The 143,530-nt window shown below is 46.4% G+C and overlaps 4 protein-coding genes across 5 annotated transcripts; 1 reads left to right on the top strand and 3 right to left on the bottom strand.

The window, feature by feature from the left end:
- Positions 1–1,359: 1,359 nt before the first annotated feature.
- LOC148831029 (MAP kinase-activated protein kinase 2) lies at positions 1,360–53,241 on the bottom strand. Its single transcript, XM_088921822.1, has 10 exons — positions 52,565–53,241; positions 21,553–21,692; positions 10,775–10,839; positions 10,443–10,522; positions 10,043–10,169; positions 9,565–9,640; positions 8,337–8,461; positions 6,568–6,653; positions 5,743–5,823; positions 1,360–4,164 (listed from the first exon to the last, which is right to left on the bottom strand). Exons 1-10 carry the CDS (start codon positions 52,802–52,804, stop codon positions 4,027–4,029), a joined length of 1,158 nt encoding a protein of 385 aa, XP_088777948.1. The 5' UTR covers positions 52,805–53,241; the 3' UTR covers positions 1,360–4,026.
- Positions 53,242–74,226: 20,985 nt separating this feature from the next.
- dyrk3 (dual specificity tyrosine phosphorylation regulated kinase 3) lies at positions 74,227–88,394 on the bottom strand. Its single transcript, XM_088920676.1, has 3 exons — positions 86,472–88,394; positions 84,309–84,424; positions 74,227–79,262 (listed from the first exon to the last, which is right to left on the bottom strand). The coding sequence occupies exons 1-3, from the start codon at positions 86,512–86,514 to the stop codon at positions 77,676–77,678; spliced, it is 1,746 nt and encodes a 581-aa protein (XP_088776802.1). The 5' UTR covers positions 86,515–88,394; the 3' UTR covers positions 74,227–77,675.
- Positions 88,395–89,281: 887 nt separating this feature from the next.
- Positions 89,282–101,204, top strand: eif2d (eukaryotic translation initiation factor 2D). Its single transcript, XM_088920675.1, has 15 exons — positions 89,282–89,529; positions 90,191–90,381; positions 91,227–91,310; positions 93,962–94,052; positions 94,131–94,238; positions 94,434–94,717; positions 95,592–95,709; positions 96,360–96,405; positions 96,732–96,838; positions 97,120–97,281; positions 97,815–97,904; positions 99,055–99,150; positions 99,857–99,977; positions 100,509–100,683; positions 101,038–101,204. Exons 1-15 carry the CDS (start codon positions 89,474–89,476, stop codon positions 101,106–101,108), a joined length of 1,800 nt encoding a protein of 599 aa, XP_088776801.1. The 5' UTR covers positions 89,282–89,473; the 3' UTR covers positions 101,109–101,204.
- A 795-nt stretch (positions 101,205–101,999) lies between these two features.
- rassf5 (Ras association domain family member 5) lies at positions 102,000–141,886 on the bottom strand. Of its 2 annotated transcripts, XM_088920678.1 has the most exons (6): positions 141,817–141,886; positions 129,880–130,001; positions 107,140–107,250; positions 105,397–105,667; positions 104,804–104,919; positions 102,000–104,613 (listed from the first exon to the last, which is right to left on the bottom strand). In XM_088920678.1, exons 3-6 carry the CDS (start codon positions 107,146–107,148, stop codon positions 104,461–104,463), a joined length of 549 nt encoding a protein of 182 aa, XP_088776804.1. In that variant the 5' UTR covers positions 107,149–107,250; positions 129,880–130,001; positions 141,817–141,886; the 3' UTR covers positions 102,000–104,460. The 2 variants fall into 2 exon arrangements, with proteins under 2 accessions (XP_088776804.1, XP_088776803.1); XM_088920677.1 differs by lacking the exons at positions 129,880–130,001; positions 141,817–141,886 and adding an exon at positions 122,434–123,290.
- Positions 141,887–143,530: the final 1,644 nt, after the last annotated feature.

Genomic DNA, 143,530 nt, shown 5'->3' with positions numbered 1-143,530 from the left:
AAATGCAGATTGAAAGATTTTCAGAAGCTAAATGAACACACGTGACAGCGCACCTGGTGGGCTGAGCGCTCCTGCCCCGGTGCAAGGTGCAGGCCGAAAGTGGGACAGCGGTCCCGTTCCGCTGCACGGGGGCGGGTGGAGGAGGGACGGGGGTATTTAAGAAAAGCACGCAGTGGTTAAAATTGAGAGCAGGTTTGGCGTAGCAGTATCCTATCTCTTACCTGCATTTATCAGACGTGATGCAGCAAAGGTGCAAGTAGGGTGGGCATGTTACTTTCGCTATCAATACGCTTGCGATGAAAACACCCCTCCTCCCCTCCATTTTCAGATCTCGGGCCGACGGTTTCATTCAAAACAGACACGTAGTTAACCAAGTCGGAATTACCAGAGACCATGCGATGGGATGATGAAGCATACTTGGATCTCACAATGTCAGATCAAAACTGGTCTGCCACTAAGCTTTGACATCAATACATCCCTGGCATGAAAGCAAGGTCTGACTAAAATGTCTGCATGTCTGTGTATGCGCGTGTGCGTGTGCGTGTGCGTGTGTGTGTAAGGGGGGGTTACAAAGATATCAAAATGGAAAAAACGATGCAGAAAATTATTTCCACCCAGACAGGATTGTAAAGCTCCAGCACAGTCGTCAAGAAACGGGACTTTGCACGTTTCTAGATCGAAAATGAAGTTCGCAAGAAATTGCACCATGAGGTCAAAACCGCCTCTTTGAAAAGCTGCAAAACAACCAAAAAAAAAAGTCTCAGAACGGTCCAGTGGCAGTTGCTGAGCAGGAGTCAGAATGAAAAAAATCACCTCCACAGAATATTTAAACTGAAAATGAAAATGTCTTCTACTGCCATTCTTGCACACAGCAATCCAGACCCACAGGCCAGAGGATGTCTCCTGAGCTGTTGTGCTCAGGCCCAGCATGCAGCAGTGTGTTGTGTAACAGATACACACTTCTGCAGGGAGAGAAATGACTGTATACCAACATATGAGCAGGATCAGGCCACACTGGCCATAAATAAGCACAATAAGATTTTTAAACTAAAACCCTTGGGCGGTTAAATCGGTGACTCAGCATAAGTGATTAAAATGAACCTTCCTGGCACATGCTACTTGACTGATAACTTCACAACCTTATGCAGTTTCAGAAACCGTGTTTTCTCTCCAGTCCTTTAAAAACTGCAACAAACATTTTTTTCTGTGTTTTAATCCAAAATGAAAGCAGACCTGAACATTAGTACAGCAGTTTCTGACATGCACAAAAATATTTTTTGTGCTTATATCACGTTTAGAAATTGGGGAAAAAATTACAACAATCAACCAGTAATAGTACAGGCAAGACAAAACCAAACCTTTTTTGTTGTTTTTGTTTTTAATCTACACCAAAAATAAAAAGAATAAAAAACAAAAACAGACAGAATAATTCAGAACATTTCTTGTCATCTGGACGGGATGTGCACATGCACAGAAATCGAAAAAGTACAAAAAAGTTTGGAAAAAATAATTACTTCCATTAGTAAGATACTGATTTTTATTATGTCCCCACTAACAAACTGGACATGTAATTTGCTTTTGGGAAGGTTAATTAAACCCTTTATCACTTGAGCTAAAGAGAAATGTCCTGTTTTAACCAAAGTGCTGACTGGCACCTTTTGTTAATTTAGAAACACTGCTGTGTGAACTTTAAAACTCCTTTAATGCTTCAGGTATGTTCCAGTGGAGTGGCAGAGAGCAAGCTCAAAAAACAGAAACCCAGAATATTAACAAAGATAAATAACATTCTCCAAAAATAAAGACAAACCCAGCAATCTCATCCCAAGACTCTAGGCTCCCCCAGACTGCTCTGACCCTAGTTAAAGTCTACCGTTATACTATGTAAAAAAATAGAGTAAAGTGTTATATAACAGAGTGAAATTATTTCAAAATCATGGTAACGTACAAGGAGGTACGGTAAAGCATAGTACAAACCACAGGAAACTATGGTGACGCCTGATAGGGTGTGGCGAACTCCATAAAACTGCGAAAATGCAGTGCAAAGTTACCGTGGTATTTTACCGTGAGATGCTGGTCAACTTTAAGGAACATAAAGGATTGCAGAGCTTTTGGAGTTGTGGTAATAACGCAAGGGAAGTCTGAAAGACTTGTAGGGGAGGCCTGGATGCTGACGTAGGTATTGGTACACACTGGCTTATCTGTCGGCAGAGGCCACACTCACTTCTGATTACTGCAGCTAAATTTAGATCCCCTTAGTCTTGATGTCCCGTTTTTATTCTTTTGAAAAAAAATATTTTAAATTTTTTCACCTCATCTGGAAACGCAGTGAAAAAGATTAATATAATCCGTGCACATTTGCTAACTACAAAATATACATTGCAGTGTGAACTTCACTCCAAGGGGGAAGTTCAACGGTACATGAAAGAGGCAAGTGTCTATATACTGTACTCTTGAAAGCCAACAGTGTGGCTTAGCGACCACTCTCACTTGTTGCACGTTGTAACTCAAGGCAGAGAAATGTCACGAAACCAGATGTTCCAAACAAAACAAAAATAAGCCCTTACAAAAAAAAAAACAGGTTTTCAGTCTGTGGGTTTTTTTTTCTTCCCACAGCAATGCAGACACTGTAAGACACAGAACTCAAAGAGTGAACTAGAAGAAGCCCCTTCTCTCCTCTCTCTCCGAATGAACTACCAGCCCGGGTTTGCAGGCTGCCTGCTCACCACAGACCAGCAGTCCTGTGGAGGATGAGGTCAACAAGCCAGCACCCCCCAGCCCACCCCAATCTGGACACTCTTTTCACACAACTAATAGACAAAAGAGACAGGAACATCTGGGCTCTCCACTGTTACTGAACAAAACAAAATTACATAAAAGCTTGTTAAAACGTTTTGTCAACACAGACCGACATGAGGAAACTGCTGTCCCTGTGGCATGGGGGGAGGAGGACACAGATCTCGATTACCCCAGTAAACACTTTGGCCTACTGGGGCTCGACTGGGGTCAGGTTGAGCTCCATGATACAGGAGTCCCGGGTTCGACCCTGGGACACATCACTCACAGACTCTCCGTGACCCCTATGCCCTCCTGGGTGCTCACAGGCAAGTGGTACCGTCTGTGAGGGACGTGCCTCTTTTCCAGCAGGCTCTGACCCTCTGGTACGGTGCTGTGTGCTATGTGTGAGGTGTGAAGAGACCTTGAGGAAAAGGAGGAGGAGCCTGACTACCCTTCCTCACTCTACCCTGTGCGTGGCTGCGGGATTCGTAGCTGGAAACTAAACACAGAAAAACATACAACTGGCAATTCTAAAAAAAAATGACCATGCTCCCCTTCTACTATTTCAGGACCCAACTGGGCTGTTGGGTCATGCTCTTCACTGGACCATCGCAGCAATCTGCTAGTTCGGGGGTAGACTCTCCCAGAGACCCAAGGTTAAAGATGGCCAGAGCTTTGTCCCAAAATGGAGCTTTACATGAGAGGGAACACAATGGGCACAACTCACAGCAATACATGTTACCTCTGGAAAAGCAGACTTCTCTCAAGGGCGAGGACTGAGCTTTTCAAAGAATGGAAGTGGGGGAAAACATTGGCTTATCAACACTTCATGTGATTGCCTGTTTATGTTTTGAATTAGTAAGCCTGTTACAAAAATGAAATAAAGGGAAAGCTGATTTAATGTCATCCAATGATCAAAAAAACCACTAATGACGTAAGAAAACCGAAATGTTAACACTGAAATTCACACTTTTTATCAAAACCGTTTACTCCAGTTTCCTCTTGCAGTTTCTCCTTGATTCTTATGCATTTTTTAAAAAGTGTTTTTAAAACCTTCTTTTTTTAAAATGAGTGCTTAATTATTTAAAAATAAGTGAATAATAAAAACAAAGGAATTGCTTTAAAAAAAGAAAATCGAGAAGGAAAAAATACTTTTCCTATTTTTTTTTCACTTCTGAAAATCCGGGTGTGTTTCCGTGATTTTGGGATCATTATTGCTTTCTGGCAGCGACAATGCATCCAGAGGGCCACTCAGAGGGATGGCGGGTCCGAGCCGGTATTTTTCTTCCTCCTCTTCATGAGCAGAGGGTTAGAGGCGTCCTGAATTGTTTTGATTTTTATTTGCTCGTAATCAACTCTCATGGTTGCCAAGGCGCTGGTCATTTCCTCCTGAGGTAACAAATAGAGATTTAAAAAATATTAAACACTTTGTACCAAAACACCTGTGCAGGCTGTACAAAACTGAAGGTCAAAGGTGAGCCATGCTGCAGGAGTCTGCCAGTAAAATCTGAGAGCGTAGTTCAAAGCACCACCAGCAACTCCTGGTCTCTATTTGACATACTTATAAAAGAACAGTCACAAATGACAGGAGGCCGTTCAGCCCATTTTGCTCATTTGATTACTGGTACCTCATTGATCCCCAAATTCTAGCCAGCTATGTCTCACAGAATCTGCCACAGCTTGTCTGGGAAGTTCGCCCCAGAACCCCTCCATTCTGCATATAAATGTCTCCCCTTTTCAGCACCTCTGTTGAACTTCCACTACTGCCCCTCCTCCCTGTCCTTATTTCATCGCCCACCAGTACTCTTGCGGACCTGCTTGGACTCTGACACACCAGCAGTCCAGGGTGCAAGATCGAAATCCCTTTCTTAAATCCTCTGCACAAGACTCAACAGGTTTCTGCCCAACTGCAGTCCAAGGGCCTCTGTCCATCAGGTTTCACAGGTCTCTTTAAACATCTCCAGCTTTTTCACTATGTCCAGTTCAGCAAATAATGAGTTAAATTATATAACTGACCCTCCAGGAGGGGAGTTATGCTCCTGTTCTTTAATCTATTATGATGATGCTTCTTTGACAGCAGGACATAATTGTTCTGACGTAATTCTTTAGAGAACTTGTTTGGTACAGCAAACATTTTGGTTTTGTATTTGTAAATAGCGTTGTGTAGCAGTAATGCAGCACACAACTGCAGAAAGGTTTTAGTATAGATTGTTTTCAAGAGCCACACACTGCTCTGGATGATGGGAGGACTTCACAGATGTTCCCAAAAACTTCTTTCCATCGGCTAAGTTTACTTTTGACTTCCAATACAAAATCTACTCTGCAGTCACCCCACGCAGCTAAGATAAAAGCAAACCACATTTTCCGCTTTTAACATTCACACAAATGTTTACCACCAACATAAAAACAGAAGATTTGACCACTGTGAGCACATGATAACACACCTCACTTTGTAACTTGGTATTTCAAAAGGGCAATAAGATATAAAGGGACAGTATGTGGCTATTTTGTTTCGTTCCTGGACAGTTCTCATCACAGTCCTGATGATCCCTTCTGGTTTCACGTCAGCCGAGCTACCCACCCAATCACCTGACTTGCATTTTGCGAATTAGAGCTTTCATCTCTGAAACAAATGGAAAGGTGCTTAGCAAAGAAAGCCTCAGAGCCACAAATCTAATCTAATCTAATCTATTCAAATAAAACCCATTTTTATGTCTAATGAAGGGGTTAAAAATGTGGCAAGTGAGCGCCTCCACATGGCAGAAACCTGAAGACACCAGAGTCCGCAGGACTGGAAGAGGGAAAGCAGTTTCTCTTTCTCCAGGCCTAAAGAGGTATAATTACTCCCCTCAGTTAAACAGACAAGCTGGCCTGCTTCTTTCCTTCAGCCATTGTTCAGGACCCTGAGCCGGTACTGCCGCGATATGGCGATTGTTGTTGAGAGTGCACAAACACGCCTCCGATTACCTTGACATCCTCCCATACATCCTTCTCCTCCTTCAGGACCCGGCTGGTGTGGAGAGGGGTCTGCGGCACCTCCATCGATTGCTGGACACCGCCGATCACAGTACACACGTGCACAAAGAGAACAGAACAAAAATGAGCCGTCTCGTTTCCCGGTACTGCAGGACAGCCAGCTTACACAACTGCCCAGCTTCCTGCGCTCTTTGTCTAGGTCCAAGGGGTTTTGTATTCTGTCTTAGTGATAAAACCCAAGGAGCTGCTATCGCTCCCACACCGCTAAAAACAAAGATCAGCAGCAACTTGGCTTCCCCTCATTGTTCTCCGCAAAATAAGTGTCAAGCAAAAGGCCTGACCAACATTTGTCTTCTCTTTTAGTTATGAAACAAATCCTGTTAGTTGTGCAAATCTGGAAATCTGTTACATCACGTGTTAAAGCCCCCCCCCCGCAGTTTTTTTCTTTGCTCATGAAATGTCAAATTATCGGGCTGTACAGCTCCCGCACAGACGCCACTCATAAAATACAGGCTTTGCATTTCAGGATTTTCATTTGAAAATCGGGTGGCGCAATGTGACACATCTCAAAACCAACGCCCACCTCTCCACTGCCCTCTTCTCATGTGGGCTGTACAGCCCCAGAACCAGAGGTACAAATTCATTGATCTATCAATCTTATTGCATTAGCGCAGCCAGCCAAGGACACCCCCCTTCAATGTCAAGTTCCCCCCCAACTCTGGAGGTGCACCCCCGCCACTGTGAGCTAATGCTGCACACACGCCAGCCAGCGGGCTGAACTGACAAAGCTTGTGACCGAGGACGTGAAGATCTTACATTGATCCAGGGGTGGTTCATGAACTCCGTTATTGTCATCCTCTGAGTGGGTTCGGTCTTCAGGAGGTGTCTAATTAGTTGCTTTGCTGAAAGAGGAGGGAAAAAAGGCACCAAATGATTCATCTGGTATTTTTTGTCCCTCAAGAATAACCAAAGCATTAGCATAAAACTGATGGTCTGCGAACACTGCCCTGCAGTAGGCGAGTAAATTCCCATGAGGTTGGCTTATCTTTCTGTGAAAGCAAGTGCACTAAATCAGACATGTACAGGGGGAACAATCTTGCCGCGCTCCTCGGTCCCAGCTTGCTCATTCCTGTATGTTAACCTTCTCCTCTTCCGCATGTGAGTGCCGGCAATCTGGAACTGTCCCCCCACCCACACAGCCCCCCCCCCAGCTCTTCACAATAAGAAAACGAACTGATGCCCGACGGCTTGCCAAGCAGGGCAGAGCTACCCAGTGCAGGGCGCTCGTGACTGCCGTGCCTGCTGGGGCTTGGTCCATCTAAGCTCTTGACCACTTCACTGAACCACCAGTTCCACCAACAACTTGGTAATTGGAGCTTTCGGAATGAGATCTTTTATTTGACCGATTCAAATTCATAAGCACCTCAACAGCTTTTCCTATTTTGGAGTCAAAATCCATTATAAAAGCATAATTTTTCCAATTAATCCTTTATTCCTGGAGAAATCCCTTTCCTGAAGCTTTCCAGATTTCCAACTCCAGACAGTTCACACCTGGGAGACTGCAACAGAAATGATGAGGCTTCTGCTGTTGTCATTATTTTCCTTCTCTGTTAGTGTTCCCTTCTTCTCTCATCTGTTGTTTGACACTGGTCTTCTGTTTTGATGTATATTTTGACTACGGGGATGGAGGGATGAGGGCGGGAGTTGTACTAAGGTCAGATGTTCTCGTTCTCCTCCATTTGCAGGCACCATTAAATGGTCAAAGAGTCGTTCACAAATGAGTAACTCCATCAATTTGCACTCTGAGGTAAACAACAAAGATCACTGGGGTGACCAGCGTCCCCTGACTGGGGAGCCCTTTCTGAACCAGAAGTTACAGTGAAACGGCTGCAATGTCTTTTCTCTTGTTTAGTTTCTGTGGAAACAGCAGCGTGACACTGCTGCTGCATGTCTGCGAGTCTCAGATCCATCACAAGTGGCTGCTGAAAATCACAAGTGGCAGAGCTGAGAAAAAATATTACTGAAGTACAAAAACAGGAAGCCAAACCTGAGAATCCCTAGAATTCCACTCCAGAAATTAGAAAACTCACAGTTTTATGTAGCTGCTGGCACCCAGGTTGTGTTACTAGTGAAACTGAAGTCTTCCGGTACGAGATATTTTGTTTTCAAACTTCATAAAATTGCAAATTTAGGTGACCCTGATTAAAAGTAACTGAGCACTACTTTATTTAAAACAACACTAACTGCTTGCTGATCTTTCTAGTAACAGGGAAGCTCTTAAAAGGCACCACACTTCTGTGTTAAAATGTCTAAGTAATTGCTCATTACATACATACAAAAAATTCTCTTGAAATTCAGAAACATTTTGCTTCTCAGTACATGAACTACATTGACCCACGTTAGCTACTAATTTGTGCAATTAGGCAGTTACCAGCTCCTGAAGTCTCGAGAAACTACAGACACACCTTATCTCTTCCTGACCGCAGCAAACAGAAGACATTTTGTCCACTGCTCCTCTCTTCCCAAAGAGCCGCCCCAAAATCCCCAAGCTTGCCTTCAAGCCCAGAGCACACTGGCTGGCGTACCTTCTTCCGAGACCTCCGACCACTCCGGGTTGGGGAACTCATACTGCCCCATGCGGATCCGTTTCTTCATCCCCGGAGAGATGGCCAGGCCGTGATTGGAATAGAAAGGCGGATAGCCACAGAGCCTGCGGGGGAGAGAGGGTGGAAGATGAGGAATGTTTCACAACACAAGTACACCAAGGAAGCCTTAAAGCAAACAAGACAGATGGGCTTAAAACCCTGCCCTCATTTGCCAACTTCATGTCCTTATGCTTCTGCAAAGGCCATTACCAGAAGGACATCCTGGAGAGGGAATTCCTTTGTGGAATTATGGATGGGAGGACCTGCATGGTTACCACACATTTTAAGAAAAAGACCTGGAATCACCCATTACTTTGTGTTATTTCATTCCAATACACTTTGAAAATCAACAATTGATATCAGAGTCTGCACTCCGGCAGTGACTCCTGTACACCCACAGTGACACCAATGCCCTGACACTGGTCCTGCCAGTCTGCAATGATCACAGGGCCCTGTGGGAGAGTTCGTGCTGAGGGGAGGGGAATCACGTCTCTCACTGATGTCACTGCAAGTAACTGGAGTTACCGTTTCTCCAATAATTAACACAGCTCTGGCCGACTAATACCAACCCAACCCTGGTGATACTCTGACAGCTCCCTTGAGCAATCCAGGTCAAGGCTGGCTGGTGACATGCCCCAGGCTCAAACCCGTGACCTCTGGGTGACACAGCTCAACCTGTGCTCTGACATTGTATTTATCCTACCACTGTTCAATCGTCACGCTTTGCCCAAGTTTGTGCTTTATTTTGTAGCTTAATTTCACTACATTTTAAGACACTTTTACAGCAATCTGCCTTTATACAGACAGGCTCCTGGGATTACCCTTCAGGCTCCCAATTCATTCTTGCGAGGATAAACAGTCATAAGTTCCTGATGAAACTTAACTTTACAGCCACACATTTGTCAGTGCAGCAGCAAGGCCAGGGCAGGTGCTGTTCAGTTTTCTGTTCGGGCAAGTACCCTTGTTACTCTCCAGTAATTGCTGGAAAAGCAATTTGCCAGATGCTTTTTTATTATCTTAAATTATCTTAACGTAAAGCTTTTTCTTCCCCCCCTAAGAAACCAAAGGTAGATGTTATCTATGTAGACACAGAGGTGTAAACAGCCTTTTGACACACTGGCTACAGGAAGCCCCCTGCTCCTCTCCAAGCCAAAGTTCATTCACTTACAGGATGTACATGATGACGCCCAGAGACCACATGTCACATGACTTATCGTACTTCTCGGGACCAAGAACTTCAGGGGCTAAAAATGAAAAGAACAAAATGAGAACCAAGATTTGCCTCCCCTTTTATATTTTTAAAAATTCCAGACTCATTTACAACTTTCTCAAAGCTATTTTAGCCCTTCTTGAACGTTAACCTGTCCAGAAGAAACACTTTCATGTATTAGGGAACCATAAAACACAATACAGTTAAAGAAAATCTGAAACTAATTCTTCCCCTTTGCAGGAAAAGGAAAACTACAGCCCTGCCCCACTGAGACTTCATAAAACAGTACCTAAAAAATCAGATCCTTTGTATAACTCAAACTAAAGTCTACGTAAAGAGAAGCATGAAGAAACTTTCGCTCAACATTGGGACTGATTTAACCATCTCACACACAGGTTCCAGTACTTCAATGTGCAGCCTCTTGGAGGATTCTTACCCACGTAGTAGGGTGTGTAGCAGGGTGTGGCCAGGGAGTTATGTGTAGTGGTTTCTTTGGCAAACCCAAAGTCTGTCAGTTTCAGGACAGCATTGGGCCTCTTAGAGGTATACAGCAGGTTCTCTGGCTGTAAAACAGGAAAGGAGACCATCACACCACATTTCTACAAACTGCTTTTCCATACATGTGCAGCGTGCAGAGGACAGGCCAGGATATGCCAGCCCTTCTTTGAGCATTTGGAAACCTGAACTCTTGGGCTGGGCCTGCAAGCGAAAGGCCTGTGGTTGGTGTGCTTGTGTGTTTGCTTAGGGAAACTGTTAATCAATGACAATATATTGGAAAAACGGAACTTTGTCCTCCTCCCCGACCCTGTCACCACTCAGACAATGGGAAGCTTCACCTTGACGTCTCTGTGTGCAATGTTGATGCCGTGCAGGAACTGGATAGCCTCCCCTATGCTCTTCATGATATCGGAGGCCTCTAAAAGGACAGGGGAAGGAGGAAAGTGTATCACTAACTAGAAGCAATAGCAAATTATATCCATTCATTTCTGAAAAAACATACATGACAAGCGTGCTATGCGGTTTCTGCTTGAGACTACAGTAGTGGTGGGCTCTTGTCAGTTGGGAATTGTGGAACAGAATGGGTACAGCACTTAGTACACCACTGGACTGAGGAGATCTGTGCTCAGAGCTCCAGGTGTGGGTACAGCACAGGGAGGAGCCTCCATACCTCTCTCAGTGAAGGCCTGGTCCCCTCGGTCCTGAATTCGGCTAAACAGCTCTCCGCCATCCATGCTGCAAAACACGAAGGGAGCACTGCAGTACGCATCGCAGCACGCAGGAGAAGAGAAGTCTGAAGCGCCCGTGCAACGGTCACCACATTGCATGGAAACGGAGATGGTGACAAAAAACTTGTACTTCACACCTCTTCCTTGCCGACGTTCACAAGTGGAGGCAGGATATTAATGATTCTGACGCATTTTTACAGATGTAACGTGCCAGCGGCACAGAATGTTTTTTGACCACAGAACGTGATAAAGTCAATACTCAGTAGATGTTCTTTAAGAGTAATCTGAAATGTTACACAAGCACTTTTGATTTGGTTAATCCTTGAATCATCAAAAACTACATTTAAAAAAAGAAATCTGACAGCATGACAATTAAAACAGACTTCTATGTATTGTGTACATTTTCTGTGTTCTTTTCTGCAGAAAAGAGAAAGGTAATTAAAATACATAAAGGCCAATATTACATGCACAAATGATATATATATATATTTCTAGAAAGCAAATATTCCAATCCTTCAGTCACAAAAAAACATGGCAAAATAACTAAGGACAGTTGGTAAGAGATGGTGTCATTCACACTCACTAAAAATGTGACGTATTTCAAATGGTAAGAAAAAACCTCTGGTTCTTTAGCTTTATAAATAGACTATAAAATAGTCTTTCCAAAGAACCTCAGTTTCTTTTTACTTTAATTCTTCAATGTCCCAAACAGTTTACTAGCTCTTCTGGAAATTGCACAAATCTTTACTGCAAGATTGCAGGTGATGAATAAAGCCAGACAAAGCACGCTGTTAGACCATAGTCATAAAAATTCTGCTATAGCATAACACACCATCAAACCAAACGTTTGCTCTTTTTCTGCATCACAAAATTTTTTGTCTCAAGCCACAACTCATCGGGGTCTGCCAAGTTTTACAATTTGGTTTGCATGACTCATCTGAGGGATCCTGAATTTATCGCCCCGTCCACTCCATGTTGGACCTTCCTCACAATCAGCTCCTTAATGAGTTCATTAGGAGGACGAAGACAGCAATGACAGATCAGGTTACATCCCATGCCCAGAGAGCCTCAGGAGGAGAACCCCTGACCCCTGCCTATGTACACAGAGATACTGCCATCTGTCAGGCCAAACGCATCCTGTTGTGCAAGCAGACATCAATCCCATTGCCTTGTCAAACGAGCCACAGGATTCTCCCGGGTAACACCATAAAATCAACAAAAACCATAGAGCTAGCTTCTCCACCTCCTCAGAACCACGTCAAGAACTGTGCTTCAGGAGGGCAGACCACACTGCCACCATACCTAGACTACAGTGGCTGGAGAATGTATTGTGGACATATTATTTATTGTTTGCAAATAATGGACAATTACAATACAACAGGCAATGAAATGACCAATCATTTATAATTTTGCATATTAAACGCAATGTACGTCCGACACCTTTTAACTCTAGCCCACGTTTATGTAAATTTTCAAAATAACCAACATATTTTGGTTTGATTTTTCTAATTTTTCTTTTTTTCACCCCAAAACCCTTTTTTTTGTTATTCTAACAGCAGACGGCCCAAGTTCTATCACAAAGGGGAAGGAGCTGCTATTTCCTCTCTGTCAAAAAAACTGGCACATATCTATAACCACATGAGAAGCCGGGGCCAGGGTACAGCTTGTTACCTGGGGCGAGCGGGCCGATGAGGAGCAAGTCTCTAACGAGAAAAAAACCACAGCACGTTTCAGGACTTTCGGTATTAATCACCAACGCTGCAAATACGAAGAGCCAAAAAATGCATTTCTGCCTTCATTTCAGTTTATAACTTATTTTTTCTCTCTTAAAAAGAACAACAACAACACATACAAAAAAAATCCCCCTTGAGGCAGGAAGTCACATTTGGGGCACGCTACAAGGTGCAAAACTGACTGAACACGACAACCGACGCTCTGTCTAGGAGACGCACGCAATGCTTCCAAACCTGGGCTTCTTCAGACTACCACGCCGATTAGTAGGACCTTAAAATAAAACAGAGTTGAACCGTGCTTTAACCCGACCAGGGTGTGAAACCCAAGGTACTGCGGAGACCACCATTCAGAGAAGACCCAGCAGCATACAGAGCCTGCAGCAGTGCAGAACACCCACCCTGTGAAACCCCAGCAGCCCGCAAGAGAGACGGGCTCCAGCTAGCCTCCCCCAAGCCCTCGACTGGACGCTCCCCGCAGAGGTTCCACGCTACACTGCAAATGCTTCTTTTAAACCCTCAGTTCATCTTTGGCCCCATGACATTGTCGAATCATCTACCAGCATTCCGGCATTCCATAAGAGCCAGGCGGACTGGAATAATAAAAAAACCCTGCTTTGCCAGGTTTATTCTGAGCTCATGTCAAATCTATAGCGTAGGTATAACAAAACAAAGAGCATTTTAACTAGAACAATTAGAAGACATTTTACCGAAGAACTCTAAACCCAGGGCTACCCAATCTCCGCCCTGGGAGGCTTCAGTCCTGTGGGTCTGACAGGTCTGTTCAAGCTGTCACCAAAATTAGAACACGTTATTATACCAATGAAGCCGACAATTTTTGGGACTGTCCAGTTAAGATTAAAGGTGGAACAAAAAACCTACAGATGCCAGAACTACTCAGAACCCAGGCTGGTTACCTCTCTTCTCTAACCTGTAAAGTTTAGCAGCACGCTTTTGCTTTAAAGGGGAATGCAACACTTTTTACAGATTGGGGTTATAATGAGTCGGCAATGGTTAGTGCATTTCAACCACAATAAGACTACCAAGTACACGGTAACGTGTACAACCTCCTATTTACATCACAAAAGAGACAAAGTGTCAAATTATGCGCAGCACTATACTGCAGTCACTGTCTGCGAGTCAGAGAGAGGCACCGCATCTTCCAATGATGCGAAAGCAGCAGTATTTCATTGTAAACAGGCTTTAGACCAAGTACATTCTGATACAATAATAACAGTTAATATTTTCATGAAACCGACACATAAAAGTATCAAAAAACCTGTTCTCTTGTATGTATTACAAAAAAGAGCAACATGCCAGCGGACAAAAATACACTCATAATAATTAACGTTGACAGGAGACCGTGTTTCTCATTTGCTTACAGAGACTAGTGAGCAGGAAGGGTTGGCTTAAGTCACAATTTGTGCGAACTCTCGCTCTTACCTGTCGGGAGACCCACGGTTTCTCGACTGCCTGCGACCACATAGTACTTTCACAAAGGTCAGGATTTTACACAATTCAAAATCTGTACAATTTTGAGATACTGTCTAATTATTTTGTTACTGAGATAAAAGAGCCGGTCTGAGAAACTGGGATGGCAGTTTCCCTTTAAGAAAAAACCCTGACAAAAACACTTTTGACACCGTGAAAGTTGCACTACGTTTTGCTGCATCCAAGTCAGATCTCACATCACTAAGATCACTAAGTTGGGGCACATAGTGTTCCAGAGATCAAACTCTGGATCGATTGACTTATCAGCAGGAAATGGGTATAGGCTGCAGTTGATAGGAAGGCAGAGAAAGCCCAATTTACACATCTTATCTATCTGTCTCCTTCTAGGAACGGACTGAAGTTGCGTATTTTGCATTTTCTCACTTGAGGTGCTGACATCCTTGATAAAATTAAAATAAGAACTTAAAAACTGGAATGGTTTTATTTAAAACAAACTTATGAAGACTGACCTGTAAACATTAAGTAATGGCATCAGTAAGTCTTGTAATTCAACTAATTTAATTAACATCATAAATAGATAATATCATGAATACAGAATTTGAAAAGGATTCAATGAGGAAAATCTTCACCTGTGATCTTTAAAGAAAAAAATACTGATGATTTGGATATATACATTCCTTCTGCCAAGCTAATGTGAGTTCACGGAAAATATTTCAGCAAAGAAATGGTGATCAAGTTAATTTCCATTTCTTTAAAAAAAATGAAATTATGATTCACATTTTTACCATTTCCTGCCTTTACATTTCTTTTTTGATTTCAATCTGAATTCTGGTAACATCTTGAATTTTAATACTGTGGTTAATCGTACCAAAGCGAACGAAGAGATGAAAAACTAAAAGCTGAGAAGTGCAAACCACTAGGCTACCCTGCAGACAAGTTTCTAAAAACTAAACACAACCTATCTTCTTTTCCTCTACGACAGTACAACTGCTAAAAAAAGTTGACAGTTTGATGCTGATGCCTTATGTCACAACCTTGATCACAGCCTAGGAACTCAGAATAGTTTCTCCATTCAACAGTTCAAGGAACACAGTAATCAAAGACAAGGAAGACCGCTACAGAGATGTGGTTTGAGGAGGTGCAGAAACAACCGTAAAGATGTGAAATATGATGCAATTAAAAAACTGTGATATACAATGAACTCCGATAAAAACTTTTCTGCTTTGTCACAGTCTGCCAGCGGTCTTCTCAGCTATGTGGCTAAATGCTGTTGTTCAGAGAAGAAGGATGTCCTACTATATCAGGTAGCCACAAGCAACAAGACCTCAGTCTTAACAGCTTTTCCCATGGTCAGAAAACAAGGCAGACCCCTACTTCTGCTCAGGAAGACACAATAAATAATTGCAGACTGTCAAAAAGCAGACCCACGAAACTTATAAAGCCCAAAAACGCCCCTTACTTCATTGGCAAAATTCAAAGCCTGGACAGCTAAAGAAATCACACCTTTTAACATCAAGCCTGCATCTCACGTTGTACTGGAGAGGTATGTGTTAATTGGGGAAAAAAGATCAGTTTGGCAAATTATTCAACAACCAAGAGCACCACACAACATTTATAGTGCTTTCAATTCAAAACATATACTGTTCTCTTTTTCTCAGTGGAGGGCTAAAGAACCCAGTGGTGAAACCGCACGGGACAGCAGACACTTGACACAATTTCATTTAAGACCTCCCTTCTAGATTTGCCTTATTAGTCAGGCTGCTTGTAAATGAGATTTTTCTCGTCTGTCGTTTAATAATGAGACGTAAATCTGTGTCGCGTTTTGATTTCTCACTTCATTCGCCAGAAAAAAAAAACTATAAGGTGCCACCCACCGTTCCAAGACATCCGAGCTGGTCCCACGCGTGAGGTTTGTTTTTCTAGCTGTTGTCGGCGTCAGTGCGGTTTTGGTGAGTAAGGGACTAAGGTGTATGAAAAAGATACTCTTCTCACCTGAAAAGGGTCCATTACATCTCGGGGACATTTCTAAACCTCTTGGAAAACATCAGCAGAAGACATAATTGACAATAGAAAATGGAAACTACGGGGGAAAATGCACATATAGCTAAGCTATGAAAAGAATATGCAACTCAAAGTCATTAAGTGGTCCGTGTTTCTGCTAATACACTTACTCAGTTATACCATGCACATTTTTCTTCTTCACCAGTTGTTAAAAAAAACACTTTCTTCAGATGCTGTGAAAACAGCCACAGCAAAAAAAAAAAACAACCTAAAGATCTGAATGTGCCGTGAGTCTGCGGCATTGAAGACGTTCTGACTGAGCGTTTGCTGTAAAAAGGCTCGATAAGCAGCACCGCTTATTCCTGGTTTAAACACAGGTTTCGGAATTAAATGAGAGAGCGCGCCATGTGTCAACGCTAGAAGTGACAGGCAGGTCGCATGACTCAAAAGGGGTCTGGCAGCCCGATTGCTATTCGAACAACAAAAAAACACTGTACGAGAAGAAAAAAGCTCCTGCTGCCACTCAGCCACTCACTGGAAACCGGGTATTAAGATCTAAGGCCACAGATAGTTTGAAAAGAAACTGACAGAAGCCAGAAAACCACAAGGGGGAAGAAAAAAAACACGTCAGGGCTTCGCTCTCTGTGAGCTCTCATTTCAACTGATTCAGAATCCGACTGCGCGCCGTGCGGCTGATCATAACTTGCTATTGGGTTCTGTCACGGGGGGCTCTTACAATAACCTGAGCTGATTCATTTCCTCAAGCCTGTTCATTTGCAAAACATCAAACATCACACCTGGTCCAGCGTGGGCCCGTAAGAAGCCCCCTCGGCAGCGTCCCGCCCGTCCACCCCCCTGGGCTTGTCTGGGCTGGAGCTGCTGCGGGGCTGGATGGGCGTCACGCCGGCCTCGGCATCTCGAGCCCTGCAGCTCCCTGCCCAACCCGAGCCCCCGTGCCGCTGCTGGTCTTCCAGAGGGAAGACATCTCGCTTTGAATGATGGAGAAAACAACCGTTTCATAAACACAGAACCTGCCCTTCGTGCCTTTACCAGCTGCGTGTGGAAACGAGCACGGTGGAGCGCGGCGAGCCGTGGGAATTAAGATCGCGGTCAGACGCCGAGACGTGAAGAGACACAGCAGGTCCCCGAGGGGCTCCGCTGGAGAAAACCCAAATGTCATGTGCATTTTTGTTTTTCGCCGCCGATAGGAAAAAGAAAATCTGCGACGTAAAACTCCGCGCTGCTGTCTGGCTGCTTGACTGGCGGAGTGACAAACGTCTCTGTTGTCATCTGGTGACCTGGGGGGGGGGGGGACAGGCTGGTGTCGAGAGGAAAGTCTGGTGGTGAGTTTGGCCCCACGCCAGCCACCGCGAGCCCCGGCAGCCTTGCTCAAGTGACGAAAAAGGCAAAGAGGTCTGATTTAAACAGGAAATCTTGTCGGCAGAACAATGAGACACCTGAAAATGCGGGTGGCAATGCGGCACCTGTTCACACAGTCAGGAAAGGCCGGGGGTTCAAGCTGTGAACTCTGCAGGGCTTTCTGGGGCTCTGGTTTCACCCAACAACCGCTTCAGTGATAACAGCCCTCCAGTCACAAGTCTTAATGCTTAAAATCTTATTTAACCACTTACACAGCCACTCCGAAGAGGTGTTTCAATAATCATGTTATTTTATATAATTATATATCATTTTAAATCAAAGGATGTTAAAACTGTAGAGCTCAGGGTTCAGTCCAGAGAAGAGCAACCAGACACATTCCAGGGCTTAAAGGAACACCCTGCAGGTGTGGAAACTGCAAACCTGCCCCCTGAGGATTTCAATTCCAGGCACCTACGGCTCTGGACCCACTCAGCGCTAATCCACGGACAGTGAGGAGTCTTGGTCTGCCAAAAAGCTCCTGCTGCAGCAGAATCCACAGCTATACAGGATACGAGAGGAGTGGCTACACTATCTCTAACAGCTTCAGAGCCAAACAAGCTCTCTCCCGCAGTTATTCCAACCCAGCCGAACAGTAATTACATTTACTACCGATTTCCACACCTGCAGCTCCTGATGTTCAGGGCTGGAGGCCTACCGGCTCTGCCCATCTGCGAGTCCGTCTTCTGGTTTCGGTCTGAACCGAGCACCTCAGTCCACCTTTTTAATCTTGGTTAAATCTCCATCACAGTTTGTTCCAAAGCCGTTTCTGGCTGATCTTAAAGGTCGGCATCACGACCTTCAACCAGAGACTAGACACGTCAAAAAAAGTTGCAAGTCTGGGGAGAGGGTCGCTGGGGTCAATAATATTCTGTAGAACATGAAATTAAAACTCCCATTAGAGCTTCAACTGTTATTTCACAATGAAATGAAACAAGCTCGTACTTAAAGGTGACCAGCCGGTACCCAAGATATAATTGACAGCCCACTGCACTAGAGGTGATGAAAACCACATAAAAGGGAGTTACAGTAGGTACAACAGGCTGCCAACACGTTCTAGACTGCATGTGGTTTTTATGAGGAGGAACCCCAAAGTCACCTGAGAATCACACCGCCAGACGTCCCGTCTCGCACACGACCTTTGATAAGCCCCAAAAACACACCGCTGGCAAGAAAAACAGACCTGCGGCTGCAGGAAAGAAGGAAAAGGGGGCTTTTCCTTCTCCAAGATCACAGAACAGGAGAGGGGTTTCGGGGACTGGAGGGGCCTTTTAAGATTATTTTCAAAGCAACCAACTTCTAATTTTATTTAAAAACATAACTAAAAAAAATTCCAGAGGAAGCCCTGATAATCAGTTTCCTTTCGAACAATTGTGAAACGAAAAGTTAAAGAAACGATAAACGAAATTAAAGACAGCAGAATCGCAGAAATCGGAGAAGGCCGCCACTCTGCTTTCCCAGATGGTGGTTTACTTTTCTCGTGAAATGGTCATGATGGGAAAGGCTGCCGAGATCCAGCTCTCGATTTAACGCGAAAGGCACATGGCAGAGAGTGGCGACTACTGCGAGGTGGAGAATGACTGTACCAGGTCTGGGAAGTCAGAACTAGACTGCAGACCCACAGTGAGGCCCCAGCTCAAAGTGCATGAGAACTCCTCCATTATGTGAAATTTCTGGAAACCGGAAAGAACGCCCACCCAAGACTTCAAGATCTCAATTTCCTCAAAGTCAGTGGTTTTCCTCAATTCAAAGAAAATGAGCAAAGGAGGACTGCCTCCTCAACCTCATCACAAACTAAAAAAAAAATTAAACCGAAATGCATAGTTAATGCTTCTGGGGAATACAAAAAAAACAGGTAAGTGGTTTCTTATAGTCACACCTGTATGCTTCACTCAGCAGCCGCAATGCAAATTTTAAACTGTGGCGTCTCCAAGCACACAAGGAAAATATTACCCAGAAGACGAGACTCCTCAGACCACGGCTTATACTGCCTGAAGCCTTTCACTTGAGTGTTCTCAGGATGGTTTGGGTGAAATGTCTGCAGAACGGGCCCCTGGAATGCACTAGTGTGCAGCCTGCTGACTTGGATGAAGTGGTATTTTTACATCAGACGTCACTTCCAGGGGTCAGATGGACTCCAGGGAAAGTCCGCAGCGGAACCTGCCCCAGATAGAGAGCTGACCCGCTGACCCTTCGACAACCAGATCCCCTGCCAGGAAACCACTGTACTTCAACAGAGCTCCGCTGACCAGTGTGCTGCCAGGACCAGGCAAAAACCACTGTGGGACAGAACTATACTGTTAATTACTGCCAAGTGAACAAAGGCCAGCGCTGAAAAAACTCTCTAAATAACTTATACCTCTCTGGCCCGACTGACAAAGTCCCGGGTTTTCCCCCATTGTTCAGGTCTGTGCTGTACACAGTGTACAACCTGTCCCTCCTGAGGGGTCAGCACACGGACACAGCGTGCCAAATGCCATCCGTGTTTTTAATTTTGGCACCGTTATAGTTACCCTCTCCACCCCAGAAACACGAGACTGACGCTCTCTAGCTTTTCAGATTTGCAAAATGCTCAGACCTAACTTTGCATAGCACTATGAAGAAGCAAGGTGTTTCACTCCAAAATCACAGCTGGGCCAAGGAGCTTCTGAAGCTGTGTAGCGCCCAGTGAAATGTGCTTTGCGGTACTCTTCAGACTTTCAAAAAGCCGTTCTAAGTTCCCTGTGCTTTCCAGTGCCATCTTAGTAGAAACCCATTTAATAAAATACTGAAAGGTGCCTGACCCTGCCTCTGGGTGGTCCGAGCAGGCCAGGAACTCTGCCACAAACAGTAAGTGCTAACAGCACGTGAAGGTCACGAGCAGCTCACGTCGCGAGAAGGAGTGTGCTTTATCGGGCCTTGATGCCTACAGCGTTCTGGATACAAGGCAAGTCATTCAAATGGGAAGATGGGAGTCGGGCCCAATCCTATCAGCCTAACACAGTGACGTTCAAGTGGAGAACACGCAGAAGCCCACGGTGCACTCACTGCCTCGAACACCAGGCACCAGTGACCTCTCCCCTAGAAGCGAAGAGTGCACTTTCATAACCAGACTTATTTCTGCATTTCGCAAGAAACTTCACACTACCTTTAGTTCCTGTAATGTGTGTATATATAGGGTGTGAGTATGCGGATGGATGAGAAAACACCAAGAGTTGTTCCACCTTGCAAACCTTTCGTCTGATGGAACCGATACCACTGATACCATAAAGCTTATGCATAGCCTGCGAATCAGGAATCAGAGCCAGGAATTTCAGGAGGGTGGGCTTTGACTGAGCCATGCCCCTGTAGGGCAGGAGCTGTCAGTGATAAAGTGATCATTCCCAAGCCGGATTACCAGCTCTGTGCAACCTTTTCATCCACAGCGGCATCTCCTGTGCACAAAGTGCTTCTTTACAGGTCTCTCACTGAGCCAACAGGCCCACGAAGACAGCAACACCTGCCGGGCTGCCTGCTCACATGAGACCCTGTCTAATGGAGTCGCGACTCAGCAGTCTGCTCTGTCAAGACGACCTGCGTGTACTTCAGCGCCTGGCCCAGCAGAAAGCACGTCGCACTGCCTTGTCATATCGCTGACAAGTGTGTGGAGTCACAATAACGGATGTTTTCTTTCAGCTGCAGACAGAAGCAGAATGTTTCTGCTCACGTGGATGAGAGTGTTGACAATCTGCCACGGTTCTTATTCCAAGGCTGCACACGTTTAGCTGCTATGCTGTTAGAGCACACAGGCCAGTTCCTTCATGGCGGCCCGTGCAAGCTGGTGCTGCGTTTGCAGAGCACCGTGGAGCAGTTGTCTGGGCTCTGGACCCTTCAGAAAGGGGCTTTGCTCCTGCCGAACCCTGCTGTACCAACATGCACATTGAAAAAAAAACAGTGCCTCAACAGTAATTAGTCACATTACAGACTTCTTCCAGAAAGATGTTCTCATTATGGCACTATGCTACCATGAGCACACTGGGGGGGGGGGGGGACACAGGATTTTTTGCTGGACTTCCCCACGCAGGGTGTGGGCGTGCAGCCCGAGCCGAGTGACAGCTGCGGAGCCCGACGGGGAAGGGGCTGGCTTTTTGGGGGGCACCTACCACTCCATGACGATGAGCAGACACTTCTTGCTCTGGTACAGGTTCTCGTAGACGTCCACAATCCGCACGATGTGGCTGCAGGGGGACGCCCTCCAGTGCAGCTCCACCTCCCGGCGCGCCTTGGGGCAGTCCTGCAGCATCTGAGACAGGGGGGCGGGGGGGAGGGGGCAGGGAGGAAGGAGGAAGGGGAAAGCGAGAGGGATGGGGGAAAAGAGGAAAGAAAGAAAGGAAGCGCAGAGAAAAGGGAAGGAAAGAGGGGAGAGGGGAAAGAAATGATTTTTACTCCATCCTGGGTTTCTACACAAAGAGGTACTTGCTAATCGTGTCTCAGCAGGTGATAAACAGCCTACGAGCCGAACAGGTTAAGATGTAGCTACACCTGATGACGCATGGCAGCAACAGCACGAAGAAACGGGTGCTGACCGCCCCCCTGTGGCGAGAGCTGGGAACTGCCACTCCAGCTGCTGACCCCCATCTTTGCTCGTTTCCAATAGAATGCTGCCATCTGGAGGGGAAGAACAGGAATCACAAGCTCTGGCCCACCATCTGTGTCTATTGCTTGACCCTAAAATAAAGTCAGAATTATTGTGACCAGCTTGGCGAAATCCGATTTAAAGCCTGACAAAAGTTTTGTCGGAGAAGCTGCTGTTTATTTTCCCAGATTGTTTTTGGCTGCTGACCAAGCTTTGGGTCATTCATGTTTTCAGCTTCGGACTCTCCGATCGAGACCACAGGCTCGGGAGCAAGCTCACAGTCAGGGCTTGCTGCACCTATGACTGAAAAGCGAATTTTTTCTAGTGGGGACCCTCCATTCAGCTGCTCTGAACAGCTGAAACACCCCTCAGTGTTATCTGGGATACAGTCTGAGCCTCTAACCCTCTGCAGGAATCTCCTAACTCTAGTCTTCACAGCCTAAAATCTGATGAGTCAGGTGATCAAGAACCAGCTGCCATATCTGAAGGCCCTTTATACCATTCTGAGCACATACTACCGAGTGGCTGTGAGAATCAAACAATTCTGCCAGTGAATCCAGCATGAAAGAAGTGAAAACACCATTTGACCATGGAACCACTGACTTATTTTTCAAAACTAAAAACCATTTTTGTTGTGAGTTATTTTTACAGTCCCTTTACAAACACATTTGACAAGAAAAGTTACTTGAAGCCATAAACACAAAACGGGCTGCCTGTGACGTATCTCATGCTGCCGCATGTGTCTGAAGGGTCAGGGATTGAGCGTCTACACTGCTCCAGGGGGAACAGACCACATCCTGGTAATCATTAGCTGCTGTCAGAGCAGCTGGACGCCCCTAGTGGCTCACACACTGGGAGACAGCCAGGACGCTATTAATAGCCAGCAGTCCTGAGTGATGACAGGAGCTTAGCCACCCCGAGAGACAGCCTAGGGGCCAGCGCTCTGTGTGTTAATCCACCGACACGGGAGACGGCTACTCACTGAACTGGATAAAAGAAGGAAAGAAGTGCGATCCAGTGAAGGAATTACCAAACGTACTTCCGAGCACTTGGAAAAACCCGACCAAACCTTACGAAAACCTTGTGCAAGAGAACTCATAACAGGCACAGGCAAAGCCAGAAGGGGGACAACCTTCTGGGAGACAATTCCCAGATTTTCCAAGGAAAAGAAATGCTGGACTGAAACAGAGCCCTGTCGGTCTGACCACCGTGGGGCTGAGAGGAGGGAGGTAGAGCAGAGGCCGGCAGCAGCCTTCTCACTGTCCACTTCGATCAGCCCTGGACCAGAGGGTGACAGGTGTCCAAAACAGGCTCAGATGAAAAAGGAAAGGTCACATCCTCCGTGCTGTTGTGCGGAATTTCTCAACGAACTTCTACTTGGCACATTCCCATACTAATCCCAGCCTGCCCCCCACACATCCACACAGAGGAGTTCTGGGGGAGGTCGAGCACGAGTTCAAAAAAAGGCCAGTACACTGGGCAGCTGTCCCTCATTCGGAAGTGCAGAAATACCCGCTTGCCTGTTATCGTGCTGGTCTGAGCCGCAGATAAGAACCGAAGAATGCACCCACGACACCAGCAGGGCACCTCCACAGAACCCAAATAAGGACATCGGAGTCCACCGGTTATAAAAAACCTTCCTCACGCAGCGCAGACCGCAGAGAGACCCGGGGTCACCAGCACCCCACCACACCCCCTCCTCGGGCAACCTGCACCCGCCCGCTCAGGTCCTGTTACTAAGGGCAAAGGGGATCCACCCCATTCATAGAGCTGGGGCCTCCTCTAACCCGAGCCCAGTCGCGCCCCGAGAGTCTTCTGGTCAGCCTGCCGCACTCCTTCAGTGGCGGAGAAATCAACGGGCTGTTCGGACAACCCGACCACAACAACACACCTCAGGTGAGGTTTAACAAGATGTCCTGCAGGAGAGCCGCAGCACAGACACAACATTCCAGAGCTTCGAAATCTCACCAGCCGGGGGACAGGGTGTGTACGTGGGGTGTGGGGTTGTGTTTTTCAGGAAATAAAGTCTTCAGATGTCAAAAGTTTATCACAGAACCTTAGTGAAATCTCTGTATTACAAATCAAGCTACTTGTAAAAACTTGTAACAGTTTGCAAGGTCCCCTGTCGGTACCATCACAGTATTAACAGGGGACGCAGTCGTGGTTTCACTCTTTACTCAGTGTGGGTGTGACAGGTTTCCCTTGGCTTTTAGGGACACTCTGGACAGTCTCGGAGGGCTATTTGAGAAGCACAGTTTTGAGGTTCATCATCCAGGTTCTTCAACTACCAAACTCACACTGGGTCACATCCAATAAAATGCTGGCGCTGAGATCATGCCGACAACGAGATTACGCTTCTCACTTTCAAATTATAAAGCGCAAAAGATTTAGAGAAAACAGCTGAAGATTGATAAAAAATACAGGATAAGGGCCTTGCGCTGCTAAAACCAGCCTTGGCGTGCTTCTCAATGGAAGTGGAAAATTGTTCGGATAAGTTCTAAGAGCTTTACACAAACAACTGCCAGCGCGTTAAGAAAATAAGAAAGTTATGTTATGTTCGGTCAGCCCATCTATCCCACTGAGTAATCAGGAGCAAACCGATCCAAGGATCTCATCCAGTCTTGTCTTGTATTTCAAGCGGCTGCAGTTAGAAGAACCGCAAGAACAAGCCCACCACAATCAGAAAGGTGATCGAGAGACGCGGCCAAGGAGCGTGACCTGGGGAAGACCGGGCACGCTTCTCCAGTACTTGAAGAGCCAGTGCTTCTGTGCAGAGCTGGAGGACAGCAGGCAAAGCAAAGCGCTCACGCGACGTCATGACACCCCAGTGGAACTGTGCAGACTGCTCTACACAAGAACCGGCCAGACCTGGACGGGTTGAGCAACCCCTTTCACGTGCTTAAAGAACGTCTTCGCCGCATCAAACTCTGATCTGTACCAAATAAAGGAGGGGGAGAAGAGTAGGCGATTTCAAATCATGGCAAAAATGATTTTTCTCTCTCCTTTGCTTTTAAATGCGCCACAGAGAAACGGGGACTCTCTTTCTCCCCCAGTCGAAGGCATCAGCGGAGTCTTGTGGTGGGATGTGTTGTGCACACTCTGCTCCAACCTACACCGCTATGCATTACGAGCAACGGAAAGAATGTGGCTCCCCGGCCTTGTAAGTGATACTCTGGCCTGCGGGGCTGCTGAGGAATTCTCGCACTGTAACCACGACGACGGGCCGCATTCCAGATGGAATCCCGAACCCCCAGGAGTTCCAAAAGAGGGCCAGAGCAGAGGCAGAGCTGGCATGACACCTCTGTGATTATTTTCTCGTGCCAACGCTACACAGCAGCACGCGCACGCTGGGCCTTACCGCTCTGGCAGAAGAGCTCTTACTGTTTTTAACGTGGGGTGGTGGTGACCTTAACCCCTCTCCCCCAGATAATACCGCTACGCCGTGGAAGATGGGAAAAGTTAGGAGTACAGGAAATGGATAACTTGTCTGCTGTCCAGGAAAGTGGTCTTGAATTATTTTCCCCCAAGATAAAGATCCCTTTTTCTCAGGATGTCCTGTGCTTCAAAATAATTAAGGTTTTACTCCAAAATGACAGGTCTGAACAAGTCCTGAGAAACACTCAGAATGCTGTCTGCCTTATGGCAAAACTTTCTTCACTTATCGTAAAACCATTTAAATTTTCCAGATTTGCAGGGAAGGAAAAAAATCCATATATTAAGTTTTGTTGATGCACATCTGTGAAACCATTTAATATGAGCAACTCTCTTCTCTGTGTATGAGTGAATTGTACAATAAAAAATGCACCACAATACATTTCTCTGCTCATTTACCCCGAGCACATTTTCATGAGAAAATCGGTATTTAACTGGCACAGAGCACAGCATATTTACAGGGGATTACTCAGAACTGCAGGGAAGTGCTACACCTATCCAGGTAGGGTAAAGGTCCATCATGATAAGCCACTGGAATGTGAGAAACACAGGGCTCCCAAGCCAGCATTTAACACAAAGACCTCTAGCTTGGCTTGAGCTTTTTCAAACCTCCAGGTTAAACCCAGGAGGGAGAATAATCGGAGCTGTCTCTTTAAGATTTAACCTAGAAAAAACACTTCAAAATAGTCATGTTGGTTTTCAAGCGTCTTGGTATCGCCTGTGAACTTTCCCCACCCCTTAATGACACAGAGCACAACAGGGAGAGACAGAAGAATTTGAAATTCCTGCATCAAGCGGTGAACCCGCTCCCTTTTCACGAGAACCGAGACGTCTCCTGCACAATTACACACGGCACTTTCACTTTTTGGCTTTGACAGTACTTTTTATCCGAGATCCCCACTCCTCCCCCTCAGCTGGGAAAGCCTGAAATGGATCAAACCGCTACAAAATGAGAATCTTGTCATCCTGGAGTCTGCGGCTGTCGCGGTCAGCGGGCAGATGGACTGGTGCTGCCAGCCACGGGCATCTCTGCCAGTGTCATTACGCTGCTGAGGCCTGCCCCCCTGCTATTGTCCTCCCTGTAATTGACACAACTTCGAGCCGACTGCTCTCCGGCCTGACCGGCACCCCCTGCGGCCAAACCCCCATCACACCTCCCTCACGCACCCTGGTGGAGTGTGCGCCTCCTACAGCACAGAGAACAGGGGCAGTCAGGCATGCGTGGGTACTTGCCTATCTTTTTACACGGGTCCCATTCAATTGCTGTCCGTCCAGCCCACATTCACTCAAAACAAGGCAGCAGCCACTAAAAAGCACCAGCTTATGGGAGCCTGCAGCTGGGGAACACTCGAAATGGCTCAAACTGCTGTGCAAAAGGAGTCTTCTCTAGACCTCACCGAGGTCAGCGCTGTAGCCGAGCACGTGAACACAGACCGAAGCAGCTGTCAACCCTCGTGAGCTCCTGGCCTTGAGCTGGGAAGGACGCGCTGACAGGCACAAGCCTGACCCAGGTCCCCCGCCGCAGGACTGAGCGAGAGCCCCCCTAGCCAAACCCCTAAGAACAGTGGCACGCTCTCCCTCGGCATCTTCACGCCAGGACCCTGCAGCCCGTGAGCCCCGTGAGAAGCTGGCAGGCGTGCAGGTCTGCTGCAGCCAGAGGAAGACGCAAGGGAGAAAGAAAACAAGAATCTAGGGCAGCGCAGCTCGTCTCGGCGCGCAGCAGGAACTTGGTGTGCCCAGACAAGAGCCTGCGGGCGCAGGAGATGACAATTAAATAAGCGTCGGCTGCTAACAACACAGCAAGCGCCCAGCCAGGCCGAGCCACTCCAAGACCAGCAGGGATGATGAACATCTCCGGGAGCTGAGGAGTCCTAATGGGCTCGTGGAATAGCCTGCAACAAAGCTACAGATACGAAGAGATACGGCTCCATTTCCAAGTCCTGCAAGATCTCAGCATTAAGTCTGTGTTTTTCTTTTAACTCAAAATCAGGTCACTGCTTCCTTCCTTTCCACTATCTGCTGTTTTTCCCCCCGCAAAAATTCTAATTGAAGCAGAAATTTTAAACCCTGTAGTTCTGACATTAGGATTCCACATTTCCATGGGTATTACAATATACATAGATGATAATTCTCAACAGGCTAGACAGGCCAATTTGTCTCCTGTAACTGGTCTTAAGACCTAAAATAAAGAATCCTTTTGATAGCACTGTATTAGAAATACAGTACTAACATTTCAGAACTTACATCCTTCCGACTGGAATTTCTCTAAAACACATGTAAAATAATCATGGTTTTAAAACTGCACTTTTAAAGACTGTGCTTGTAAGAATACTTAAAGAGCTAAAGAACAACAACTACAGTATAAAAAAGATATAGTTCTTCCAATGTCACACTACATATGAAAATACTGCAGCAACAACATTCAGATCTTTCCCAGTCTCCATGATCACACCCCCAAATACACTCAAGTCAATTCTCCATGAGATTTAAAGCTGGAGAATCAACAGCACTGGTTTTGAAAGCTCCAGGGTGGCCAGGTAGTGGGGACCAACCTGAAACCTCAATTCCCTCTGAGCCCCAGAAGCATTAGACTCGGAGGGAGAACGCACAAGACCCTGACCCACTCAGCTTCAACAGACCAACAAATAACCAAGCCTGTGCCAAGTATCACTGCCTGTCCTCACATGATCCCATCAGGAGGAAGAGAGCTAATACATATTGTCAGTCTGCGTGCTTGTGCTATGAGCAATCCTTCAGTGACTAAGGAAGAGGGTTGCTATGCAATTTTAAGATTACTGCAAGTTTTGCCTAAATTGCAACAAAAGGCTGCCGACCTAATTCCCAAAAGGTTACTTATAACTGCACCATGATTTAAGAGCCCCGATACACCTTGTAATGAAATTAAATATCAGCTGCTCGGCCGATGTGACAATTCCGTCCCTGTTTCTGCGTCTCTCCTGCGAGATGGTGTGCTCGCTATGGGCCAGGAAATAAAGCACTTCAATGCAATCTGGCTGTAAGAGCTGCGGGATCATTCACACTTCCCGCACTGCAGTAACAGCTCATTCCGAGCTCAAATTAGCTCACCTTGGCCTACCTGTACCTTGAACACAAGCACTGAGCTGGGAATACACATCCCAAATTTCTGCAGACGCTCCTGCCTCTTCTAGCCAGCAGCTGATTACTTGCCATTTTCAGACTTATTTAGCTGAAGAAAGCTTATGTTCTTATTAAACGTAGCCTCTCAAATTCAGGTTTTGGATTCAAAGGATTAGAAACTGACACACACACACACCTAAGAATGCATTACAGAAGAACTAGGAGGAACCATGCGGGGAAAAAAAATCTGTAAATAAGTATGCCTACAGCTCTAAGGCCACTCAAATACCTTGAACAAACAACAGGTACACTCATTCCTCTCCAGTGAACACACTGTGGTTGAAAACAAACAAAGCAGAACACCACAGGACAGGCAAACAACTTCCTTCTTTGCAAAGAAATAAAAAAAGTCCAAATCAATTCTTTCTATTGTTCTTGTGAAATTCAAGAAAACCTCTAAACCAGAAAAAAAAGTCCAAATAAGAAGTGACTTCTCATGAAAGCTTCCCTTTGAAGGGTCCGGCTGGGCTGTCTGCAGACAGCTCACCAGCTCCTGGCAGCAGGTGCAGAAGCACAGGGGTTTCCTTCACTAGCTAACGAAAAAGACCCCATTTCAAAACTGCACTTTTTTCAACATATTTTTTCAAAAAATACCAAAAGGAAGCTCACACACCATATAACAGGAACCGGGCTAAATGAACAAGTTAACAATGAGAAGACGCTCAGAACTGCACTGTCATTCTACCTTTCATTTTTGATTATTGTTACGGCACGATTAATTACAATTAGCCAATTACACAAAAAATAACCCCTACTGTATATCAAATCCTTACTTCTACAAAGCTTGGGAGCAACATGCAAATTGTCCGGTTCGGTAAAGGTCTGTTTATCTTGCCATCATTTTTCACCAGCTGCAAGCTGACATGCTGGGCCATTAGGTGGGCAGGTGGAGTATCTGCATGCAGTCCAGCGGCTCAGGAGAGACCCTTTTTTATAAAAAGACATGACTGATAATACTGCCAGCTCTAAAAGGAATGACAATATACAGCAGTGGGCAGGACTCATCGCTGGAAGGCTATGGGTTCAAGTTCCAGCTGTGAAGAGGTACTGCACACTCACTCACCCCAGGATTCAGGAGGATACCAGCATTGTTGGGGGTAAACCTGTGACAGACTATCAATCATCCCATCCAGTGCAGAGACAGCCCTCTGCCCTCTTCCCACCACAAAAAGTGGGATGAGCTCCGATGAGCCTGCAGCGTGGACCTCATTACACTTCAGCACAGCAAACAGTAACCAGCCGAAAGGAGCTGAGGAGCTTCAGGCCTGAACACAGGGGATGATGAGGGCGCATTCTAAAACCCAACACAGAATACTTCGAGGGCACCAATGTAGCAGCGACAGGTGGAAACTGCAGGGAAGTGGCTTCTAGATTTAAAAACTGGAAACAACGGCCTGCAATCCTTCAAGAAGCACCAGGACAACACCCTTGGAATGGCAGGATAACAACTTTCGAACAAGTATGACAACCCAAAAGACCTTCTCTAAATTGCAACCTTTCTAATATTCTTTACAGAATTTGCTGTTTCCCCAGATGTGTAGTTTCTAAGTATAAGTTTCTAAGGCCGAGATACTGTCACCTAGGAAAATGCTGGCGAAACCCATCCAGTCACAGGATCTGTTGTGCTGCCCAACCGGCGCCCTGATCTTCCAGCGTCGGAGTGCCGTCACACTGAAGAACACATGAAAGACTTCACCCACGTCAACACTCGCCAGCAGAGTAGGAGGGTGACTGTTGCACCAGGTAATCTGATGACCTCAGTGCGTATTAATCATGACATTCATGAGCTCGGACTGCCTCAAACCCTGAGAAAGCACTGTTTATTAAAAGGCCGTGACGCCACTGCTTCCAGGCGACTCTGAGCGTGCTTCTCTTCCTTTTGTCTGGGACGTACAGACACTGTTTCCAGCACCATCTCTACGGGTGAGTCATGCGAAGGTAAATGTCAGTGAGAAGAAAGAAATGGAAAAAAACACTAGAAAGCAAACCTAAATTGTCCATCTGTGAAAAGCAGAAAATGTCAGCTCTAGGGCTTCTGTGCTTTTTGACGGTTGATTTTCAGAAATAGAAATGAAGAGGCACTTCAAACTCCTGGTAAACTCCAGGCTCCACCCTGATCACTCCTCTGAGATATTTTTAAAATCATGCGCTACAGCTACACTGCCCTACTCTAAAAACACTGGACTTGAGAAAGAGGCACCACAGATCTCTGCTGTTCCAGCCCCTGGGCATGGTGGCCAGGCAGGACCAGGCGGACACTAAACTAAATCAAATGAAGGTCTTATTTTCAAACTCCCTTCTAGTTGGAAGCGAACCGATTCACTCGAAAGTTTCTGCGTGCAGTGATGAGCAAGATACACTCAGGAGACTTAACACTCTCAGAGTAAATTCTATAACTTTAGTGCATTTCCTGAAAGTCGTAAAAATTGACAGAGAATAAGTTTCTTTTCCACATATTTGTACATGATGCCGACATGACTCCCGACCCGAGATCAAGCGTTCCAATTCAATAACCGCATGTCTCAGCTGCTCCAGCTCCCTTCCCTCTCAGATCCTGTTCTTGCGCTCCTGGTCTACAGAGATCCACACAGGTCATGGTGCAAAGCAGCAGTGCAGACATCAGACATACTTGTGAAAACACTTAGCAAAATTAATTTTGATTATACTTCCACTAGATAAGCAAACCTATTCCCCCGCTGAATGGCAGGCAATGTTAAAAATTTGCCGCAGCACATACTGCACTACCATGTGCTAGCGCATGCAACGAGTGTGTGTTGAGAGAGAGGAAGGGACAGGATGGCGATTCAGGGTTTAGACAAAAGAACACACATGCAACACGCATAAAGGCATTTTAAACACCTCCGCAGCACACCCGGAAAGAAAACGATCACAACAGAGAGCCACATGCCCCGTCGTAACAAAGCAGGTCCCAAGATAAAGGAACAAAACCCCTCAAACAGAGCCCTTCCCCAACAGGCCCATCTGCTGGCCGGCCTTTCAGCCCGGGTGCTGCTGCTCAGCGGGAGGGCAGCAGATGTGTGGCCCATTCACCTTCCGACAGCCGCTCACAAAGAGCCCCTCCGCACCGACACTCAGGCTGCAGGAGGCGGGGGAGGGCTGGGGCTGGGGCAGTTACTCTCCACCTGCCTGCGCTGGCAGGCTCCGCGCCCCGAGACGCAGGCCAGCTTAGCTTCTGATCTTGATCACAGGGCGTGACAACGTTCTCCCCCCTCCACCCCAAGACATCATGCTCATTGAACCCCCTCCCTGCCCAGCCTCACGGTGCTCTTTCACTCTTCTAGTCCATCTAAGCTGAAAATCACAGGAAACTGGGCTGAATCAGAGCTGCGGTGATTTGGATGGTGCCAGTCACTCGCCTCCTCTGTGACTCAGCCCAGAGATTTGCAGGCAGGTGATGTGTGTAGGACTGGCGCGCGCGCACACACACACACCTGTTGCTGCTCAGTCAGGGGAGCAACGGAGCGTGTCTGCTAGCACCACACTGAGCAGATTTAGAGGACACCTGACGGGCTGACATGGCAGGCGCCTGATCAGAGCTGCCAAGGACCATGTGGTTCACACGCTCCGAGACTGGCAGTCAGCCGCCTCCGCTGTGCACTCAACAAGCAGGCCAGGTCCGAGGAGTGACGCTGGCCAGGAGCGAAGATGAGACAGGTCACAACACTGGGGTTCATTTGAGGAGTCTGGAACAAGACCTGAAAAAGGATTCCAGGAAGAGTGAGCATCACTGAAAAGCCAGTTACTGAAAAGCCCTGTGACATGCCAAAAGAAGTCACCTGCAATCACTAGTAGGACTTTAAGGCTAATCTTAAAGTCCTGACACCCTGGTTGGAGGATCAGTACACCTGCCGATACCCACTTGTTTTAAAGCTGCAGACACACCGGCCCTCCAGGACCAGGAATGGACACCCCTGACCTAGACAGTGAACCGGTCTGGACGTTTGTGTGCTCATCAGCGGTACTTAAACAGAGGCACAGGCCTAAACTTCAATTAAAATGATCCTGCCATCACGCTCTGCAACTCCTGCTCCATCGGGGACTGCTACAGTCTCACTGTTCTTCATTAAACAATAAACATCTTTAGAAAGGTATTTATTGGCCACTGGCCCAATAAGCGACAACGCACTGCCATCATGTGGGGTTGTGATTCTGCTTGCAGGCTGAAGCTTTCGAGCTGTGTTCTCAACATCCATTTGCAGGTCGTGTTGCTCTAAGCTGTTAGCGGCTCAATCAAAGGTGTTTGATTCAGGAACAGTATGTTTGATCCCGGGACAGTGGCAGGCCAGCTGCAACTGGGACCTGCCTCATTTCTTTGGTCACAAACTGCTTTTGAACCGCTGGCTTGTTTCTTCCAGCTCTGTACACAGGTGAACAAAATACAAAATAGCACCAGAGTGTAATGTTAACATCTGGCCACCAGGTGTCGCCAAGCACAAAGTCTAAAATTCCAGTTCCAACGAAAGCGTGTCAGTCGCCCGCGGCCCCACCAGCCACGATTACCACTTGGGGCTTTCTTAGCTTCCGCGCTGATGCAACCCTTCCTGCTCACTTCCCGCTATCGCAGGTGCACCTCAGCAGAGGCCGACAGCCGTGTCCACAGGCATGTCACAGAGGGGAGGCGAGAGAGGCCATATGTGTCGCAGTTTTATTTTTACAAACAGCCCCTCAAATCAACTCCCATGACCTGTTTCCATCCACGAGTTGTCGCGTCTGCCCACCAGATCTGTGACCGCCAGGTCAAAGCCACGACGCACTCGACAGAAAGCTTTGACCCCGGAGAGCATCGACTGCACAGCGTCAAGCACACTGCAACTCCTGCGCCCTCAGGGATTTCTACAGTCTGACCTTTCTTCACAGAGACACACTTCTTTCATGGGAAACCAATCACTACCAGCACAAAGGACCCCAAATGCAGTGCTGGGAGGCTACATCCTGCACACTTCATAGGTCTCATTAACCCTTTATCAGCAAAATACCTGGGGAGACGGTAACTCCAATTAATCAATTAAGTGATCAATTAACCAATTAATGCTTCAATTAAGTAATTAATGGGAGAGGCAGCTATAAACCAGAGGCACCCTGGGCAATGGGCACACCTACTCCATTAGATGTTGTTAAAATGGAAAATAAGTGAACAAAAATGAATAAACATTTCAGCTCACACCTTACCTCTTGCAAACTAAAACTAAGCGTAAGAGGTTGTCACAGCCAAAAGAACGTCGAGTTCACCCAGGGAGCCCACCCCCTTTCAGACGATGGGACGTCTGGTCTGTTTTTCAAGACGACAAGGCCGTTCGCATCTTTAGAGCCGCCTCCCGAAACTCCCGGCTCCCGCTGCGGCAGGGCGGAACCCGAGCCCCCCCGGACATCACCTGATGCCACCAAGAGGAAGTGCTCGGGCCCGTCCTCGCAGAGCGGGGCAGGAACCAGGACTGCGGAGCTCCTCCTCTCCTGCGCGTGCAGTACAGCTGCTGAGCCACTGACTGAGGAGGGCGTTTCTTCTGAAACCTAGAGGCGTGGAAGTCGGCCCTGGAAGAGGGGCTTGCCTGTGACCCAGCGACCCTGGTGTACTCTCCGCTGTTCCAAACAATTCTGCAAATCAGTCACCAGCCCCTTTAAAGGAACCGAGAGCTCCAACACTTCCATGTTCTGCCAAACGGTGGTTTAGTCACCAGTTTAACCTTGAAACATTCTCATCCCATTATTTTCATATACCTCCAGGTATCTCTTAATTCTATAGGAGCAACGTGACAAAAAAGCATTTCTTCAAACACTGCATATTGGCTTCTAGCTACAGCAGCTTATCAACTCCAACCCAAATTACCACACAATGTAAAAGCACTTTCGGCACAGCCCCATCGCCAAACAAATGTGATAACATTCTGAGACTATCGGGACCGTCGGTGAAAGGGTAGCGAAACGGTTTCATAAAAACGCTTAGAAGTTAGGTGATATAGCTGTCAGTGCTAAACATGAAAAAGAAACAAGAGAATGGACACCACAGAGGAAAGTGGCAATTAAAACAACACTATTTTTAACCTTTCTCCATGGCTGAGTGAAAAAGACTCAGCAGCTCCGATTTTCTTCTAATGTTCTTCAAACAGCCAACAGTATGTCAATCCACAACAATCCACAGCCTGGACACAATGATCCCTGATCAGACACTAATCAGACACTAATAACATGCTTCATAAATGAGACACTGAGGTTATGCCTGCATGTGAGATGTAAGACGTGCATGCTCCAATTTTAAACTTCAAAGCAGGATCTGTTCCCGTGTGAGCCTTGAAGAAGGTATCGTGCCGAGCGTCACTCCATGCCCCCTGATGGCAGCACACCACAGGATCTCAAGGGTGAACTAACAGCACAGGCCTGGTTTCACAGACTCCCCCCCCGCACAGCAGGAAAACAAGCTCCTGGTCGCTTTGCACAACGCAGACACAAGCAACGGCTGGCTGATGACAAGGTGCCACCTCAAGACGGAGACATCTGAAACTTGCAGCAGGAAGAGCCGATTACCTGAAGGAAGCAATACGGGCCCTGAGGTACTTGTTGGATTGACCAGCCCTGTGCCCCGCGAGACCAATGAGAAGACCGAGACTGTTAAGAGAGCTGTGCAGACACAACGCAGTACACTGATACAGGCCTGGGCTCCTTCTGACTTTCTAAGCCACATCCAGGACACTAGGGGTTGAGCGTGGCCCCTTGGGAGGAAAAAACGAAAATTAAAATGAATAATACAAGATAATGATAAAGATCAAAGACAAAACTGCCATGGTCTGCTGCTCTCCGAAGAATCCAGTCTCAGGCGGTAAAGGTCCTCGCCCCTTATGTTGAGCTTTGAGATCCAGGAGTCCTGGGTTCGAGCCTGTGTCATGTCACCAGTCCATTGGGGCTGGGATGAGGTGGCCAGGGCTCTTGCGGCTCTAGGCGACCCTGAGGCCTCCCTGGTGCTTGCAGACTTGCGGGGCTGTAGGTGAGGGACGCACCTCCCCTCCAATCAGGGCTGAGTCTCCTGCATGAGGCGGTGCTTCCTGTCACATGTTCAAAGACCACAGGCTTGAAGGCAGGCAGGCAGCCTGTGGTTGCAGGGTTTGTAGCTGTGATCTCAAAATGAATTACAAACAGCTCGGAATTCCATGTTTCCCACAAGTAGTACTCATTACACACTTAAAGATACAAAGTACCAGCACACCTTCACCACAGTACAACTTCACATTCTGCTCATAACCAGTTAAATAAATGTACTGATGAGGAAGCATTCTACTGTAGCCAGCAAGTTAGATTTAAGTTTAACTAAGATAAGGGAAGGTCCTCCTGCACTGAAAATGAAGAACAGGGATATCCTGTTGACTCAGTATTAATGACAGAAACCAGCATTTACAAATGTGCCCACAGAAAACTGCAGCTCCCCTGCTCTGTGAGCCAGAAAGCATTGCGAAAGTGATGGGAAACTGAGGGCGGCCCAAATCTGAAAGAGACTCATCTTATTTCTCCCAGAGGAAGACCAGAAAAACATACTTTCCATGCCCCTGACCTCTGGAAGCCCTTTCTCATCTGTGGCTTGTCAGACGTCATAGCTCAGGCTGCCCCAGCCTGGAAGCCAGAATGGTTTCCAAGATTTGCATCCAACATGCCAGGAAACATGGATTTTTAAACTTCTCTGGAAAAGGGGAGGATGACACTTCATTAGAAAGATCTCAAGATTGCCTATGTGTTTTAATGTGAGCAGTGCGAGCACGTGTTGGTGTGGACCCAAGGTCTTTCACAGCCTGGGTCAGGGTTAGTCTGAGAGCTCACCAGGAAGGAAGAAAAACGGCTCTTTAAATGCGAGTGCAAATAATGCGGTCTTTAAATTACTGTCGAATTTTATGTCAGATTTCCTCCTTGATACCACCGCAAATTCAATTTCTCTGATGGTAATATTTGGCAGCACTATTGCTTGAGAGCTGGCATAAATGTTTATTTTAAGACAGAAAATGTGAAAGGTGTTAGGCAAGCATTAATATTCCATCAGCAGTGTATTAACAACTCAGACTTAAACAAGTTGAAAATGCAGCATCATCAGCTGGTGTTCACATCTGTGGGGGTTTTAATGTGTTTTATCAGACTAGGGGAGGCCTTGGTGCTGGTAGTATGAACCTTTTCCACACACTGTTTCCACTTTAAAAAAATGATCTTTAAAAACAAAGTGCTACCTCTTCATCAGGCTTCATCTTACGTGTACATGAACAAAAGGTGAAAAAGAAAGAAAAATAAATTAAAGGCTCACTGAAGAAAAAAAAACTGTTGGCTTTCACCTTGGAGATATCAGATCCCTCAGAGCTGCTCCTGGTTAAGTGCCATGTCTCACCGGAGAAGGCAGATGTTGCTCATCCACACACACCCCACAGTTAAGCCCCCCACCTCCCAGGGGCTCCGCTGCAGCACCAGAAATGAACCCATGATCCGGGAATTCAGGGACCGGCATCCAGAGAAAGACAAACCGGCAGGATCTCCACAAGGACAGCAGGCTGTAGCCAATGAGGTCTAGAGCCTATCTCCCGGGGCTCAGCCCCAGCCCCCCCTCTGAACACACACGCGCTGCTGGAGAACAACAGCAACAGGCGCTCCAGCCAGCGGGAGGGGAAATCTCTGGCCTTCATTCTGATAAGGCATGGAGCACGTCTGCTCCTTCTCAACAAAACCAAACTCCCCACTGAAAGCCCACTGCCGTGTCTGAAACCACCTCCGACGCCTGTTAATGACATTCCTGGTCTGACTGGAGACCTTACCCACTGGATGTGATCTTTCATCTCCATTTAACCAAATCAAAAAGACAAAGGGTGAATGTTTTACTAGGGTGCGCAAGACACCTTACAATACACTACATATACTGTATATTCAATACTGTATATTCCTGTCTGATTCACTAAATGCTGTATTCATATTGCATTTCCCAGTATTTTATTGCTGCTGTACTGAAATTGTACTACCATAGTACCTCCGCCTAGCTTGAGCCATGTAAGAAGCTTGGATTCGAAAATCTCCTAAGCTTTTAATAATAAAATAACACACATGACAGAACTTACCACAAAGTGTGTGAAAATGTATAACATACATGATATACATAGAGCAGTAAGAGCAGAAGAGCAACAAGGGAGAAGGTACTTTAGCCCACTTAGTTGAGCCGCTGAAGCGAATATATCCAAGGGGACAGGAAGAACATGCAGACTCCACACACACAGCTCTCCAGTCTAATATCAAACCTACAACCCAGGAGCTGCAAGGCAGACGCACTAAGTCCAGGTACCACCCTCCTACGTACACACCTTCCCTTCATGCAGAAGTCTCTGTTGCGAGTAGAATGGGCAGTAGGTGTAGGCACTACACCTACCGCGTTTATTTTTGATTGTCTAGAAAATGCTGTACTCTTTCTGCAGCCTGCATGAATTTACGTCACTGCCTTTCAACATGTGGGGTCCGGCACTGTAATCTTAACATTCAGCTTCTGCTAATATTTAAAAAAAGCTTTTATGGGGGAGGTGAGGAATTTGGCACTGTATTGAAGGCGCAGAGGTGGACCAACTGTCTGGTGTCAAGCAATTGATAAAAATCCAGGATCATTCCCAGCCATATGCAGAGAGAATTAATGGACTCATACTCATCCTTATATGGGGGACCTGCACCCACAGTACCAGACAGCCACAGTCCTGCTCATCTGATATGTAGCCTTAAATGGTCGCTGAACAGGGATCTGGAAAACGTCTTATCTCCTAATTAAACCAATTGACCCAATTAAAGTCAGCCAGAGCTCAGCTGGAGAGAAACCCACTTTGCAGTGCAGGACCAGGGCTAAAGCACCACAAGCCTCATTCAGATCAAGACAAGCCAGACAGAGCCATGAGAGGCTGGCCCTGTGCTCGCTTATGTCAGAAAGCACTTCCTTCCTCTATGTTGGATGTAAAAAGGAAACTTCTGTTGAGGGATTATTTTATCTTTGAGCATTGGGTATTTTTTCACAACTGCACCCATATCAGCAAAAGGAAGAAGAGAGAGAAACTACCAGTCATGCAGTGTGACAGGAGATAGAGAGAGTGAAAGCAGTCTCTCGTTGCCATTGATAAGAGCAAAGCAGATAGAAAAGCTTTGCGGAACCAATAGCTGACATTTCAGAGGGAAATACTTCTACTAAAAATTGCCCCATCACCATAAAGCAAAGATCTGCTTACTGACTGAGTGGGTGATTTGCATATGGTGTAAAACACGAGCCTCTGACACTCAACGCTAAAGGATGTGGTTGCAGCAAAGAAAGGTCACAAAAGACCTGAAAATTCTATAACTGCTATAAATAAATGTTAAAAAGCATTCTAAAAAAAATCAGACAGACAATAGGTGTGATTTGTCCTGTGGGGAATTCTACCATTTCATTCATTAGCTTCTGTGTAAGCCTGCAGAGGGTAATGTGGTAGTGTCATGTCTGCAGACAGGAGCAGTATGGCGACACAGAACTGCCTCGCAGCTCCAGCTCTCTGGACTGGACTCCAGCCCCAGTGTGGAGTCTCCCTGTGTTCCCTGTGGGATAACGAGGGGCTCTCGGCGTGTGGACCAGTCTCCCCCAGCCTCTGATCCTGAAGACACGCTGGCTTCCACTGCGGCCTCGGGATGAGCCAGCGCCCCCTACAGGGGCAGAGCACCCACGCGCTCTCAGCCCTGCCTGGTGCACTGCGATTCAGGCTCGCTCCAAGCCCCTCCAAGGGAAGCAGCTCACCAGTATGTGGACAGATGTTCATTTAAAGGACGGTGACTCGTTTCAAAAACGCCACAGCTACCAACTGAAAAAGAAAAAGACCTAAAAGGAGAGGGCGCAGGTTTTTCTCCAGGTCTTCCAAATGCACAAAGAAAAGTACATTGAGAGAACTACACTCAAGATCTCCGTTCTCAGCAACACCGTATTTGACCAAAATAACTACTTCCTCCTACTGCAGAGCCGCCCCACTGGAAACTGAGCATTGCAGCAACTAGAAAACCACAGAGGGGTGCCATCACTTGTCAAGCGCTTGCAGAACAGCTTTAATTCCCTTAAAGATGCATCTCCACACGCTTCTAAAAATAAGCCAAGACACCTCTGGGATCTCATTCCCAGTCTGCTGTGAAAGCAGGTAGATAGTAACTGAAATGTCTCCGCCAGGCCCCGTCACTGTGACTGTTGCCAGCCCCATAATTCAACGGTCATTAAGATGTCAAGCGTCCGCTACTCAATCTCACCTGAACTGCCCTATTCTTATCGCCATCCCTCCCTCAATCCTCCTCTAATGCAGTGGAGGGAGAGACAGAGGAGCTCTAGGGGCAAGAGGCAGAGTCATGTCACACCTGCTGCAGAGTGAACCACTCTCTACCGCCGCCTGGGCTGTGCTTATCCACCTTGCCATCATGTCTATCGGCCCATGCAAGAAAAATACCGCTCAAGGCAGCTGTGCAGTACCTGTAACTTGAACAAAAAATCTGAAAAATGAGGTCAGGCATTCCAGTTAATACCGGTTAAGGTCAAGGACGAATATACCAGAAGGCTCATGGTGCAAACTCTGCTGTGTTGTCATCACATTCCTGTTAACACCTCGGGAACCCTTCACTCTCCAAACCTGACTCTTTCACCCAGAGAAGCTTCCAGTCCCTAGAGAAGACAAACAGGACAGCGCAGAGTCTCCTCGTCAGGTAAGGGTTCTGAAAGCACTTTTCCCCTAGATCCTGAAAGGACACGTCTCCCGTCTTCCCGAGAGGAACTCGCTAGGTTTCAAAAGAAACAGAAAGGTCCACAAGACCTATTGCCCTTAACCGACAGCAGCAGTTCCAGCTCACCCAGAACCGAACAATCCCGAAATATCCGGCAGAAAGGCGTCCCGGCCACACGGCAAAGGCAAACCACCATTAAGGCGGAGGTCACGCGTCGCCAGCATGTCGTCTCGTCGTCAGCGGTGACAGCACCGCAGGGACACGCAGGCCATGGCCGGGAGAGCAGCCCACGGACCGCGGAGTTCGAGCAATCGGGGAGCCGGGACCCCAGCCATTGTGCAGTCCACAGCAGTGGCCAGGCCACTCTTCTCTTTGTGGTCACTAGTTCTCTTACCAAGAAGGGGGCGGTGATGTTCTGCAAACCGCCTCTTAAAGCGATTGCCCAGTTGACCCAGATACTGCAGCATCTGCAGTTACACAACTAAAACAAACCCACCACAGTGGAAAAAAAAAACACAGCTTGGAGCTCACAATGCCTTGTATCAGACTTCAGTGTTTGTCTTTCACATTCTTAGCCATTGCGACAGCGCTTCGCTTCCCTGTTCTTAAGGGGAAGGAAAAAGATAGGAGTGAGCAGATCTAGAGGGAGAAGCAAAGGTTTCAGTTTACATTCAAATCTAATTAGTGAACAGCCTAAACTGACACTTCAACTTCAGAGTCCAAGAGCTGTGCCAAATGTGTAGCTGGAACACACTCCTAAGTGGGACGCCGCAGGCCAGCTGTGATGCAACACCAAAATACAACAACCTGATGCTCGTGGTGTGCAATATGCTTGGGACGATTATATTTTAACTGGGCTTTAAACTGACAATGGCCTTCTAGAACATATCGCCCTTTCATAAAAAAGCCTGAGAAAGCATGAAAGTTTCCAGTTGCTCTCAAAACCACACAGCTAACATGGAAACGACTAGGTCACAAGTGATCAGTAAATATGTCCTGCTGGTTGAAACCAGGCCCGATAAGAGGGGAGAGTTTTCAACGCGAAGTGCAGGCACTTCTCAGTAAAACCTCAGAATAGCTCCACATGGTGAGCCACAGGGCCTCTACTCAAATTTTGATTACCCAACCCCCCTTCCCCAGGACATCTGGCCTCTCCAAGCCACATTTAGAAACAATTCTATTCCTTTCAGCTGCAGTAACAGCCAGTCCCACCTATGGCAGGGAAACAACCAGACCAGCAATAAATACCAGGCTTGGCTTGATCAGAGACATAATAAACTTATTGTGCTGGTGAGAGGGGAGGAAAAAAACAATCAAATCATAGTCTCCAGTTCAAATATGACTGCACATGTCTTAAGGGAACTGAAAAAGCAGAACAGCAAGCAAAAGAACACCTCTGCCTCCAACTCCAGCGCAGTTTTGAAAGGCCACGCTGTTATGGCCTGAGTGGTTTCATCGCAGAGAATGCATTTCGCTCTGTAATGACAGCTGTCCCTCGCCCCGTTTCCACCTTCACAGAGCTTACTCACAGAAGTGCCACCTCTCCCTTCCACACACACACACAAACCGCCAGCTGCTCCAACAGGCAGCGGCACACTGGTCTCGCTGCTGATTAAACCTCTCGCCCTCCCTTGTCTGATCGCAGGAGAGACAGCAGCTCACAGGCAAACAAGAAGCCAGCCTCCCTTCCTCCTCAGCAGGATCAGGGCTGAACCAGGTGAAGTCCAGCAGGGCTGGCTGAACCACACAAGACACCACAACGGGCAGAGCAAGCAGAGAGATAAAGTCCAACTAGGAGCTGAATGGCCTCTTCAAAACTACAGAAGAAAAATGAAATATCAGATTCCCTGCCAGACTTCCTCAACCCAGACTCCACCCAGACCAAGACAGGGCTTAGACCAGGCTCACTTCCGCACTGCCACCCCTGAGGGAGAAACAGCACTATCTGAAATTATTATTATATCTGTTTCCTCATTCCTTGGTTATGTTCAGCGCCCTGCCAACACTGCACTGGATGGAGATCCAATTACACAGTTGATATTAAATATAATGACTACTATGATTTTGCATTTTACAAGAAATGACTGTCCTGATCCCAGATTGTTATTTCATAAATGACTATTATGACCAGTTTATTACAGAGAACGACACCACGTAATATGCAACAACCACCTGCTATCACCTGAGTGCATCCTGGAACTCACGCAACACTCTTACAGATCTGCTGTAACTACCCGCCTTCGCAATATCCCTGCTACCTCTCCAACACGAGAATAGAAATGAGAGCGAAACAAGAGTTTACAGCAGGGGTCTCAAACTCAAATGAATATGGGGGCCGCATTAGTTAAATGTGCTGATCGGTGGGCCGCATTCATACACATACAAAACGCATCAAAGATTAAAAAAATTAATTGAAACACGTTGTTCAACTTTACTCAATGCACTCGACATCATGTGAGGTTATTTCTGAAGTTCTTCATTCTGGCTGCTTCGTTTTGCAGAGACCAGAACGTCAACATTAGGCCTGATATCATGTGACATAGCCAATCGCAATGTTGCTTGGAAATGTTCATCGGTGAGTCTTGACCGTAAAAGTGATTTGTTGATCTTCATTGACGAGAAAAACTGTTCACCTACGTACGCACTGCCAAACATTGCTCTGATTCTAGCAGATGCACAGACTAACCTCGGAAACCTTTCTTTCTGTCTGTCTACTTTCTTTATTGACAGTGCTCCATCGGCCAGCAATCAGGCACCAGAGACGTACACACCAACCCCTCGGGTTAACACACTCACAAGGGCTGTGAATAGGACACGTAGGCAAGTTTAGGGTGGTTACAAGACAAGGGACAAAACAGGAGTAAACAATTAACTACTATTTACATTAGGCTTTATAGTCACTATCTACACAGGCAGGGTGGCCTAGTGGTCACTCTGCAGACCCTCAGACCATCTCCCGTCTGCAGTTCCCAGCCTGCACAGCGGCGCATGCATTGGCGTCGTCACCCTTCGAGGGCACTACAATATTTCCATGGCGATTATTGAAACAGAAAATGAATCTATAGAACAAAAAATGTATCATATGACCAAAACAACCGAATTTTATTGGTAACTTTTTGTGAGTCCAAGTGAGTTGTTGTGGGCCGTAGATAATTGCATGTGGCCTGCGGGCCGCGTATTTGAGACCCCTGGTTTACAGCATGGGCACAGACTTTCACAATTACAGTAAATGAGTGCATTATGAAGCGTACAGACACGTCTTCTGTCTCCTGACTTCAGATGATTTAAAATCAGACTCCACCAGAATCTGCCACAGCCAGCACAGGTCACTGCCTACTGCTATACTCGGAAGTCCAAGTGAAAGGGTGTCAGGGTGCTCGACGACGACGGGCACAGTACAGCGCACTCCTGACCCCAAGGAGGACGAAAAGCCTGTGGCTTCACCTGCAGGGAATGTGGCAAGAGAGCCAGGGAATGTCGGGACTTTTCCAAACCTCCTCCTCCTCTGGGGTTTTTACAGCCACATTGTCAAAACATCCTTTGTTTTGACCCACGGTCTTCTCACTGGAAATCAGCAACAACAAAAAAAGCCACAAAACCACACAAAATCTGAACTGGAGAGTAGCCTGCCACTTAGATGGCCAGGGAAAGTAAAGAAAAGATTCCAATAATCCGGACTGGAATCCGGAGGTTATCCTATGTCAGGCTGGACTTCTGGCAGTCTGACAGGCAACTGGAGATCTGCTCACCATTTGCAAAAGTGTTTTTTCTTTGCTGAAGAAAAACGGGAACTCTTACCCTGCCTGGCAGAGACGCAGTCAAAAGCTGCAGTGCCTACAGCCTGGAACACTGCACTGAGAGTGCCCCGTACCCGAGCTCGTCTGGGGTTTGACAGGCTGCGTCAGCGTAGCTCTGAAGGCCTACAGTGGGTCAAGCCTTTGAGTGACATGCGTGACTGCTGACCTTGAAGATGAGCCAAGATATTACATAAATAAAAAGATGTTTTAATTGTTACACTATTAGTTTAAATCTTTTAGAATGACCTTCCTTGCAAAAATAGGAACATTTCATTCAAGACTAAAGCGGAAGAGCAGTAATAAGCACTTTTTGTTCCGCTTGCACTGCACACTTATTTCAACCAGCTTCAGCGGGGGACAGACGCAGCACTCACAACCCAGAACAGGCTGTTCCAGGTTCTGTTTGTTCTCACGCCAAGGATGCCATTATATTACAGGGATGCACCGGAGGGCTTGTGCGGTGTGCTTTCTGGCACACAGGATGCAGCCTGTGTTGCTCCAGGAGTTTTGACTCAGGGCTGGCCCAGGTGCACTATTACAGGTTATGAAAGATGACGTCCAAAGACAGCAGTGAAAAGTGATTAACAGACTCCGACAACTCAGCAATACCAAACCACAGGTTTTCAAACACTAGTCCTGTCAGGATCAAGCAGATTCTTCTATTGTTACTGTTCTCTTGCAATGGGGTTTTAAAGCTTTGTCTCCCACTCTCCAGCCCTGTGCTCCCACTCATCGTTTCTCCCTTCTCCAGACACACAGTCTCTGAGCAGCTGTGATGACAACAGACCGGAGCTCCAACAGTCCCCTTCCACACGGTTTCCTTCTAAACCATCTCCAGACTGCCATGGATGCTGGCTTGCTTTCTTTCTGAAGTACACTTCTTCACAACAGAGCCTGAAAAGAGTGGTGCGCTGACCTCAATCCACCGCCTCGAACAGGAAGCCTGCAGCTCCTCGTCCTGGACCGACACGAAGGACCCGGGTTTTACAGAGTAAATCCACTTTTTCCTCTGTCAGCAAACACAACCAGAGGTGATCTCAATTCAGCTGCTTTCTAGAAACATTTCTTTTTTCTGGAGTGGGGGAGGGAGGAGTTACAATATACTCCTGCCCAAGATCCTAAGCCCTGTTCTTAATCAAGCACTGCTCCGGATCAGACACTGTGTTTCTTCAAAGTCACCCCTAAAGCAGGACTAAACTGGTGACGGGCAATGGCAAACTTTCATTCCAGCCGGACCTCACCTGAAAGGTTCAATTACAGCCTCAGGACTGGATTAGGCACAGTGCTCCTCAGGTCTGAGCCAAGCAGACAAGGGAGTCAGGGACTGATTCAGTGCCACAGTCTAGGGTGCAGAGGAGTGTGTGCCTCTCTTATTATGCCTCATGAGACTTTGGGGCTCAACTCTATTAGCAAACAGCACTCATGGTCGTTTCTAGATTGCACCCCCTCCCACCGTCCCGTTCACCGAAATGAGACCTCAGCTCGGACCAACACCAGTCCGGTTCACCAGCTTGTGCTAGTCTTGGACGCTGCTGACCCGGCGCCTCGAAGGGCAGAGGTCAGCCACCGGTGGGCTGGACTGAGTGGAATCTGTTTTGATGGATGAGATTAGCAGGTTTCACTCTAGTGAGCACCGGAGGAGGTGGGGGCAGGGGAAAATCTAAAAAATTATTTCCAGTCTTTGCAAATACATTTGAATCAATTTGCCCACCTCACTCATTCAATGAAACCATCCCCGCCTTCTATTACAATGAAGCCATGAGTTTAACTGGTCATCTATTTGTGAAAGACTACAATGCGCTTGCACACAGAGACTGTGCCCTGCGTCTGCATGCCTCTGTAGCTCGGTGTCCCACAGCTGGCTGGCTGCCTGACGGGAGAGCTTCGCTGCGACCTCAGCACACCCTCACCTCACTCCCAGGGCTGTGGGTCAGGACCAGCAGGAGGACTCTGAGAGGAGGCAGAGCATACATGTCACTCTGTTTAAGGGCTCCTGGTTTCGATTTCTTTTAAACAAAGAACTGAGAAATGAGTGAGGACATCAGATCAATTTTCAATTATGTCAGTGAAGAGTGCAGAAGTGGCACTGGAGGGAGCAGTAAACAGACAGGGAAAATTAAAAGAATCTTTGATTTGAAGCTTTAAGGCATGCATAAAAAGCTGCACATATTTACTTAAGCCCTTCAGAATAGTCTTTCACCTTTTTTTCCCCACAGATCCTCTTCTTCAGTGGTTACATATGAACGGTCAGCTCATTAATCTGTGTAGTTGGAGCTGTGTATCCCTGATGGCGAGACTGAAAATGGAACTCATGCTACTGCAGTGCAGACAAACTGTGCAGTCTGACTGTACCCTTGACTGTGCATTTAGTCAAAAGAACAAATTGCTGCTTACTCTGATTTGTGCCTGCTCTGCAACCAGCTGTGAAAAAAGGAAATAAAGCAGCCAGAAGATGTGATGCCTTTCACTTCAGGAGTGGACAAACTGCAATGCATGAATGCAGGTTTCTCACCTGTTTTTGGCATAGAATAAGACAGATAGATTTGCCACTAAAAACAGCCCCAATGCAGAGATGCACACTGTCACAGCACACATCACGACACCAGATCATAGGGCCTGACAATCGGTGATCACTGAGAGATAGCAAGAGAGGCGATGTCATTTCTATTGCAGTTACAACAAGCATGACTTTCCTGGTGTCTCATCCAAAGCTCAGCTTACATATTTCACTTTGGAACTCACATTCCTTCGTGGATAACCTTTCTGAGAGGACCTGGATGCCATTCCTCTTAACAGAATGCTTTTGCAGGTTACTGGAAGCTAGCAGGCACTGCAACTTGGCACAGCACTGAGCAGAGTGCAAAACGGCCCGCAGATGCCTATAGAAAGAAAAGGGAACAGCTCTCTTGTCCACTTCAGGCTAGAACCATACCATCAGTACTACTGTGAAAAAGTGCAGACGGAGCCCGGCACCTCTGTAAAATGCGGAAGAAGATGAGAGACCGTGGGGGTTGCTTAGTCACAGCCTGGTCTGTGCCAACACTTCAAAAGCCATATAACAGCTCTGGGGTAGTGTCGAAGTCAGATGGCCACAAACAGGATTTCCTTTGGTTTTACTGTAAGCTGGACTGCTATAAAAACGACCTGATTGGACGCTCAAGGTCCGATTTCCATCACCGGTCTTCTTCAGCGGGACCATGGTTGTATCAAATGAGGCTTGGCTGCTTCGCTAGAGCTTCCCAGAGGGCAGCGAGGCATTCCCAAACAAGATTCCAGTGCCAAAACTAGGAAGCTCATATTCAAGGGCGCTGCTAGCATAAAGAAGCAATTAGACCACAGGAAATCAGGATAGTCTTCAAAGGCATTCTTCTAACATTTCAAGACTGGGAAATGCCGTAGAGTCCCATGCTATGTTAGCCTTTGCACACTGAAACTTTGCGTTTCCATTTTGTGCCTCCCTGCCACACACAGGCTAAGCCCGGACACAGAAGGACAGTGATTCATGAAAACCAACTCATCTGTGTACATGTAGTCTGTCCCCTTCATTAGTGTATGCACAGCTCTTCTTCTAAAAACAGTACTCATAAAATCACAAAAAAATGGAAAGTATAGGTTTTTAAGAGATGAACTCATTTCCACATAGGCAGTTTGAGTGGTGTCTTGAAAGAAACAGTAGAAACTCCAGAAAGGAGAACTGAGCATGCATTAAACCCCCCTGCCCTTGAAAAGTGTTGACTAAGTCGAGTTCCAGACTCAAGTGAAACTGCCGTCGCCCCCTTGATCTGGTGGTAGGAAACACGTGGCTACTTGGGGAACCAGGGGAGCAGATGAGGCATCACAAGCCACACCCACGACTTCGCAGACACGAGGAAACCCCAGAGCAGGACCAAAACCCAAACAAAGGTTCGAGGTGGGGCGCGGGCTTACTCTAAAAACTGAGGATAGAACACAGCAATCCTTTTCCAAAACGTTGCAGGGATCCGAGACATAGACACAACACGAGCCCGGTGAAGATCCGCAGGAAGGAGACCCTGTGGACATTTTGCTGATCTGTTGAGTTCTGGGAAACTTGCCACAGAGTTAAGAACAGCAACATTTCACAGGAAACTGAAACCAAACACCACAGCATTGAAGCACACCAGACCTCAGCAGATTTCTCCAGGATAGCAGCAGGGGTGATTCGGATACGTGAAACAGTGATATTTCTCTCGCTACATACATCTGATTACTTAGGCCGACTGCACACAGCTACATTCACCACAAGTCTTTAAAAAAAAAAAAGACTTGATCGCTGAGCATTACGCTTATGTCACAATTTGGAAAGACCAAATTCTACATTTGCATCACACCATCACTCGCAGTGGGTTCCCCGGTTATCAAACAGGCAACATCTGTAAGGGCACAGGTGGAGCGAAGAGCCTGCACGCCTCCCGTGACACCTGCATGGCCTGCAAGCCACCTCCACAGCAGAAACAAGACTGGAATGGAGGACTGGAGACGCTCTCTGTCAGAGAACTGACAACACGCAGGCACCTAGGAAATCGAAGGTGGAGCATCTGAGAGCAGCACAACAACCCTCTGCCGTCAGGTCTCAGGATCGAGGCTGGGTGAGAGTCCTCCAGGGAAATCCAGAAGGCTGCTGTAAGCTTTGCTGGTAAACCAGTAGGTGGCACTCTCCCCACTGGAGCAGAACTTCTAAATCAATGTCCCAGTACAGTGATTGGGGGCATGGTGGAATGCAGGAGGTGTTGTCCTTTAGTAGGCATTAAGTCCTGAGTACATGGTCATTAAGGATCCCATGACACTTGACACAGAGTAGGGGTGTTATAAGTTGGTACCCCAGCTAAAATCCATTCTGATCTTAATCTGGTCTCTCACAATTCCTCCTTAGTTTGAGAAGCAGTTTCCCACTCCTCCACCTGACCTGCTGTGCACTGGGGCTGTACTCTAGTGGTAGATGTTGTGGATCCCCTCCTGTACAGGAACCACTTTAGGACTCTTGGGGATGAAAAATCACTGAGCAATTTCAAACAATTATCAATTCACAAAGCAAATACCATCTCCTCTTTCTTCCACTGCGGAAGAAATTAAATATTGCAACAACTGGAGGAAGACTAAACCAAAAAAAAGTATTTTGTACCAATCGCAAAAAAAAAGACTATTGAAAGACAAGTGACATAGAAATGGAAGTACATGTATCTGACTCCCAGGCCTGAGCCAAGAACACCTGTTCAAGTGCAATCCGGTCGCACAAACACGATCATGTTCCCGCTGGTACGTCAGCTCTGCGAGGGGCCTCAACATGCTCTCAAATTATTTACATGTATAAAACCCTGCGGCTAAAACAAAGCTGTTGTTCCAGTAAAGAAAGCATTGCTCATCCTGGAATCCGGGACGTCTCAGCTCGCCGCGGGGGGATAGCAGTGGAGTGACAGAGGAGGAGCTCCCTGCTGGTCTTGGAAGTGCGTCTGCCCAACAGCCGGACGAGGAGGAGAGAAGAGGGCTGGGAGGGAGCGCAGTGGTCAAGCCTGCCCGCTAGTGTCCAGCTGCCCTGGCGGGGCACGCTGGGAACACTTCTCTCTCCGCTGGCACAGATGAGGGCAGCCAGGCGTTTGGCGCTTGGCCTTCAAACGAAGCCGCGCGTGCTGAAAAACGAGGGCAGCTCACAGGAGGCACGGCAGGAGTTCACTCCCCCGTTCTGTCACTGTACCGCGAGGGAGACGAGTCTCGACAGAACGGAGGAATTCCCGGCCCCGCCCCGAACAGGGAACAGAACCAGGAAAAGCACGCTGCGCGGTAACGGGACCCTGCCTCTCGCACCGGGCTGCTCACTCCTGCAGCGCCCGAGGTCACCGTGTGTCAGGACAGTCCCGTCAGCGCCCGGCTGCTCACAGCACTGGATGACACCGAGACCCTCCGCAGCTTCTGATCAAGCACTACTTCCCTCTACCAGAAAAAACAACGATGACCAATGGATTAAATTGAGGGCCCTAAAGAGTATGCCAAATGCCACTTATAACCACTGTATTAAACTCTAATGCCTGCAGCACAATGGCAGTTGGCAAAATTTACAACACACAGCGGCTGCCACACAATGCCTCTGATTTCTTTACTACTCTGACTATTGCACAACGCACCAGTATAACGGCCTTGCGGATACATGTTCTAGGGGGAGGGTATAGCGAAGTCTTCAAATGCCTAAATCTCTTACTTACGGGAAGCAGCGTCTACACCTTTTCAAGCCGTAACTGGGAAAAAAAAACGGACCAATTCAAACCCCACTAGGGTGAAGAGCCTTTGACAGTGATCCGCAAAGTTTTTCCCCTTTCGCCAGCTGTGAAGGCAAGAAAATGGCCCCTTTTGTGCTCTGAAAAAGGACATGCCACACTTTCTAATCTGCTTCCATTCTCAGCGTTGGGAAAGGTCTGCTGTACTGCAGAGCAGAAAGCATTCTCTTCCGAACACTGACATGGGTTTATATAATAAATGGTAAAGCAAGCTGTTATTAGGCAAGGTTTAACACGAAGCCTCTGTACAGCACCCAGTCTAACTTCAGGCAGGGAGACAGGCCTACCTACACTGGACAAAGGCAAGATCATCAAACACTGGCCCCAACAGCTGAACAGACCAGGGGCCCACACACTCAGCACAAGAGGACCCAGATTACCAGTTCAGTTGAGAGACACACCTAAGACAATGCTGCATACCTTTGCAAAAACACACCTGAATGGAGAAGAACTGGATTTTGGGGTGGAAGTGACTAATGCAAATATGGTTTGATCCAAGCAAAAACTCATTTTTGAGGGGGGTGGAGCACGCTGCTGTCACCTGTCTGGTCACTCGCACCCCTGGACATCGACCCGTGGAGCTTTCTGTGCCAGTAAACTCCTGTTCCGCCTGCAGACGAGGCAGGACTGTTGCTCAGAACGACTACAGCCCACATTAGACATTTCGCTAGAACTGAGAGGGAAATTACAAAAACAAACTTTCGAAACGTGTGCGGTCTCGAAACCGGACTGTCGAGCCAGACGGACGAAGACTAGGATTAGAGAGAGTCAGTGGAAGCGGGGGGTCATACAAGCAAATTATCTTCTCATAGTTTGTTTTTTCACTTCAGAGCGATGCGGGGGTAGGGGCAGACTTGTGGAGGAGGGGGACGGAGAGACTGTGCAGTGATCCGCTGGTTCGAATATCGCCTTTTCAATCAGAACTGTGTTTAGAAATCAGAGATCGCCGGGTTCCGGTTTGCGAGGGCGCTGTAAACACGTAAATAAGAACAGCTTCTTTAAAGATTAAATCACCCCCTTTTTAAACGTTAATTTGTTTCAGCTTCACATTTTCACAACCGGTTAGTAGAGGCTCTGACCGGTGTATGTGGTTTAAGTGCAACGCGTTTGAAATGTCTGACCGACAGCGCCAGTCTCGCCAGCGAAACGGAATTATCTCAGACTAGTTTCAAAGTGTCCTCTCTCTCTCTCTGTCATTCATGACATGTATACTTTTACTTTGAATCGGGTACATTCCGAACCACCGTTAGATCAGTACTGGTTTAAAGGCGAGAGCGATACAGCCGTGTGCTAAAGTTTCGCAACTAGGCCTCGGGACTTCCACTGTCACAGTGTCGCCAACCTCCGAGCTCAAAGAGGCCGATTAACAGACAAAAACACGTTCCCTCGATACGTCCTTGAATTAAACAAACGGTAGAAAACGGTTTGTTTTCAATACCCAAAATGCCCCCTGCCCCCCCACTGAAGTCATTACAATTCATCCCAAAAGTACAGGGCTTTTGTACAAGAAGTGGAGATTTACGAACAAGACCGGCACTCCGAAATATACTTTTTTCCACTGATTTGTTTTTAAAACTCTTAAACGAATTCTCCGCAAACAGTCGACAGATCACACACTCCGATCTCTGGTCACCTTTTCTTGTTCCACAAGAGGGAAAATAATCGCTTCGGGGCGCCCGGCGGGGCCTGTCAAAACGGAACCAATTAAAAAAAAATTCTTATCTAAACCAATCCGGGGGACAGTCTCTTCCGAGCATAAATTAAATCACTGTGCGAAACCAACCACGCCACATCCAAACTTTTCCATAAGAATCTCGATAAGGCCTACGTAACTTAAAGACCAATTAAATCACCTATCCTCGCTCCTCCAATTCCGTTTTGTTCTTTCGGCTACACAACACGCACAGCGTCTTAATCAAATCCCAGTTCGTATGTCCTGTGTTTAACACTCATCAGCTACAGTCCGAAACATCCAAGACGCCCGTTTCCCCCAGGCTGCCCTCTCTCCCCAAGGGGGCTGTCTGGATCAGCGGCTACTCGCACCCCTGACATCCCCCGGAGCCTCGCCCGAATGAGGCGGCTAGCCACCGAAGAGCAGCCCGGTTCATTCCGCCTCGGGGAAGACCCTTACCTTCAGCGCGTATTTCTCCCCGTTTTTCTTCTGAAAGATTTCCAAAACCTTGCCATTGATGCCCAGCCCCAGGACCTGACTTGTGACCTTGTAATCGTCAGTAATTGCGTTCTTTTTGATCACCGGGCTGGGCTTGACGTGAAACTGCAGGAACTGCGCCGGGTTCGGCTGCTGGAGAGCCTGCGGCGGCTGCTGGTTCGGGAACGTCGGCGTGTTCTGGTTCTGGGCGCCGGATAGCATGGTGAGCGAGGAGGAGGCTTTCCCCGCGTCTCCTGGCGCAGAAAAGCCAAGTTTTAATCGCCTTTCCGCGAACTCCAATCAACCAGCGGCGCGACTGCCCCTAGTTACTAGTTACCAGAGGTGTAGCCAGCATACAGACGACAGCTGGGGCCGCCGAGTTCCCTGTCAAAGAAAACTGAATTTTCTCCGTTGTTAGCTTTCGTTACTATCAATTTCCAGGGCTGAGCCTTTTCATCCCTGCCCCGATTAAAAAAAAAAACCTTAAAAACGCAAAAATAAAACGCCGGGCTCTGTGTGTTTCCAGTTCTGTGCTGTATCCAGTACGACGGCAAATTCGCGAACAAACAAAACAAGAAATTCAAACATGGACACACTGAAACAAGTCGGACGCGCATACACACACGCTCCGGCTCAGAGCTGGAGAACAGTCCTTTTCCATCGGTGCAGTGTGCACGTGACGTCACAGCCTCCGCCTGGGCTTTCTGTTAAAGGGGAGGACTTAAAGGCCAACTGCTTTCACAACGTGAAAGTAACACTGTGCACGGCAGAAAATGCCCTGACACCTCTCGCTCCACCATGTAGGGGAACAACTGCCCCTGTTGATTTGTGAAACTGTCCAAAATCCCCAGACAAACGTTTTTTTGCTCCTTAACATGGACCATATGATAATACAGATTCTGTCATTCCTAGACAATACCCACTCTGCACAAACCGTACATGATACAGTTCATAAGAGGCAACACATTAAATCTCAGAATCTTGAAGTCTGATAGAGCATATGATAAATAGATAATTACTGATGAGGTTAGTGCTATCTTCATGGTTCATTTGCAGATACATTACAACCAATCAAACTCACAAACTCACAACTGGCAATTCACTGAAGCTCAGCAGGTGTGAGCCTGGTCAGTACCTGGATAGGAGACCAACTTGGAAAAACTAAGGTTGCTGCTGGAAGAGGTGTTAGTGGGAGCAGTAGGGGCACTCCCCCTGCGGTCTGTGTGGGTCCTAATGCACCAGTATAGTGACGGGGACACTATACTGTAAACAGGTACAATCCTTAGGATAGGATGTAAAACTTAGGTCCTGACTCTCTGTGTCATTAAAAATCCCAGGGCGTTTCTCAAAAAGAGTAGGGGTGTTACCCTGGACTCCTGGCCAAATTTCCCATTGGCCTTTACCAGTCATGGCCTCCTAATAATCCCCATGTATGAACTGGCTTCATTACTCTGTTCTCCTCGCTGATGTGTGGTGAGCGTACTGGCGCACTTTGGCTGCCATCGCATCATCCAGGTAGTGCTACACATTGGTGGTGGTGGAGGTGAGTCCCCATTACGTGTAATTCCCATCAACAGATGGGAATTAAAACAAAAATAGTGAAACAACGGATCCGTTAGCCTATATGAAAAACTGCCTTGCTCCACCAACAAGCTGATTAAACTCATAAAAGCTAACTTTATTACAGCAAATTCATGTTATACAACATAATCTAGCTCATATTCCGTTTCATTTTCTTCTCCATTCCTATTCGTATCCCTTTTGATTTTCTTTCATTTTTTGTTTTTTCTTCTCGGAATAACATTTCCTGATTCAAAGCGCTCTTCCCACAAAAAATTCAAATCTGCCACCTTTAAATCAGACCGCGACGCCATTGGCCGCGGCGAAGTTGGGTAGCAACAAGTGGTAGGAACTGTACTTTTGCGTAGATGCAGTACTGGGGCGCCGCCACTAGATGGAGCTCAGAGAAAAAGCTTTGTCTACAGCACAGCAGCCCCAAATCATGCGCGCTGGTTGAACGGTTTCATCGCGGTGGGGGGCGAGAAATTTTGGGAGTCTGGTGTGTTGATTTTCAAAACCAACATAAGTTATTAATTTTGAAATTGTCGGCTTTATTTTCCATATGCAAGGAAAAATCGGCAAGAGGACCGCGAGGGGGCGCACTTGTACCGCTGTCTCAACTGAAGCACATTGCCGGACACACGGACCAGGGGTGTATGCAAACTTAGCTAGAGCACAAAAGGTCGCTTCCAAATCTGTATTACAGTGGCGTACTGTAAAACCAACCCCCGTGGCCTCGCTAGTCACGTTGTGTTGCAGAATAACAGACAGCATGCAGTAAACTCTTGTGAATAATGTGAGGAGGCAGGTTGGGGATCGTGTATTTGCTGACTAACTCCACGGGCCTTTCCCAGAGTCCAGGCCCGACGGTGCTGTTGGCTTTTCTGAACCCAGGCAGGGGATATCCCACTGCGTGACTGCTTGCCTTAAACACCATCAGCTTTGTAAAGGAAAGCGCCAGAACAGGCTGCGCCTTTCTCCTGACGTTGTCATAGTGACAGTCGCTATGCTTCCTGGATAGGCAAAGGCCACAGATGCGCTAACGAGTGTGGTTACCTGTCAGTTACTGACCATTTACTGCAGCATGGGGCCAGAAAAACACCCTGACAACAGAGACACCCTAATAAATGGTTTACACACTTACACACCGTGCCATGAGTTGCCTCGGAAAGCTTTCAGAGCCCAGCGCCTCTGCGGCTCACCTGGGAGAAGCACACTGAGACACACCAGGGCTGAGGCAGCTGGCATCGGTTTTGGCAGAGTCTCACAGCTTCAACCAGCACAGGTACAAAAACCAGACAAGCAAAAGGAGAAGAAAGTGGAGTGTTTCCTGCCCACTTAATACTGCAGGCGAAGTACAACAGCGGTTTAAGGCAGAAAGCCATGCTGTAGCTCAGTCTGCTCCATGCAAAAAGAGGGAATGAGGTGAAGACACGCACAGGCACCCCTTAATAAAAACTTATCTTGGTGCACTGTGGTAAAAGCAGAGTACGATACGGTAAGACACAGTAAAATCATGCTGCAGCATGATGAGGTGAATGAAGCCTGGATTATATTAGACGTATGAATTCATGGCCAAACTGCAGCTTAACTGCAGCAAAGGGCTCTGTTGTCCTTATTGTCCCAGTGGGCAGATGTGGACAAACGAAAGTGAATTGAATTGAACGAATTTCCCACAGGGCAAAGAGTCCCCCATGTGTGAAGCGAAGGTGTCACTTCAGATACACAACAGGCCATGTGCGCGGCGCAGTTCCAGGACACACAATGCTAACACTGAGGAGCGAGGCAGCAGGAAAGCTCCTGCCTGCTGGAGACTCTGACTGCGCGTGGGCACATGCGACGAAGGCGGCTGTCCCTGCATTTCAGAAAGTGTAACAGATGGACTAGAAACATGGGAAAATGAATCCTAGGAAAAGAGGTACCCCTGGAGCCCCTGCTGGCCAGTCTCTGTGCCAGTCTAGTCTCTTGGCACAGAACAAAACACACTGATTGCCATCGAAACCCAACACTGAGCACATTTCAGGAAGAGAAAAGCAGGAATTACTGATGCAACTGATATAATTCTCACACCCTGTGCTTAATTTGTTCTCTGTCTGATTTGCCTCCTTGAGTTCTTTTGCACCTTCTTGCCATTTTTCCATGTGGCGATAACTGTTGTTTGGAAACATAAATAAAAGGTCTGGAAAGATTAATTAAACTGTCGTTAAAAAGATTTAAGAGCTACATAAATCCCAAGCTGTAAACACGCCGTTGTGTGCACATGCCTTTCCTTTAAAAGGGTTAGGACAATGCTAATGTGCAGTGTGAAAAATTAAATTGAATTCAGCTTCCTATTATGCTTTGAGGTTAGCTATCTTACCCACTGTTTCATTATGAGAGAGCTGCTTCTTCCTGATAAGGACCACTTCTACCCTGGAAAAACAGGGTACAAGGTGAGAGCACAAGCCAGTCCATGGCAAACCATAAACACGCAAGGGCCATGTGGAGACACCAATTCACACAGCCAGCATGTCTGTGGAAGGTGGGAGGAAACCAGAGCACCCAGCAAAACCCTTGCAATCAACGGGAGCATGCAAACTCCACACAGAAAGTGCTGTAGTTCAAACCCAGTACCACACCTTCATGCCTCCCTCAGGTTATTCCCTTGGTCACAAAAGCCTTTACACATAGGCACATTGATGCAATTATTTATACATTATGCTTTCATATATTATTATAAGAATGGTGTCCCTACTAATGCTACTACTGCAAGTACAATTTAGCAATTTGGCAGCAGTTAGTATGCTACAGGAACATGTGATACGCTGGTGTAGTTCAACAATTCTGTAGATCAAAGGAACTAAACACTGTCAGTCTAGAACAGACCGAGACGACACCAAGGACTTGCTAGCTTGTGTTATGGCATTCGCTCCTGTCAGGTCTGTCTGGGACACAAACGATTCAAGCCTTAATGCTTTTGAAAGTCTTGTACAGCAATGGCAATGCAAAAACAAGAACCATATTTCACTAAGCGAAAATAATTACACCACTGGCAGACATTGTTTTTATGGGTTTAGGAAAAATAGAAAGAGACTCCATGACCTTGCAAATGCCATGAAAGGAGTAAAGAACAGTTGCTATTTTTGTTTTAATAAATAAATGACTATGGAGACTAAAATCTTGTAAAATATGTGTGATTTCTCTGCTGTGCTAATACACAGCTTTCACCTCTGTATTGTGGTTTAAAACACTAATTACACCTGAGCCTGTGATGTTGCTATGGAGATCTCAGACTACAAGATTGCAAAGTGTGCATTATGGATAACTGAGAATGTATTTTATTTATTCAGCATATCTACTTTTTAATGAAGGAGAATTCAGATGAAAAAAAGTCAAATTGCCCAGATCCTGCTTTACTTTAAGCACACCTTGGCAGAAGTCCTGACAGCCTGGTCATAGAGAAGTGTTGAAAGGCCCTGAGGTGTGAAACAGTAATAGCGGGCCCATCAAAATTCCTTCCCCACACATGCGCTTCCCTGAGCATATGACACAAAGAAGAGTGACTGTCAAGGAGTGCAGTACCCCAAGCCAGGCCTCGGCTCCGGCCCAGTCGTGTCACGAGACTCACGTCATGCACATGAAAACCCATCACTGAAGTTTCACCGAGGAAAATCCCAGAGACGGCGAGGGAGAGACTGGCCTGTGTGCTCTTCCTCTCTCTCATGGCCCAGGGCCAGGGTGGGAGGGAAGAGGGAATGAGAGCACTTGGTTTCCCAGCTCCTAAAAAAAACTTTTTCCTAAAACTAGACTGTTTTGGCTGAGAGAGGTTAGCGCTCTCTATAAACATGTCTCAAACATGCTGAGCTGAAGCTGAGAGCTGGATGTCCCTGTGGTACAAACCTCATGCTGGCTAGTTCAAGGAAGAACATGTGCTTTTCCTGAAAAAGCAGGACTGAAACTTCCTGGCAGGGGCTGCGTTTCAAAACCTGCTGAAGAATAACAACAACTGCTGAAACTGTTCTATGTTCTGAAAAGCCCAATATAAGTATAATTATTGTTTTATTCCTAAAAAGATTAAAACATTTTTTAAAAGTGGAGTCGGCATTCTGATTTATATTCCTCTTTTTAGTGATGGGCAGACGTCCAATCCAAAGTAAGGCCCTGGCTCACCTGGACACTCCCCAGGATGAAATGGCTCTGGATAACGGATTGGAATTCCTTAAGTAGTTTTGAGGTCATGTGAAAAACTCCATTCCATGTGAAAATTGTCAGACCTAAGAAATCTCACCAGATGCACAAGTACAAACTTGAAATCGGACTTGGGGGTCTGATCATTTTAGCATTAGAAGATACAACCAATTTGAAGAGGTAGATCTGGATGAGTGCAGTACAAGCAAGCACATTTCTGCGTGTTACAAATTCCAAAGAAGTAAACTATTTCTTGTCATGTTAGCCATCTACACTTCTCTATACAGTTGGGCGCAGGACTCCTGTGTGACGTGTCTTAATGTTTAGGAGACAGAACACTAATTGCACACCACAAAGGCTCAGAAGGCTGAACATGCTCCTACAGCAAATTCCAGGACTGAGAAATCTCTCATTCTCTGCCCCATAGTGAATTACTTAATTACAGATGGTGCATCAATGGGATCCAACAGGGGATGTTTACCATGGAGTTGTGACACTGAAATAACAGAGTAGCTGTGTAGTTAACTGGTTTGTTTTCAACATTATGCATTTAGTGTTTACAAAGTGCACCAGATGTTTTTGTTTTTTGCATGTGGTTAACAATTGGCACTTGAGATATATATAGAATTTCTAGATCTCTGTGTATTAGATGTTCTTTCACAGACGCACACATCGGGTACACATTTACACACACTGGCTCCTGCACACACACACACCCCCCCACACATTCCCAGATCTCTAATATTGTACAATACCCTTGAGCGTGTCTGAGACAGAAAGACTGACTCCTGTATGTTCTTCACTCCCCAGTAACGTACCCGCCAGCCTCTTTCCTCTTTTAGAACCTGAGCTGTGTTGCTAGGCGACAGGACTCTAGAGGAAGGTGTCTCTCTCTTTAGCCTCCAGAGACATATGGCCACCCTGGCCGACCAAAATAGCAGGCCTCTCTGCAGGAACACAGCGCTCCACGAATCAGTGAAACAAAAGGAAGCACAAACCATTGGTCAGCCAATTTTTATAGTCTTTTATTCGTGATTGGGTGAGTGTTGGGTGTAATTACAATTAATTGTGCCAGTCTGTAACACTAGAGTAGTGGGGTGCCAACATCAGGAGCTTTACTCTCAATACAAGGTGAAGAGCCATGCTTTAGAAATCAATGGTCTGCTTTGCACACACTAAAACTAGAGCGCTGGGCGTGAATTCTCATCATGGAGTATTACATTCCTCTGGATCTGCTCTGCACATAACCTCCTGTTAGCTGCTGCTCCTTTAAAGGATTAGGAAGCCCTTTGTAGTTTGTTACCAACGCTGACTTCGCTGGGAAAGTGAAGCACCGTGGGCCTGGCATGGGGAGCAGCAGGTCACAGTCAGGAGCTTTATAAAAAGCTGAAATATTTTTTGGTCGCACTGAAACACTTTTAGACTCAGTTTATTTTTAGACCAATCAAGGCAGGATATGTCATTTTGTCCTGAGTGACACCACGCCTGTTTGACCTCTGTGCTCTCCACATGGCTCCTTGCTTGCCGCCCGTGCCTGCAGAGAGAAAAAACTCCTTTTTCCCCTGCCTTGCTGCTCTCCAGCGATATCTCTGTCGCTCTCTGTCACTTCCACACCCTCGTCTGTCCTCGCTGACCTCCTGAAACACCTCAGCAGGATTTTTTGGGGTTTCCTTTTCTGGGCACTCGCAGACAGAGCAGGGCTGCCCTCTTTCTCCACCGCGCTCCTTCGCAAAAGCCACGCGGCTGGCTCTGCTATCGTTCAGCTCGGACATATCTGCCCTGTCTCGGTGCAAAAGGACAATGATACGTAACAGTGTGGTGAGAAGTTCAGACAGATTTCAAAGCCCAGAACTGGCAGAGCTGGTTTAGTAACACTTTTCAAGCCCACAGCGGTGCTTGGGATCATTGAGACTAGTCATTGTGCTCGGTGGCCACATCTGCACTCCTTTAACACCGATTCCTTTGCTTGGCAGCAGGTAGTACAGAGCCGTCCCACGCCTCTGCTGTACCCCAGTGAACTGTACTTCAGCACACATCACTAGTTTTATCCAAAGCGACTTACATTTGCACCCATTTTACAGCTAGGTATAACTGGGGTGAATTACTTCATTCAGGAGCACAAGAGCAGAGTCCCACCTGGGATTCAAACCAACAACCTTACCATTACGAGAGCAGAGCTATAGATACTGCTGCCCAGTGATCTCTCACTAGTCACGGGCAGTCTAGTTTCCAACTGTTTATCCACAAATGCCTAACAGTTCTTGTCCAAACATGTGTGATGTGGGCTGCGTGCAGTGTTTTCCTGACTCCGGCGGCCCTGTAACCTAACACGCTCCCCCAGGCACACCCACAAGCCTGGTGCAGACAGCTCCTGACAAAACCGACAACAAGGAGGAGATGGTGCCCTGCCCGCGGCTTCCCACAGGGGGCAACCTGACCACTGTTCTCCCCTCCATCACGGCCTGTGTAAACTACACGTGTCCTCTGTCCTCCCCAAACCACACAAACCAAAATAGGAGCGCAAGCTTTATGATTGGCATTGTCATGGAGCTAAAATCAAAAGTCCTCGAAAAAAGAAGGGCTGATGTCTAAACTGGGAATGTTGGGGGCACTCACTATTCCTGACCCAGGACCCAGGGCCAGGCTGGGTGCGCTGCTCTGCCACAGACAGGCAGACACCAGCCAGAGCTGCCACCCAGCCTGGGCAGCAGGCCGGCTCGGCTGTCCCCGCACACTTGTTAACACTAGCAGCTGGGCAGGGCTGCAGGGCTGCAGGCCGCTCTGGCAGCTGCTGCCAGAAGGTGGCACATGGTCCCCCGTGGGCCCCCACTCCAGCTGACACTGGGCGCCATCCGACTGGGCTTTTGACCTCTAGTGGAGTCTAAAGCTGGTCAGCAGGCCCTGGGCTGGACCCTTAGAACGTCAGAAAGGTTACAATCAAGAAGATTGTAGCAGCCCATTGAGCTTTGGTGTTTAAGGCACATGAGAAGAGGCAGGTGGTCTGCAGTGGCCCACACACTCTCCTGAGCGATGGTCCTGTGGGCTAGCCCAGCAGAAGAACTAAATCAGCAAGCTGAAATGGTCCCTTTAACATAACACACCCACAGACCTGCTAGCTTTGAGAAGTGACAGGTAATAGGGACGCAATATCTCATTAATCCAAAGTGCAGCGTTTATGGGTGGCAATGGGATTTGGCAGCAGCACTGACGTCACGGTGGGCCAGGTGACGCTGTGGCCTGCGTCCCATCTGCCATGGGACAGGTGCAGAGCCGTGCGAGCTCCTGTCCTCTCCTTCCTCACCCTTCAGGATAGCCTGTGCCTTCTGGCCACAGATGGGAAATCCACCTAATCCTGCTGAGCATGCATCCAGATTAAACAGGGGTTAAAAAAAATTTGCATGAACCCCTTTTGCTGTGACAACACCAATTACATATGAGGCACCCTAATGTCTTCACTGAGCACAGCACAAACCCCTCAAGCCAGCTCCCGAGCAACCCAGGAGCACCGAGGGGAGGGTGTGAACTCTATTGCCTCTCTTCAGCCTGAGAGCTGGACTTCAGTCCCAACCCCCTCACATGCAGGAGCCTCGAATAAAGAGGAGCTTAGTCAGTCATACCCTTGATTAAGTGGGTGATTAAGCATATTAAAGCACATTCCGGGGAAAGCTGCCACACGATTCCGCAGCCTTTCAGTTAAAAATCCAGGATTTGAAACCATACTGGGCCTAATAAAGAAACTTTTTAGCCAAGTCTGGACTTGTCTTTGACTGGCTTTTCTATTTTCCCAATAAGCAGAACAATGCAGTTGTGAAGCACAACTCTGAAATCGCGTCTGTCAGTGTGCCAGTTTACATTTCTGTCATCCAATTCCATTTATACATTTTTTTGGACCTTGTTATATTAAGAAAATGCTTTTTTATTGAAGAAGAAAATCCCCAATTCCCACTGACACAGCAGTTCCAGTGGAAACTGTGTGAGTAGCAGCGCTGGTATTCTAGTATTTTGCTTCTGGCTTTCTCTCTGTCCCATCTGCCAGCGGGGCAGAGGATGGTGGGGGTGTGTCAGAGTCTTTGCATTCTGGTGAGTGTGGGGAGTGTCAGTGCACCCTTGATTCAAGGCCATGAGGCTGCAATACCCCCCAGTCACCAGGGTTGACTTGCGCCAATAACTCAGACAGGCATGGTCCTGGCACACGCCCTGCTTTGATCTGTAGGGCAGTGGTTCAGTGGTCAGGATTCCGGACTCGTAACTAACACTGGGATCTGTGGGTTCAAATCCCAGGTGAGACCCTGCTGTTGCTAATGGGGTGGAGAGGGGGGGCGTGTCTCAGCTTTTGCATTCTGGTGAGGCAGGGTGGGGAAACATGCAGTGGTCCCTGTCTGGGCTGGGGAAGTTGCAGCTGAGCCATTCCTCTTCAAGACTCTCCGCTATCTGATGAGACAATGGGATCTGAGCAGGCAGCAGTGTAGGCTCTGGACTGGTAACTGGAAGGTAGTGGGTTTGTGCCCTGGAGAGAAGCACTTTGCCAGAACTGCTCCAGTAAAGTCCCCAGCAGTATAAATGGGTGCAAATGGAAGTGGCTTGGGGATAAAAGCATCAGCCGAATAAATGAGTAAGAAAAAGATCAGGCCAGGTTCACGAAGCTGCGATGTGAACAGTGTGCACTCCTCCTCGTTGGAGAGATCCCATGAGTCATCTGTGAACATTTGTCAGTCTTTAAACAGCGATGGCTGCCGGGTGTCTCTGTCCTGAGCAGCGAAGCTCCGGCGCTCGCAGGCAGAGAGAAGCACAGGCTGTGCAGACAGTGAGTGTTTATTACTTCATTTAAATGGACTTAGGAGGATAATAATGCTTCAGATCCCCAGAGGGCCGTTCTCCACACATCTGTGTTAGCTTTCCTCGCTTCACCCGCTCTGCTGAGAAAGGAGGCCCCCTGCTTAGTCCATGTGAGAGCCGTGCCCCTGGGGCATCAGCCCCTTCCTTCTCCCAGACCCTAGACCTTCGCAGATCATTTCCTCCTGTATTAATAACCCTCCTGCGACCGACACCCTGTGCAGCATCATGTTCTAATTACAGAGATTCGCCTCCTGTTTCCAGTGTAGATTTCACTGCCTAATAAGCTCAGCAGAATTAGCGAGCGCTCTGGGCCAATTAGCCTCACAAGCACAGTCCCGCACACATCCGTCTCCCCAGCGTCCTGCCCGGGAGAGTGCCGGGATCACAGCCCCTCTGTCAGGGATGAAAGCAAGTCTCTTCGAGAGATGAGGACACATCACGCAGAATGGAAAGAGAAGGTCTTCCAGAGAGCAGATAGTTGGTGTGTGAGCCTGTGTGTGCACATCTGTATGTCTATTGCTGGCAGTCTAGGAGAGAGTCACTCACCTTACTCCCAGTAAATTTGGGAGTTTGATGTGGAGACCTCTTTTCGTACTCATCCACAATCCCCCATCCACACGCCCCATGACAAACTGGAGCACTGAATTATTTAGGCCCAGGCCACACTGCTCCACTTGCCCCATGACTGCGTATTGCATCTCCCTGTCATGGAGCTTGACTGCAGGCTGTACAGTACTGCTTGAGCTTTTGTGAGCTTATTGCTCAGCATGCTGGATCTGGAAGTCAGAATTCCATTTGCATTGAAAATGCAAAGGGTTGTTTGCTGTGTGGGATAAAAAAAAACAGTATTCAAACAAACCAAGCATGCTATTTCTGTACCTCAACCTAGCTTTCTCGCTCATTTATTTTTTTTAAAAATGATGGTGTATTTTTACGGTTCATCTAAAAGATTCTTTTCTCTCATCACAGAGCAAGTGCACCAATATACAGGGCACTGGAAGTACACCATAACCTCCAGTCCCCCATCCTTTACTATCTGGAGGGACCTGAAATCCATAATGGGTGGACACAGTCTGTTCTCCTAAAATGATTGTGTTGACTCATTTGGCAGATCTGTTGCATGATGGGTATTTTTCGACGCTTGCTCTGCCCTTAGCTCCTAGGAGAGTTGGGCTGGTCCTGCACAGTCAGGTTCCACAGGCTCTAGTCTTGGACAGAGAAGACAATGAGGGGACCTGTAGTGTATTCAGAATCCTCAAAGACATTGACAGAGCCAACCCAGTGGGCTTCTTCAGTATCAACAGTGAGACCTCAACCAGAGGACACAAGTGGGGACTACAGCAACGTACATTTAAAACTGAAGACTTCTTTACACAAATTGTTGCGGGGGACTGGAACAGCAGCCCAGGTATGCTGTTGATGCTGAAAATCAGGCTTCTTTCAAGAAATCACTGGACGGGATTCTTAAATGAATTGGCTACTAGCAACCACATGAGCATTTACACTTCACCACACTTTCCTGTGTTTTTACCATAACAGGCCCTTTTATGAGAGTGTATTCTAGGAGTCCAAAAAACAGGCACCTCGCTATTGTACAGGTTTAACAACGCAAGGGCTTTCTGCCTGTTGTTGTCAAGTGGAGACAAATATAGAGCCCTCCAGTCTTCTCTTGACATGGAAAAACACTCAGAGGCTGAGTAGAGGGAGCAGAACAAAGCCAGGCAGCCTTGGAGAATTTGAACAGCTGCTGGGAGGCTCGTCAGAAAGAGCTGAGCTTTCGATTGCGCCTCACAGTCCACACATCCCTTCTCTGACTCTTGCAGTGGCTGGATGAGCGGGCACACAGGCTCGCCCTGCACACTCTCGAAGGATTCAAACCCCTGAGCGAGCCAGGGCGTAGGGTTGCCACTTATGACAAATAAAATACACCCGAACATTTGGCACATTCTTTCACCATTCAGCCGTCTTACAGGTACTCTGCTCTCACAAGATACTCTCATAGGATCATGAGAAAGGTTATAAACCAGAGAAGGCCATTGGGCCCATGAATCCTTTCTGGTAGCTAGTAGCTACTTGACCCACTTTCTTGAAACATGCCAGGCTTCAACAAACAGGCTGGGACTCCCTTTGGGCAGAGAATGGCTTCCTGTTCTCAGTTTCAAATCTACGTAGTTTCGGCATGTGGCCACTGGTTTGTGTTTCCCTGTTTATTGTATGTGCGATGGACTGATGTCCCATCCAGGGTGTATCCTGCCTCGTGCCTGTTGCTTGCTGGGATAGGCTCCAGCTCTCCTGCAGCCCAGCTTATTACATGGGACTTGAACACCTGCAACAGCACAAGATAGAAGACATCCACCACAGCCTCCCAAAAACACGCACAGCACCAGCAGGGCCTGATGCCTGCTCATTCTCGCTTGCCTTATTCTGGTGCTCAGGGCTACTGAATATAAAGGCAAGGATATCCCGGATGTATCAAGATTTCTTGCCCAGTGTCAGCCGTTTAAGCGTGCCACTTGGAGAATCCTGGCAGACATGGTCAGAGCTGAACCAGCTTCACAGGCACACAGGGGCCCAAACCTTCCTCCTCCTGTAGAGTGTTCACACTCCTGTAGAATACTCTACAGAAAGGTATGCAAAGGATTAATCCTGGAGGGTTTATGTTCTTTTTGTGCCTGTGAGGGCACTACAGCCAGTTCTACCAGTTCTCTGCATTCACGCATCTTGCTGTTTGGCACAGTTCATAGTTACATTGTCAAGCAATGTCTTTCCAGTCGCAGTGCCGAGCAGATCTTTCCCGGCAGGTCTGTGGGACGTGTGACTGGTGAAGCTCTTCTATTTTTACTCTGCCCTGGTGTCCTTGGCCTACCTGAGGCAGTGGGGCAGTGGGGCAGCAGCATTTGTTCCCTTCTCTGTCTCTTGAGACAGCTGCCTTTTGCGTCACGGAGAGAGACAAACCCAGCTGCGGTTTTGGATTAATAGGGAAATATCTCTGCATTTCGGAGCCCGGCTCAGCCTGCAGGCCTTCTGCTGTGTTCCAGCAGCAAGCGTTACCCCTGATGTCCAAGGGAAGAGAAACAACAGCGATCAAAAAGGCCACAGATGCAGAAGGGCCATTTGATCCATCGTCTGCATCTGGGTATATTATTCTGTGAACCTGTTGTTGTCTCTGGAGTGGGTTCAACTGAGAAAAATCCCTCCTCCTCCAGGGATGAAAGCTCACTTGAAACCAGTCCTGGAAAGGGACAATTTTAAGAGTAGCCAGTCAACACGTACCTGCTTGACTTTGGGATAGGACTGAAGGCCTAGTCTAACACTCTGCCACACCGTTGCTCGGAATAAGCTCATAAACACAAAAAAGCCTACAAATGAGAGGAGGCCATTCAGTTAGCATTTATAGCAAGTGATCTGAGGATCTCACCCAGCTGTGTCATGAAAGAAGCTCATGTATAAGCCTCAATGACATGACTGAGCAGATTATTCCAGGGTTTTCCTCAAGTCTGAGGGCTTGGAGAAGGCAGTTATTTATTATTGTGGCTTAAAAAGGACCCTGCAGCTTGATTCTCTGTTTCTCAAGGAAGGATTGTGCTAGCTTATCCTGCAGGCCTTGGTGACACTGGTTGATTATTCTCATTTTATTCATTTCATGAGTTAGTATGGAAAGTTCTTGACTTTGTCTGAGACAACAAACACTGGGGATAACCGGGATAGGTTCAGGATAATAAAAATTTAACCGCAGCACTCTTCTATCAAATTACACCCCTTCATTCAGCCTTCAGAATCTTCAGGCCCGACCAGAATGAACACCCTCTCATTCCCTCCTGCTGGTCTGAATTCAAAGTGCCTGGGCTGTGGCTGACCACTGAACACAGGGCCGGGAAGTGTTTGTTTTTTGTTTCACTGTATTGTATTGTTTCACCGTTTTTGTCTTTTGTAGTTACACACACACACACAAAAGAAGAGGTTTCTGTACTGTCACTCTGAAACATGATGCTGTCCAGAAATAAACTATTTACCTAGCAACAAAAAAGCACCTAGCAACTGTGCCTCCCCCACACTGTCTCCAAGACACTGGTTGCCTTTTAAGACCATGCCTTTGTTACAAAAAATATTAAAAGGAAACGAATCAAAATAATAAGTAACTTAGCATCTCTAATGAGTAGGTTAATTAATTGCTGACATTTTAGCACTGACGCCCAAAAACAATGCCAGCAGCTCGTGGCAACATACTGTAGTTCAGATGCCAGATCACCTTTGACCCAGAAGGGCTTTTGTGCCTCCTCTGTCAATCTTCTGACTCCTGCCCACTTAAAAAAAAAACCTAGACTGTCTTATTAGCACCAAACTGCTGCAATATTGTTTTCACAAAGTCTTGGCTTAGACAACACACAACAGTCAGATTTCTAAACACCTGACATTTTATACATTTCAGAAAAATGTACTGTGACAAAAAGCGGATCAGTCAGAACATTTTGTCAAACGTCGGTAAGCCATTCGTCCCTCTGCACTCTGGCCAGTTTCCACACAGTCTCCCCGCCCTGCAGTAAAGCTGTAAACAGGGTTTCATTTCAGAGAGGAAAAACTTCTAAAATATCCCAGAGTAACAGGCTCCTGCTGAATGTCTCAGGGCTCTGGCAGAGGATTCTCCAGAGATCTTAGAAACAGCTTTGCGACCACATCAGCTACTCCAGCACATATATACTGTAACTCTCTTTTAGTTTTGTTTTCAGACCCCCAGGGTCCACTTTTGGATTTATAGTATACGTAATGGGGGAGACATCAGAATGGCCTGTGGCCCACTTTTGGCTCCCGGCAGTCTCCTTCCGAGTCAGAGGAGGGGGGCTTGTGGGTTCAGTTTCGGAAATGCCAGCTGCCTGCAGGTCAGGGGTCAGGAGGCAGGGGCCACCACTGTAACACGCCTGTGCATGCAAGACTCACTCCAAGAGACACCTGGTTTGCACTTCCACAGAGCATCCCTCATTCACCATCCCTCAGAATGCAGAAAGGATGCGGGATCATGGAGCTTTAAAGGTGTGGAAGACTGCTGCTGCTTCAGTAGTGCTACGGAAACCTCTCTAGCAGCAGTGAATACAGCTGCACACTACCTTTAATTAAATTTACCAAGTTACACCACAATACTGGGATGTAGGGATTTTTGGTTTCTGGAAACGGAGCTGAAGCACGTGTGAAATCCCCTTACTTTTTTATTTTTCGCATTCAAACCCAATGGAGGTTCTTAACAGAAGACTTCATTAGGTGCAGGACTGACAAACCCCTGCTGTGCAATGCGTTTCTTCTGAAACACCTGTGCTTCCAGGGCATGAGCTGAACTAGACCCAGGACAAGGTCAATGCGTATCTCCATGTGACAGATCACCTAGCTGCTTACCTGTCAGCGCGGACTAACAGGCTCTGAATCAGCACCCTTGGGCCAGGAGGACAGACAGCCTCCTTGTGGAATGCCTGGTGTCTCCGTAGCAACAAGCTTTCACATCACAGGCCTATTGTAAACAGAGTACATCCTTTCGCCATTCTGGGCCCATCTGGGCCCTGCACACAGCTTGTTCGCATTTTATCAACAGTTCACAACCAAAAACACCATTTTTTGGAGGGGGATAATTAAAAAGAGGTAAGAGAATCAGGAAGTAGGTATTACTTGAGGACAACAATAAACCCGAAGTTCCAAGCGGCTGAATTACAAACACAGAACTTGATGGAGGTTTTGCATCAGGTGTGAGCAGGAGTCCTCTGGGAAACTCAAATCTAAATTGAGGAAATGAGTGACCAGTGTGTGGGTCAGTATTCAGCTTAACCTGAAAGTTCCCATGGTTATGATGCAGTAGAGCAGTGAGTACATTTTAGGGATAATATAAAGCACTACTTCTTGAACTAGACAATTCCATTAAAATTAAAAATGACATGCAGGAGAGTACGATGTCCCACTGAGTGCATGTAGTCATGTTCACAAACCCTCTACTGCGTTACTGTTTGAAAAAAGTACTTTGTATGTGCGAGAAAGGAGACTGCAGGAGATTATTTATTTATGGTGAGAAGCTTTATGAAAAAGTATTATTAGATTCCTCTTTTTGAAAAAAAAAAGACATAGCACACCGGAAAACAACTTGTGTACTAAACCATTTCACCTCCTTCAAGCTCAGTCCTTCAAAACCATGAGCACCCTTGTGAAGCATGGCACAAACTGCAGTGACCACAGAAACCATGGCATCAACAAGGCGAGACAGAGGAAACGTGCACGCATATTTACAGTGTTCAGTAGAAAGATGGAAATAAACTATCGATGAGGAGAGGAAAAAAAAACAAAGAATGAAGCCGCAGTTTCTGTTATGCTACAGTACGCAAGAGCGAACACTTGTCCTCCCAAGACTGTAGCACACAAGGCACGACCGCAGTCCTGTCAAGAGCCCTGCCAGACCTGGAGATACAGGCTGGGAACAGCAGCTCCTTCTAGAAAAGCCACAGCCAAGGAGTGGGGGGACCTGTGACAAATCGACAAATTAATACATCAGTTTCTCTTTGGATCCTGTACTCCGGTCATTTTCATACTCTCTGTCCTATCTGGCCTTCATACACACAGTTGTGACAAGAGCTGCGATACTTTTTTACAAAATAAGCCACTGCCGCACCCCGTCTCCATTCTAGACCTGCAAGATTTTCGTTCAGGCGTTTGAAAGTTTTTTTTCTCTGGCCTGCTGTTCATCCTCAGGCTGGGAAACATGCCTAAAACATGGGAACATGCTGGGAAACATGTCTCTCCCCAGACTAGGCTCAACCTGAAAATTCCACTTTTTAATTTGATGGCATTTTGTTCTGGTGAATCTTTTGACATTACAGAGCAGTATACCCACAGAGCGGATCCGGATAAAAATGCTATTATTTGCCAGAAAACTCAGAAAGAATAAAGATTAAAATAACTTGTAACCATAATAACTTATGGTTAGCATGGCTGCCTCACAGCACTGAGGCCCAGGGCTCAGATCTGCATGGAGCTTGTATGTTCTCTCCATGTTTGCATGGGTTTCCTCCCACAGTCCAAAGACAGGCTGGCAGGTTAATTGCCTTCTGGGAGAACTGGCCTAGCTGTGAGTGTTATTGTGTCAGCCCTGCGATGGACTAGTGGCCTGTCCAGGGTGTACCCCACCTTGAGCCTGCCGCTTGCCAAGATGAGCTCCAGCTCCCTCACGACCCTGAAATGGAAGAAGCAGTCAGAACATTTCTGGATGGAAAACTTGTAAGAGTGATATCTGGGGAGTGCAGTATACTGGTGTCCAAAGTGCAGTATTCTAAGTGCATATACACTTATACTGTATATTAATCCAGTAGTATGCCATCACTCGCTGTTGTTCAGTACAACCCATTCATAAAGAAAGGTGACATAACCAAAACATCAACAGTAATGGTATCCTTTTGACAAGGCCAAGAAAAGACACAAACTTACAATTACTTCCCCCTTTTGTGCTCATGTGGTCTGTCAGAACAAGTCTTGACAGCGAGGCTTTTCCTTCATTGGAAATCCCCTTCTCAGAAGTGTCAGGTTCCTCGAGAAAGAATGACTTCACTGGGCCTCGACTCTGCCCACTGTTACCATGGCACCTGGCCACCACAACAGAGGGCTGAATCAGAGGATTGCACAGGGCGGCTCTGGTGCGCGATACCCCAGAATAAACACCACGACTGCCTCCCACAGCAACCTCGTTATTCATCAGTGAGCTCACTGGGAGGAGGAAAGCCCCTCCAGATCTGTTAGAGATCAGAAAAATTGACGTGTTGCTAGCAAATATTGACAGGTCTTTTGATTTCCATACCATAGTGTACTTACTGCTAGGAAAAGAAAAAACATGTAGAAGAGCACTGTTTTAGAAGAACTTGACATGAGATTAATTTATGAAACAAGTCTGTGCAGTTTAGCCCACAGCAACCACAAAAAGGTCTGTGTACAACATCCCAAATTTGGCTGCGTGTTTTGTGCAGGGGCTTTTTTTGAGAATCATAAAAACAACTGATTAATTCGAACAATTACTCCCTGCAAGGTCCGCTCCTGATTAAGAGATGAACTATCAGCACCCTGGGACTCCAGCCACCCCGTCTTCTCACTCAGCACAGCGAGCAGAAAAGCTGGTGCCCAGGTGTCCCTGCTCTCACAGCCTAAAGCACCTCTCCCACCTGAACACTACGAACCCCCCAGGACTGTTCTCGGGCCAAGGAGTATACACTCACAGTCCCAATCCCAGCCAACCCAACTCTTAACTCCAAACCCAACTCTCCTTTCACCATCAACCCTCATCCTGATCCCAATTCCAAATCTCTCCTTCAAGTGCAGGTTCTTGAAGCAGACCAACTTCAAAAGAGCCCTAAGGGAGTGTCAGGTGTTCCCCCTCTCCCCACTCACTCACTGCCTAGGATCTTTCAGGCTCTTCCTTGGCTCGGCTCCACCCTCTTCCCCCATAATACACTACTGTTTACCACAGTGTGGAAAATAACAGGAGCACTGGCACGCCGCTCTTCCACAGCCCGTGTGCAACGCAAACCAGGGAGCACGACTCAGCTGCTGTTTTTCAGGTGAAGACTGGAGGGGAGAGTCTCTCAGAACAGAAGCACTGTGCTGCTCTGTTCACACGTCTGCTGTTCCAGCTGGACCGTGGCTCAATCCTGACTCACAAGCATTTCCCATTATCTCGTCATTCTCCTCGCTGGGACTTGGGCATCAGTCACGCGTTCGGCTCTGTAGTAATTTTCTTCCTTCTCTCCTACAGCACCCACTGGCACAGATGGTAGAAACGCTCCCAGATTGCAGAAAGTCCAGAGGGCCTGGCCATATGTCCACGTCCGTAAATCCCAGTAAACCTTCCGCCTGCCAAGAGCTTCCACTGAGCAGCAAATCTCCAGGGGAGCTGCTGCCCCTGACTGCACTAAATCCTTAGCGTCTCTGTGCTCCTCAAGGTAACCGGCAGACATGCTCTTGCTATATTGCAGCACTAATGAGATTCACCTAATCCTGCTCAGCCCTTTATGTGTGCATTTTCAGTTTCGCAAACTCCCCAGTCAACAGGAAACAGGCTCTATTCCACAGGCATTTTCAGAACACGTGCATCAGCATTTTGGCGTTTTCTGCGTTGGTACACTCTGCATCCCTGTTCTTCAGCCTGGGTTGGAAGAATTGCTCCTGGACGTTGTCTAATTTTACGTTGTTGTCTGGCATACGATACTGCTCACTGACATGAGCAACGTAAAAGCCTGACAAAAGAAATCTGGTTGGGGAACATTCTTTATAATCTTAAAGGCAAACAAAACTTGATAATGATCATGTTTTCTTCTTTTTAAAAACACTCATCATTGTTCTTAATTCAGCAAAGCAGATTAGTAGCAGAAAACAGTTTTGCTCCCTGGAGTCTGGTTTACGGATTTTCATGGATCCTACCCAAAGGGGAAAGCTGGAGAAAGGCAGTGGCCTCTTGCGTGTCCCCCTCTCCTATAGGTGCCAGGGAGCTGGGTGGCAGATGGGAAGGCCGAGGTGGCAGACTCCTGTGTCAGAGAGACAGTAAAACCAGGTGGACTGTTCTTGGGACATTATGCTGTGTTTGGAGGAGGTACAGTGTTCTATACAAGACTGCACGTGGCCGGCTGCATCAAACATACCTTTAGACAATGTGAAATGCCTCTGAGCAGCCCTCCAGTGCTAAAAGGCAGCTATTGGGATCCAGCCCTTAGAGGCTGATGCTAAAGTAAGCTGACACCCGCTTCATAACGCCCATTTATCTTCAAGAGCTGCTAAGACTCCACAAGAGACTCCCTTTTCACAGCCAGCTGTACAGATGAGTAACAGCAGCTCTCTGCCTGCGTTCCGAGTCAGGCTCAGGAATAACAGGTTATTCTACATTTCACTGGTTTAAATCCTACTGCTTAAAAAAATCTTGACTAACCTTTTCGTGATTGAAACCAGAAGGAATGCTTTCTTCATTAAGAACTTTGAAATGAGGAAATCACTTAGCGAGTGCTCCCTTGTCTGTTTTTTTTCAGCAGTGTAGTGAAACAGATTTTGTAATGTCACAGTGTTACCAGGAAGAGATTGCACTTCCATGAAGTCATGGAAACTATAGTAAGACGACAGTTTGATTTCAATATATACACAGAAACAGAACTGAGGCGAAGGTCAGAAATTGCACATTTTCACAATGATGTCACAACAATGGAAAAGCAGCACGTGGTTCCTGCAGGCTGGGTGGCTTGGGGGGGGGGGGGGGGGGGGGAGGAGAGTCATTAGTCTCACCCTAAAATAGACCAATTTGAGACATGGAGTTGCAGAACCCACATGAAAGAGATTAAAACTCTCACTTGTGACAAGAGTAAGCTTGGCAGCAGCCTAATCACATTTCTGTTACCATGACGCTTAACCAGAATATTACAGCAACTGAAAATAGGTGAACCAAGCAACACAAAAAATACTTATTCCAGAAAATGCAGCACAGGAAGAGGTACATTTACTAAGGCCAACTGTATAAGCAAGTTGCAAAAACCACCTTCCAAATTTCCACTTAAGTGCTTACGACAAAGGTAGCACAGAGGAACCAATATTTAATTTCCCTATTTTGTGGAAAAGGGAACTAGCTGTTTTATGCAGCCAGACCCTTGCTTTCGAAAAGGACACTTTATCAAAGCAGGCTAAGGAAAACAAATACTTTGTTAAAAAGCCTTTGCATATTCCAGGGAAATAAGGTACAATGTTATCAGTATAAGAAGGCCTCTCCCAAGTACAATGGCCATTCGTATTATTCCAAGGGCAGTTTGAAGCTCCAAGTGCACTATCAGATTGTCAGACTGACACTTTTCTTCACCCTGCTGGCAAAGCAGTATTTCAACATGCTGTGATGACATCACTGCAGTCTAGGACGCAGAGCAAGGACAGTGAGGAAGGGCACTCCAGAGATCCTGGTGTTTTCAGTCTAGAATAACACCACCAGCAGCACTTTTCCAGGATTAGCATCACACTTTGAAATGGAACCCCATGTGTTTATCTCAACGTGAGACACTTCTGCTCAACCACCGGAAATAAGCATGCCACCAGAAAGGTTTCCATTAATAGCGATTTATTTTTTTTCTTCAAAAAGAAAGAAAACTAATACAAGCCTCCCTTTTCTGCTTTTACAGTCCTGTCCGCCACACAACGCGCCAAAGTCAGCTCAACACTCTGCTCATACCCACACTTACGGTTTACATGCTATTTAAACAGTAGCCAACCTTTTAAAACACTCGGCAAATGGAGGAAACAATAAAACACAGCACGCATTATTTTCTTTTTTTTCCCTGCTAAACCTGTACGCTCTTGTGTAACAAAATTGTATTCAAGTCTATAAAATCGAGAGGTAAAAAAATCCTATAAGCTGACAATTGAAAACAAACACAGAACTGACCGGAGGTGCAGTGTCTACATTTTACAAGAGTGAACCCAAAGGCACTGGCTGACAACTCCCCGAGCTCAAGGGATACAAGCTGCCAGGAAGGCAAGTTTCCTGGTAAACGGAGATTCTTGGAAGTATTGGAGTATTAAAACGGTGAGGTGTAGTAGTGGACATACAGTTTATAATGCCTCTCAGTACGTTTGGAACTTCATGACAGACGAAGGCAGAGAGAAGAGTGCTGGTTCAAAAGATGAATGCAGCCACCGACAAGTTCTGATGTTTTTTACCTAACACAAGTGACATGTGAATCTCATGTTAGATGTCGAGGTATCAAAACAACCTAACCCAGATCAGGACTCTAGTGCAGTTTTTTTTCTACAGTTTTATAGCTATTGTTGACAGCCAGGCCACCAAAATTTAATCTGAGCCAGTAACAGAAGAGGAAAAAAAAAACAGGACAGCTTGTAAAATTACCCATTTCTAAAAGCAATCTGGTGGGGGTTCTCTGTCACATTTAACTATGTCAATTTCTTTTCCATCTGTAATTAGAAATCCGTGCATGGTGTTGCATAATTACACATCACTAACCAGTAATCAAGTTTTACAGAGTTCCACAGTTGAAAGTACTGCACGGTAACAATTCTGTTCCAATTATTTTCGAGTGCCTCTGAGGAACAACTATTCCATTTCAATCAAGGAGAAAATCTAGCAAGAATTACATTTTAAAAGCATCCTGGTTTCATGAGGTCGTAAAAGACTCCGCGTTTCCAGAGCTCTTCAGTGAAACCTTTCTGTCATTCTATGCCTAGAGGTCTGTGAGTATTGTGAAGGCAAGAGAGGCATTTTTAAGACTAATTTGGTAATTCAGCACCATTGATTTTAAATTACAGAGTTTTTCCAAATCAATTGACACAGAAATATGTAGGAGAAACAAAATTGACAATGCAATGTTTTTTTTTAGCTTTACAATGATCTACCATTTTTTATTGCATACCGATAATCTAGAATCATCAGCTGTGCCTTTATGTCTCGATGTGTCTTAGCAGTGACCCCTGACCCCACAAGGGTGAGAACGAGGGAGAGCAGACAGGCTCCTCTGGCTCCCCCGCACGATCTGCTGTCACTGGCCTTCTCAGAGCATGCACTGCTCGAAGGATCAGCGCCCATCCGAGGAGAGGCGAGTCCCTCACAGCCCAGAGAGCCTCGATCGAACAACTGTACTGGACAATTGCGACCCAATTCTGGGCGAATCACAGCAGGTTAGTCACATAAGCCAGGCTGGAACCTGCAACGGCCAGGGAAAAGAGCCCAGCCTGTGACTGGCATGACACCGAACCCCAAGGGAAACGCACATCTAGACTGAAATCGGTAGGTATACACTTAACCTGCTAGAATGACATTAAGAAAGTTTGCCATATAAAAAGGGAAATTCACATATGTAGGCATTTATTTCAAGTTATAGAACAAGTTATCTAGAAAAACAATGATTTAAGATTTTCCCAATAGCCTCCCTCATAAAAGAACGTCGCTTTTAAGAAACAGCCGATAACTACCTCCGCAAATAATAATCCCTTGATTCTGTCTGAGAGGCAGACGTCCCTCTCTTAAAAACAGTACAATACCGCCAGTAATGTTTTCAATTTCAGCTCCAATAAAAGGAAAAAAAAATAGGTCACCATGATCCACAGTCGTACAATATTTGTCTCACAATAATCCTCCATGCAGTTTCAAAGTAAAGGAATTCTTAAAACACAGCCTTCAAATACTCAAAAACACCAGGTGGAAAAAACTCTGGCAAGCTAAAATGAAACACTACGTCACAGTGATCCATACTCACAGGAACTGTAATAATTTCTCATAGCATAAAAAAAAACTAGCAAAACGTTTCACCGTGTGGAAACTGGAGCCCAAGGGCTGTGAATGATTCCAATGGCTGTGACTGCCAGGTTACTTCCAATTCGTTACCCCTTCCCGGTTTTCCGAACACTCCCCGGCCTCCACACTCCCATTCCTCAACCTCACTCTGCTCAGGGATCACGACTGGTCAAGGAAGCGAGCCAGCCTGACCGGTGTGAGAAACATGGTCAACGCTCTTTAAAACAGGAGCCAAGGCCACCAGTGAGCAGTGCTAGTGACCGGTATACTGACCTCCGGCTGGCCAGCCCTGTCCGTGCCCCCGCAGGAACCCTCGGACCGCGGGAGGGGGCTGTAAACAAGCCCCTCCTCCTCGTTGTGAGGCGAACTCGGTTCTCTTCTGCCAACGTGCACATGGGTTACTCCATCACCTTGGAGCGGTTTTAGACGATGCATTATTTGGTTTTCTGTAGCTCACACACACACATCAGGCCCTGGCCTGAGGTCATGATGTACCCACTGGTCAGACTGTGCCGATACTGACCTGACATGCAGATATAAAGGAAGAAATATTTAGGCATTGCAGTGGCATCTACGAAATGTCCATAATGAAAATATCCTGCTTTGTGACGGCAAATCTACTGTGTGCTGTGCTACATGTGCGTGCTCATGAAGCTTTTCTCATCTAGAGCAGTCTAAACTAAAAAAACTTTCTTCATTGCACACGAATGAGCAGAGGACTTCATTCAATATTTAGAAAAAAAAGTTACATCACCCAGGATGTTCAGAATACCTGCGCTATTTACAACAACCTAGCCTTCTGCAGCCCTTTACACTAAAACCAAAATTATAAAGCAGCCCTTTTTAGTTCTGTTGACACAGAGATATGAACCTTTAAAAGACTGTGATCCTATCTACGTCTGTACGTGCACACTAATAAAAAATGTGACTTAGTGTGAAACTGTATAAAAGGGAGTAGAAGACTAGACTAGACTAGAGCACCTTTCCTTCAATATTATACTGCAGGCAGAAAAGTAAAAAATTAAAATATTAAAAGAAACGTGCTTAAAAACCTTTTCAAAAAGCAATTAAAAAATGGCTGATGTAAAATGGTTTGGTATAAAATTTCTAGAATATTAGCTTGCTCACTGAACCACATGGCTAAACTCATTTAAAAAATAGTGCATTGACTCCTTTATGTTGTTGTTTTTTTTAACTACATTTATGCTACGCAATCAGTCCACACATAATTCTGACTGTGAAATCCTAAGAGACGAGTTTGGGGAGCACGGTACGTAGAGGTATACTCCCACCGGAGTCCCCCATCATGTTGGCCCTCAGTTTGCTGTTGGCCACCCCGATTGCAGGAGGCAGCTTGGAAATAATGCCAGGGAAAGAGGTGCTGGGTTCGGCAATCCGCTTGGGAGCTAAAGTCTTCTCCCCGCTGATGGGTTTGGGCAAGCGTTTGTAAAGCCAGGGATGTCTCATGGCCTGGGATGGCGTCATGCGGCTGGAAGGGTCCCAGTCCAGGCACTTCTTCAGGAAGTCGATGAAAGTGGGGTCGTCGCAGCCCTTGAGGGCCGTCACCCACTCTTTACTCCCCGGGGGGCCCCTCATCTTGCCCCGGCGGGAGCGGCTGCCGTTGAGCACCACAGTGCCGTTGCTGTGGGTGGTGACGGTGCAGTAGCGCGGGTGGCCCTTGGAGTTGATGAAGTTCTTGGCCCGCTTAGCCTGCTCCAGCAGCTTCTGGGGAGGCATACCAAGGAGCTCCATCATGCAAGCCAGCTGGTCGGCCTCATCCTCCCCGGGAAACAGAGGGTAGCCTGTCAGGAGCTCAGCCAGGATGCAGCCGAAGCTCCACATGTCTATGGGCATCCCATAGCGGGAACCCAGGATGACCTCCGGGGCCCGGTAGAAGCGGGACTGGATGTAAGTATAAACCCGCTGGTGCTCAAAGCAGCTGGACCCAAAGTCAATGACCTTGATGCCACTGCGCCCTTGCTGTTTAAGGAGGATGTTCTCGGGCTTGAGGTCGCAGTGGATGATCTTGTTGCGGTGCAAGGCCTCCAAGCACTGCAGGATCGAATGGGCGAACTTGCGTACCAGAGGAAGGCTAAAGCCTTGGAACTTGTTCCTCTTGATCAGCTCATAGAGGTTCATGCTCAGCAGCTCGAAGGTCATGCAGATGTGGTTGCGGAAGGTGAAGTTCTCCAGCATGTGGACCACGTTCATGCTGCCCGTCTTGTCCTGCTTCTTCAGGTGCTCCAGGATTCGGATCTCCTCGGCGGCCTGCCGGTGGAAGCGCTTCTCGTTCCTCACCATCTTCAGGGCCAGGTGCTGGTGCAGCTTGTGGTCATAGACTTTGGCCACTTGCCCAAAGCTGCCCTTGCCGATGACCTTGAGGAACTCATAGCGGTAGGCCAGGTGGTCGTGCGGCACGTGGATGTACCCGCCCTGGTCGTCATCGAAGCCCCCGTTGTTGGAGCCCCCTGCCACTGCGGCTCTCTTCTTGGCGTTTGGTCCCACAAAGTAGATCTCAGGGTAGTTGTAGATCTCTTGCTGCTCCAGGGCGGTGAGCTGCTGCCGGTGCTGCTTCAGAGCCTGCTCTGGGGACAGGGGCCCAGGCTTGGAGGACCTGGTCAAGCTGTCCCCAGACTTGGCAGAGCTGGTGCTGTCAACGCTCCTCTCTTTGGACAGAGCCGGCAAAGGCTTGCTGGAGGCGTGGGTGCCATTGTGCTGCACCACACTGTTGGGCTTCCTGTTGTACGAGTCCTCGTACAGCTGCTTCACCTTCACCTGACCTCCCCGGCTCCCGATCACATGATGGTCCTTCGCCGTAGTCTTGCTTCCGCCCTGCAAGCAAGAAAAAAAGCAGAACTGAATTATCTACACATAAGATTAAATAAGATGTGCAAAACAAAAAATAAACATCACTGAAGCAAAACATCCAAGACAACCTTTTCATAGATACTGTCAAATAAGTAGAATGAGTTAAAACAATCACTCTGCATAGTTCTGTGCTCTTGGAAAACACCCCTAGACAAAGGACAGACCAGGTGTTTAGCGCTGATTGACAATAGTGGCATTCACAATGTAGATATATGAACCCAAATGTCAAGTACAGGTCAGAACTAGGAACAAAATGGAAATGATAAAATCCTAACAACAAGCACATTATAGTCCCGCACACTCCTTATTGTCACAATATTCTTCTATTTGGTAAAAGATACGGTATGCAGGCTTTTACAGTGTGGGGAAAACACATGCCACCCTCCTGGTATACAGAAAGAACTCAACATCTTGACTAACAAGTTTGTTTAGCTAAAGAAATCCCTGAAGCTAGAGAACAGATTACAGCACCTACTTCATATCTAAAGGTATAGTATGTGTGGCCATACTACACTTTTAAAGAACTACACATACTGTTCTTTAAATGACCATTTTAAGCAAGAGACAGCACAGTTCCAAGCTTCTGATTGATTATCTTTTTAATTACTAAACCTCCAGCATTTAAATATATAGACAGAAATATAATGGAAGTATTTCAATATTAAAATGGCAATTTTTACATATGACAGCGAGTGTTCAAAATAACATCGAAAGGTTTACGGGGCCCCTACAGCCACCTGGTCAAGGGACACAGAAAAGAACATTAGAATTACAGACTACGATTACTGGATGAGCCTCTGGGGAATCCTTACACCGACACCCTAAACAACGAAACAGCATTAATAATGCAAGTGTCAAACAGATAGGTATACTAAAAGATCAAGCCGCAGAAGAATCCATCAGGATAACCTCTGGAGAGTGTACTTATTTAGGTGTGGTGGAGTGGTTAGGGCTCTGGAGTCCAGACTGGGGGGGCGGGGGGGGTCTTGAGTTCAAATTCCAGGTGGGACTTTGCTATTGTACTTCACTCACTTTGCTCTGCTGCAGTTAATACCCTACTGAGTAAACGGGCATCCTTTCAATTTACCATCAGAAACTTTTCAAATTACTTTGCCGTTAAAATAAATTATTTAAAACGCACACTACCGAAGCCCCTCTTTACAATCCCTCTTTATCTGTAAAGCCGAGGCACAACTAGGGCAGCCACAACACATCAATAGCAAGCCCGTGAGCACAGAAGGGTGGGCAACGGAGCTCTTGGCACACAGCAGTTCAGCAGGACTGCCAGCTTCTATAAGCACCATAAAAACAGCAGTAGGAAAAAAAGCGCAGAACAAAGAGAGGCTCAAAGAAAAAAAACTGTTGTGCTTCTTCCGTCAGCTGGAAGAAGGAGAGGAAGGTAAGGGCCAACCACACCACACAGAGCCAACCTGCCAGTCCAGCAGAGGAGCCAGGGCAGCGCAGCTGGCATCACGCTTCTCGTTTTGCATAACAGAAGGAATCTCGAATACCCAGCAGCACGGATCGCAGGGTTATCCTGTCGTTTACCTCCAGTGTACCCTGACCTTCTCCAGTGACGTGGCACAAATGGCTGGTGGCTTGTCTTGCGCAATGCAGGCGGCAGGAGCGAAACCTCCTGTTCCCAGACTTTGCCTCCATCCACTGACACCGATTAACACCAAGGAGATGGGCTCGAAGACTTTGCTTTGCAACAGAAGAACTCGCCCTCGTCTTGTAACTAAAAGATACTGCAAGATTCGAGTTCCACTTGCATTCTGAATTTTTTTCAGACCACAAGAAATCATTGAAACCAAACAGCCAGCAAGTGGTGGTCACTGTACAGAAGGGGTTCCCATAACAAAAGCTCAGATTTAACGAAAAGTTATTTTTGTCCATGCTTTACAAACTTTGCACTAAGTTCAAGGCTTCTGTTTATTTTAAGAAAGTCATGTTGCAACAGCATCTAAATAAGAGATATACAGTACACGAGACACGGGAAATTTTTTTGCAAGAGATCCATTATCCCCTTTAGAAGAAGGAAATCAGAGCCATCTCCACTCTTGACACAAAGATCTACATTATTTTTAACTTCATCTTGGGAAGAGCATTCTTCCTTTCTTGTGCACCCAAGGCTCTAAACGTGATAAGAAAAATAAGAAGTGAGCATCTTGAGGCCGTCTCGCACCCGAGCAGAGCCAAGCCCTGGCGCTCGGCTACGTTCACCCTGCTCGAGGTGCGACCCACGCCACGGGCACGAACGTGGCACAGGCGTACAGAAGCGAGGCTCGGCTTCGTACAGGTGGAGAACGGACGCCGGAAAAAAAACAGACCACCACATATATGAAGGAACCACTCAACAAGGCACACCCGCCACACTGGAGATGGCATTTTCCAACGGCTTGGAAAAGTCCAAACATCAACCCTACCTCCAGATTAGCAACACTTAACATCAGCCATGATTTTCGAGCTCGTAAGTAAAAAAGTGTTTCTACAAAAGCTAATAGATAATGCAGAACCCTGAAAAGATGATCCAATAACTTCTCTAGTTTCTGTATTTGTGAACCCTGTACTCTTCTCAAAATCAACCCTTTTCAGATATTCCAGTGCTTGCGTACTCTAAAGCCACACTCCAACTCCGAGTCTTCCATGACTCGAACCCGATAGCCCTCAGCCCTCAGCCCTCCTCGGCCCCGAGGCAGTTGCACTAGCCTGTGAGGCCTGCGTCTGGGGTACAGCTCGGCCTGGCCAAGCAGCCAGCAGTCTGCAAGGGCTCTGCTTGGGCGCGCTGGTCTGAACATGCCAAGAACCCGCTCGGATAGTGACAGGAGGGAGAGCTGGAGGAGGGGGTTAGGGGAAGGTGGCAGAGATGAACCACAGTCCCCTCTAAAAGAAATCGGCCTCTTCCCTCAGGACACTCAAATAGCTGCTGATTAGTGAAGCGCACCATAAATAGAACCAAACATGCAGAGTAATGGAAGATAAGTCCTGGAATACCTTGGAGATTAGGCAGATAAATCAGCTGTCTGGATCCAGACATCAGCAAGGCCTATTATTTGCCGGCCTCGGATGAAAGAGTCCGTTTCATGGATGAAATATACATGAACTATACAGGATTAACATATAAATGAAAAAAAAAATCACACTGCATCTGGAAACCCTTGTGAAAGGGAACTTGTATTCTACATAGGAACAAGTAATAGGTTTATTCCATGCTGGAAAAAAGAAGAAAGAAAACATCGTTTCAGTCGTGGAGCCTTCTTCAGGTGTGAAGCTACCCACCTGAATGTATTCTACATGCCTGTCCTAGGAAAGGCAAATACAAGGCTTTGGCTAAAAACAAAACATACATTCACATATTCCACTGGAGGGTCCAGAGCCTGTGTACAGTAAATATGGAGTCACACTGCAGATTATGCTAACAATTTTTCATTTGGACCATTTCAAACAGAATTAACATTTGCCAAGTGGTTGGCAGAGCTGAGTCCTGGTACTATCAATTCAGCCAGGATCCATGAACAAAAGTCACTCTCTTACCTAACAACATTCTCTCTTACCTAACAACATTGGTTGGTTCTAATTAACTTGATAACCGGAATCGTTCACAGAGAAAATAATGAAGGAAACAGGCTTTTTGGGGGAACAACTTCCCAATGAAATTATCAATCCACTCTTATAAAATGGTTTTGTTCCACTCTCATAAAAACAGTGTCTGCCTACACTGCAGGCACATCATCTGTGATTTCCTGTCAGGCCATCAGATTAACAAGTTCATCCAAATGCTGCATGTGCATCAGCTGGGAACACACACACCCCGAAACTGTTTAAGGGATGTGGGAGTCTGGAACAAACTGCCTAACTGCATTCTTGAAGCTGATATCCAAGGATCACTTGACAGGAACCAGGGTCAATTGCCTACTAACAACAAAACTACCTAGTTAGGTTACAAACAAAAGGAAACCTCAGACAGTTCCTATTTTCAAAACATATTGCGCATATGCATAATGTCATAATTCCCCTCAATCTGCTGAGAGCACGCTCTTAGTTAACAAACAAAAGGTCTTTGTAACCCAACAACAGGCACTTCAGTCCGAGAGTGCTATTAAGTATAGTATTGGGTAAATCTTTCAGATGCATTTTGAGATGAAATGCAGCATATTCCGCAGCTCATTGCTAAACTGGATAATGAGCTGTTTTTGCAGCAAAGAGCAAATCACTTTGGTCAATTACTAGTGATAGAAATTGTATAGGTGCTCAGGAGAAGTGCTTCACGGGTATCATCGGAAACTGAAATTGCCGTACTTAACCCTCCCACACAACTCACTCACTGGGCACATCAGTGATCACCACAGGTCTGGAGACAGGATCATTTCAGATCAGACGGGAAGGCAACTCACTCTTGGTGCCCAGTCCCTAGCCATCTTATCACACGCCTTTAACTATTCCAAAACAAAGTGAATTAAAGACAAATACAGAAAGATCGCTATATACAGTATGTGATAAGACGATATCAGGCAAAACCACCAGCTCCATATAAAATTAAGCACAGAGCCATATTAAATGTGGCTTACCTCATTACAGAAAGACACTTTCGTGCTTTTGCTTAGACAACATTCTAATCCTTTACATGTTAAATCCTGTTTTAGCTTTTTAACTCCCAATGCAGACTGCAGTTTTATAGTGTTTTAAGCAACTCCCCATGCAGATAAATGCCAACAAGACATACCAAGAAGTGTTGCTTTGATGAGGAAAAAAAAAACAAATTAAAAACCGAGACCTTTCAAGGTCCCTAACAGGACAAGAACGCAGAGGATCTGCCAGGTCGCTGGAGTCCAGTTACTGGGAAGAAGAGGCGTGCTCTTTCCTGGTTTGAAGAGTCACAACCCTGCAGCTTTTAAAGCCCAGACAAGATCCACCTCCAAAACACTTTTATATCTTCATGCCTGAATTACAAACCAGCTTAAGCCTAGTCTGCCCCCAGAGCTCCGGGGTCCCCTGTTCGCAGGTACTTACAGTGTGTTTGGGCAGGGGGGGCAGGGCAGAGGGGCTGTGGGGGCGCGCGTCAGCGTCTTCGGTTCCCACCTCTTCTGTCCTCATGTACGAATCATACAGGCCGTCTGCGTGCCGGGCTGCAGGGGTGAAACACATCCAATAACACACTGTGAACTGTCAGCCACACGCACACGCGGCGCTGTGCCCACCTGTAGGCAAAGGACTGTATTCATAGTCACTCTAATGGAAGACCTCACTGGCTGAGTCTCTAATACTCCTTATAAACTCTGTACCAAACTCACAAACAAGAAACCTGAGCCAAGGGACTAAACCCTTCGGGCCAATAAAGAAAGTAGGAAGGAAACTTTTAAATGTATGTTTTACTTTTATCTACTGCTTGGACTGTTTATTTGAATAACTTTTTCTTGGTCTACATTTTTGTATACAAGTCAACATCTTCACTATGGAGGACTCCTGTTACAGAAATAGCCAAGGCGAGTCTAAGTGTTCCGTCTCCCTGGACATAACAAGGTCTGTGAATTTCCTTGGGGAGACAGTTCAGGTGACTGCCTGTTAGCCTCCTGTTGTGGCTTATGTAATGATCTCTCCCTTCAGTCTCAAAGATCTCAGGAGACTGTCAGCCTCATTCAGGAGGACTGTCGTGAACAACAGAGGATTACGGACACAGACACACACCTATCAAAGCTGAAGAGTCAAAGACAAAACAGGACATTTTACTCCAACTATTTCCCTTGAGATGGAGGAAACTACAATAAAGTTACTTTTCCAAAAAGTGGAAACAGTATTATATTGTAGAAAACACAACTGCTAACGTGGGAGAAATGGGATTGGGAGCCAAGTGAAAGTTAGCTGTACCCAATTTACAATAATGAAGTAAGATGGACTCTATGTGGATGTGGATGTCAGCTTTAACCCCATTGTTTAAGGGGTTAAAGCTAACACCCTGCACATGTAGCCTAGTAAAATAAATCAATCTAACCAACGCGAATATGGCAGTATTTCAGAGATGATCGCTTCATTTAGTCGTGGCTACACACGCTGACAATGCTGCTGACGATGTGAATTTGCACTTGGCAATCTCTCTCTCCTTTCCAACACACAGCACCCCCGGACTGCGGTCGGGGCGGCGGGTTCGTACCTGATCAATAGCGCAGCAGAGCAGGAAGCGAAACGCACTTTCGACCTTGACCCTGTGCAAAGACACGTTTCTAATGCCTGCGACCATCAGTTCAATAGGACGGTCTGGAGATTGCCCTGTTCACATCGACCTGGGGCCATTCAAAGGACGCCTCAGCTACTCGGCAGCGCGTAGTAAAATAAAGGCAACGAGCAGGCATCGCAGCCGCAGCCCGCTTACTGCCGGGATAAGCGTTCTAAGTTCCCTGACGTTTCATAAAAACAATAAAATGTGTTTGTGACGAGGGGGTGCCTACATCATTCCCGAAAGTGCGCACACGGCCGTTACAAATAAAGCCCAGTACACGCCGGGTACAGCAGTAAACACAATGATGTTTCGGGAAAGGGGCGAGCGGTTTGCGACCGGGAAGAGACCCGGGGCAGGGAGAGGGGAGGAGTGACACGGCCGACAGGGGGAACAGCTGTCCGGGGCCCCAGCTGTCAGAAAGACCAAGCCCAGCTGTTCCACAGCTCGGACTCGAGTGGGGAGACAGCTGCGACACGCGATCCCCCGCCGTGTTTTCTGATCAGCGATGAACAACTGCAAAGGGCGGCACGATTTAGAACGACCGGAGCAACATCTCGACTTTTAAGCTTTACTGAAAAAGAAACTTTACGCCAGTTAATGCTACTACAATTCAGTAGGCACCTTTTTATTTGATTATTAATAGAAAACGGGGTGGCAACGACCACAATGTAACTAATGATTAATTTAAAAACGCACTTGATAAAGTGTTTTTTTTTCCCTGTGTAGATAACAGCGATACAATCCATCAAACTTATCTTGATGAAAGAATCAGCGAGCTGTTTTAGTTGGGAGGGGAAATTGGGGGTACAGCTACCTGACCCTGTCACAAACCCAAGCCTTTCCAAAAACCTCGAGGGAGGAGCTGGAAACCCTACACTCCCCGCCGAATTCAACAAGAGGGGGACAGCGGGACGGTCACATTCGCCATTCTTCTTCAAAGGCTGCGTCGCCATGGTTACCTGCCGTGATCGGGCCGTCGGGCTTCCTGCTCAGAATCATCATGACTGCACGCGGGGTGTGAGGTCACCATCCAGGGGCAGGTCCTCCAAGCGCACCACTAATTACACACACAGAGGACGAGATGTCGATCTTCCCAGATTATTTTAAAAATCGATCTATATATATACACACACACTCCAGAGGTTAGGAATGACCTCGATTATTTCGTCTGACTTTTTACAGTTGCTTTCAGAGCGATCAAACCAAAAAACAAAACAAAAAAAATCGAAAACGTCTCCACTGGTTTTTCTCTCCTCTTTATAGATTTAGGGGTGCAATGATCTATTACTTATTGCGTGTTGACAATTGCACGGCATTCACCCATCGAGTCCGCTGTCCTAGAAATAGAGTAAAGGCTCAGGTTTGACCAAGGAAGACAACAGTCCTACATTTTCTAAAGGCGGACAAGTCAACGCTCGGTCTCCTACGGTCTTTTCACGGGTCTGACGGTCTCTTCTCTGTCACCATAAACGCTATAGCGCAGCAGCCAGCCCTGTCGGGGCGAGAATCATGCCTGGACTTCCCACTCCAGAGCGTCGATTCCTATCGCAGTCGCCTCTCCTGGTCGTACCCGTGAACATCCCTCCCTCTGGCGAGGCTGCACTCGATGTGGCGAGGAGTCGAAACCAAAACAAGCTCCAAAAAAACGGGGAAAATATTTTTCACTTTTTCTTCATCGACCTTATTGAGCTATTTTATCTCAGAGCAAGACAGTCCTGCTTAGATGTCACAAACCAGTCTCGGTCAAGCCGCCCGAGTTGTGCAAATATGTAGCTGCCAGATTTCGCCTTTCCATGCAGACCGCATCTTTTTTTAAACAATGCTTAAAAAATGAAAAAAGGACGTTTCACACACAACTGTTCGCCTCTGCCTCGCCCGTACGTCTGCAGTTCCTCGCCCCCTTCTGTTCTCAAAGATCCCAATTCCGAAAGCTGGGGTTTAAAGATTAAAGTTTAAAAAATTAAGATAAAGTTGTTTTACGAGTCCTTCCCTTCAGCTGCCCCGAGGGTTAGTCGTATAAAAACACACGAAAACACGAGCACCGTCCCTGCAGAAACCAGCGCTTTGAAGTCCACAATTCCCCCATAGGACGGGCGGCAAAGCTCCTCAAATATCGCGGTCGGTTTCCGTCTGTCTGAGGTACCATCCCCTCCGAGAAAATCCGATCTGGGTAGGATATTTTCGCGTAATCTTATTTTTCTGCTTCGAGTTCCTAGATGCAGACAGCTCGCCAGCTCCAGGCTTGCTCTTCCGGACAGACGTGCAGCTGATGAAGCGGCAGCAAGCGGGCTCTGTTCTTTGGTGGTTGTTTTTTTTAAGACATCGCTTTTAAATCTTCCGAGCAGCAACCCGTCCCCACCGGCTAGCACTCGTTAATAGAGGAAACCGTGCTTTAAATCCGTCTTCTCATATGCCTCGGTGGATAGAGCCCGTCCCAATTCGGTCGCTGGTCGCTATGAGAGCCCTTTCGGTAGCTCTGCCAAACGTCACCAACACAGCGGGGGCGGGGGGCAGACGGACTATTAAACAGGGCGTGGGAGAGGAAACGGACGCCATTTTGGCTCTCACTTGCTGCGCGTAGTATAGTAATGAAGAACAGTAAACAGAGCCAAAATGGCTGCAGAATCCCCTGCCCTAACACGAGGCCAGACACTCCTGGATTATGCGACATAATCGCATTTTAGATTCTTTCTGCAATATTGGAAGCCATATTGGATGTATTTTATGCGGTTATTTTACTTAAACCATGTGATATTTCCCGAACTGAGGAGTGTAGGCAAAGCGAATTTTCGATTTTAAAAACGTTGTCGACAATTACTCGGTTTGACACCTGTTGGAGAGCCGAACAATCCTCAATATGACCTCATTTACAGTGCAATTTCGATCACCCATCGTAAAAAAACATATTGCTTTTGTGGAACTTGTTGAAAGAAGGATAACGAGGTTAACTCCTGGTTTTAGAAAAAATGTCTGACACAAGCAGATTAAAGAGACTTAATCTCTTTAGTCTTGATCAGAAGAGATTAGGAGGGGACCAGGAAATACCTGCTCGGGGAAATTTAAAACTATAGGTTGTATGGGTCTGTTGACTGCTCGTTGAAGGGATTGTAACGATTGTAGGACTTTGCGGTGTTTGCGGGCTCTTCTTCTTGTGTTTGAAGAGTGAAGGTCGGCAGATCTCGGAAATGATGGATTGGCTCTCGGGCGAGTGACAGTTTGGCAGTGGAAGAGACTGGGATGAAATCTAATTTATTCATCAACATCAACATCTTAAGAAATTTCTTGCACGGTCTCATCCTCCAACCAAATCAAAAACTACCCTTAAACGCTCCTGTTAGGTTTATGTTGATATAAGTGCATCAGTTCTCAGATTTTCACGTGGCATGAAAGCGTCTAATTAGCGCACAACAACTTAATTCCACATACCATTCATCTTCAAACATTAAATAAAAGTCCCGCAGTATGAAATTTCGCAGGCTGGACATCAGGTCATCTCAGAAAACTGGCATTTCATATTGCCGAATGGTGATGCACAAATTTTCGGATTTGATGGATGGCCTTAAATCGTGAATTAGATTAATTTCCTTTTACCATTAAAATGTGTGACACAAATATAAACGTAATAGTTTTAATTAAATATAACAATGTATATACAAATAAAAAAAAGTCATTCAATAAATCACACAACTACTTGTACACGATGGGACGAGGAATAATTTATTTGATTTTGCGTTCCACACTCGGACGGATTCAACTGTTACACAAAGATGGCAGCCTCCTGGGGCTTGTGAGAAAGCGTTTACTGTAATGAGTTTATTAATAAATCACCGCACGGAGCTTTGCAGTTCATTGCTAGCAGCCGTGAATTCACTTTGATCTTGCGTTTGCTGCTCCTCGTAATAAGCCAGGATCCAGCTATATATTCGAGTGTTTTTATTTATTTTTATCGTCAATTTAAAACATGTTTGCTAAGGCTTTCCGAGTAAAATCCAACACTGTAATCAAGGGATCTGACAGGTGATGTTTCTTTTCTTAATTACCCCTTTTAAAAATGCACTTTACACAACAAGTAGATATCTTAATTTAAGATATATTTTAAATATTTTAAATAAATAGATATGCAGTGCTTGTTTACTTTTCATATTTGTTACATCGGTTTAACGTCAGACTTTTTTCTAATTGCATCTTCCTTGCAATATACAGTACCTTTGTTTTCTCTCGGTCCAAGTACACATGTATTTACTTTTTTATGATTATTGAAATACTAATGTCTTCATTAGCATCCATGTGTGGTAATTTATCGGTAATGACAAGTGTTTTGTATATAGTTGCTTCATAAAATTACAAGCGGGTTAGCAAATTATGGTAATAGTGTTTTATTTTTGCATTTTAAAGGATCACGTTGTTATTGGTCATCGAATTAGAGTTTTGGAGCCATTCATTATTCCGTTATTGTGTCAGGTCAATCTGACAGGTCATAAAACCACCTAAAACTGAATGTTATGACAACTACAACACATTGAGAGGCCATGGGTGGTACTGTTGTCGAGGTTTACTAAAACGTTCTTGTCGTAAATAGAGATTTGTATATACTCGATTTGTATTATAACATTATGAAATAATGTGTATTTAATCAAAAGAGAAAATTCTCACATTTGTTGGTTGAACATCGAACCAGGAGAAAATTAAAGGCAGACCTGTCCAGCGCCTTCCCAGCTCTGTCTGCTGTGCAGCTGTCTGAACTGGTCCCCAGCAAAGAGGAACTCAACATGGTGAAGATCTATGCACATCGAGGGGACGCCATGACTCTGTATGTCTTGCACAAAAACCCCATATTCTTCGAGCTGGAGAAACAGCTTTACCCTACAGGTAACGCTACTCTTATAGGACCTGACATTCCTCTCCTTTTCTGTGTGTTAAAAATGAGTTGTAAAGCACAGCATTAATAATTTGAGCCATTTCAAGTTTTACAAGCTGGGACCCGTCTGTGCAAGGCCAGTGCCACTGCTCTTCTGGTTTCATAAACACAGTAAGGTCTGCTGCATGCATCTTGTAAGACCTGGATTGGATCCAGCTGCTAAGCACTGGGAGTCTTTGTGCACATTTTTTGTTTTGTATTAAAAGGTGGCAATAATAAACAAAGGGAGCTTAATATCTTTGATTAATCGTCTCATCTCAAAGAATGTGTACAGCACTCCTGTGACTTTTTTCTGTCCCCATTGATCAAACTGTGTCCCTTTAATGCAAACGTGCCATTAGGTTCATATTGCCTACTTGGTATTTAGTAAGAGAAATATATCACTCAAAGGAAAGCGCATGCTTTGAATAACAAGGATATTTTCTTTGCTGTGTTGTTGTTGTTGACTTATAAGCTGCTACAGTTAAGTAATACAAGTGGTACCATTGCCTGACATTCTTAGGGTTAGTGATGATTTACTATGTCTTTACTGTGTTCCAGGCTGGAGCTGGATTGAAAATAGAGTTGCAGGATATGGGCAGGATTTACCCTTGTTTCCACCCCAGTATAAATAACAAGAGGACTGCTCTGCGTTATCAAACAGCCCAATTGTCTAATCTGCAGAAAACGAACATGTCACTCTGGCTGCAAACGTGTTGACCTTTCAGTAGAATGCGCTGATAAATACTGTGGTCACAGGGTGCACCTTGTTAGCCCTTTCACGTGTGGTTGAGAGTCTCCTCTTCCTTGTTTTCAGTGTATACCCTGTGGCACTACCCCGATCTCCTGCCTGCTTTCACTACATGGCCAGCAGTGCTCCAGAAACTGGCAGGCGGAGCAGGTAAGACCCCACCCTATGAAAACACCTGCATTCAGCTTAATGTAAGAGTAATGTAAAACTAAGGCCTGTTCTGTGGGTCTGACTGTCTTCCAGTCTTCTATTATTAATGCAGTAATGAAAGAAAATAATTTCCTAAGCACTTTTTAAAATCTGAATGTTGCACAGTGATATACACAAAAAACAATACCTTAAGTCAAGAAAACAAACCTCCCAGTAAGCTGACTAAGCCAAAAATGAAATGAAATGATCTATTAAGATCTGTAGAAAAAAGATGTATCAATTACATGGTGGATATTTTTAAAAGGAGCAGCCCTGGACCTGGAGAGCAACTTACGTCTTCTGATGTAATCCATCCAATCGTTCAGGTCATAATTAGCAGTTGTTGCTTAATTAGTTAAGATCAATGTGGTGTTTAGCCCATAATTGAAGATGCCTCAAGAAACTGATGGATGCTCTGCAGGTGAATTACATATTTCCCTAGAACATCAGGAAAAGAAACAGGTGGACATTGCTGTATCAGAAGCTGTCTTGCTCTGTGTCTAAAGCACTGCTGTTTTGTAAAATGATTACACCCAATCTGCCATTTGCAATACATCGTTACAGTCTGTCTTGAAGCATTGATGGTAGTGGGCTTTGAATATACAGTATGCTATTGGTTAAACAGTATGGTTTCCTGTAAAATCTAAGATTAGATTATTTCCCATCCCTCTTTATGGTTAAGGCAGTAGGAACAAAACGAAAGGACTTGTTTCTGGTTGTGAATGGGGGAGTAGGCTAAACATAAACATTTAAGTGATGATAATAATAAAGCATCTGTAAAAGTAACTTCTCAAAGTACTTTACTGTAAGAAAAAAATAATTATATGGTCATTAAAATAATGGTCTTGAATGTTCTCAATTAAGTAAAAGCCTTTCTGAAGGTGGTTTTGAGTCTGGCAAGGTAACTCTCATTCCAAAGCCTTGGGGCATAGCAAGAGAAGGCTCTGTCACCCATAGCATGTAGACGAGCTTGGGGGACAAGCAGGAGACCCGAGTCAGTAGATGGAAGGTTGTGAAGTGGGGAGCACACCGAAAACAAGTCGGAAAAGTACCGAGGTACCAAAGTACCAAGCCTTATAAGTGAGCATGAGGATTTTGAAGTTGACACGTAATCTGATAGGAAGCCAGTGCAAGGACTCCAGGACAGGAGTACTGTGAGCTCTTGCATGGTTACGGTTCTGGCGTCTGAATTCTGGACATACTGAAGTTTGTTCAGTTAGATTTAAATACCCCATTGAATAGGGTGTTGCAGTAATCAATCCTAGAGAAGACGAATGTGTTGACCAGCTTTTCATCTACAGTAAAAGACAAAATAGTCCTGCAATGTTTTTGAGATGGAAGAATGATGTTTTTACAATATTTTGCACATGTGGGTCCAACGACATGCTTGGATCAAACATCACTGTGCAAGTTTAAAGTCATAAAGAACAGGGCGAGTTCAAACTTGTTACTGAGAACACAGCAAGCTGGAAAACTCATAGACAGCTGTACGTGTCACATCGGCTCTAGTGTGTGAATATAGCATGCCTCTGAAGGAGGAACTGTAGGCAGGAGCAGAAATCTCTACTGTAACGTATCTGGGTGTCTAAATTCGACACCTCTGCAGGGACAGTAAGGACAGTAGTAGACGCTAACTTTAGCACTCTTACAGAAGGGAAAAAAAAGACTTTCTATATTTAGTTTTGTAAGTAAGAAACCAGAACCTGTTTGGGTTTGACCTCTGGACAGCTGCCTTCAGGGAAAAAAGCTGTTTGTTGTGATTGTGTGGCTGGTAGGTCCCCTGAGGCCGGCTAGTCACTGCCTGTCCGTTGCAAGTGTTGTCCAGATTTGGTTCTTGTGCTCTGATGGACGCTCACACCTGGTCTGGTGGCCTATCCCTGTTCCCGAGGAGTGTGAAGGCCCCTGTGGCAGTCCACACCCCGACTCCTCAGAGGAAACGTCGCTGGGAGCAGTGGGATCCCGACATTTGGTCCCTCTGTCCCGTGCCACATGCGTGGTGCCGGCTTCTTCCACTTCACTGGAAATCTCAGAGACCTGCAGATCAAACGATTTCTAAGGGGGGCATGCTGTTGAGTTTCAGATACTTCACAACATGTATGGTCACTTGCATTGGGCCAACCCTGTTGTGAAAGGCGCTATTTGTGGGCGGAGCGGTGGCTAAGGATCTGCGCCTGTGGCTGGGAGGTTGCTGGTTTGTATCCTACGGCTGGCAGAGGAATCCTAGTCCATTGGGCCCCTGAGCAAGGCCCTTAACCCCAGCTGCTCCAGGGGCGCCGTATTAATGGCTGACCCTGCACTCTGACCCCAAGCTTCTCTCCCTGTCTGTGTGTCTCAGGGAGGGCAAACTGGGGTATGCGAAAAGACAAATTCCTAATGCAAGAAGTAGTATATGGCCAATAAAGTAAACTTATATAAAAATAAATTGAATTGAATACTCCCGGCAGATTCCCGAGCAGGCCCACTCAGCGGGAAGTGTTAAAGGAGACTTGTGTAATAACTTCTATTTGCAGACCAGATTCATATTTCCCTTTTAAGGGAAAATGAAGAAGCTACTGCGGATTTGGGTTTGACTTACACCTACTGTATAACATGTCGACCATGTTTTGCTGCAGATCTGATGCTGCCGGGGGTTGTGGTGCCCCCTTGTGGTCTCCCGGAGGTGCAGCAGGGGGAGCGATGCGCTATCAACCTGGTGAGGAACAGGTAGGCGAGCAAGGCAGCCCTTTCCAAACCGCGTCCTCCCTGCAAATGCAACCCCACCAACTGACTTGCCTGTTGCAGAGCGCCAGTAGCCGTGGGCACGGCCACCATGCCCAGTGCGGAGATGCTGCGGGCGGGGATGAAGGGGAAGGGGGTGGCGGTCCTGCACGCTTACATGGACCAGCTGTGGTGAGTTTCTCCCTGCAGCCGAAGTCAATGAAGCAAGAAACTGGCAGGCTCCCCGGCCTGCGCCTATTCATGCCTGCCAGCGTGGGGCTGTAGTTAGCCTTTTTGCGCTGTCGTTGGATTCTGATTGCTTTTATAAGTTCATCCTCTTCTGCTGTTGTGCTACGTGCTACTTCCGTCTCCCCCTTCCTCTCTTAGGGGTTTTGGCGACAGGTCCGGCCCGCCATCCATCCCCCCACTGGTCCCAGAGCCCCCCGGGAGTGAGGAGGAGGCAGGGGGCCAGGGGGAGGAGGAGGAGGAGGAGGAGGAGGAGGAAGAGGGGGCGCCTTGTGCCAGCAGGGACGAGGACCCGGGTGCGGACACGCCGTGCCGGGCCCTGCAGGACCTGCAGCTCTCCGGGGGCCAGGATGGGGAGGCGGAGGGTGGCACGAGCGAGTGCCCAGAAGACGGGCAGGACGAGGCGGACAGCAGGTCTCCCCAAGGTGACCGGCCCTGGCAAACTGGACCAGTCACACGCCACCGTGTCGCCACTCTGGGCTCTGAGCACGTGTTTAGACCCGTGCCTTTTTTTAACCCCTTTGAAGCAGAAGGGAAACCGCCCTGATTAAGTAAAAGACGTGAGGAGTGGGGAGCCGTGTCGGCCTGCGGGCAGTCCTGTGTGGAGGAGGGAACAGAGTCACACACGCGCAGCAGTACGGCTGGGGGGGGCAGAGAGGTGGGCTGGGGGAGGAGGGAAAGCAGGGCAGCAGGATGGAAACCTGAGAGTTGAATTCCAAGGACAGCGATCTGTAAAGGTATAAAAAGATTAATAAGAGATTATTCTGAGTGCTGGTGGGGGGGTAAAGCAGAGGGATTAACAGTTCCAGATACAGGGATCCTAATCGAGGATATTTCCTAATTCTTCACCTTCATTCATGTGAAACTATGCTTCTTTGTTAGCTGCCCTTCTTGGGAGCTTATCTGTCTTAATTCATTCTTTGCACTCAATGCATTTACTAAATTCAGTCACACGTTTACAGCATCTTGGTATACAACAGCTCATGCTTTCAAGGAAATAAAATATTGCATTCATGTGGAAAACATTTTTTTCCTGTATAAAAATTATTGGGATATACAAGGCCTTTGTAGTGTCTTATATTGCTTCTCTGTAGAGAGCAAGGCATCAAATTCTTCAGATTCCTGGTCGTAACGAGGAATCCGAAGCAGAATGTTCTAGCAGCAGCTGATGTGACACGCTCCAGCGAAAGCTGGTTTGTAAAGCTTGGAAAAGCTGTACAGCTCAGAAAAGGAAACATGTCTGTGCTCATCACTTCTAGCCCATTTCCCTTCTCTGTCTATCCTCTGGCTATCCTACAGAGCAAATGGATGCCTTGATGCTGCAGTGTTTCCTTCACGCTCTGAAAAGCAAAGTGAAGAAGTCCGAGCTCCCCCTGCTGGCCAGCACCTTCCTTCGCAATCACATGTTCTCCTGCTGGTATGTCTGACAGAAATCTCCTATTTCTCTGGCACCACAAAGCTGTTACTGCAGCTCTGTAGTAGAAGACATCAGAAAAAAAAAAACATTACTGAGTGTCTCGCATTCTCCTTTCTAATCTGACCTGACTTCTTTAAAATTGTGGGTCACAATTTGATTCATTTGACAGCAATGTTAGCCACCTTGTACGCCAATCCCAGTAAATTTCAATAGCTAAGAAGGCTGGGCTTGGTCAGAACTGTGTGGAGGACCTCCAGGGAAAACCATCTTGCTACTGTGATATCGGTGGACCAGTAGGTGGCTCTCCTCCCTGTGGAGCTGGATTTTCTGATCAATAGCACAGTATAGTGAGCAGGGACACTGTGATGTGGGAGGTGCCATTGTTCAGATGAAATGTTAAACTGAGGTTTTGACTATTTAGTCATTAAAGCTCCTAGGACTCCTAAGAGTAGGAGTGTGAACCCCAGTATCCTGGCTAAATTCCACTCTGGGCTTGTACAGTCAATAAAAATGGAAGTGGCATACATTTCTGCCATTTAGCAAAGGATTAATTGAAGATTGCAAGAACACCAAGACAAGAAACGCCTGTTCTCCTAATCTGTTTGGGGCTGGATGTTTTCAAACTCTCATCAGGTCCTTTTGCTTTGCAGCCCAGGTGGGAAGCAGCTAGACCTGAAGAAGTCCAGCTACAAAAAGGTGATTGTCTGGTTGTTCCCTGCTGGACAGGTGTTGCTAGTTAGAACCTAAGGAGAGCCTGCATCTGTCTCCAAGCAGTGTGTGTTTGTCTCTCTCCCAGTATCTGGCTGGTTTGTGTGTGTCTCTCCCAGTCTCTGAGCATTGTGTGTGTGTCTCCTGAGTGGCGTGTATTGCATTTGTCTCTGAGTGGTATGTTTGTGTGTGTCTCTCTCTGTCTCTGACTGGTTTGTGTGTGTCTCTCCCAGTCTCTGAGTGGTGTGTGTGTGTGTCTCCTGAGCCGTGTGTATTATATTTGTCTCTGAGTGGTGTGTTTGTGCCTCTTGCAGCTGTCCAGGTTTCTGCAGTGCATGCAGCAGGAGCACGGACTGATCCAGGTGAAAGAGCTCAGTAAAGGTGTTGACAGCATTGTGGATGTGGACTGGTCACACTCGGAGTGAGTTCCACTGTCCCTTGCCTTCCCCCTCTTTTCTCTGATCCATTTTAATAAGACACACCCTTACTTAAACCCCCTCAGTGTTCAGTTTTTTATCTTTTTAGGACAACATCCAATTTAAATATAGTGATGTATTGATCATTTGACCTTTAAGACTGTACAGTTGATATTTAAGGATGTGTTATGTCCGGGATCTGCAGATGCTTTGATGCTAAAAGCCTGTGGAGTGACGTGCTCAGTGATACCCTTCTCTGACATTGCCTCTCGCTGGCTGTGCCCAGGCTGCGCTCTTTCGCTGTGCCCACAGACCATGAAGAAGAGGACTGTCCCCAGGAGAGCTGTGGGGACGCCAGCCCAGCCAGGTCATACCGACCCCCAGAGATCAGCACTCTGTACGGCGTCTCTGCCAGGATGGAGCCTCTCTTCAAAGACACCCAACACAGGTGAGTGTCTCCCGGGCAGAAGTCTCTCTGCTTGGCCATGTTTATTTTTTAGCAGTGTCTTGTTAGTTCTCTTATGGTATCTTCTTCCCCAGACACTGATTTAAATTTTGTGTGTGGCTTTTGTGGGGTGGCTTGGTGGCACAGTGCTTAGCATTGCTGCCTTGCAGCACTGGTGCCCTGGGTTCGATTCCGAACCTAGAGTGCTGTCTGCAGGGAGTTTGAATGGACTCTCTATGTTTCTGTGAGTTTCCCCTGGGTGCTCTGGATTCCTCCCACAGTCCAAAGACATACTGGTAGGTTAATTGGCTTCTGCAAAAACTCACCCTAGTCTGTGGTCTGTGTGATTGGTGTCCTGTCCAGGGTCAACCCTGCCTAGCACCTGTTGTTTCCAGCTCCAGCTCCCCTGTGTCCCTGAATCGGTAGAACAGGTTAAAAACTGGGTGGATGGATGTGGCCCTTTCCGCAGGGTCTAGGGGTGTAGAGAGAGACCCAGGGTTCGTAGTGATGCCTGCCTGTTGTTCCCTTCCTTGCAGAAAGGGGGCTGCGCTGTCCGCGGGGGACGTAAGAGCCATCATCACAGACTACGTGAAGAGAAACGAGCTGGTGGACGAGAACAACAAGAAGTGAGAGACGCTAGCCACTCCTCCCTTCCAGTTGCTGGGAATAACCTACAAAACATTCTGTCCCTTCTGAGTTCTGGAGCAGCGAGAAAAAACATCAACAAAACCACAAGCGTCATTCTGCCCTGAGTCCTCTGCCCTGGTGCTCAAAGACAAAAAGCTCTGTGTTGTGATACAGTTAAAGAGAACCTTTAAATTGAGCAACTAGAAAACATCTCAGCAGAATGTTGATTAATGGAGCTTTCAATTTTATTGTGTCTGTCAAGGTTTTCAAGAGATGAATAATTTCAGCCTGTTCTGTAAGAACGTAAAATGTAGCAGGGGGACACATTAAATTATAGCACATACTAGACAGAGTGGAGGGGGTAAAAGCCTTTAGCTGTTGTTGAAGATTTCACCTGTACAATTCAGGAATGTGTGAAATCAAAAGAGATTTACCTCTGACCAAAAGCAGGTGTTACTCATCGGGCTGAACTGGAGCAGTGGTCGGCAGTTGATTGGTCCTCCTGGAAAGTCAGGTGATGTTGGGTCCCGAGGCACCTCACCTACAGACCCTTCTAATCCATGCAGGAATAACCCACCGGCTCATCTCAGCACAGTGCCCGTGCTGCCTCTTTTCCTAGGCTGACGGCCAGACGGAATTCTTTTTAGATTCAGAGTAAAGAAAAGCTCGCAGTCACGTTGGTCTTTTTGGATTTTTACACCTAACATTTACTTAACTGTTACTTAAAACCTAGGATGTCTGTCCCTCTGTCCCTACCAGAGGTGACATTTAACCAAGTGTAACCTGTCCAGGCAGAACATCAGGATACCTTTGCATGTCTCTCATTAGTAAATTAAGCCCTGTACAGAGTCCTTAAAGTCCAATAGAGTCCTTAAAATTAAGTTAAGGACTCTATTGAGTAGTCTTGGCCTGTTCTCTACACATAAGTGGACTGACTCAAAGCAAAAGTTGCCACTCACAGCAATCAGTACAGGTGTACTTGGGGATGGAGTGATCGGTTTAGGAGTTTCTGGGTGCTGTGATTTTGGAGCAATCAGTTCAGGTGTTTTGGGGGCGCTGTGGTCTTGGAGCTATCAGTTTGGGTTTTTTGTGTGTGCTGTGATCTTTCAGACTGATAGCTGCTAATACCTCTGTTTCCATTTCCTTTAGCTACGTCACAGTAAATCCTACCCTCTGCGACTGCCTGCTGGACAAATCGGAGTACCAGCTGGTTGACAAACTGAAGTGGGATAGCCTTTTTGCCAGGTAGGGTAAAAACAGCCTTTTCCAATCACACTTATTTAAGGACTCTTCTGCCCCTGTTTCAATGTTGTTTTTTTGTTTGCTGAAAATAAAGCCGGTTGGTATTAGAGGACCAGTAGGTGGTGCTCTTCCCTCTGCATCTGAATTTCCTACCCGGTGCCCCAGTATGATGAGGGGGAACACTCTGCTGTAGGGGGGCATCGGCCAAAGGCTGACACGTTAAACTGAAGGCCTGAACCCCTGCCATTAGAGATCCTGTGGCCCTGCTTGTAATAGTAGGGGAGTACCCTGCACTGGTACCCTGGCTAGTCTCCACTCTGAGCTTGTGCAGTCGGGCTGCCCCTCGCCCCTTTAATTCAAACAGTGAAGTCCTTTCTCTCTGCTTCCCCTGCGTCGCCTGCTACCGGCGTGGGGCTGCTGGTGAATGAGAGCCAGAGTGTCTTCCAGGTGGGGGCAGCACTTCAATCGTGGATGAATCGGGTCCCCTTCTCTTTGTCATTTTCAGTGCGTGGGATTATTATTATTCCGAAATAAATGTCCGCTTCCAGAGAGCGACTCTGCATTGTTCTCACCGTCTCGGGCACACTCTGGTTGTGGTCCTCCCGTTTCGAAAGAGTCGCGCATCTGCGTGAGCCACAGTGGCTGCAGTGAGGACATCGCTGCGCGCGTGTGGCTCCTGCGGTGACGGCGCCGCTGTCTGTCCCGCCAGGTGCCTGGAGAGGATGCAGCCGTGCCACCAGCTCCTGTTCCCGGGGCAGCAGCCCATTGTGAAGAAGGGCCACATCGAGCCCATTGACATCACAGTGGCCTCCAGGGGCTCCAATAAGAAGGTACACCTCGGGCCTCTCTCACTACTGGTCATCGCGTTGATTCCTCAGCTGACTCTTTCAAACCAAATACGACTACTAGTAGGGGGCTAATTCAACAGGCTCTGAAGGCGAGAAAGGGTAGCTCGGAGGCAGTCGGAGTCTTTCCGCTGGCAAGCTGTAATCTAGTCGTGCTTCCTTACCCAAAGAGCCGTTTTTGCAAACGGGCACAACCCGGCGTGATACATCTGTCTCCACCCAGCCTTGTTAAAATAGACGTTGTGCCTAAAGGTTGATGTGAACTGGAAATCGCCTGTTGAGCAGCAGCAGCAGCAGCCGAGCATTGCAGTCACATCTGAAAACACGTTCCCCCCATGTGCCCAGACGAGCACTGTCACAGGAAGCATGGGTGCTATTCTTTAGCTGCTGCAACGCACTAAGGAGGAGGTTCTTTGCCTCCCGGTTGAAGACGTCGCATAGCTCGTGTCCTGGCACAGGCTGAGCTGAGGCGCTTCCTGCACGCCTGGCTCTCTCACGCCGCTGCCCTCCCTGCAGGTGACCCTGATCAAGAACCTGGAGGCGTATGGCCTGGACCCCCACGACGTGGCCACCCAGCTGCAGCACTGGGTCCAGGCCAGCTCCGGCATCAATCCGCTTCCGGGCTCAAAGGACAAAGTGCAGGTCCAGATCCAGGGGAACCAGATTGCTCGGGTCGGAAAGCTGCTGTTAGGTGCGTGCCTCGCTTCTGGGAAAGCAATGCGAGCTTCCAGGTCATGTTGATTTGCAGTCTGACCTTCTGTTTCTAGTCTGTTTTGGGCCACTGCTACTTAAATGCCTGTGAACTAATATGCAGAAAATTATAAGGATAATAGACACTGATCTCTCCCTGATACAGATATAGAATATAGAAGGTAGAATTTTCTTCTGAAAAAAATTAAATGACTTGTATGCATGTCATTTCATGGGCATAGATTCATCTTAGTAAGGACTGTGGTGTCATGCAATTCACAGAGGCAGTGCTTTTGAAATAACATCCTGATTTTCATCCTCAGTGCTGATGCCTACTTCCTTTCTTCTCTTGCAGAGGACTACAAGATCCCACGCAAGTTTATCCAGGGGCTTGATAAAGCCCCCAAGCCCAGCAAGAAGAAATGAGAGACAGCGCCGTCTGATCTGACCCACAGCAATAAAGACATGCACAAAGGACACGCTCTGCTGTAGTAAATAAACGTCCCGTTTTACTTTTGCAAATCTAGGCATCGTCATTAATCAACACAGCTGCCATGTATCCAAATATACAAGTGGAGCCCTGGCAGTTTGATCCTGAAAGCAGACCAGTTTGAAGGCAGCTACACCAAAGATTAGTTTGTAGCATAACATATACAGAAATACGCAAGCAGCAGATATGAACTTTCAGTCATCCTGCTCCCATCAGTTGCTTCAGTACAACTCAGACTCACCTGTGTGCTTTTTTCCCAATCCATTCAGTGTTGCTTCATCCTAAGGAGAGTTATGATGTGCTGGAGCCCGACGCAGTACAAGCTGGCACGATAACCCAGTGCATTGCTGGGCCTGAACACACGGAGAGTGTAGGGAATAATCTAGCCACTGCCTCAGGAAGAGGGAGGGGAAACCAGAGAAAACCCAGTGCACACATGGGTTAACATGCAAAGTCCCACAGAAGGCACCCCAGTGTGGATTCAAACCCGCTACCCAAGAGTTGTGAAGCAGCAGTCCTAAGTGCCATAACACCACCTTCTGTGTAATTGTGCTGTGTCTAACAAAAAAAGTTATTCCTAGATCTGTGAGATCGGTATTTTCCATCTCTTTGCAAGAAAAAAGCTGTGCTCGGTTGTTTCACTCACACCAATTGTTCAATGCACTCGCACCGTGCATTGCCTGCGATTCATGATGCGGCCGGTAGAGGGCGACAGAACTCCTTGAGCATTTTTTAAATGGAACCGCCACACGGAAGTAGAAACATGAAAGACTGAGGAGAACCCTGTAAAACAACATGGTGCTGAAGGAAAAAAGAAAACGCCATTATAAAATTATGGCATGTTTTATTTACTTCTTCATTTTTTACAGCTTTACAGATATTTATATACTTTTTTTAAAGTACAGTATTGCCTGTAAGCAATGATTGTTAAACTCCCGACTGCACGTCAAGAAACATGAAATAAAATTCATAAAATAAATTATTCACACATGTATCATCAAGGGGGACCCCGAAAAACACGCTTTCGTCTGCCCTTGTAAAACATCCAGCTCCACCCTGGATTTAATTGGAGTTTTTTTTTTTACAATCTGTATTTTAATTTCTTTCAAATGTACTTCTTATATATACAGTCACACCAGTCAACACAGAGCAAAAGGCACTACCAGCAGTCAACTTCACTGCTCAGTAGAAGCTGAACGGTGAGCATGCAAGCTTGAAACACAGACCGAAGCATCCAGACCCTAAAGCAGCTGATGCTCCCAGGCTCTGGGGCAGAGGCACCCCTTCGCGAGCACGAGCCGGAGCTGGGGGTACAGTGTGCAGAAGTGGACAGCCCGGACTTCTGTGCAGCTAAAATTCTCCAGGGTTGCCTTGAGCCCACGATCCCTCTACCGGTGCAGGTTATTAATCGGGCCAGCCCCACAGACCCATATCCCAGTCTAATATTTACACGGCTGCAGTCTGCGTGGGGTCGCGGAGGCTGGGGTCCGAGCCCCGAGGCGTAGGCAACACAAGCGTGAGGCCCTTGGAAGCCCTTCGTGGGCGGCTTCAGCACGGGAGCTGTGCGGCGAGGAGCAGGGGGGCTCCGCACCTGTCCTGGAAAACCAGTTCAGTGCACAGGACAGTGGAGCAGCTCTGTGTGAGAAAAAACATCTCAAAAGAAGTTAGGACTGTAAATCGGATCTTTGGGCTTGATCACATCAGCTCCTTGAAGCTCCCATCATGCCCTCCAGCGCCCCGCAGAACGACACCTGGCCAGCAGCTGGACAGCTTCAGCTTGCACCCTTTTCACACCACAAAGAAGGTGCACCATTTAAACTACACATTCCATTCTTCTGTTCTGTTTCGTACACAATATATTACAATCCTAAACATTTTCCCCAAAAGTGCTTGTCCTCCTAGACAACCCTTTTCTCTTACTAAAGCTTTACTCTCTGTACATCAGCATGTTATCACTTGGGGTGTCACTCTTGTGATGTGGGATCCAGAGTCTCGTGACCTTTCATGCCCACTTCTCTCCTCGTGACGCCCGGATGATTCCAATGATTCTCGAAGTTGCTGCCTTTGCCTTCTACCCTGTACTTCTTCTCTCTGTTTTCGTGGTGTCTTTACTGGCTGAAGATAAGAGCTCCGGGTTCAATCTGTCTTCTCACTGCTGGGGCATCCTTGCCTCTTAACCAGTGTGATTTGTACCTGGCCAGCAACAATGATTATTCTCAAGGTCACGCATGCACATTATATGTCCACCATGAGATTCAAGCCCTAAGGAAACACTTTCCAGGTGCATTTAGTAATTTTAGTGAAGTGCTTATAATTTAAAACAATAATGTTCTACTTATTAGCAAAGCCACCACAGCTGCAGTTTTCTGAGACTAAACGAATTCACATCTTGAACTGGAGGACTCCGATCAGATTTACAGCCCCATCCTCTCGTCAGAGCGGAGGTTTCCGTTATCCCGCCCACAGGGCACGGACTTCTGGAGAACTAGCATCTGACATTTTTCCACACTTGGAATACAGGATGCAGATCAGCGCATTACTTGTGCAAAGGAGGTGCAGGAGCCGAATGTGTGCGAAATGTGATCTGCCATTCCTACCACCTGCATGGTAGTAGCCTCATAATGTCAAAACCTGGTGGCCATTATGCAGGGGATCTCTCCAATATGAATCTGGTTAACGAAGCCCCTCTATCTAGGAAACCATGTCTCGGATAAGCACTAACAACAACCCCCAAGCAAGCCCTGCTCGTGCTGTAGGTCTGTTATGGAACACAGGTGTAAGGAACACTTCTCTGATCTCACTGTGCATTATTTTTCTCCGTTTTGGTTAAATTCAATACTGTTTCTCTCCCCCCCCACCCCCCTCCCCGCCCATCCTCAGAGGCATGCATTGTAGGCCAGCGCAGTCAGTACAGAACTCATGCTTAAGTAACACTTGCAGTAGCAGCAGTAGCAGCAGCAGTTGCACAAGGTCCGACCCCTGAGTCACACAGTCCTGGGGGGATTCACCCCATAAACTGGCTCAGATCCACCAGGTGGACGCAGTCTAGATTTCTGAACAAAAAAATCACCTTTGACACAATTCCTGACAACTCTGCCAGCAAACCCCAACCCCCCATCTCCATCTCTCCCTCCTGACCTCAGTCCTCCGTCTGTATGGTGTTTTCTGGTCAGAGGGGGCAAGCCGGCAGTGTCCTGAGAGGAACGTTACTGTATGTCCATTTTTTTTCAAGTTATCACTTTCGTCTTCCCCTGTTTGCTCTCCAGTTGTGTCCGGTCTCCTCGGCTCCTAGCCGGGCTTTCCCTGAGCTTCCTGTAAGGCCTGTTTCAGCTTCTGCTTGTACAGCTCGTACTTCTGCCGCACCTGTTTCACCCGGTCGCGCTCCTCCTTCTCCAGGATGGCGAGGAAGTTCTGCAGCTCCGGCACGGAGAAGGCATGCCACTGCGGAGAGGGGGACAGAGAGAGGGTCTCTATGTGCTGCTCCCAGGAGGATTTTAGTCAGAAGTTCAGCATTCTACTGAATGTGAGACAGTTGGACTTAAACAGGTGAAAGACAAGCTAGGCAACGAATGTTTCACCAGTGTTTTTCTACGTTAGAAGCTGTCCTATTCCAGCTCAGAGAAGGCCTCACCTCCACTTCGTTCGTCTCGTTCTCCTTGAGCACGAAGGTTAGCTGGTTGGGGTCAGGGCCTGCCAGCAGCCGCAGGTACAAGGGGTTCTCCGTCACCGGTAGCTTCTGAAAGAGGTCTGCGGGAAACACATACAGACATCAGCCCACAAGCACCGAGCAGTGCCTTCAGAGGGGACGCCCTGCCCAGCTCAGTGCTCACGACACTCCTGCTTCAAGGCTCATATGCAGCCTGTTTCCTCCTGTTCAGAAACCCAGCACTGAGTTTCCCCTGGTCTATTCCAGATTGTCCCAAATCCTCCCCCACCTGGACAGACCACCGAGCAGTGATGCAGCAGGTATTCACAGTACAGGACACCTACAATTCCTGTTCTGGGACTGAGGCAGGGCTTCAAAACCAAGGGCTGACAATAAAAACTTTTCCTTTTTTTATTTTTAAACAGTGGGGATGAACCTGACTGGAGACGGTGAGGTATGAAAAAGAGAGATCAAATTGGACATTCTTCATAAATTGTAGACCTTTGTGTCGAATGTCATGTGTGCAGACTGGAATGACCGAGTCCAGGAAGGCTAAGCGAGGCTGAGTCTCCCCCTACCTTGGCCGTCGCGGTGCGTCTGTCGGTAAAGTGCGAATTTGCGTGGATTGTCGAGGACCATGAACTTCTTCAGCAGGCCCTGGATGACCTCGCTGACCGTGGTGGTGCTGCTGATGTGCAGCTGCTTCACGGCGTCCAGCGGCAGGTAGAACGAGGTCTTCTGGTCAGAGCTGTCTGCCGTCCCGGCCCCGCCGCCCGAGGAGCACACCGTCACGGGCCGCCGCAGCTTCAGGTGCACCTTCACGAAGCCCGTGTACGTCTTGTCCTCGCCCTGCCGACAACAGAGCAGGCCCGTCAGGGCAGGGAGAGGAGTGGGGCTCCCGGCCCCCCAGGGCAGGGGAGGAGAGGGGCTCCCGGCCCCTCAGGGCAGGGGAGGAGTGGGGCTCCCGGCCCGTCAGGGCAGGGAGAGGAGTGGGGCTCCCGGCCCCTCAGGGCAGGGAGAGGAGTTGGGGCTCCCGGCCCCTCAGGGCAGGGAGAGGAGTTGGGGCTCCCGGCCCCTCAGGGCAGGGAGAGGAGTGGGACTCCCGGCCCCTCAGGGCAGGGAGAGGAGTGGGACTCCCGGCCCCTCAGGGCAGGGAGAGGAGTGGGGCTCCTGGCCCATCAGGGCAGGGAGAGGAGTGGGGCTCCTGGCCCCTCAGGGCAGGGAGAGGAGTGGGGCATGTGGCTACCATGCTTTCCAAAGCAGCGCAGACCACAGGTGAAAAATGTATTCATTCATTTTTTACTGTGGTCCAGCATTCTGCATAGGCAGGGGCACGTCTTCCATTTCTTAAACCTGCACTCAATAGTCTGTGATATGTGACAGCTTATCACACTCCTGGATGGGAGAAAGATCAGGCCTACTGTTCTTTCAAAGACGGCAATTGTCCAGTCCAGAGCTCCTCAGCGTCAGCAGCGCAAGGTCATTAGAGCGCTACCAATGCAGAGGACACAACCAGAGTGATGCTCTGCTTCCCATTTCACTTCCTCTATGTGCTGCACAGGAGCAGAAAACTTAGGGCCCATCAGAGAACACAACACACCCCACCCCTCGGAGCCTGGAACAGTGGCAGTTTTATGAAAACCGTGTCCCAGATGCTGTGAGGCTCATTCTGCACTGTTTATGATGGAAAATGGATTACAGCATGAGGGTTGGGAGAGTTACTCTGCAATAAAACACTGAGTTCAGTCAATTAGTCTTTAGGTCTCCATCACACAAAATAGCTCTGCTGCAAGAATTAAAACACAAGAGCTCAGCATGAGTGTCAGCGTGCACACATGCACACTGGAGTCCGTGCGTCTTAGACACACAGCACACAGCGCGTTTGTCCTCCAAATGTATTTAGTTCTCCAGATGGAAATTCCACATGGCTTTGAGCACAAGGCTCATTGATATGGTATCTCTTCACATCAGCTGTGCAGTTCTAACCTTGAGCCCAATCTGTAACACTAAAGCAACACTGATGCTACCATGTTTCTTTCTAAGCTGTGCCGTTACTGCGTATCGACAGCTGGCATTTTACTTAAAAACACCCGTGTTTTTAACATAGTGGAACTCCCCAAATCGCATTCGGACACATTGTAAGAAACGGTCAACCACTGTACTGGGTTTTAGTTTCACATTTATCTAGACGCCTATAGAAGTTCACCTCCTAGTCTATTCAAGATAGTCTGCATAAAGGATTCTGGTAAATTAGCGACGGTGATTATTACATTAATAGATAAGGAAAGCGAAATTTGTCAGTATGAGCATACGTTCCTTACCAGTTTCATTCCAACACATTCGGAAACCTTGGAGTTGTACTCCTCGATCTTGCTTCTGATCTCCTCCTCCGACAGAGCCTTTGGTTTTTCCTCCTCTTCCTTGGAGGCATTCTGAAACCCAGGGAGCAAAAACAGGGTTCGGATTTAATACAAAGCATCAAACTCATGTCGCTCTGTTAACAAGAGTTTTGTAAGTGGCACATGTTGACACAATGACAGACCAACCCCTAAACTTCATCTTCAATTTTCCAATAATCTAAGAAAAAATAAACCCAAAATGAGGACTGTGCTAACTGCTTGGCTCACAGTTTGTGCAGGTTGCTACTGGTTACCTAGACGAACAGGAATCAAATTTGATTAACTATTTAAAGGGATATGTGCTCCGGCCAAACTGAAGAGAATGTGAACACAGGTGCTGGACATCCACTGACCAGCCCAAGGCGGCAATAATCAATAATTCTGGGCTACCTGCATGATGAATATATACTTTATATACTTGAAATATAAATTCAAGTATATTTTCTCATTCACAGCAATGACAGTGTGAGAGTATGAAAACAAGGGCATGGTTTGACTTATTTAGGGCTTTTCAATTTACTAGATAGGAGACATTTAATACACAGCACTGGAACTCTTTTCTTAAAAACAGGGGAGTGAATGGGGTTAAGGAATTGTTGGATACCCAGTGTTTGATATGAATTAACTCGGTTTACTAAAAGCTATGAATGAGCACCAGGAGATAAACGCGGGTGATCAGAGGGATCCTGAAGCTGGACAGGCTACCAATACCAGCTCTGAGCACAAAGATAAGCGGCATATAAACCACAGAGTCCTAACCTTGAGCCAAATCTGTAACAGCACTTACATGACTGTCCCAGCTGCACAGACAATGGCTGAGTCAAGCCTTCAGCTAGATGCTGTTCAAGTGATTTACAGGAGAAAGTAATGTATTGTTTCATAACTTTTAACTCAACTCAATTGCATCTGTAATTTATGTAACTGAAACCTCAGTAATCATTGTTAACTTAAGTTTAGCAATATAGCTTCTGCGCCTCTCTTCCAAGGCTCGATACAGAACTAATGTGAAGAGCACATTATCAGGGGGTTAGTACAGTATATACTGAAATTAGGTGGTATTTAGCGCATGGTGATTAGTCAGTGCTTTCACAAAATGTTGCCTTTCAGCATCCCTAACAGTTGTCTTTCTTTGTTAAGACATTATTTAGATGTCACTGCGCAAGTGATGGCTGTATCAGTGGTATTACAACGCACACAACAAAGAAAGTGGTGATATATAAAATCCGTCAAGGGCAGTCTCCTCTGATGTCGGTCTGAACCCTGGTGGAGGGCAGTGCATCTCGGAGTGACAGGCGTGGAGCGCTTGTGGCCAGACCCTGGCTGCTCTCTCTCCACACCTGTTACTCTGATTCCAGCAACCGTGGCAGCCCTCCCCTGAAGTGCTCAGCGTGCGCACAGAAGATGATGCAGAAAGAGTAAACTTCAGCCCTGCAAAGGCTCTGCATGGGGCCAGTGTAACAATATCCTATGGGCATATAATGGTTTGAGAAAATGTTTCTTTTTAATACAGTAGCAAGTGGCATAGCCTCCTCTAAACTGTAGAATTTTCCCACAAGCCCTGGAAGGCCAAACCTCCTCCTGTATCTCTGTGGTTCACACAGCCTGCACATCACTGGAGCAGGGAGCCTCCTGAAGCAGCGCGACAAAGTAAAAGTAATCCAAAACATCTGTGCACATAATTTTACCCTCCGCAACATACAGTACAGTACGTCTCAACCGAAAAGATTTCTCTCTCTTTTAACAAATGCGTTTCGATTTCTGCTGAAGGGCCAAGAGCCGAGCTAAACTTCGCAGAACTGGACTGGAAATAAGGCAGAATAAAGGCTCCCACTCCCACACCAGAGCTAACGGGGTGAAAGACATGGCTTGCTGCAGATGACATGGCAGTCGGCCCTGCAGCGCTGACACAGCTGCAGAATATTCTACAGGAGCAGCCCTGCGCTGTCCCAGCCTTTACAACGAGATGCTCTGCAGGGCTCAGTGAGGGTACAAATCAACTGCAGATTACTTGAAGAGTGAAGCTGCCCTTTTCAAAATAGTGCATGTGACATCATCACAGCAACATGATCATCCCAGATCATAACAGTAAGAGAACATTTTTCAGCAGCCTGAAGCAGGTACCAGGGTGAAATGCATGTGAGTGTCTGGAATACTGTGCAAGGCTTTGTGAATTTTAACCCTAATGACAATAGGTCAAGATGTAAAAACTGTGATGGAAAGCAAGGTGAATTTCCAGCCGCGATTTGTCAGTTTCTCCCCGGAACACTATGAGCTCCAAACCCCCTCTTCCTCCCGAAGCCCGGCCTGCTCCGATGCTCATCTGCACCCCGTCTCCAAAATCTATGATTACATCTACATTTATTTAAAAGGAAGAATTAAATATGCAAGCAACATGACCTGTCAACATGGACTGTTGCTGGTGAAGTAATGACTGCTTCCAGATACTCGATTTTGTTTTTAGTTTAGCCATTCTTCACGTCTGAATAGACTTCGGCAGGACAGGGCTTCGACAGCGGTATCTTGGGATTCCGGCTGCGCCTCCCGCTGCTGGAATAATTTAACAACCCATCATTTATTCATCATCAACCTCGCGCGCGGGCTGACCAGAGACATGAGTTATTTTCCAAGAAGTGTGGCGGCAAATCCGCTTTCCTTCCCAAGAGCAGAACATCCCTGCTTGAGGCTAATCGGTGCCATCTGAGGCCTGCGGAGCTTCAGTAAATTAACAGGAACGCAGAGACCCGACGACAGATTGCTAAACTGTCACGCGTCATGGGGGTCACAACATTTTTTACCATTTTAATCCATATGTTTAATTATCCTAATCATTTAAGGGCGGCTGTCTTGGAAGAAAAAAGAAAGAAGCAAAACAGTCCACCTAACTGTTGGTATAAAGTCTGTTTTATGACCCAGAGACACTGAGTGGCTGTGAAAGAGCTGATAAAAAACAGAACAATGAAATCAAGGCCTGTCATTCATTCACAGTGCTGTGTAACTGCAGGGGAGAGTTTTCAGCCAAACAGAAGTGATAACGTCAGGTTTGAGTGCCTGTTCTGTACGAAATGCACCATACAAAAGTGGAAAATCTACGACAGCGCTCATGAGGGGGTACTGAGCATGGCAGAAGGCTGAAGGCCCCAAACAGCTCACAAAGACAGTGCTTGCAAACATGGGTCGAGTTCATGTGCAGAAATGCCCAAGTTTTCTTTCTCAGGCTAGAACTGAACAGGAGACACAGTGAGGACAAGGGAGCTGTTACAGAGGGCAGGGATGGAGGAATCCCAATTTAAAACTACAGTTGCTGGTAGCCGAGTTATGTCAAGATCTCATCGGGTTTGAAGGGACACACAGTCAACTCATATGCCTTCCAAGACACTCCCTCTGACACTTTCTGTAATAATTTTTTTCACTTCAAGTTTTGAAGTGCTAAATGCATTGCATCTCCATTCACCGCTGTGACCCCAGTTCCTGATTTCATCTCTTAGCCCGAAACAATGTTTCAGAGTGGACGGGCAAGAGTGCACCTGCAGGCGTGCTCGCTGACAGGCCCATGATAGGGGGGAGACACAGCACGACTACAGGTGGCGATTTGGGGAAAATGCGTCCCCAGCCCCAGCCTCCTCTCCGGGGCACTGCAGCATGCCTCAGTCTCTCAGGGCCTCCCTCAGAGAAACCCCTGCACTCCGTGTCTGTGTGAGACAAAGGAAAACAACCCCAGCCAGCCTCTCCTGTGCTAAATATACACAACCGCCACTTCCTGAACACACTTTGCTCCACAAACATAGAAAGTGTTTACTTCAGAAATAGACAAAATGCGTGCGACTCCTGGAGAAGCGTGAGATGGCTCTTTCCACCTGGCCCTCAAACAGCACACGTCCAGCGGCAGCTGAGGGAGAGGTACAACACAGGCGCAGATAAGCAGAGAACTAACTCATGCCCTCGTCCTCTCACCCCGTGCAGTCCACTGGTACTAGGAAAGGTTTGGCCACAGACTACAGCTCGTCCACAGATTTATTTTCTCTTTCAATGCTGGCTGTCCAATTCAGAAGGACTACAAACCTTCTGACATGGAGCACAGACCCTCTCAGGGCTCTCTAAATGGACGGCATTATAACTTGTATCCATTATCCAGATTATCCTGCCTGTTATAGAATAATGGGATAAACCTGTTGCCGTAGTGGGACCTTTACGTCATGGTGATTATAATCCACACCATGGAAAATGTGTTGCCTGCACCTAGGAAGATATTCACATTATAGGTGTGCTCTTTAAGGCTCTAAGAGAGTGAAGCAGATTGCTTGTCTCTAAGAGAGTGAAGCAGATTGCTTGTCTCTGGCCAGGTTGCCTTCAAGACCATAGCTTGATAATACTATCGATATTTTATTTTCCAAAAATACATGAAACAAAAATAAGTAATCCAGGTAGAGCTGTTGATTTGAATGATTAAATTAAACCACAGCAGATCTGTCAGACTAGCCATGTGTGGATAGTCTTATTCTTCAACACAGAAAGGATTGCTGAGGACACAGGGAAGATCTTTGGTAAGAGAAAAGATCATGTTAGAGAAAAACACTGTGAATTGTTGGCGATAAAACAATACAACATAGCAAAAGATCAATGCATAGCCACAGACTTGCATGATACAGTATTACCACACTCCCATCAAACATATCGACTCTCTGTAGTGAAAACTAGATCACCCAGTTGTAAGCATCTTGAGCACAGAGCACAGCTTTCAGGGGTGGCCCCTAGATGGGAGTAAAGCCAATACTTCAATATTCATTTCTGCTGATAGAAACTCATCACTCTCTTCACTGGCTTTAAAAACAGAGCAGTCTTTGCTATGACACTGCATTAGCTAAAACCAGGCTTGCTGACGCAAAGGAGAAGAAGACCGAGAGAGAGAAGTGTACAGAACACAATATTTCCATTTCCAGTGCTGTAAGTGGCAGCAAAGCACAGCACAGACAAAGAAGAGGTAAAACATATGATGGAAACTTGCATAGTAGGAGGGTGATCTTACATGTGTGACTGTCCTTCACTGTGCTTTTACCTTGGTAATACTCTAGAGTAGAACGGCACATGACTTTGGTATACTGCACAGTAATAATAACAACATCACTTTATTAACCCTTTACAATTTCTTGCATTAGGAATTATCTTTTCGCATACCCCAGCTTGCTCTCCATGAGACACACAGACAGGGAGAGAAGCTTGGGGTCAGAACGCAGGGTCTGCCATTGTACGGCGCCCCTGGAGCAGTTGGGGTTAAGGGCCTTGCGCAGGGGCCCAACAGAGTAGGATTCCTCTGCCGGCTGCAGGATTTGAACCAGCAACCTTCCAGCCACAGGCGCAGATCCTTAGCCACAGAGCCACCGCTCCATGGCTAATGAGGGCTGGTCACAGGTGTGGAATGTGCTTTCTAGTAGATGAGTTACAGATGTCAAATCTGCCTGACGGAGACAGAAATTCTCTCTCTTCGGGTTGCCCACAGAGACTCCAATTCAAGAAGAAATCAAACTTTCAAGCAAATTTCAAAACCATTCACTGCTTCCTGTGTTAGCTGTGACTGCTGTTAGGCAGCTCACAGCAGCAGAGAGAGGAACGGACACTGAGCCCTCTGGAACAGTCTGGGGCTGCGTTTCCATTGTTCTCACCTCTGGTGACGATTTCGGTCACAATCAACAAAGTGTAATCATCCGCCACATCAGAGTGATCTGTCTTTCCAGGAAAGCTGAAAATGTATTTTCTGAATAATGTCTATTTATGTGTATTTTCAAAAGTGTCACAGCACTGTTGTTTATTTTAGAAAAATAAGGGATTGTTTTTTTTCCCTTTCATTCCCTAAAGAAGGCATCAGTCGTGTTTCTTAAATTTCATACATGAAGATTTGATCATGGTTGAAGTAAAAAAATGCCGCTTTTTGACTGTTGTTCCTGTCAAGATATTCAGCTTACGGTGGCTTCGAGCCCTGTTTGGGCAGTTTTGCTCACAGAAGAAAAACAGCACCTCTTCTAAAGAATATCAGTGAAAGACCTAATCCTGCACATTATAAGAAAATGTCAATTTATCCCTTCATTCCATAACGTAATTTACCTTTTGTCAGAATAAAATCCTATTAGGCTGTATCCTTTTAGAGTTTTGAGTGAGGCGCTGCATCAAAGCTATTCTATTTTTCAGCGTGGAATTAACTTCCGCTAGTTCCTTATTATCCTCTTAGTCCTGGACAGAGAAGACTACTGCACATGGGGCCCAGATCCAAGTATTCAAAATCCTCAAAAGCATCGACAAAGTCACTTTTCTTACGTTCTGTTAGGGCAAACCTTGTGCATCCATATCTGAAGAATTTAGGTTATGACACTCGTTCACATTTTAAGCTTAGAAAATGGGGAAATTAGGACTGGGGTTTCTGTGGTGGACAAAATATTTGATATAAATTTAGCTTATTCTGTCTCAACTGTGAGAAAAAGAGATATTGTAGCCATGTAGGAAGTGCTAGTTCTTCTTAGGTTCCACATTGTCACAGATATGAAGAGCAAACTTCCTGAAACATCACCCTGTGTGTGTGTGTGTGTGTGTTTAGATACTGTACAATGCCCCAGGATGCAACACACCGCCTCCCCCTCTGCCAGCTTCAAGAGCTGGCACAGAGGTACCCTGGCTGGGCTTTGTCTTGAGAGAGACACTTCTCCTCAGAAAGGCCACGATGCATCAAAAGTGGTTTCAATGTCACAGCTGCAGAAATGTTCAATTAAACCCTTTTTTCCAAAAGGTTTATGTGTGATCAAGCAAATTTCAATACGTACGTATTTTCAGCTAATACATGAGGTGCGTACCAACCCTAAGACTTTATCAAGGCGTTTCAGTGTCGCCAAGCAGGGAGGTCTCTTAAACTAGCCGGCATCTGGCACACACAATTGCCGCTGACTGTCAGCAGTGAAAACAGGGGAACCCGAGCGCCCTGCGTGTTTGTAAAGTCACAGAACAAAATGTGGGGGGGGGGGGGCGTGGGGAAGACACGAGAAAATCATTTTGTGTGGAGGTTTTGTATTTCTTAACCAGAAACAACGACCTCAACAACAGGAAAAAAAAACTTCCAGGGCCTTTCATGGCGTGCATCCAATCAGGAGGCTTTCATCTGAGCTCTGAAGAGGAGCGAGCTGTTTGACAGATTGAGGACTGTGGCTAGGGCGCTGGCAGAACACAGAATACGCACTCACTCACTCAGAACAGGGTGTTAGACGAGCCTCAATCTGGGAACGGAAGCTCTTAACCAATGCCTCATTTCCTATTTTCACTTGCTGGTGATAAGGAGAGGCAGCAGTACAAGACTGCAGGGCCAGCGGCAGCTGCATCATCAAGACTGAGTGAGGGCTGCAGGATGAGGGCATTTCGCAAGTTATGGTTGTTACTTCTCTCTTAGGAGCTGGTGTTATGTTTGCCAGCTCTTTGACTCCGAAGCAAGTCAGTCACTTTTTACAAACCCCCATGTTGTTTTCTGGTGACTGACCGAGGTCACAGGGCTTATCATCTTGAGGGAAGGATCGGGTAAAAAGGTCAAGATTAGGTCCTCAGATCTGAGTTCAAAGAGAGGGAGCACACACCTTCGCTGGCTACATGAAGCAAACTTTAAGCCTTCTGCTTGCCCACTGTTGTACAGTTATCGTAGCTAATGAAAATAAACGAGGTTTCATCTTCAAGTTCCCTCTGCCTCTCTGTGTCACCTGAGCTACCCCATCTTTCCACAGTTCCTCTTGCCCCCTGCCTGATGCAGCACCCTCCCTGATTCCACCCTACAGCTGGCCCTCAAACCACAAGGCCCAAAACAGGCCTATGAAATAGTTGTCATAGCAACAAGCCTCCTGGTCTGTCAAGTCACTTCCTTTCTACATGACAATGAGGAAGGAAGAAAAGCAAATTTGCGTTAACGTGATGGATGGGGCTAGACAGCAAGGATTACCTGTGTACAGTACAAAACCACTATAAAATAAAAAGCCAGCTGGCATTTGGTGCAACTCATACAAAATGTCACAACTGATGTTAAACAACAGATACTGTATTTGCAATTATAGGCCTGTAATGATTATGTATGAAGGAGCGAATTCATTACATTAAAATACTCTGTTATGTATTCATTAGCAAACACTTGAATTTACCAGTTATGCCATTCCTGCTTGTTTTTCTTAGACCAGCTCCAGGCAATCACACTTTAATCAGTAAGAAAGGAGCAGTAATAATAACTGTGGGAGATCAATATCTTTGATTAATTGCCTCAACTTTCAAAGCAAATACTGTTGTTTCAAAATGCCTTAGTCTGTACATTCCCACTCACTGAACAACCATGACAACCTAATCTTTCTAACAAGTCTGTTGTCACCGTCTCTTAAACTGCGCCCCTTTAATGCCAATGTGTCTGTTATTTATTTGTTCTCTCTGTGTACGTTACCTGGTAACAGGAGTACATCACTCTATGAATAATGAAAGTGCGCTTTTCAACAACAAGGAGGTTTTCTTTAATGTGTTTTTGTCCCTGTTCAGCTCTACTGTGTGTCATGTACAGAACAAAGGGGTTTGCCACCTCCTACCATTATTCACGTTAGTCCAAATTTAGGGGCGACATCAAACACCAGTTTTGGGCTGAACACGCGGCACAGAATTTGGGCAGCTGTATCATTCACAGCACACAGACCAAGGGCCACACAATCCAGGCTTTAGTTTAAAAGAGAAGCACGATATTGAGGTATGACTGTGCTGACACATTACAGCCGTGATGACTGTTTCTAGAAAAAAAAAAAATTCCAGGAACATAAGACTGGTTAGCAAAAGCATTTCTTAAACTTGTAAAGTTCTAGACATTTGTGGGAATATGGGACAAACTACCCAGCCATGTTGTTGAAGCCAGCGTCTTGGTTGGATGAGATCCTCAGATTAAGTAACTATTAATGTGACCTCCTCTCTTTTGTAACCTTTCTTGTGTTCTTAAAACAGAAATCAGAAAGAGAAATGATCTGTGTGCCTTTGAGAGACCTTTACACTCTGACAACATTCCCTCACAGTGTCTCAAACAAATTGTGTTTACAGCAGTAAGTTCACCTGGTGACCTCTACTAGCAGTGTATAATCCCTGCCACAATGAAATATCCGTGCAGTAAAAGTGTAATAAAGAGAGCTGTCTTGCTGCTATATGACGTGGTATAGTTTAACACACTCCAGTGGGGAGGGAAATGTGTTAAGATTGCCCCCGAAGTGCACTCCCTATAGTGTGTATGGTAAACATACTCATGACTCATTAGGACACATTATTTATATAATATCAGCATGGAATTATATGGAAGATCATTTTCCATCATATTTTCACCATAAAGCTGCTACTGCAACATTCTTGTATGCACATAGAAACATGCATGGCTGTTACCATTGTCATATATTATGGAAATGTTCGTACTGAGGGACACTCACATCTGTGACAGGTTGTTCCAATACACATTGTCAATATGGGAATCGCTCATTAGCCACTAGCCATCTTCAGAAGAGGCTCCAAATTAAACTTGTTTAGTAATTGGCTTAATTTAAATGTTAACTACAGGAGGATTTGGTCTCTATTTCCCCTTGAGCAGTCATTACCCTGGCCTGATTTTGCACTGTATTCATCTATAAAGAGGAACTGCAGCCACAGAGAAGCCAAGTTCCTCTGCAAGCTGAACAATGCAGCTTTCACAAAACACACAGAGAACTGTGCTTGACTGAAACTTTAATTTCTTCCACTTCTGATCCCCATCCCTATGTGCAAGATACATCTGGGCATAACTTCATGACTTTGTGGTTAGGATTGTTTTAACTGCTCTGACCAATAATTTAAAATGACAATTTTCCATTATCTTGCTTTGCGGAAAAGACAATTATACTAATCACTTTGTTTTATTTGCAGAGCAAATCTGTCTTAAAGTATTAGCAGTTTTCAGATATCCTCCAGATGTGTGTCAACCTAGCAATCTAAATTTGTTTTCAAAGACACAGTTTGACAACACCAATACATTACGTATTTCTCCAGTCTATGTTTTTCTAATCAAAACGTAATCGGGAGATGCATTAGAGCTTATTATAGGTCCATACATTTTCCATTTATATTCAAAGGATAAAGAAAGAATGCAATTACATGCAGCACTAGACTTCAGAAAACCACAGACTGTCTGTATAGCAACATTCACCTGCCTTTGTACACAGTAGACTCAGTACCAGCTACTGTACTGTATGTGCATACTGTATTGAGCAGTCCATGGAATAAAAAGGTAAGAATCCTGGACCTACAGTACTTACAAAACACCAACCCATACAATACTGAATCAAAGGCGGACTTTGGTTATGAAGAGGCATTTGGGATTCGAACATCTAAAACATGTATTCAGGGACACCTGCAGTTGTACTGTCCAAGACACACTGCCTGCATGTCTGAAGCTCCCATTGAAGGCAGCTGTCTTGTCAACACCTGGACTTGATCCCTCCAAGAATGTGATGAATAGAAACACAGCTTGGGTGTGTTTCACTGGCATAACTTTGAGACAGCATTGCATGAGATTATTGCTAGGTCAAGGGTCCTGTTAAATCTGGAATTGGCTTATCCGTTTATCCAGTGTTTCATCCTTATTTGGAGACTTCACAAAATCGGGAGTGTGATCCAGAGGGCTCTGGGCTTGAACCTTGGCTGGAACACAGTTATTCCTTAGAAACGGCACTTGAATCACATTGCATCTGCTGTATCCCCATTGTAAAAGTGTAAAACTTGCTCTCTGTTGAGTTTTCTAGTGAAATAAAGGACTACATGATTTTGAGTGCATTGTTTTCATGACAGTAGGAAAACAATAAATCAAACAAAAGAAGTGTTGAAAATTAAATTAATGTTTTGTGTTTAAAGAAAATGATGATATAAAGTCATTTTGGGACTCATTAATCCATGAATCACTAAACGGTAAAGACCACGAACATACAAGTACTTTTATAAAACTATTGACAGTTGCTTGATTTAAAAAAATAACATTCTCCATTCTATTAAGAGTCAGTGTACTCTGGAACAGGCTGATGTTTGACTGGGTGACTGCAAGTCATTCAAAAGACACAGGAGCATAAACAGCAGATTCAAGTGCTACAGTGCTTTGCAGGAACAATGCAGCACACTCATTTCAAGGGCATGGTTACTGAAGCCTGCAGATTGTGCCCAAAGTTCAGGGCCGGCTTCATTGAATCACCTCTGACTCCCTCCCAGTCCACACCCGTTGATAAGAAACTATTAAAAACAAGGCTAACCTGTTGTGTTTGCTTGTTTGCCCATCTATTAAAGAGCTCTTTATTTACTTCCACCTTCTTTCCTGATATGCACTTTTAAACCTCAGTTTAAAAATACGAACAGGCTTTTCTTCAAGTCAGATGTGACCATTGCAAGGCAGAGGTACTGCAGGTGAACTAAAAATAAAACTGTAACACAACTGCAGGATGACATAGCTCAGACAGTTTTCAACAAAGTTATTCGGCTCCCCAAGGCTAGTTTTTTTTTTGGGCATGAGCTTGATTAATGAATTAGGTTAATGAAGTCATTGAGAACTGGAGGATGTGGGCAGGGTATCTGTGTCAGGTCTGTTTCTGAAGCTTTCTGGTACAGTGCCCTCTTCTTACAGCTCTAGAAAGCCCAGAAATCAGTGTTCTGATTAGCCCAATGCCATTATTTCCAAACCCGAGCCACATCAGCTCATGGGGCCAGAGATCATCCTGGTTTCTGTAGTGTGAAGCGGTCATCAGAGAGCACACGACTCCTCCTTGAATGGGACACCAGTTCATCACGAGACCTAGTCCCCTTGGAAGTGCTGGTTCCCAGCTATACTGGGTGGGCTGCAGCAATCAGGGTAAGGTGCCTCACTCGAGCTACAGCAGCAGACTCTATACAAGGGGATTTGACCACCCAGTGCAGCTTGTTCACAGTGTTGCACTGCCCCCAATGCCACAAGAGCATAAGAAAATTTAATGCCAAATACAGGCTATTCAGCCTGCAAGAACCTGCAAAATGACTTAATTGCAACACCAGTCTGAACACTGAAAGGTCCCAGTCTGTTAACCTCAATACCTGTTATCCTTAAATGTTATCCTACCCACTGTTTGTATAAGAAGTTTTTATTCTTTACTATCAACAGCTATTCAGACTCGCAGTCTCAGCAGGCAGCTGTTGTGAGACCTGTCAGAGGTGATAATAACAATAGTGTGTATGTGCTTTGGTTTTTAAATGAGGATGTGTGACTTTTTAAAAAAGCCAGGGCTACGAATTAGGCTCAGTGCTCCTTCACTGTGGGATCCCAGCCCCCTGGAGAGAAAAGGCCATGATCACGAGTCCCTGTTGAGACGGACTCAGGGCGCGTTTGAAGGAGGAAATGTTGGGTTGGGCTGGGGATTGACTGCTGATGGCATGGTGGCAAAAATCCAGATGGTAGGGGGGGACAAACACAAACATCAACTCTGCTGCTCGGTTTCAAAACGGCCCCCAACACACAATACAAGAAGGCGTACAAAACTCCAGCACAGACAGATCTTCGCCCCCCACACTTTCTCTGCCAGTACAGGAAAACCCAGCTGTCTTGTACACAGCGGTGGGCAGAGGGAATTGAGGTCACGTCTAAACGTTTTTCACACTGATTGAAGACAAACGTTTCAGTATTTCGGAATCCATACAGCAGTGGAAAATTGATTACAGGTGTCAGTGCTAACGGTGGCGAGGCGACAGAACAAAAATACAACTTTTCGCAGATCAAAATAAACTTCACTGCCACAACGCTCAATTTTTTTTAATGCTAGCTACCGAGTCTTGCAATCCTGCCTGGCAGCAGGGAGATAGTGAGTTAGTGAACGCTAGAAGGCTCCAACTCCCATGATCGCTACCCCTATTGGACACCGAATTACACAACAAGCATGTGCCTGTGTGTGTTTGAGAGCCTTCGGCCAGGACACTACCAGCTCGCAGACCCAGAGGACAGCCAAGGCCTCCAAAGAGGGGCTGCAGGTTCTGTGTCCATCAGCCAGCCTTTCCTTCCTATATTGCACATGGAGGCATCAGAGAGGCACTCTGGAGTCTGACAGAAAGTTAGGCAGCCATGTAACGACAGTATTTTAATTCAATTCAAACTTCATTATCTCATCGGGGAAATCTGTTACAAGTCCAAACAAAAGTACAACAAAACCAAACACCACCAAAAAAGAGTTCAGAACCGCGGTATATGGGCTTGATCAACCCTGGCCACAGGGAGACTGTTACAAGACACCCGCGCAGTAGACAAGCAACATTCATTGCAACAACATGGTTTCCCATGGCTTCCTGTGAGTGGCATCATGCTTCTGAAACCTATTCTGCTTTCGCCACAATACTGTGTCCAAACGGAAACTGTCTTGCATGACTGGTGTGAGCTAATAAGGAGGGAAGAGGGGAGAGCAGGGGACCTCACTGCATTAGGGAGCTCGGTTCTCTTTCTGGCTCTGCTGCTTATACTATGGCTGAAGAGAGTGCCTGTGTCCCCATGCTCAGGCCAGCCAGTTCACCAGGTTCTGCACTGCCTGCAAAGTCTGCAGGAGAAGTTGAAGCTGCCTTAACTTTCTGGTGGGGGGGGAACAGATATGGCAGTGAGAGGCACATTATAACTAATCGTTGAGGGTAAGCACTATAACTCTTTGAAATCAGGATTTTCATCCATTCTCCACCTAAAAAGTTTTTAAGTGCTCTTACAGCACGGTTGAGGAGACAGAAACAAGCGCATCAATGGGCATGATGTGGATGTGCTCATGCAGATCAAGGGGAGCTTTCCCCTCTGCGCTCTTGAAACCAGAACGACGCACATGCTTGCAGAAACCAAATTCTAGTTACGAGTTTCTAGTGCCTTAAACAAAAGATCGTCAATCTCTGAAACACTGCCCCTCACTTGTGTCTTTCCCTGGAGCACGTTCACACCTGAATTGGTCTTGGCCTGTGGAATTAGATGTTCCTGTGAAAAGCAGACAACCCCCACCCATCAGGAGTTTACCGGCCGAGGCGTCACTGTGCTGTACTTTCCCTATGCCGAGTCTAACTCCTGTCATCTTAGCAGAGCATATTTCTAACTGACACAGTTTACAAGCAAAACATGTAAAAAACAAATCACTGGCTTTCAGGATAAGAAAGGGGCAACTAAAAATTGAGCTTCCAGAGTTTCTGCACGCTTGTTTTATCTAGAAGGACATCAAGAAAATGAGTCACTAGAGAGAGCAAAACAGTTTTTTTTTAAGAAAAAGGACAAAGGAAGAGGAAGCAATCTTGAACATTCTGCATCCTTGTTCAAAGCCGTTCAAGATTTCCGGCCGTCTCTGCCTTCAGAGTCTCAAAACTGTCCACCGATTGTTCAGACTGACCCAGAATCTTTCAGCGCATTAGCACGTGGGTAATGAAGGAATGGCCAGTGCGTGAGGTTTTGGAAATAAAAACTCACACAGGACCATGCTGTTTGGCTATATATGGAAACAGATTCACAGTTATGGCCAGTCAGTTGTGCCAAGATTAGCAAAAATGGCTGTTGTCACAAGTTGTGATCAGGAGTGCTTATGCACACCACTAATACACCAATCTGCTCATCACATGCTGATGATATTAGAAGCTATAAGCAAGAGACAACTACAGGTTGCAGCACAAATCAAACATAAGAAAAAGTCCACTTGAATCGACTTCAATTGTAATATTTAACAGTTTAAATTCTCACCCAGAAATATAAAATATACATATTTCTTAGTAAATGTATATATAGAATGATACATATTTGTCCGGAAAAAGATTCTTAATACCAAAGGTAGGTTTTCCTGTTAGTCTCTGTCACTCATACTCTCTCCACCATGTAACACTTAAAAAAAAAGCTAAAAAACTTAGAGTAAAAATACAGTATATTGTATGAAGTTTACTTCTGAGTAGAATTAATAAAAAATGCTTGCTTGTTTGTCTTAAAAAAATCACTATACTACACAAGTGCTTATGTTTGCTTTTCAAAAGGCAGACCTCTTTCACCCTGAGAAGCTGCGTTTGCAAACATTTCTAAGAACCTGAGGAAACTTCGAGATGTTTGCAGGTTCTCGGAGGCTATCCGCACGTGTCGGGTGTTTTTCGACCCTGGGAAGGGGCAAGCGGTTTCTTTGGGGAGGGCATGCAGTTTCTCTGAAACGTTACCTTGGCTCCTTGCTTGGACTGGCGAAAGAAGGTGGTCTTGGCTGTGAAGAAACAGTCTTCAAGGTCTTCGTCCAGACTGCAGTATCCACTGCTCATGCTGTTACTCCCGGTCATTGAAGAGGAAGGGTGAAGCCAGCATGCTAATTTAAAGACAGACCAGCCTTGTGTCAAGAATCTCTGCCCTTCATGGGACGTATGTCCAGGAGATAAAAGAGAAGACAGAGGCCAGTCCAAAACAAATCTGTTTTTCCTTTCTTTCCTTCTTTATAATCTTCTCTCCTCCAAACCCGCTGCACATGTACAGTATATGTATTTCTATATTAGCAGCAGGTCATCAAGCACACATCATGGAGAGTTAACAGAGATATTCTCAGAAACAGATCCACTCAGTGCTGCACCTGTCTCTGCAGCCTGTGACTGCCCTCCATCATTCACATTTCCTGCCGGGCAGATCTGACGTATGTCGTTCACACCCAGGACCAACTTGACTAGGGCCGTGATCTTCAGGCTGTGGTACCACAGGGATCGTCAGGGATTGAATCAGAGCTCATTCTGGTAGTGCTCCAGCTCCAGACTGCTGTCCACGAGGCTGGCTGGTGATTCCCTTGACATGTCGCGCAACAGATCCCACAGTACCGGAGCGATGGACTTTGGAGTCGTCCTGCATGTGAAGTGGACACCACTCTTTCTGCTGCGTCCTTGGCAGTAACTGCACCAGCTGCGCGGCTACAAGCAAAATCCAGCCTCTTCCTGCTGCTCTTTCATAATTTCTGTACAGCGAGATAAGCGGGCTGCACCTCCTCTCTCTCTCTCTCTCTCTCACTCACCCATCTGTGGTTTCATCTGATCTGCTTAACTGCCTATGAGCTCGCCTGTGAGCTGACAAACACATGCCTCGCCCCTCCTCCTCCCCTTTTTCCTGCAGAAGGCTGCTCTCAGCGCAGCCTTCACCACTTCCTCTGCAAAAAGAAAAGGTTTCAGAATCTGCATACGATGTCACGTCTAACCCTGCAATATCTAAGAGCACGACCGTTAAAAAAAACAGAACATAAAGGAACTACAAAAAGGGCTGGAATCTCACATGAACTCAAAAATGAATTCTGGACTAACATTAATAGCAATTCCAATCAAATACCACCTAATTAATAATATAACATATAATTTACATTCCAAATTTAGAATGATGAAGGTAGTTCTGGATTTATTTCAATGCGGGTGATCCTAGAGCCCCTCTGATCGCAATACAGAAAGGCAGCAGAGCGTCAGCACGCCTGGTCAAGCGGATGTGCAGAGGGTTAATGAGCGATTGACTAACAAGCACCCCGCCAGCCTCTGGGATCTGGAGCTGTGACCTGGGACCATCAACTCTGCAGGACAGCTAACGGTGTTTTCAGCACACTCAGCTAGTGAGAAAAGCAATATGTCCCCTCAGTCCCAATGACTGGAACAAACTGCCCAGCCATGCTGTTGAGGCCGGTATATTTGAACACTTCTGTAATTGGAAAAGACCCTCGGATCAATTAGCGACTTGCAACTGAGAGAGCAGGACGAGCTGAATGACCTTCTCTCATCTGTAACCTCTCATCTGTCCTTGTTGATTCCTGTGCAATTAATCCTTACAGAGTATACCGAGCCCATTTTTCAATTCCTGTCTGGGAATCTCTCTTGATCAGGTTCTGGGTGTCTCAAAGTGCTGTGATTAAAGCACAGGCAGAATTTTTTGTATTTAATACCGAAAGCAAGAGTAAGTCTAAATTCTGATGCTGGTGCTGTTATGACATTATAACTGTACAGTACATTGATATGCATGAGTTGTTTTAACATTAATCTTTTCTCCGTCTCAGAAGTACCCGAGTTGCCTTGTATATATGTCAGAACTGGCCTTCTTTTTTAAAATAAATTTTCTTCTTTTTTTAAATAATTTAATTATTTAAGCTAATTAAGTAGGGGAATACATTTTTTACAACAATCACAAGTCGAATATAGTATATTTCTGTATAGACAGTATTACAGTATATTATTATACATACAGTATTACAGTATATTATTATATATACAGTATTTTTTGTTTGAGTCGATTATATTTTGTAGGGTCTTTAGAGTAAAAAAATAAAATTAATATTATAAACCAGTATCCCTCACCATTTTGAAGTGACCTTTACAGAGTTTTATCCTTTTAAAAATTAAATATTTTGTGTCCTGGTCTCTTATTTGCCTTGGCAGTACAGTCTTGATTTTTACAAAATATAGGCTCATACTCCAGCTCAGCTTAAAAACCTGAAGAAAGTAAGCAAAGCTTTTAAACAGGTAATCTCCTTTAAATACTAGAGTTTTAAGCCCTCGAGAGGTTGTTTAGTCAGAGGGTAATTAAATTTTCATGGACGTAGCATTTTAAAGCAGCATGAGTTCTATTTTCTTTGCAAAAGACCAAAGTACATTCAGAAATACTGGTGTCTCTCAGGGGGTTGGTTCAGTTAAATGGGTAGCTCAGCCTTAAAATCCAGATTCCATTACAGGAGAAATTCTGGACAAGATTTTATAAACTATACCCCACGTCTGTTCTTTTGACAAATCACATGGCTCTTCAGTATTTGGTATTTATAATTATCAATCTGAAAAGTAATAATCGAAAAGGAGCTCACTTCCCCGTTGAGGAATTACAGAAAGGTCAGAGAAGGCTCTTTCCTGAATATCCAGGTCCAATGATGTTGACTTATGAACCAAACCAAGCCAGGAGGAACTGTGGGGAATGAAGCTGAGGAAGTGGGCACGCTGACTCGATCGCTCTTACATGGCATCTCAGCACAAAACCATACAGACACCCGATCCCCGGGCCTAGGCATTGCTTTCCAGATACCAATACCAGCGGAGTATCACAGAGGCTCATCTGAACATTGCTTGAAACCCTGCTCCCCGGATCATGGATCACCCCCAACTTAATAATTAAACCTCTTCATTCCTTCCCATGAGGAAACAGGAAGCAATAAAGGTAGTCAAGCACATGCAAGCCTGCTTGGCCAGACAAGCAGGTAATGAAGACCCTGGAGGTGGTTGTAAAGTGAACGTGGATGCTCCTTCTGCTTCCGCAGCTTTAAAATACAAACACTTTGGGGGGGAAGGAAAGCAAAAATAAAACTACTACAGTGAGCTGCTGCTGTGCTTTCAAGCGTGAAATAAATTGTGGGCCCAGTTTTAGATAATTGGCCGCAACTGGATTCTGTCTCCAGAGTCTGCAGAAGATAAGCAATTAAAATAAAACCCCAAGAGCTTAGTCCTCCTTTTCAGGAAAATGTTAATATACTTATTACTGGACTTTTAGGATTTGTGCACGGGGAGACTGCAAAGAGGATTTTCTTGCATGATTCAAATTAATGTTAAAACCCTGAACTGGAAATGAAATCCCAGGCAAACTACTGCAAACTCTATAAGAATGATGCCAGGGTAACACCTCCAGACAGATCATGCTCATTTTTCTTTTTTCTTATTTTTTCTGAACCTTACATTGAGAAAATCTGAACATTCTCAGTTTAACGTCCTGTGAACCTGTGAACAATGGCAACCCCACCCTAAGAGCTAGTCCCAGTTCCTCTGTCTTTCTTTTTCTACTTAAGGATCTTGAGGGATTTCCTTGTAATGTCTCTGTCAAGCCAACGATAGTTCAAGGAAGCCCTCAGTTTCCTGGATGCTCAGGACCTCCAGCACAGCCACATGCTACTGTGACAACCACTTTGCTCATTCCATAATTTTAGCCAGGACTTGTTAATAATTCAGCTCAGCTGTAACCCTATACAGCACAACCTGAAGTGCACTGCAACAGTTTGCACACTGACTATATAAATGAAGACTCATTGTTAGAGCAGCTATTAACCCAAAACAATATTATTGCAGGGTTTAAAATGCTGCCTATCCAGAGGCCGGACGCGTTCTAAATTCTAAACACCTGAACCAATGCCACCATTAAAGCAGATCATAGGTTCAATAAAGTAGTAGAAATCATCTGAAACGAAAATCTCAGCATCCAAGGACCTGAGCTTAACATCCCTGAATTAATTGACCCAGTTTATTCAACCATTAGTCAACCTGCTGGGCTGTGGCTCTGGGTCGTAGAGGAAACTCTCACAGGGCTGCCTGCTTCAAGAGTGGTTTTAAATGTTAAAATCAGGTTGCATTAAAATATATAATCGCTGCTCACGTACAGTGGCGCTGAAAACCAGTTGGGGCCTCGTCCGTGTGTTGCTCCCTCAGCCAGAGAGGGCAGGGGGAATTCAAGCTACAGGGACTGACCAGGGTGTGACTCTCCAAGTCACTGTACCCCGTGTCAAAGCTCACAGGGCAGGCCGCAGAGCTAGATAAAGGCCTCCTCTCTCAGCATGGCACAGCGTGAGGCCACGTCCTGCAGTGGGTCTGGGAGGAGGACTGACAGGGAGCCGCAGATATCTGTGCTGACGGCGTGATTATCAGTCAGCGCCTTGTCACTCTCAGTCAGAAATACTCCACAAACACGCAGATTTCTGCTCAGACGGTTTTCAGTGCATGTGCGTGTGTGTCACTTCAGACGTGCATGCGCATGAGAGAGAGAGGGTGCCGGCATGTGTTGTGCAAAAGAGGAAGCAAAACAGCCATTTGCAATGGGGGTATGGACTTTGCTTCCGTTTAAAACGACGCTTTTGACTGAGCACACGAAACAGGAAATGCCAGAGAGCTGCAGTTCTCTGATCTACACTCTAGGTCATTAACTGGAGCCTCCCCACCTGCCATTTTCAGCAGTAGGAAGATAGGAAGGCAAGCTCATTGTTGTTTGTTGTGTAATAGAGGTTTTCTTTTGCCACTTTCTAAATAGATTGTTTTAGTTTGTGCGTTAATGAAAAAAAACTGTTTTTTTAAAGAACAACGTTTGACAGTAGTCTGTATATCACATTTACTACATCATCATTTTACAACATAAAAACACTTACAGTAAAGCTGCAAGGGATGCAAAATATATTCAGCAATATGCTGAGCTGGAGACAATAGTGATTCGTCTTTGTATTTTAATGGCTGCCCAAAAGGAGTAAGGAAAGTGTCTCGATGGCACTTTGTGGGCAGCTTAAGGGGGTTTTACTGCATGATGGGCATCAAGGAAATTTTCTCAAAATGTTTTGGACTTTCTGAAGGCTGTTTCTGAAGGACTTTCTGTAAAATACACAGATCTTCTCACACACAATGCTTATGCTAAAGGGTGAGGGATGGAGCGACTGAGAAGTTAAACAGGAGGGGTGGCCACGACGTTACTGAAACTGACAAAGCGGAACTTCAGAACGCAGACGCCTTCAGAAAAGCCCGCTAGCCGAGAGGCGCTCGGCCGAAGCCGTTACGATGCTTGGGAACTATAACACACATCCTTGTTAGGAAGACCGTGTGTCACACAAACACAATAGATGAGAAATACCATCATCGAAAGGATAATCTACAGATGTTTATAGAGGAAAATAATAAGAAATAGAACAATTAATGGGCAAAAAGCAGTTTGCTATGATAAAATCACTTTTTACTATTATACCTGGCTAGAAATATTGCCACCTGGCTGTGCCAAGAAACAAACAGCAGGCAAGAGACAAGAACAACATTTAAGATGCATTTATTGAATATGTTCCTCTCTGACACTCAACGTTTAAAGGTAGACAAGGACCACAACAACAACCCCTTGCCATAACACTTTGTTCTCTAAAAGCATTAAATGTTAAATGTTTAGCTGTTAATCTTTTGTTTTTTACAGATGTAATCGTGAGGATGCATTTCGCTATTTTTAAAAGATGCATTATGAAGTATTGGTTTAGTAAGCTAATAGCTTCATAATCCTCCTAAATCCCTTTCCAGACGCATTTTAGCCGATTGACGTTTTCTGTGGTAATTAAGTATTTAAACGCGTCTCCTGGGAGAAGAAGCGAACAACAAAACAGGAGCCCGCAGGGCGCTACGGAAATGACGACAGTAACGTGAGACAGAACCACGGTCCTTCCATGAGCCTGTTTTAGGACGTAGAACAAGGCCAGAGCACTTATGCGAAAGTTACGCCCATTTGTAAACAGCTAGATAAAACTTAATTGAGAGTTAGGCGAAAAGACGAAATGGAATCTGGACAAAGTAATTAGTCTCAGGAGGGTGCAATCTTAAAAAAACACAGGGACAGCAGTTAATGAGACTGGTGTGAGTGGACTCTTCATATCGACGATGGCGGATTATTCCAGGAAGAACCCTAAACTTGAAGACGTACTTTTCCGTACGAATCACCAAGGCCGTAAAATGAAAAAGTTTATTTTAATTCCTTTGCTAAGTAAAATAACGGAGCTCGGCCAGCATTATGCCTGAGGCATTTCCTTCTCACCCACTGCCTTGCCCACGTTTGTGTGTCAAAACGTACAAAGCTGTCTGGTTGTTTCAACACAGTAACCCACTTTCATTACTAATTAACACAGATACACTCTCTCCTGGCAGCAGCGCTTTCATTTAATAGGTTTCTTTTCGTCTTCTATCAACAATTCCTCTGGCACATCAATTTAATCTCAAATTTACAGCCCCAGTGAGACGAACACTGGGGTGTGTAGGGGCTGGGGAGTGTGGGATAAGTCACTGAACCAGTGCAATGCAAAGGTAAACAAAGCTGACATTTTCAGAAGAACTAGGAAAGCTCAACTGGTGGGTCTGCTAAGTGAACTCGGATCTACTAATGAACAAACTCTTTTTGACAGTTGTTTGTCCTGCAATGACAACGGGCCAGATGTAACCAAGCGTGACAGTGCCACCTAGCTGTTCCATTGGTGTTGTGCATGTGCACCCAGGTTGAGCATCTGGCTCAGAGTGAAAGGATCTGAAGCAGAGTTAAGACTGAATAAACCAAGGTACTGGCTGATGGGTTTTGGTGTTATGATAAATCCTGTAACCCAGTTATAACACGTCAGAACACCGGTGCCCCAGGTGTCGTTTCTTCACTACAAAGCGATAGAGCCTCTTTAAAACTCCAGGTCTTTGCGATTATTCCTTAGACTTTGTTTATACCTTTGGGACAAAGAAAAGTTGCTGGAGGGGGGAAAGGTGTTGCAGAGCATTACTGGCCATCGACATTAGGTCGAAAACCAGTAAAGTGGCAGCTGTGACAACATCTTAGAAAGACCAAGAGTAGGGGAAGAATTGCAACAGACCAACCAGCCAGAGGTGACGGTAATCATGTCGGAGAACATGTCTCATCTTTTCATTTTTAATGACCTCAGGCCAAACGGCATCAGCTGCTCTAGCCAAACCAAATATATACTTCAAGACTTAGATCGCTTGCGGATGGAATGGGAAAAAGGTTAACAGTCCTAGCAGTCCGGGCTCTCGTGAGCAGGTCCTTCACTTATACGCTACCTGAGATGTATAACAACAAAAAAAAAGACAAAATGTAAGCGAGACGAGGAGTCCTGCACTCACCCGGGCTCGGCGCGCTGGGCCAGGACTCTCCTGGGAAGGGGTGTCCTCCTCTTGCCTGTCCTGCTGGTTGCAGTCCAGCTGCACGAGACCCTGACACTCCAGGTGACACGTGTAGCTACAGTCTGGAAGGAACACCAAGTGCGAGAGCAGGGTCAGAAACAGGAAACCGGCTGGCAACACCTGCACACCTCCAACTCTGAGAGGGACAGACCTCTCCAGGCTGTTCTGACACTCCAGCAGGTCACACTTTCCAGATGGCTGCTCTGTGCTGGCCACAGAAAGCGCCCTATATGAATAAAATACACCCTTATTTAGGTTTACGATGATGACTTCACACAATATGTGGGTCTGTGATTGTGTACAGTATTTTACTCTGCTTTTACCATGGTATATCCTAGTATACCTTTATACGGATAGCTCTGTGCTGCTCAGTGCTTTCAGACGGCCATGTTCTTGAAAGAGGACGTGCACATGGGCAGTTTGTGAAGCAAATCATCAGAAAATGCTCCAGTAACAACAACGAGATGTCTCCAAAATCAAAAGATTCCACTGGCAATTCAGTAGCTCCCCTAGAACGGAAAGCCACACCTCGGTGCTACAGAATAGAGTCCCGTATCCACTGGCAACTGCCAGTCCCGTGGGACCTGGGCGTTACACAGTAACTTTCAGGATCACAGAGCACACTGGCTGCTCTCTCTGTGGAAGGGAAGTGCGAGAGAGGGTTAAGAACATGAAACATTATGAACAAGAGGAGGCCCTTTTGGGACCTCTGTCACATTTGATAGTTAATAGTTAATTGATTAAAACATCTCATGCAGCTGCTTCTTGGCATTAGCATCAGCATCATGGCTGGGTAGCCTGTTCCACACTCCCACAAAACTTTCATTATTTTAAATAAAGTGGTTATATTTTTATTGTGAATGGGCAGGTTCACAACACTGCACAGCTATTATATAATGTGCTGGACTTTTCCCAATAAATTTGACCACTTTTATCGTGATTTCCCCTAGTGTGCTAGGCGCCTGTTTGCTCTAGAGTGCTATGGAAATAGGTGGGTGATGAAAGCAGGTGGGAAACAGTCCTTGTAGACCAAACCTTCACAACTGCCTTCCTGGCCAGGTCTGCTCTCTTCGTGTCAGAGACAGGACTACCAGGGAAAATCTGAACTAAAGCAACATTCTTTTCATTGCATACTGTATATTTAGGCTTGCAGAAGCCATTATCATTACTCCATTTTAAAAAAAATGATCCTCATGTTGAGGCATGCCCATATCCCTCTTTGTTAGTACTCAGCTACACAGTTGTGAAGCCAACAGGTGTGAGCCTGGTCAGTACCTGGATGGGAGACCTCCTGGGAAAAACTAAGGTTGCTGCTGGAAGAGGTGTTAGTGGGGCCAGCAGGGGGCGCTCACCCTGCGGTCTATGTGGGTCCTGATGCCCCAGTATAGTGACAGGGACACTATACTGTAAACAGGTGCCGTCCTTCGGATGAGACGTAAAACCGAGGTCCTGACTCTCTGTGGTCATTAAAAATCTCGGGGCGTTTCTCAAAAAGAGTAGGGGTGTAACCCCGGCGTCCTGGCCAAATTTCCCATTGGCCCTTACCAATCATGGCCTCCTAATAATCCCCATCTATGAACTGGCTTCATTACTCTGCTCTCCTCCCCACTGATAGCTGATGTGTGGTGAGCATTCTGGCGCACTATGGCTGCCGTCGCATTATCCAGGTGGATGCTGCACATTGGTGGTGGTGGAGGGGAGTCCCCATTACCTGTAAAGCTCTTTGAGTGGAGTGTCCAGAAAAGCGCTATAGAAGTTTAAGCAATTATTGTTATTATTACTGTGTGTCTGGCACCCCCTTGTGGCACCTTTGATTAGCATGAGGCCTGCACCTTGCTTTTAGAATAATATATCCCAAAGATGCCAGGAACAGATACAAAATGACAGGAAAGAACTTAAATACTGTTTTCTGAGCATGTGCAGATAAAGTTGGAATTCTTTTCTTTGTCATGACCCTATAGTTACTGCTGGTTCTGAGGTATATTAAAGACCAGCAACATATGAAGGTAGGATTTACTCAAGCACTGGGGGTGTTATTTGGGTGAATATTTTCTCTGACAGGCAGATATTAGACCAGGAACCTTTAATATAACTCTTAGCGATGCTGTGGTCCGCTATGGTTTTAAAGTGTGATTAACTGAGACATATTAGATAAGACAAGGGAGTTAACCATGATGTACCATAACTAACATTCCTCAAAAACACACATGGTTTCTATCACGGTATATCATCCAAAATGCCAAAATTCCACAATTGTGTAGGGGGAACATGCTCACACTAGAAATTAAATCAGTACTGTACTGAAAAATTCAGATTAGGGAACCACACAGCAAAAAAGCAAAAGCATCATGGTATGGCACTGAGGAATCAAATTATTAAGTTTTTATTTAATAATAAATAATAAAGGCAGAACTAAACTAACTAAAACAGAAGGGTCAGACCTGTACACTGACAAACAAGCGTGGAGCAACACAACGGTAACGTCCAGAAAAGAATGGAAATCGTCTACATTTGCACAGCATCTGAATACTCAAAGAGAAGTGTTTTTTCTTTCGCCACTGTGTGTCACTAAAGCGCCTCACCATGCAGCTCTGATACAGGGGTCTATCCCAGTTCTCCAACCCTCCCACCTCTCCTGCAGTCCCAGTCGGGCACTGGAAAGGTAATCAGGAAATCATCATTCTGAGTAATTTAGAGGTCATTTGGGACCACAACCTTTGTATCCATCAACCTTCAAGGACAAGTTCTTTTGGCTGAACACATTACTTGCATAAACAATTAATAAGCCACGAGTGTTCCCAAACTTCAGAATGTCATAAGCTGCACTGGGGAGCCCCCATGGCCGTGAAGGCCGTAAGAGATGTCAAGACATCTTGCGGTTGTTCTCTCCTGTGAAGAACTGGAGGTTGCTTCTCACCGGCTCAATCTGCTTTTAAGTCACAGCGCACAGCTGAAGAGAAGAGTCTCACAAGGAGAGTGCTCTAATGGAAAGCACACTGTAAGGCAAACTTTTAAAACCAAACCAATCAAAGGGAAGGGAAACAAGAAAACTGTCGTGATGTATCAGTGCCAGTGTCTCTGCGGCCTTTCATCTGATGTTCAGTTATTCATTATGTGCACAGGCAGAGCTATCATGTTAACATCTCATTGAGGGTTTTGTGGTCATAGTGAAACCCTTTAATAAGAAACTGAATAAATATTTATAAACAAATGGATTTCACTAACTGAACAGGAAGCTCCTTTGTACTCGGGCTGACATAAATGTTTCCAGATACTGGCTGTGTATTACATTAAAGATTTGTTTAAGAAATAAAACTTGCTTTCTTTCTGTACTTCCCTTTTTTGTTTTCTAGTGCCATCTTCTCGATTGTTCTCTTGCCGACCAAGAGTTGTTGTTTTTTCTGCTTTCAATTAAAAGGTCACGCTTCCCCAATGGCTCTGTCTAGGAAGACGCACCTTTTCGGGGGGTTTGTATGTAATAAAAGGGAGTGTCTTTTATCATCCTCTCACTCGCTGGGCTTGGCGATTCATGCACAGCAAGGAAAATCCAAGCCAGTGCCAGCAAGCAGTTAATTACCTCAGAATTCCCTCACCCATCCTAAACATCCTGAGCCAATAAAGCAGGGTTTCGGAAAGTCAGTCCAAGTAAAATGCTGAATAGGAAATCACTATTTTAGTGGGGGGGGGGGGTTAGGAGGAAGCATCCATCCAGCCTGTCCTCCGGATCACCCCTAAGCCGCCCATTCCTCCCCACCACGTTGTGCCAATTCTGTGTAATAAAACTCTAACAAACCATCATCACACACATTCCCACCTACTTTCCGACTGCATCCACTGCTGCTGTACTGTGGGGAAACAGCCTAAGCAGAACCTCCCCTTCAGAGGGCGGAAACGGGCTTTTCCTGCATATCCAAGACGACCCAAAGTGACCGTGAGGACTGGACCGATGCAAAAGAGGTCCAGGCGTGAAAAGTGTCTGAATCATAATAACAAGATCTCTACAATGCAGGCAAAGCCCCGTGATGCAGATAAAACACATCTAGTGCACTTTCTAACTGACTAACCAGTTTGTTTGGCTGACACTTTTATCCAAAGGGTTTGTACCTGTTTAGACAGCCGGGTATTTTACTGGAACAAGTCACGTGAAAGGCACAACAGCAGTGCTCCAGCTGGGATTCGAACCCACAACCTCCCAGCAATGAGTCCAGAGCCCCAGCCGCTGCTCTGCACTGCTGACCCTTGTCTCACCCTAGCACTCACCCAGCCGTTCCCCAACGCACAGATGACAAGAATTTCTATGCCAAAAAAACAGACAGTTGCTCTCACAATCCCAGGCCATTATTCATGTTAAACTTTCTTTCTGTCCCAGGAGCCCAACATTCTTAACTTAATAACCTGGAAAGCACAGACGCTTGCCCCAGCTAGGCCTATACCCATACATTCTGACATTCTGTCCATAATTATACACTGAGGAATATTTGGATTGCTGGGTTTAAAATGCAGCGGCGCTGTCCCTCTGAGTGAGTTAAGTTTTTCCAGATCCCTGAATAGATCTTAAGATGTGAAGCTGTATTCCAGACACAGGGAACATATTCCTTCCAGATTGACCATTGCTGTGGTTCAAAGGCATCGCGTATGGATTTTAATACAAGATTATTTTCTAACACTCAATAATTCAACAGTTACTTTAGATTTATTTTCTTATTCCACTTGGAAAAGAGCTAAAGCAGATTCCCTGTGATCCTTTGGGAAACATCTGGGTGGGATGTTTCCCTTTGTTTGTAAGGCTGATCGACCTTCTGACTATACAATTAAATAACAGTGATTGTTCTCCCACTAACTGGCTCTGTGAGGGTAACTCTCAAATTTCAAGCTTTGGGTTGTAGCAAATGTGTTCAGCACAAATCCTGACTTTTAAAGGAACCTTTTCTGCAAAAGCACTTGTGATAAGCACGCTGGCTGTGTCTTTCTGTCAGAGCCTGAGCCTGTCAGTAAAGACTCATTAATTAACTGGTAAGTTTAGAGGAGCCTGATTTCAGAGGAGCGAGAGCCCTGCATGTCTCTAGACAACACACTTCCAAAAATAGGGAGATTTTGAAAATACACGTGGAAGTTCCTCTTTGTCACAATATTTCAGCAGTAGGAAGGCAGGGACATTTCCACGTTAAATAAGGAATTGATAAACAATAATTCTTTGAAACAGAGGGAAGTGTGCAGTCTCTGGAATTCATGGGGACTTTTCTGGGTGACCAAACTAACTCCTGCTTTCTCTCGCCTCACGGCCTTCCCTCCCACTGATAAAAGCATTTTCCAGTTTATTCAGGCTTTTCCACTGTATCAGCATTTTATTGTGCTTCGTTTTCAATTCCTTAAAACCTACCCGATAATAGCGGCACTGTGACAGCAGCCCGTTAGGCGACGCCCTCCCCTCTCACTTCTCACACTTCGACAACGGCCCTGTGTTCCCACGCAGACACGCCCTGATGGACAGGGAGGTCTCCACCTCGCGCCAGGGGAGAGACCACAGGCACACCTCGAGGTCACGCCTGTTTGACTCGCAAACACCCCATCCTGAGCACATTAAATCTGCTCCAAAAATGATTTATTAGCAATCTTGCATTGAAGCTGAGTGGTTATAGTGGCATTTATACGGCCATTGTCAAATGCAACCACGTTCGGTGACGGCAGACTCAAGAAACTTCACCCACTTAAATCTGCACATGGGCCCTGCAGTTCTCCTGTGATTTCCATGCATTCTGAGTTGGTTCTGTTTCTGCTGTTCGTTTTTGGTGCTGTACTGAACCTCTCTTTTTGCTTTGTGATGATTGAAAGTGCTTTAATACACTTTAACCTGCTTCTACCATGGTGTAGCGTACCGTACCGCATTCAAGGTGCAGAGCCTTCACACAGCGAAGACCTTGCTGGAATTGGAATAGCCCGGCTTGGAAGCAGGACACTAAAGACATGTGCCAAGAGGCATCAAGAGGTGTTCCCTGGTAAACAACAACACCTTCTACTTCAGGTTTATGATTTGGATCTTTGACACGTTTAACTGCTTAATCCCTGGCCTCCCTCAAGCGTACGGACTCCGGGAACCCCCGCTGCGTGACTCGTGAAGTTGTGGTTTCCAATCGCAGCCCTGAGGCGGGGGCCACACTTGGACACATGGTGGCCATTAAGATAATTGATGCGTTGAGGGGCATTATGGACTAATTGAGGCTATCAGACGGGAATTTGCCTGTGATTAAAAACGTGGAGATTAATGCAGCTGCACAACGTCCCCAGGAGCAGGGCTTTGGCATGCACTGTCTTCAGGAAGCCATAACTGGCCTTGGGGGCTGGGTCTGCCGGCATGCTGTCGGCCCTCCAGGCAGGTTTAAAAGTCACTTACAGGACCGGTTCGCCACTCTTCAGGTAAACCAGTGTGCACTGAAATCAGAACCATTCCCGTAAACATTCGCCAAAACAATATATCACTAAAACAGTGAAATACACAAACACGCCCATTAAATTACAGGCACATTTATATCCGATGGAAGGACAGAAGCTGTCTCACCCTAAATGCTCAGTGTGTCAGTGGTCTCTAACTGTTACTGTTTTTTATTTCCTCATATTAAAATAAAAGGTATCAATTCAACAGCTAGGTGAAGGCTTCTATGTGATTTATTTAAAAGCCAACAGATTGTGCTAAAAAACAAAAATAGCTGCGGTCTCTTGGTGAGTTTACAGCGGAGCGAGGGCTGAAGAAGAGGCCGGGGTGTTTTTGTCCCACCTGTCATCACCATGGTTTCGACTTGATCCCCTGGCTGCCAGGCAAACTGAATCACCTGGCAGCCTCGCAGCCCTCCTTTCACTTTCCCTCACAGACCTTCCACTGTTCGTCCTGGATCGCCCACAGTCCAGAGAGCCTCGCCACAGTGGATGAAAAATGCCCTCAGCCAGCCAACAACAACAGGCCCTTTCACAGGATCCCAATCTGGCCACCATCCGACGCACTTCAAAAACCTGGACTCTAAAAAGCTGGAGAGGCTTGTGCTTCTGCCGAGCAGCACAGGGAACAACCAGGGTCAACACCTTCCTCCGTTGTCTCTAGCTCCTGAATCTGAAGAGGTGAAACCGCGGAGTCTTCTGTCTGCTGACATTCTGACCCCATGAGCTGCAGCCTTCTACACGACAGACGGCCAAAGAGAAAAGGCTTTCTTTCCCGAAGGTATAACAATCTGGACCCATATTTCCACTTATTATCTGTAGCACATACATGTTTGTTTTTTTTATTAAGTTACATAACCCATAACCCAGGCAGTATACTTTTAATGACCCTTATGACTCTGTTTAAATGTTTAAAGGAAATTCTGCAAGGGAACATTTTTCTTTTCTCCCAGTTGCCACCCTGAGTTTGGAGCAGATTTTTTCTACAGGGGCTCCTCGATAGATTACTGTCAGGCTTTTTTCCTAGCGCTGGCAGGAAGCTTAGGGCTGAACATCTTCCCAGAGGGTTCAAATAAAAACAACTCATCATTCTGATCCACTGACAATGTGCAAAACCAAAATTCCTACTTCCTACTACTAACACTAATAACAATAAAACAGCACTCTTGACAACACTTGATGTAATGACGTTATCGGCAGCTTCGCATGGCAAAGTAAGTGTCAAGGTAACATGTCACTACTTCCACCTCATTAATTAAAAGAATCATGGAGCACAGCAGGCACTACCTCAGCAGACGGGTAAAAGGAGAGGGCACAGTATGGCACTATTCACACTCTTCTGTGTTTTCTAATGCAAATCATAGGCATGGGCAGAGGGGTTGAATTTGTGCCCCAGGAAACACCCAGTAAGCAATCTGATGAAACAGACAGACTGAAGCCTCCGCAGCTCTTACATCCTGCACAGGCTACAGCTGCTCGGCTACAATTCTGCAGCCACAGAACGCTGTGCTGACTGTTGATTGTGTTTTTTAGATTTAAATCCTTTGATAGATCCTTTAGGCCTACTGTAGTCTTCCCTCTATCACTCTGCTCGGCTCCTCTGTTTATTGAAGTGAAGTCTGTGCTACACTCATGTTGGAATCGCACCCACAGGCAGGACAGTGCCACCGGCAGGAGCCAGGACGTCGTACCAGTCTCAGATCCAGAGAGCCACATTTTTATTCATCAGAAAATCTAATGGAAGACTGTCTCGCTCCATTGTGTTTTCCACGAAGCAGAGCAGAACTGCTGACTACAACACTTCTATTTATTTCCATTTTCGCTGACATTCCTCTGTTCCCATTTTTCACCCCTTTCTGATGCTGCACAATATCACGCATGCTGGTACTTTCCATTTGCTGTATTTCTCACAGAAAGAATATCAAAGCCAGTAGTAATGAAGTCCTAATCAAACTGAAGTTTCCTTATTTATTCCAACTATAGTAATCAAGAAGATTAACAGGTGAACAGCCCACGAGCAGAGTGGTTTGTTCAAAATAAGGCTCTTCTCCACTCAAGCTGGAACATATGCGTGCAAATCACTTTGCTGGAGTCCCTGGTTTTGAACAGGCTGGACTGTGCAACACTGCTTTCATTCAGTCTGGAAGAAGGGGAATTATTCCTGGCATGATCTTTAAAAGAGCTCAGTCTGTCTCCTTTTCCCCATTTCATAATCTTCTGTTGAAGTGATTATCACTGCTGGAAGTTCAAATACTGCTCATGCTTTCCTATTCCAGCTCCAGAGGATGAAAGGAGGAGCTCATGAAAGGTGAAAATGTCTTAACATTATCCAAAAAGGCACAATAAAAGAGTGAAACTTTTAAACATCTCATTTAGAATGATACCTCAGCCCTGACACAGTGAAGAATCTACTGATAGCAAAATTCCAAGTCACATTTGCACTGCTGAGATCAGATGAGGACATGTGACCCTGGAGCTGTGGATAAACTGCCATCATCAAACACAAGATCATTAACTTCTGTCTGACACTATCGGACACTTCCCAGCTGACGATGAAGCATGGTAAGAGATATGAAGCTCAATATCCTATAAAATTCAATACAGACTGAAAGCACTGCACCAGGGTTTGCCAGCTAGAGTCAGTGGGATCCAGAATCCTGTATGTATGTATCCACCCATTTCCTAACCACTTCATTAAAATTCAGGGTCATGAGGGAGCCAGAGCCTATCCCAGCAAGCAACGGGCGCAAGGCCAGATACACCCTGGACAGGACGTCTTTTCATTACAGGGCACACACACTCACACCAGGGCCAATTAACCCAGAAACCAATTAACCTACCAGCATGTCATTGGACTGTGGGAGGAAACCAGTGCACCTGGAGAAAACCAATGAGAAAACAGGGAGAGCACACAAACTCCACGCAGAGAGAGCCCCATGTTCAGAAATGAACCCAGGACCCCAGTGTAGCGAAACAGCAATTGTAACCACTGCGCCATCGTGCTGCCTAAAGGCTTTCTAGAACTCCCTAAACCCTGTCAACCTTAATGTACCCCTTCTCCCGGGTGGAACACTTCCTGTAACACAGAGGCACAAAAATCCCTAAATCGGCATGTGGAGTCCAAGGGCTCAAGCTGAAAACCCCCGTGGTAAAGAGATGACTGTTTAACAGATTTTTGGGTTAAACTTTCTGAATCTCCAAAACATGTTTAAAAAAACCAACACAAACACTAAAGGAAACAAGACATGAGATTCTCTTTTTGCTCAAGCTTGTGTGAAGAGTTCTGCGCTTTGCCTTTAAAGAAAAGCCAGAGCTGGAGAATTTAGAGGTCTTGTGCTAATGGCTGCAAGTTCAATTCATGGACCTTGAATAAACTGTCAAGTGACTGTGAAGCACAGCTCCTCTCTGGAAATTCAGACACAGCGTCCAGGAACACAGTGCAGTTGCACTGAGCTGGGATCTGACGACTGCGTCTCGATGACGGAATGTTCTGATCCTATTTTTTGCTAATCAAACTTTACCAGCAATCATACCAATCAAGATTTTAATTTAAAACTTACTACAGTATAATTCTCCATCTTCATATAGTATAGGCACATAACGGATATCGGCTGTTCGCCACACATGCCAGTCCATCCACCCTCAGAAGGTCACTTATTGGTAATAATGATAATTAATAATTTCTTACATTTATATAGAGCTTTTCTGAACACTCAATGCTCTTTACAGGTAATGGGGACTCCCCTCCACCAATGTGCAGTCCCACCTGGATGATGCGATTTTAGCCCAAGTGCTCCAGTACACTCACCACACATCAGCTATCAGTGGGGAGGAGAACAGAGAGATGAAGCCAATTCATAGATGGGGATTATTAGGAGGCCACGATTGGTAGGGGCCAATGGGAAATTTGGCCAGGACGCCAGGGTTACACCCCTACTCTTTACGAGAAACGCCCTGGGATTTTTAATGACCACAGAGAGTCAGGACCTTGGTTTTATGTCTTAACTGAAGGACAGTGCCTTTTACATAGAGTATATACATCATTCACTCCAGTATAGAGTATTTTACAGTATATAGTTTACAGTACAGATGTCGCGGCAGCCTGCACCCTGTCCTGGAAGAGAGAAAGCCATTATCCCAACCAGCAGAACTCCGGGAAGTGGGAGGAAACTGGAGCGGCCAAGATGATCCCATTTGGACACTGGGAGAACATGCAAACTCTACACAGACATCTCCATCTAGAATCTAACCCAGGATCCAAGAGCTGTGAGGCTTCATCTGTTTTTGTTTACCAAGTCCTTCTTTTGCTATAAATTATTTTTCGGACTTGCAACACTTGATAGGAGAGCTGGACAGGAAATAGAAGATCCAGAATCCAGAAGGAGCAGCCTAGTCAGCCAGGGAAATGAGCTCAGACCAGGAGCCCCAGCCCTTCCTGAGGCAGATAGCGTGGTTCCCCGTGGTCCAGCCCTTGAGTGGTTTCCAGTCACTGGCAAGGTGAGGCCTACTGGGATCTCAAGAGCCCAGCCCTGAGTCCCCAGCGTGGTCCTAGCTGGAGCTATGGAAGGAGGATCCAGCAGGATAAGTGGTGTTGCTGTGTATCGAAGGTAATCTTAAGAGAGCAACAATGTGCCAAGTGAAGACCAGATTACTGGCCATCCCTGAGCCTGCTAAAAATCTGTTTTACTTGTGATGTTAAAAAGGCTGGAGAACCTCAGAGCAATGCCACCCTGTACCCACACCCAACTCTTCATATACTAAAGAGCTGGGTGAACGGAAGTTCTCAATTGTTGGGAAAACCTAACAGTGTAACAGTGCTATACTAAAGAACATCTGTATGTGAAACTGAAGACTCTCCAAAGCCTGACTGCCATCATACATCTTTCAGCCCGCGTATAAATGTAGCACATACAGCTGGTAAACTGACAGACAAGCATTAAATATGCAGAAACTGTGACACGTCTACATTTTAAAAATCAGAGTGGATACACTGCAAACCAGCAGCTCTAATCAAAGCTGTGGGGCTCTTTTCAGAGAGGATTTTACAGGCTGACTGCCTCCCTCTTTAAACAGCCACTCGTTTCTTTCTGTTTCCAGCAGAAGCGGGTTACAAATCAATGGACTGCCCACAACTCCGGCACCCCCACCTCTGACCCCCCTATTCATCCCCAGGCTTGAAAGCAAATCAACAAAAGACAGACAGAGAGAGGCTGGAGCTGAATGCGAGAAGGCTGCTTTCTGAATACCTGAATCAACAGCACCCAGTCCTATTGCAGTGCTCTCTTGGCTGTAATCAATCCCTCTGGTGACAAGATCAATGTGAAATGCCCCCTCTCTGTGAATACACACCTTCCCACCTATTCTAGCCCCCCTCCGCAGGTCTACGGCCACCCCTCGCCCCTGTATCCACAAGCAGAAAGGCAAGACCAGTGTCCTCCTGGCCCCTACCTGAGAGAGACAGAGAGCTGGTGCTGCTGGATCTCCTGATGAGCCTCAGGCCCTCCGACCAGGACCTGGATTTGGGCAGGCGCCGGAACAACTTGCTGATCCTCTTCGAGACTTTCCCGAAGCAGGCGGTGGTGCTAACCTCTGCCTGCCTCTCCGGCGTCATCCTTGCAGCACAGAAGATCAATAGCCTTGCCTCCGCTATCTGCATCCTGTGAATGCCATGCCTGCACAGCGCTACGCTCCCGCACAGCAGAGTAGCACTGTGGTGTGGTATGTTTGCATAAGAAGCTCCTCTGCATCCACCATCATGAGCTCGCTAGCTAGCCCCTGCGTGCTTTTCTCTCCTGGCTTGTTTTCCTCTCTCTCCCCCCTTCTACCTCTCCCTCTCTAGCTCATCCTCTCTCTCGGCTCCCCTGTTTTTTTCAGGCACCTTATTCAAACAGACCAATGCATCGCATCGCCCACACATGCTCTTCTGTGCAGCACGGTTTCATTGACTCCTTAAAGGCACAGCGACGGAGATGTGAAAACCGTCCTCTCTCCCCTCCATCACTTAATGAGGAACAGGACACACCGCACCACATCCTTCTCTTTCGGTAGATTCTGGGCCACCTTCCACACTCCGTTAATGAGCTGGAGTCGCCGCGGCTGGCGTGGAGCTGGAGTCGCAGGAGGACTGCAGTGTGGGTGAGGGCTGAGGCGAGGAGGCTAGGAGCTGCAGACGTGCCTGTACTGACTACATTCCTCCGCACATGCATACACCAGAAACGATACCTCTGCAGAGGATGTCAAGAGCTACAGCAACGATTTAAAACGCTACAATTAAAATATAGAAACCCCCCTTTAAACAGCAGCACCTTTTAGCCTATATTTATTTTTTGTGAATTTATTATTTGCGTACCCTTTCAATAGCTGACCAGTCTTACATCTGAACATGTAACCTGTTCCCTCTAAAATATTTTTAAACCTCACTGCAGAGTTCACTGGTTTCCCCGATCTCAGATATTTTTTGCAGTGAATATCACTCCCTTTGGGTCACACGCGTTTCATTGCCCTGAGGCTGACTGAACCTCGTGGGAGAAAAGAGGAAAATGTGTTTATTTTTCTTTTAAGATTTTGCACTGCGCTAACATCTGTTGATTAAACACTGCCTCTTCGGTGTGTGGACGCGACAGCCAGTCAGCCCGGACAGGAGAATCTCTCGTGTTTGTAATCCCATTGACTGTCCTTCTGTGCTGACTGACTGCTCTAGCCTACCCTACTGAAACACTCCTCCGCACAGGGAGAAAACGCACCTGACACAGAGCTCGACACTTCTAGTTTTGGAAGAAGGTGCCGTCTGGTGTCCAAGGAGGCACTTCCATTGTCAGGATGTCTCCAGATAATCTATCGGCAAGAGCTACTGCCTTCGTGTGGACATTTTCTCAAATTCTATCCCGCAGTGATTGTGGGTGCCCCATCACAGGGCAGGAGCTGAGCTTCAGCTAGTGAAAGTCACTGAGGTATGAAACAGCTTAAACTTCTCAGGACTTCCAGCTCTTCCGGGACACGCCCAGGCCTGCCGGCTGTCTTGGGCCTCTGCCTTGCACGGCCCAGAGCCGCTTTGCAAAGCAAAAATATTTGTCAATAAAAGAAAACAAAAGCTGTGACATTTTCTAGTCTCGATGAAGCTCCTTCTCTTTTTCCTCCCGGCAGAGAGACCCTGGGCATCTCT

The sequence above is a fragment of the Atractosteus spatula genome, chromosome 7, assembly GCF_055471065.1.
Source record: "Atractosteus spatula isolate fAtrSpa1 chromosome 7, fAtrSpa1.hap1, whole genome shotgun sequence".
Taxonomy (NCBI): Eukaryota; Metazoa; Chordata; class Actinopteri; order Semionotiformes; family Lepisosteidae; genus Atractosteus; species Atractosteus spatula.
This window is presented reverse-complemented; position numbering and strand designations above follow the sequence as displayed.

What these genes read in the sequence shown, in the direction of transcription:
- LOC148831029 (XM_088921822.1), bottom strand. Translation starts at nt 52,804, where the DNA reads ATGCTATCCGGCGCCCAGAACCAGAACACGCCGACGTTCCCGAACCAG. An exon ending in CTGCTCATCGTCATGGAGTG is followed by an intron (nt 10,840 to 21,552) that starts GTAGGTGCCCCC and finishes CGTGTTTTGCAG; the next exon opens with CATGGATGGCGGAGAGCTGT. An exon ending in CTACACACCCTACTACGTGG is followed by an intron (nt 9,641 to 10,042) that starts GTAAGAATCCTC and finishes TTTCATTTTTAG; the next exon opens with CCCCTGAAGTTCTTGGTCCC.
- eif2d (XM_088920675.1), top strand. Translation starts at nt 89,474, where the DNA reads ATGTTTGCTAAGGCTTTCCGAGTAAAATCCAACACTGTAATCAAGGGA. An exon ending in GAAACAGCTTTACCCTACAG is followed by an intron (nt 90,382 to 91,226) that starts GTAACGCTACTC and finishes CCTTGTTTTCAG; the next exon opens with TGTATACCCTGTGGCACTAC. An exon ending in TGGGATAGCCTTTTTGCCAG is followed by an intron (nt 99,151 to 99,856) that starts GTAGGGTAAAAA and finishes CTGTCCCGCCAG; the next exon opens with GTGCCTGGAGAGGATGCAGC.
- rassf5 (XM_088920677.1), bottom strand. Translation starts at nt 122,547, where the DNA reads ATGACCGGGAGTAACAGCATGAGCAGTGGATACTGCAGTCTGGACGAA. An exon ending in AGTCCAAGCAAGGAGCCAAG is followed by an intron (nt 107,251 to 122,433) that starts GTAACGTTTCAG and finishes CCTGGGTTTCAG; the next exon opens with AATGCCTCCAAGGAAGAGGA. An exon ending in AATGTGTTGGAATGAAACTG is followed by an intron (nt 105,668 to 107,139) that starts GTAAGGAACGTA and finishes TGTTGTCGGCAG; the next exon opens with GGCGAGGACAAGACGTACAC.
- dyrk3 (XM_088920676.1), bottom strand. Translation starts at nt 86,514, where the DNA reads ATGATGATTCTGAGCAGGAAGCCCGACGGCCCGATCACGGCAG. An exon ending in CGACGGCCCGATCACGGCAG is followed by an intron (nt 84,425 to 86,471) that starts GTAACCATGGCG and finishes TCACCCCTGCAG; the next exon opens with CCCGGCACGCAGACGGCCTG. An exon ending in CCCCCCTGCCCAAACACACT is followed by an intron (nt 79,263 to 84,308) that starts GTAAGTACCTGC and finishes TCTTGCTTGCAG; the next exon opens with GGCGGAAGCAAGACTACGGC.